General features: G+C 40.0%; 1 protein-coding gene and 1 non-coding gene across 6 annotated transcripts; one reads left to right on the top strand and one right to left on the bottom strand.

Annotated features, from left to right (window-relative positions):
* The first annotated feature begins 27,111 nt into the window (after positions 1 to 27,111).
* On the top strand, positions 27,112 to 98,325 carry gria1a (glutamate receptor, ionotropic, AMPA 1a). 5 transcript variants are annotated; one of them, XM_061834886.1, is made up of 17 exons: positions 27,112 to 27,200; positions 27,321 to 27,455; positions 49,129 to 49,368; positions 55,742 to 55,926; positions 60,757 to 60,810; positions 63,745 to 63,903; positions 64,703 to 64,870; positions 65,745 to 65,849; positions 66,550 to 66,660; positions 70,173 to 70,379; positions 71,876 to 72,166; positions 72,242 to 72,321; positions 84,113 to 84,311; positions 84,560 to 84,807; positions 89,567 to 89,681; positions 93,072 to 93,206; positions 95,836 to 98,325. In XM_061834886.1, exons 1-17 carry the CDS (start codon positions 27,113 to 27,115, stop codon positions 96,001 to 96,003), a joined length of 2,688 nt encoding a protein of 895 aa, XP_061690870.1. In that variant the 5' UTR covers position 27,112; the 3' UTR covers positions 96,004 to 98,325. The 5 variants fall into 5 exon arrangements, with proteins under 5 accessions (XP_061690870.1, XP_061690869.1, XP_061690873.1 ...); XM_061834885.1 differs by lacking the exon at positions 89,567 to 89,681 and adding an exon at positions 88,894 to 89,008; XM_061834889.1 differs by lacking the exons at positions 49,129 to 49,368; positions 89,567 to 89,681 and adding an exon at positions 88,894 to 89,008.
* Positions 57,549 to 57,621, bottom strand: trnat-ugu (transfer RNA threonine (anticodon UGU)). The gene has a single exon. It is a non-coding gene; the product is annotated as a tRNA-Thr (tRNA).
* Positions 98,326 to 109,168: the final 10,843 nt, after the last annotated feature.

Genomic DNA, 109,168 nt, shown 5'->3' with positions numbered 1-109,168 from the left:
CTGCAAACCAAACTAACGTGTGGAACCCATGATTGATTCATGTTTTCCATGATTAGTTCAGTGGGGAAATTATGTCTATCCACCACAATAGGGTTATCACATTCCTAAAGCAACAATCCAATCAATCGCCTTTTGCTCTGAAGATTATTGCATTTGTGTTATTACTGCCTTAATAGGCATTCTAGTTTTGCTCTTGTTAGCCTGAGTCGGCATAACCTTTGTTAGTGTGCCCTGTAGCTGTAGGCTGCTGGTGCTTGCTGTGCCATTTAAGTTGCTGTTTGTCTCTTCGGTAATCTAACTACTGCTAGAAACATTAGCATTGCAAATGACCTAATTTGTCAGTTCGCAAACCCAGCGTTGTATGAAATAATGTCAACGTTGCTTATGAGAGTCTTGTTTGTTTACAACATACAGAGACATTAGAGGTGACGAATTCAAGTCTCAATGAAGGAACTGAACAGTTTTGCATAATAGACACTTGTGGTAGGCTAATTAATTGTGTCAGTCAATGAAAGCGTTAATCGAATTAAGTCAACAGTCCTGTTTCGATGAACTTCACAAAAGTAAATAAAATTATCTGAACAACAATTCTGTCCTCTTCTTACAGCTGTTGAAGAATAAATAATATAAATGTATTGTTGTCATTGTTGGCTCTAGCTGTGTGTGTGCATGTGTGTGTGTGTGTGTACTTGTGTATGTGTGTAGGCGTCAACGAGATATACAAAGTGCTGGAGGGAGGGAGATTAGAAGAAGACATGTCCACACAGACCATCCAATTAATATCACATTGCCTTTTGTCACATAGCAGAACAACAGCATCATTTTGCTAAACCCACCTTTGTAATTTCGCTCTTTAGATAAACAATGTTTCTCAGTGGTTGCATAGTAGCGATGAGCTGGAATGAATTAAGCTGACATCTCTGGAAAGCCATTTATATAAATTACTTGCGGACCACATAATGTATATAAAAACAATCTTCAGTGAGAGCTAAAGGGCTGTCAACATAAAGTGGAAAAGGGTGCCTCGCGGGGGGTTTTGCTGCATATACTAGAGTCAATACAATTGCATTACCTCATCAAAGTTAAACTTCCGAGCTCTCGTAACATTTGGAGCCAGCAAAAATGGCTCGTTCAAAAACAAGAATGTTGAAATTTGCACAAATCAAATATAGTGTGTGGCAACATTTGTGTACTATATTATTTTATTTTAAAAATCTTATTCCAATTTAAATATAGCTAAAGCACACAAGCAAGCATTTACATTAAATCATGAAAATTAATTACTGTAGTAGTCATTATCTTTAACAACCTGAAGGATTTACCCACTGCATTAAGATGAACATCCATCCATCCATCCATCCATCCATCTATCCATCCATCGATTTTCTTTGCTGCTTATCCTCACGAGGGTCGCGGGGAGTGGTGGAGCCAATCGCAGGGCACATCGAGACAAACAGTCACACTCACAATCACACCTAGGGGCAATTTAGAGTGTCCAATTAATGTTGCATGTTTTGGGGATGTGGGAGGACGCCGGAGTGCCCAAAGAAAACCCACGCAGGCACGGGGAGAACGTGCAAACTCCACACAGGAGGGATAGGGATCGAACCCAGGTCCTCAGAACTGTGAGGCCAACGCTTTCCAGCTGATAGTGCCGCCCAAGAATAACATATCTATCTTATTTTATTTCTGTCTCTTTTGATGTATTTGTATGTCAGTGTTTGTTTACCTTATCGCTAAGCCAACATTGGCTGTATTTTTATTATTTATTTGTTTATTTATTCTGTCCTGTTCGGATGTTAGGTCAAGCAGAATGGAGAATCTGTATCCCTTTTATGCCGTAACAGTTTTATTGTGTCACAGCAGAATTTCTCAACTGCCGCTGTGGTTTCTTAGTTTTATAACTGATATTTATTGAGAATCAGAGTGAATCAGTCAAACAGAGTAAAGGTTCTAGAGTGACAAAGACAAAAAGACAAAACAGTAATTGTAAACATCCATTGATTTTCTGTATTGCTGGTCCTCACCAGGCTCGAGGATGTGCTGGAGCTTATCCCAGGATTTGGATTTTGAGAAGTTAAATAACATTACATAAATGTGTTGTGATGAAGCCATATCTACTGTATGTTGAAACAAGATGGATATTACATTATACAGGGTCAGGCAAAATGATCTGACACATTTATAGGTTAAATAAAAGGCAATGTCTCAGATCATTTTGCCTGACCCTATATATTACACACACACACACACCACACACACACACACACACACACACGTATATATAAATACACATATGTTTTTTTAATCTATTTATTTATTTATTTATCTATCCATTTATTTATTTATTTATTTATTTACTTATTTGTTTGTTTGTTTGTTTGTTTGTTTGTTTATTTATTTGACTTGCCACAGCTTTAAACCAGCTACTTGTGGAGAAGAAGCAAAGCTATAAGGGTGAAAAGTTGGGAGGTCTCCTATTATGACAGGAGTGTGGCCATTATCACGCAGCAGCAATGGCTATTAAATTGAATTATTTCTGCCACTTCCAGCTGCCAGCTGGAGATAAGAGCTGTTTGGCCGAACCTGTGAACTCTTCAGCATCTTTTGGAAGCTGTCCTCATCTTCGTGCAAAGGCACTCTGTGGTTGCGCTGTGGACTGGCAGAATTTCAACCAAATTAAAAGAGAGGACTTAGTGCCAAAGCTTGTGATGCTAGGACAGGATAAGTAATTTCCTTCCAGTTTGGCTTCGCATAAACCTTTATTTCAAATTATACATTTCTTGTCCATATATATCTAACAGGGATGAGAACTGTTGCTATCATGCCTGACGTGTAATTAATTGTGGTTTTTTTGTATTTCTTTCTCAAGCCTTTAGCCTGTCCATCACTTTCCTTAAGGTCAATCTTAATCAAGATTACGATCACCATTGTTGGTAAAATTCATTTTCTATGTGATCTTTTTCAAGATGAGTTAAAATTTAGTGTTGTGTGTGTTAGTGAGTTAGAATTTCAGCTTGTAGTTCCTAATTAAAAATTTTGAATTATGTTAACTTAAAAAAACAAGTAGTTCACAGTTCCCTTTTTTCAATATTGCACATTGCTGACCTGGCTGTTACCTGCAAAATACTGGCATTTTATTGTCTTACTGTTTCCACCCGTTCAGTGAACTACCAGCTGCAGCTTTCACCCTACAGTCTCGAGAACTTGAGAAACTTGTTTCTTGAATGGTCTTTTGTAAATGAAGAACTAAAACAATAACAGGACTTTTGTACTTATTACATACATGGTACACAAATATTTGTGTTGAATAGTGAAAAAATAGTGTTCCTTGGTGTTAAATAGATTTTTCTTTGTGTTGTCAGAAGATTGTTGTATTTGATGTTTAAGTCCAGGTTGAAGGTTAACTGAAGACAAACTTTTCCCCCAACAACTCAAAATAGGCTGCGGATTAGCTTTTGCGATTCTGCTTAGCTCCAAGGTGAACGGACTTAGCCGGATCGCTCCACGGAGCAATAGAATGAAGACCCAGAGATAACAGCCTAATGAGACCCCAGAGCCACAACACAACCCGCATTAATTTTACTCACGGCCCGTCATCAAGTACATTTCAAGCTTTATTAGGCATCTGCAGTGAATTGCGGCCCATACGCTTGTTTCCTCATCTCCTCAAGCACTTGGTTAATATGTCGATAAAATACTGAAAGTGTTGCATTGCATGCTCATAGTCTTGATAGCATCTTACTATTGTGGTGACTGGAAAGGCTTGGGGGCAATAGACACTTTGCTTAACAAATTTACCTCCACAACCCATTAGTCTCACAGACCATCCACTGTCATTAAGTGTTTTAATATGGACTCTTTCATTGAAAGTCTCATTGTTTTACAACGTGGAGCAGGAATGAGGCATTTTAAACTTAGTTTTTCATTTTTTTTCTTTTTTAACCTGAATTTGAACTGGTTCACTGAGTGAGGTAAGAAGTCAGGAATGAATCATATGTAGCATTGAACAACAAATGTTTTGTTTTTTTAGACGGGGCAAAGATAGGAAGTAGAAAAAGTGGAGGCTCTTGTAAAATAATTAATTGGAAGACTGTGCAGTATTCCATCACCAGATTGTTAATAAATCTAGTCTGATATTCCGAAACAAAACTGACTTTGAGGGCAGTGTCACTCCTGTAGAAAAAGTCACGATACTTTGCCAGTGCAGCTAAATCTTCCCTTCCAGCAAAGATTAGAGTGTACTGTCTCTTTTAGCCTTACACGACCTGTGCAAATTTAACATATTTGGTCTGCACATTGCAAAATAGTCCATCCGCATCTGCATCTGCCGTATCTGATCTCCGCAACTGGAAAGCTTCACATTAGTTCACACCATCACTTTTCCATTGGAGTGTAGCTTTTAAAGTGTCCTAATGTAAGTACCTTAATGTAAAATGTGACTTTCCTTTTGTATAATACATAATACAGTGTACTGTCATCCATGCACACTAGTCTCAGAAAGCCTTTGAAAGGCAACTGTGTCATAAGATCTTAGTGTTGTTTGTTCCCAATGAAACATTCTACATTATTGTTTGAGGCTGGGAATGCGTCCTTGTGTCATTTCACCTCGCATATTGAAAGACAAGCAATAAGCTGCCAGGTGTTGTCGCTCACCTCTGTCAACAGGATTTTAACTGTAACGTTTTTCAGCAAGGGATGCGCATCTAATACTTCAGATTTTGCTTGATGTAAAAAAAATATCTCTAAGAAATACAATAGTTCCACCAACAGCTTCTTTCTGAATGAGCGTCATATACGTCCGTCCTTTTTTATGCGGTCTGTCAAAAGATATTTTGGTCGCCATTCTATAAAATCATAGAGTGCTCACAATGAATATATGAAAGTGGCACACTTGTTTTGCATGAATCAATTATCATTGTGCACTCTGACTAGAAGCACAACATGGATCCTTCCACATGTAGATACCAAGACCATTTATCCATTCCAAATTGAAAATGATACATGATGAGAGATCATTTTTCTACAAAAAAATTTAGAGGTGACTTCAACTGTTTATAAACTGGGTCATTCATAGGAATGTAGGAAGCATATTTCTTTTCTCAGTGACTGCATAACTGGGAAATTTGATACTTGATATAATGGATTAATATCTGCAGAGGTGATCCCATATAGAAAATTGTCTGTGACATCGAAGCACTTTTTTGGGCACCATATCCACTCGTATTACTGTACAGTACAGTACAGTTGTTTTGTAGGTTTGTTTCTATAGCTTAAAATGCCAAGTATATTACAGAATTATTGTAAATAACCATATAAAAAAAACACTTGAAATATTTTAAACTTTCACATTTTAACCCAAATTTAGCACACTTGCTTGGTTATGGTGACGCTGTTAACGTATAGCACTCATCGTAGGCGAATAGCTTTAATGAGCCACAAGGAATTTGAGTGCTTTGTAGTTCCAAATCTGTTGCCAAAGGCGGACGGCTAGACAAAAACTAAACTGTTACTGCATCAAAAATAGTATGTTCCGGATGCAAAATACTAGTTTTGTACTCCTCAGTGTTAATGCTGCAGCCATGACACTCTTTCTTTGCGCTATATAAAATAGAGAATAGATACACCATTATCACATGGCCACTATGTCAATGCACCACATTCAGCATAGCAACAACATAGTAATGGGGGTATCTTGTCATATATGTAAATATATGTCTCATTCTCTGCCTGGATTGCACCACAGCGCCAATAAACAACACTTCTGGAACAAACAGCCTCTGTCAACAGCATTGTAAGTGACAAAGCAAACTATTTTTGGACAAAATGTTCAGTCCCGATGGCCCGTTTGATCTGGTATCTGTTATATCTGGGTCTGTTTTATTGAAGTTCCACTGTAAATTTATTGACGAGGTTTGACACCCATGATAATAAAATAGTAAGTGTTATGAGCCATATTCACCATATCATCCTTGATTTAATCGAAAAAATGTGGACATTATGGCAGTATGAATTTGTACGTAAAAGATATTGTAGTGTATTCATGATATGAATGTGCTGGGTAAATATCAGCCAATGTATATTTGGCTTCATTGCCACTTTGACGAGCTCATTACAACACTCAACGCGTAATATGTTTGAATGTAAGACAACAGAGTACTTAACCTACTCTCCGTGTGCCTTTATATCATCTACTGGATTTCTGCTACATGTTGCCCACACTCTGAGGTACAATAAACAAATGTGCAATTGGTGCATTTATTCTAAACTCACGTGTAGCAGTGGCACCAACCCCCATGAGAGAAAAGGTGATGAAACATCCCCCACTAAGCAGGTTAAAAAAAAACAGCGGTTTCCATAGGAACAGATCTAAAAGCAATTAGACGTGCTGCGAAAGAAGCTTGATGAGCCATCATTCAGGGATGATGCTCCAAATTCTATCTGGAATGTATTGAAGCCTTTTTGTGACTTTGGGTTTTTTTTTTCCCCGCCCCTCCGTTTGGCACGAGTTTCCTCCAAGTTGCCCACCCTCTCATCTCCGCTCCAGATGCTAGTTTGAGGCGCACTTTCTGGGGTTTGAATTTCATCCTCACATCAAGAGAGTCCTCATCATCATCTGATCGGGATGCCTGTCGAAAGCAATGATGTCTGAATGGAAAGAATTGGAATATTCTTCACTGGCCAAGTCAGTCAGATGATCACAACCCAGAAAAAAATTATTTTCATTTAGAGATATGAAACTGCAATGCCCACAAACTGTCATTATGTTAAGTAGACTCCTGGCAGCAGCTCCGTGACGGAAACTGAAGATTTTGGTGATCTCCATTGGCTCCGGTCTTTAGCCCCTTTTACACGGCGAAGCACGATTTTGCATTCATGCAGCTGATTCGGCTGCTCTTGATAATTAGATGCTAACATCCGCGAGGCATCTGGGACAGATACAGTTGCTTTCAGCACAAAAGGACCTGAACAGCAAGTCTCAGCTGTGATACTTCACACCCCGTTGCACTACTATCCCCTAAAGCAGAAGCCTGCAAATTCGCCAGTCGTCTTCAACTCCCCATTCGTTCTGGGTACTTTTACAAAGGACGGCGATCTGCAAAAAGCAGGCTTTGATGGGCAGTCTTCAAGGGGCTAGTGACGGCCTAGGAAGTATTAAAACATTTTAGTTATATCAATAACACATTCTAGCATATCAATGGTTCAAATACTTCTCAACCTGTTTTTTTTTAATAATGGATTAAAAACTAAGTAGACAAAAAAAAGGGAGGTAAAAAAAGAAGGTTGGTAGCGGTGACAATGAGGAACAGAACCAAGCAAATGTAGTGACTAGGGACCCTGCCAGAGGATGTTGTCATGGCTCTGTTTTAAGACTCATCTGCATAATGTTCCTCCTGGCCTCATTAATGATTAGCGAAAGCGGCAGAAAGATTCGACTTGGTGACAGCGTGAGTGCATTGCCCCTCCCCTCCCCTCCATTTTCCACTTGTTCAATCATCACCTTCCCTTTTTACTTTTTGACCATCGCACCATCCCTCTTTGAATGACCTCCCCTCACTTGGTGTCGAAATCACTCTTCAGAGATAAAAGGGACATCTGACCTTCCGGAACAGGCCCCTCCTCTCATCCATGATTCATGAGCACCTACAGACCCATCATTTGTTGGGGGATGTTCCAGTTCTGTTCACTTGCGACCCTCGCCCTAAGCAAAAGCGATGCTTACCCTGGGAAGAAGCAAGGCTGCCGCAAAGATCAACAGACATTACAAACCTCACTTTTGTCACATGTACGCGCACGCACACATGCACATATACACCCACACAATCAAACTACAACTAATAATACAGTTTAGAATGATCAGAAAAGCTGTACTTGATTCACCACACAATAAATACTAATGGGTAACTTCTCATGTGTTATAACAACTATTCAATATTTACTCAAAATTTAGATGGCTAAGTATAATTTTTCCTCATACAGTATTTATCCATTTGTATACATATAGGTAATGGTCTAAAGAGTAAAAGAGCAACAAACATTTCCAAAAGTTGAACAATGCAAGTGTAAGGCTTAGTATGGTCCAAAGTGATGATTAGTGAAAGCTGGTAGTTTTTATTATTATTATTATCTCTTTCTTTAGGTTTTTCTATATTCTTGATTTGCTCTGTGAGTACGAACAGTATATGGATCATCCATCAATCCATTTTGTAGCAGCTTATCCTCACAAGGGTAACGGAAGTGCTGGAGCCTATCCCAGCTCTCAATGGGCAGGAGGCGGGGTACACCCTGAACTAGTTGCGAGCCAATCGCAGGGCACATGGAGACAAACAGTCACACTCACAATCACACTTAGGGGCAATTTAGAGTGCCCAATTAATGTTGCATGTTTTTGGGATGTGGGAGAAAACCCGGAGAAAACCCATGCAGGGACAGGGAGAACATGCAAATTCCATGCATGCGGGTCCGGAATTGAACCCGGGACCTCAGAACTCTGAGGCCAAATCTTTCCAGCTGATCAACCTTTCCGCCGCACATGGATAATTTTCAATTAACTGAATTCATAACAAAATCTTGTAAAAAAAAAAAAAAAAAAAAAAACCTCTTAGAATTTTTCATTTTTATTCTATCTTTGTTTTATATCGGTAAATGTCTCCCATGTTGAAAGATGATGGTTTGATTGAAAATTTTAGGTGATAATAGTACACCTTGACAGCAGGATATTACATTTTTATCAGGGTCACTTGTAATTGTAACCAAGTACATTTCAAATGAAATATATCCCCAACACTGTATTATTGAGTAATAGGGGAACAATCCTATACCGTATCGATCAAATTTCCTCCACGTATCTTGTGTCGAGTCACCGATGATGATGGCCATTATTAACAAGGGGAGAAAGTATACAATAGATACATGATAATTAAAAAAAAAGTAATATACAACTTAGGTGATACCATAGAAAGTCCGGAGGGGCACTGACAAATGCAGGAACACAAATTCGCTTCTGTAAATGTGAATATGAAAACATGAGTGCTGACTCTTGCAAATGATTGGATCCCAGGGGGAGCATTCAAAGTCTTGTCAAATTATCATCTCCTGCCTGTATATATATATATATATATATATATATATATATATATTTTTTTTTTTTTTTTGTCTTGACTTAGAGAATATTGCGTGCTGAGGCAATCAATAGATTTTCTCACACCACCCTCATTCTCAACCTGCTTTCTCCCACACACCTCCTCGCTTGTTGAGTATCAGCCACGCTCAAGCAAGCCATTTGTTTTAACATTTCTCTCCATGTACTTGGTGCTTTTTTTTCTCTCTCTTTTTTTAACCTCTTCTGCAGTGTCTTTGCTCTTGTATCATTCCTCGCTCCTCCTCTCCCGCTTCCTCATCTGTTATGTTGTTGCTTTGCTGTGCTCGCAGCCCATGCATCTTCTGGGCATGAATTCCTATACTGTCATTAGATGCCTCTTCGCAGACCCTGCCCGGAACTCATATAAAAAAGGGGAGACATTAACGGTAACAATAGAGCAGTAATGTGCTTTAATGCTGTCAACCATCACTAGACAGTGTGGAACGTGTGGATGCTCCAGTGTTGTTATCATTTCCACAGGATGTTCCAGTAAGCACTGCATTTTTGACATCAAAGTATTCCCCCAGCTAAAATGACACGTTCTATGGGATTTAGGCTCCAACGTATGCTCCCGCTGCCTACAAATGCAAATTCCCTCAGCGTTTAAACCGTTTTATCCAACTTCCCTTGATTTTCCTGGCTTGCGTTTGACATCAGCATATTTCTCAAGTCACTGATCCAGCTTTCTATTTTATTTACACCCTGCTCTGTCCTCCAGTCTATCTCTCTTCCATCCGACTTCCCACACCCTCTGTCCTTCCTATGTTATTTGCTGGTAAGACAAGCAATAAATAGCACAGTGATTTCCTCCAGCCAAGGCATCAGATAGCTTTGTCACCTCACTTAAGTCTTCATATCAGGTATCGCACATAGGTCTACTCATAAATATTAATTGGAAATCAAACTGAAGGGCCTCCTCAGCTAGCCGTTAACTTTGCCCGAGGTATTAATGGAAAGTCATTATCCTGCTAATGAATGTCGTAGTGTAGCCGTCAATGAACTGCCATTCTGGATGCGTTTGCTCGTTTTGTTTTACAGAACATTTGAGGGACCTGAAACCTGCAAATTAGGAATGGCCTTGGGAATTTGTTGAGAATTTTATAAACTGCGTGTAATGAGTTACAATTATAAGTACCTTAATTTTGTTTTATGTGACTGGTAGTATTCATATTGTGAAATGGTTTTGTTAGACCTTTCCTGTCAATTGTATTTGTGGCATTTTTGTTTTTTCTTAAACCAATATTCCTTTGTATTTTCTGCAATGTCGAATTCACAAAGGCTACTTGTATTTCCCTGAAAACCAAACGCCCACATGCTTTATTCCTTCAGGGAGGAATGAAAATGAAACCGTTAAGATTTGTCCCTGGTTGTCATTGCTTCAAACTGCCTGGTCATTACTGCACCACAAGCTGCTTGGCTTAATGTCTTTTGACTTAACACTAATGACTAACGCTGCATCTGTCTCCGCGGGGAGAAGAGCAGACGAACACACAGCGACAAGTCACGCAGATGCTTATTTGCAACAATTAAGGCACCGATTCTCATTTCATCAGTTTTCCAAACGGATTTTCACTATGAGGGTTCAGTATCCATATGGTCCATTTCTAAAACATCATATCCCATTAGAGTACAGGAGACACCTCCCTATTCCCTTTCTCATCCTCGCATCCCCATCGCTGCCCCTCTCCCTTCTTTCTTCAGCCGTTTCCTTCTCGATGTGCGGCAACGGATAGCTCCTGCATATTTAACAGAACTGCATCTTCAAAGCTAGGAACTTATTCATTAGCATTTAGACTGCTAATGAAAGCACACAGTGTGCTAGCACCCTCGCTGTTGCGCACACCTCCTCTTGACTCGTCTCATCCAACCCCATGCTGCATGCGACCACACTTCTTCCCCCAACATGTCCAACCCCCTCCGTCTTCTCATCGGTTTTCCAGAGCACTCAGCACAATTACAGTAGATGAGTACATTTGAAACAAAGAAGAAGAATGTGTGGGAGAGCCACCTGGGTTTTCTCACTCCCGTCCTGACATCTGTTGCCACCGCTAACATCCATGGTACCTCTTGTTACCCTTATCCGTCTTTCATTATTGATGTGTTCCCTATACTCCTTCCATTGCTCCAGCCTGATGCTTGAAAGGGGTTATAAGGAGTTCCCCTGGGTCATGGAGCTATGTTATTTCTTCATTCTTCTTTATGCTATCACATCGATAGCTGAGCCTCCTGTTACACACTCAAAGAGGAGACAGGAAGTGGTCAGGTGCTTGGCAAATTGACCAGAAGGCAGTGTTTTCCCAGTGTTTTCTGGCTCAGTGTGTGAAAGAAGTGAGAAGTAGACGCCATTTCTTACAGCGAGGCGAGCCAGATGGAGTGAAGCCTGTGGACTCAACACAATGTCAGAACAAAAAGAACGGTGGGACTTTGTTTCTGGCCCTCGATCAAGTCAAAATAAAAATAACTGTTGGACTCCTTGTAACTTTTGCAGACTTTTTTGAAACACAATCCCTAAACTAATGTATTAATGGAGCATAAGCTGTTCAGGAAACCCCCGCCTATTCGCTGTTAAAATTGTGCAAACACAACTTTTTTTTATCTACCTTTACCTAACCAAAAACTACTGTGTTTGCTAACAAAAAACACTTTCTTTTTCTTCACCAAGATGGTGCCCATGCACCAAAGTTGTGATCATGTTAGCAGAGGAATAGTGAGCATTGGTCACCAGTTGATAGCCGACCAACTTGATGGCAAACAGCAGCATGATGAAACATTAGAAATCTGACACCACGTGGGGCGGACCCATAAAAGGCAGTGGTAAATGTCTCAAGATCACACAGAGAAAAACCTGGACCGACAACGATGCTGCGGTCCTGAACAACAATCAAATCTACTATTCTTAAGCAAAGTCCGAGGAAAAAAAAGTGTCCCAACCAACGTTTATAACCTTGGATTTTGTTTTGGATTTTCCATTATTCACTGAATTTGTGCTCACCTTTTTTAAATGATACTTCACAAGGTTTTATTTTCAGAAATCCTTCATTTTAGTTTAGTTTTCATTTATTTCAGTATTTTTTGTACACACACCCACATACACCTGTATTCACTTCTAGACTTGTTGTTTGACTGTACGGCAAAACATCTCTGAACATAAACCATTGTGTGTGACACAATTTCCTCTAGAAATTATCCAAAAAATATATTTTTTCATAATCTGTCACAAAAGTGTGAAAATGTGTTAATCATTGTTAACTGTAAAAGTTAAAAAAAAACATCAAATGATCATACCCCGTGAACTTGTGTAATGATAAACTGAAGAATGAAAAGAAAAGAAAGGGATTTCTGCTTCACAGTAAACACTTTCTGCCGTACATTGCATTATTATTTTATGATTGTTAACTTTTGTACTGAGAAGCCAGGACAGTGAGGCTTACAATCTAAGTGACAAGACATTCTAATGTCAAAGATACAATGACGCCCCCCCCCCCCACCACCCACCCCCCAACAGCTCACAACAGCCTCTGTCTTTGCTTTAGACACTCTGCAGCACCAACTTTCTACAAGTAGAAACTACAGCGGTAATAACGCCTCAATCACACCTAAAGATTAATTGCCTTCACGATGAAATTCAGGAGCCTACATGCAAGCGGCCTAATTGACAGGGAGCAGGAAGAGAGGGACTTGAGGGGTGCGGGTAATGATGTGAGGCAGTGGATGAATGAGCAAGCAGACAGACGCTAGAGATAGTGGGTGTTGTGTTTGACAAAAAGGGGGGGGGGGTCTTGGATGAGAAAGTTAATCTGCAGAGGAGCAGATTGGCTACCCATTCCTTCAAAGGAAAGCAAAAATTCAGCACTCCAGTACACACATGCGCATAAAAATACATACATACACAAAAATGTCATGGTGAAGTCTACACTGAGTATAAACATGTTGAATGGATCCAACTTAATTGTCTACTTCTTCATCTCACATAGATGTGTAGTCTTCTAAATGTTTTTTGCTACTTTTCCTTTTTTGTCACAAACACAATTTGGGTGACCAAATAATTGTCTTGGCCACTTGAGCGATATGGGTCAACAAAAGCACAAGGGGATGTTTTAACTTGAAAGAAAATGGATTTTGAGGCAGACTATATGTGCTATGACCTTCACGGAAACACGTAAACACATCTCTTGGGGTTTTATGGGAAACGAGAAATATTTGCTCTGCAGGGTGTTTCAAAAAAGTGCTCCTGCACACCCGTAAATAATTCGTATTCACAGGAATTCAATTGGCTTTATTCTAATGTAATGTACTATATATGTATTTAAGGAGAGTATTAAAATGCATATATTTGAGTCAACCCAAGGGTATTATTTTTTTCAGCGTTGAAAAGTGGTTAGCAGTAGGGATCAAGAGCTGGATGTGGTTTTTCATCCTTCTATTGTGTCTCACCGTGACTTTTCTAAATAAACTACAAGTATTCAATTTCAATTAGTTAGTTAATTTTTCCAATCTAATTTTAAATTAGAAGATTATGGTGCTCTTGGAATATTAAAATAAGACAATTGAGTATGGTTTCTCAAAAGATGTCACCATTTTCATTGTGCGATTTGACCCTCTGCAGAATAAGCCATGGGTAAAGCGTTTAATGCTACGTGGAATATGATGCATACTTAAAAACAAACATACCTCACACTTACAATGAAGGTGACATCTACACAGCTAATGTGCCGACACTGAGATTCACGTGCAAAACTCACATTCAACAGGTTAAATACATAATTTGATTGGCTATTATTTTGCTAATATGTATTGTAAAGCCAAGGCAGGGCAGATTTGTTTTCTGTGTATAGGGATTCACTACTCAAGGTAACACCGTGTGCTTTTTAAGGATTTAAAAACAATGTGCAGAAAATAAATGACATAGACTACAGTGCAATAAAGATACAAACAGATGAAAGTGCACTAAAATCCTCATTCTTGATGAGATGAGAAAAACAGAATAGTTTTTATCCTGGAATTAAAACATCGTGACTTCACTTCTGTTGACCACCTAGTCCGTGTGTGAGCAACATAAAGGCTTCTTCATACTGTGTGTCATCTGCACTGCTATGAGGCTCAACATTAAAGGCACAATGATCAAATGACTTGAAAATGTCCTTCGGGCAAAAGCCAGAATACACCTTGAATTTGTCGCCGGTCATTTGCAGGGCATAGAAAATACATATATGAATTATATGCAATCTGTCACACAAATGTACAACTACCGATTCAGATAAAACGACCTCACCCAAGACGGTCTTGTTTTTTGTATGGGTCATCAAATCTTCACAGCCAACAGTCATACAATTTGATGAGGAGGTGCAGCCTAGTCTTGGACAGGGGACTTTTTATTTGCTGAGATTCATTTCCTTTTACACCGGACCGTTGTGCGGTTCTGTGGAATATGTCCTCCGAAGTTATACTCCCTTTGAGCATACAGTTAAGTGGAACCTTGGTGTACCACTATTTTTCTCAGGAATATTGGTCCGGTTCTCGGTCAGGCTCTGCTGTGTCATTTCTCACGGCACGTAAACGTCACTGGCTCTGTGCGTCATACGTTGCAGGAATATTTTGTTTTGTTTCGCTGTAATTTACCCGAGTAATATTTATGAGAAAGCTGGATCATACTGTTTTACTGTGAAAAAAGAAGGATGTTTGCTTGTGGTAGTTAAAGAAGGACTTCCTGCTCTAAAGTTTCGCTGCATATCCTCTTCTAAAACATTTTCAGATGTATTTCATTATGTGTGGCTACACAACTTCATTTACGTTGACCACTAGGCCAGGACGGGTTTCCATATCCCTCATACCAATGCACACAGTTGTATGTGAAAGCCCAAAACGTCCTAATAATGTGTGTTTTCCCTCATTTCTACATTTTCACGTCTTTATTTTTAACTACACACCAATGAAAACAAGGTAACAAGGTAACTTTAGTCTGGGGATGAAACGGATTAATTGCATTTCCATGTATCTAATTTAATTCTATGACCTCAGTTTGGGGTGGCATGGTGGATCAGCTGGTAAAGTGTTGGCCTCACAGTTCTGAGGTCCTGGGTTCAATCCCGGACCCGCCTGTGTGGAGTTTTCATGTTCTCCCCATGCCTGCGTGGGTTTTCTCCGGGCACTCCGGTTTCCTCCCACATCCCAAAAACATGCAACATTAATTGGACACTCCAAATTGACCCTAGGTGTGATTGTGAGTGTGGCTGTTTGTCTCTATGTGCCCTGCAATTGGCTGCAAACCAGTTCAGGGTGTACCCAGCCTCCTGCCTGTTGACAGCTGGGATAGGGTCCAGCTCTCCCCACGACCCTTGTGAGGATAAGCGGCTAAGAAAATGGATGGATGGTCCTCGGTTTGAAAATTAAACCCCCTGACCCAAGGTTCCATTCTACCATCATATCTGTCCTGATTACATGTCGGATTATTTGTGATTGCCAAATAATCCTGCTACAACTAGACTATGAGGAAGATGAACGTGCTGGCTACCTGTCATGATGGAAAGGTGTGTAATAAAAGTGGCACAAATGTGTCACACTCGTTCTTTTTATTCCATTATATTGTACCAGAAGTATAAAATTAACCAGTCATGTAATATAAAAATGTTAAAACAAGCTATGTTTTGATAACAGGTGACAAGTATTGTATGATCCAGTGGCAGTATACCGTACACGACCACCTACCAATTAGTGTGAGCATTAGCTACAGAAACAATGAAATTATTTGAGCTTTAAGGCCTTTGATCGTGGATGTGGATCATCAAATAGCCTTGCAAAAAAAGACAAACGTTAGCAATTTTCAGACATACTAGTGCGTTTGCATACAACGTGTCCTGTGCTTTTCTATGTTGTTCTTTTAGATGTGTGTGTGACCTGGTTTGCTGACCCACAAACTGGTATCAAGTTCACCTGCATTACTCATGCTTACGCAGCAGGGCAGCTCAACAGTTCCTGTGCTGTCTCTTTTGCAAACCTCTCTCTCACTACCAGTTTTTACTGTAGGCCTATGTCCAAGATATTTTTATTACAAATGAGTCAGTTTGTGTAAGCGATGGTTCTCGCGTCCAACCATTATTTCTGTACACTGGTTAACCTGACCATGGGAGACTATCCCCGCAGCCTAAGAAAAGGTGCAACTGCAGACAGATGCCCAGTCAGTCACTCCCAGCCAGGAATAAGTTAGCCCATCCTCTTCGCTGAAATGTTGATTCACGGATCATGCTTACCCTTAGCAGTGGTGTGAACTACCCATCCGTCCTTCTGACCATTTTCTGAGTCAGTCCTCCTCACAGGGGTTCTGGGAGTGCTGGAGCCATCCCAGCTATGTTTGGGCAGAGGGCAGGGTACACCTTGAACTGGTTGCCCATCACCTCGTCACCTGTGCCCCTTTGTCCTTTTTTCATGACTTTCCATGGACCTCGTCATCTCCTTTCTGTCCTCATTTTCAATGACTCTCCCTGCGAATACGGAGTCAGTCAGGCAACGACTGAGCTTGTTAAAGTTCTCGATTAAATGTGCTCACAGTGTGTATTGCATCTGCACGGGAATGGTTTGTGGTGACATTAACATATACACTCATAACTAAATTGATCAACCTCAATGATTTCCCAGGGCAAATATTTGATGCATGGTTGCTTTCTCAGCACTGCCACCTCTAATACCAGCAGTGTACTGTATATTGTGACACATCAGGCATTATCTTTAACTCTCTGTCTATGTGTGGAGAAAAGCTCCAGAGGGGTTATTGTAACTATAAATATGCCATCATTGTGCACATCTCTTCAGTCATATGCTGTCAGGAATGTGTAAAAAAAAATAAAGCAAAAATCTGCTAACATTCACCAAGCATATGAAAGAGGATTGAAAGTAAGGTCCGGTTTACATTATCATTGATTCTCCTCTGACTGCCCTGTCAGCATTTCTGAGCTCATTTTGACTGGCCTCGTTTTCCCAACAGAACTGCTGTATTTATGTATTGATTATAACTGTGATGCCTCTTTGCGGCATCATTTTCGGACAGGTGTTGTACTAAAAAACTACATAAAGAGGCAGTAAAACACAACAATCAACTTACACAATCGAAAGGGCTTTTGAGCAGTAACAAATATAATTCTGCATTATGAAAACTGTGATGTTTTTGGCAGCTCTACATAAACATTCCTAGTCACTTAACTTGATAAAAGGTCTAAATATGTTTTGGGGGAATGGTTTAAGACAAAACACTTATTTTTATACACGGAATTAGATGGGCATTTACTTAGAGAATCAGATATGACAGCATCGCCTCTAAGCACTAACGAGGCATCCAATCACATTGATTTGATGTCATCATGTTAATCGGTCAGAGTTTAGTATCTAGAAATTAATATAATGCATTAAGCGCCATTAAGCATTCACACCGGGTTCGTAATTGTAATATGCAATAGCAGTTCTAATTTGTCATTTACTTAAAGTGGGGGTGACATCCCTATAAACATTCTAAAATAGATATTATAATGAAAAATACACATAACAGTATTCACTTCAAAATAAAAAAAGTGACCGGAGAGCGCGTCATCCAAGCACAAAGTTGCGCAATTGAGTGTCCCTCGACATCCAAGTGGTTGCCATATTAGTCGTGTCCTCCGTCTTTGACGACATCGCACTTCCACCGTTGTCTGCTTTTATGGAAGCCGAACAACAGAGATATTCGGATTTTTCCAACGCCCCTTCTAACACAGTAGCTCTTTTCAAAAAGGAATACACCACACAACCGAGTGAAGTTACCGGGGCAATATTACACTATTGTTTCGAGCCATATTCAGATGATTGGCCATCACGGCCAAACCGCATCTCGTCCGGTGCATCTCCGCGGCGGAGATGAGCCATCGCAGCCGGCCGGTGTGGCTTATGACAGAGCCGAGCGGTGATGCTTTGTGTTCACAGTCAAGCCCGCGCGCTTCATGCTCGCACTCGACTGAGTAAAGCATTCTCGGCTGGATTCTTCAGAGCCACCCCCGTCGCAAAGCCCGACGCGCAGCCTTCGCGGAAGATGTGACCGCCGAACGAGGCGCCTTAGCCGGTGTGGCTGAGTTTCGGCCAGCCCTGGTATATAAGGAGGGGGTGGGGCCGAGCTATGTTGCTTTTAGGGGTATGTTCAAAGTCGCCACTGTACGCGAAGAGCACTTTCGAGACGAGGCTGAGTGAGACATTGTTAGCTGGGCGACGCGCACATCGACACATTTCATACGCGGATCTTTTGTTACATTATAAGAGAGACTGATTACGTGGTCCGCCCCAAACTATTTTTTTTTTAGTAGCTGTATACACACCTAGCTGTTATTTGGAACCCATGAAGCTCTCGTCCTCTGCACCCGTGCAATCCATTTTTCACAACAAACAGGGTCTCTTTCAAACTTATGAGGGTAATTCCATTCTCTCGAGTGTTCAAGCAATCTCCAGCAATGCAATGAGCCCGTATTTTGGCCAACACGAAGAAACAACGAGCTACCTTCCTGGAGGTAAAACTAATGGAAAAACAAACGAATCTACTAGGGGGCGCCTCTGTCCTGTACGTCACTTCCTGCTTCTTCTCGAAAACAAATCCCTCGAGAGGATTTTCATGGCAGGAGTTACAAAAAGCTGTATACGTCAAAATCATGTTTTGTGGTAAAAAAACACAAGGGACCGTATTGGGTGTGGGTTTTTCATTAATATACCAAAAATCATCCGTTTGACGACACTTGACCTTTAAGCAAAACATCTATAAAGTCATTTACTTAAGCAAAACATCGATCATGTATAAAGTGTTGAATTTCTTGAAAATAAAACCAAATTTGTCCATGCCTTACATAAAATATTATGTCGTAAACAACTTATAACTTATATGGTTGACCACCAATGTTTACATATTTTTATTTTTAATGAATCCAAGAATCAGTTAATGATTTCATGCTAGGTTCCATTTATTTTATGTCATCTATAACAGGTGAATAGGGATCATTACTGTATTTATTTATTTATAATTGTGTTGTTGTTAACACCAACCAATTACCTGACTCTAAATTGAGGCAGTGCAGTACATACTAGAGTAATGCAGCCGACTGTAAAACAATGTCCTTGCTGGAATGACAAAAGTTCTCACACTTCGCTATTAAGTAGTCTAAATGATCGCGGTACAATTTAAAATTCACATCTCTGACACAATGCGACAAGGTACCACAAGTTCCCTCTGAGTCAGTCCCTCAGTTTGCTTATGTTGTGAAGCAATTGATGCAAAAGGCTCGGTCTGGTTGTATTGTATTGCCTGATGTTCTCTACAGGTTCATAGGTATTCAGAAAATGTCTATTTTCCCGTCGGGGATTAATCATGATGCCGGCCGTTATAATTTGTTCCCTGTAATTTGACATGTCTGTGTGAGGCGATGCTCAATGGTCTGGAACTGCACAAGTATCGACTCCATCAATCAGTATTACCACTGTAACATTGTAAGAGCTCCACTTCCCCTGCGGCTCGTGGACGGGGAAGGCAATTATGCAGGAAGCACATGAAAGAGAAGACCTGAATAGCCCTAAAAGGACAGTGAGGACAAAAACATGTTTATTCCCTCACCACTGAATGTTTCCCACTTTATGGTCCTATATACTGTACACTGTACTGTTGGCTTGATAACTGGCATCAAGCGACTGACTGTGCTCTTTGTCTCTGTGGAAATATAACACTGAAAGTCGCAAACATTGAGGATCACCATTTGTGAACGATTTGCATAAATTGCTTTACTCCATTGCATATCTTGGAAAGCCTTGAAAGTAGTTGTATGTCTGAAGTGAGCATGCTCAAACTCCCCCAAGGAATACCCAATGACTCAACCCACCTGCTGTACTTGTACAACCCTATCTCTTTCAATACACTCCAAAGGATTGCTACTAGTTTCTCTACCATATTGATTGCAGTGTTACTCTGGAGTCAGCACATAAAGACCTGATTTTTTTTTAAATTCTCTGTGACCTGGAGTCTGAATAGTCCTGTACATATAATGTGCATTGTCTTGAGTCATTTAGTCTAGCTGAACAGAAATTCAAAGGAGGACTTCTCCCTGAGACGGGGGGCCCCTCTGGAGCCAGGCCTGGAGGTGGATATGATGACGAGGGCTTGATGGTGACCTGTATCCATAGGACACAGCCGCAATGTGAGCCCCGCAGTATTCTACCACCTGTAGAAAAGCCAGAGGGGGGTTAGTGATAAGAGAGCTACGTGGGAGCCAAGGTGGTGCAATCCCCCTAGTGCAGAATCTAGATCTAGGGACATGGAATGTCACCTCTCTAACAGAGAAAGAGCCCAAGCTGGTGTGCGTGAATATGCCCATTTCTGCACTTGGCACCAGGTGTGCACTTGGCACTGGACACCCTAGGCTGCAGTTCAGTGGTCAATCTTGTGGGCATGTCATCGAACTTGCGGCCCTGTGTCATGGATGCTCAGGTAACAAAAGGGGTAGATTTGTCAACGGATCATCACCTTGTGGTATGTACCTTAAGATACCAGTCTGACCTAGCAGATTGTGAGGGTCTGCAATTTTGACCACACACAGGGAAGGCAGGGGACGTTGAATTGGGGGATATAGACCCTTTCCAAAAGGTTTTAATAGTATGGAAAAGTTTATTTATTTCCAAAATACCATTCCAAAAGTTAAACATTTATAGATTATTGATTCAGGACCCAGAATGTTGTGCCCTGTGACTGGCGACCAGTTCAGGGTGTAGTCTACCTTTCGCCCAAAGCGAGCTGGGATAGGCTCCAGCTTTCCCGGAACTCTTGTGATGATAAGCGGCTTGGATAATGACATGGCATGACATGACCCAAAATGTAAATAATTTCAAGTGTGGTTTTGTTTATTTTTACATTATTTGAGACTCCAGCTCATAAAATTCACCAAATTAGTACTTAAAAAAAATTACACTGTGGTGGTGAACTTGAATCTGAGAAAGCAGACTTTAACCACACCTACACTGGATATTGCACCCCAAATCATGACTGACTGGATATTTCACACTGGACCTCAAGCAGCTTGGGTTCTGTTCTTCATTTGTCTTCCTCCAAATTCTTGGACCTTGATTCCCGAATGAAAGGCAAACTTTACTTTCATCCAAAAAGAGGATCTTGGACCACGGGCCAAAAGTCCAGTCCTTCTTCTTGTTGACCCAGTTGAGATGCTTCCTACCTTGGTTCAGGCTCAGAAGTGGCTTGATCCGAGGTACTCGACAGTTGCAGCACATCTCCCAGATGCGTCTTAATTCTGGTGGCTTTTGACGCTGTGACTCCCGGCTCATTCCACTCCTTCTGGATCTCTGCGAGATTCTTTAATCTTCTCTTTTTGATAAGCCCATTCCAACCCTCACCCGTAGTTATGAGTTGTTGGCAAGATATCGGAAACAAGCGGGGTCGAATTTTGTTTTCTCCACAGGTGGTCTGGGGTCTCCCTAAGTGATAGGGTGAGATACTTGGTCATCTGGGAAGGGCTCAGAGTTGAGATCCCCCGCACTGAGAGGAGCAAGATGAGGTGTCATGTGAGAATGCCTCCTGGATACCTCTCCTGGTGACTTTTGCAGCACCACACAGTAAAAGATGGGCAACTTCTTACACTTATTTAAACAAGTGTGCTTTTAACTTTCTAAACACTTCAAGATATCGTCATTCTATTTCCCCAAACTACCAAAAGACAGGCACTGTCACTGAAAAGAACTTGCGAATCAATTATAGGCATGACTAATTACTGTAAGCCACATGTCAATAACTCATGCCAATTAAGGTGCTGAGCAGAAATCAGACATCCACTGACTCCAGGGCAGACTGCTTCTTATAGATTTTATGCTAATCTAGGACCTTTTTCCAAGGCTGGTTTACATACAGAATGTCTGTCAGTTCGGCAATGAGCAATTGAGTATACGGCTAAAGCTGTAATAAGCCCAAAGTGTTAAATGGTTCCATATGGAAATGCATTTCCCTCATGTGATTGCAACATTAGAATGACACAGCAAATAATTATGAATAGGTAATGGCATAGATAATTGGCCTGCTAAAGCATCATTGGTTTCAGTATCATAGAGTTGTTTGAAACATGTGACATTTCTCTTATTTTCTATACTGCTTGTCGTCATGAGAATAAAAAGTGAGCTGACTTTCAAATGGAAGGCATGAGATACTGTGGACAGTTCAGCAGCCAATCACAGGATATTGATTTTACTGTCTTAATTTTATTTTGGAAATTTTCAGCACTTGTTCCAAAGAGAATCATCACATATTGTTAATTGCAAAAATATACTTTTTAATTTTCAAATTAATTTAATTTTCAAAGTCTGGCACAAACAAAATACCAATACTAATTCTTTCAATAATATTCCGTACTATTTACTGCAATTTTTTCTACATAATCTCATTGTTCTGGTCAGTCACCAACCTACAATAATTTTCACTATAATGTTGCTTTAACACGTACTTTATGGGGTTCAAAGAAAAATCCCTACCTACATTTATTGTATTCCCTCAAGTATTTCCATTGAATACCCCTGAAAAGTACATGCAGTCCTGATCATTTGCTACTTTAAGGTCTTGTACAATATTGATCTATCAAACTTTTGATAGTCAAGTTGAAGTGGATTGTAGCAACTCCTCCATCTCTTCTTTTTCCTTCCATGTGCTTACATTTGGTCTTCACCAGATCCAATCCAGCAGGATCATCTGCTGTGATGTTTCTGACATTAGAATAATATTTGGCCTGGGTAGAGATCACCAATATGGCTTCTGGATTTGAGTTGCCTTCCCAGCTTGACCTTCCGCTGCCGGTGCTGGGCTGATGCCATAAGCCCACCTGATGGGTTTACGTGCACTGTTGTGTGCTTCTCCATAACCTTGAGCAAGGTAATGAATAGCGTCACTGGATGTTACTGCCTATGCCGACACATCCCAGTGGTCACGGTGTCTGCAACACTTAGTCATGATACCACCACAAATGCCCTTCTCCTGGAGTTTGCAGATATTAGTTTAATATGTGTGCCAGAGATCTGCTTCCCTTGCACATTGGACATGTTAAATCTCTTCCCTTCCCCAGGAGATGAGTGTGTTTAAGGTCATGAGAATCAAATCTTATCAAAGTTAAGTCTGTGCTGGGCAGCAGAGTGGGTAAGTAGTCAACACATCAACCTTAGAGTTCTGAATTTGTGGCTTAACTCTGGGCTCCGGCCTTGTGCTTTCATTGGCTGTCTCTGGGTACTTGAGCTTCACGTGAAATTCTACAAGCATGATTGGATTCATTGCAGGCTTTTTACTAGATTGGAATGTGAATGCTTATTTTGCTGTTTTGTCTATGTTGCCCTGTGGTCCAGAGTATAGCCTGCCTCTCACGTGAAGTTGATTGGAACAGTATCTATTTCACCTGAGACTCTAAGAAAAAACATCTTTATTGTCATGAACATGCATGCATGCACACGTAATATGTTCTTTGCATTTTATGCATCACAGTGAACACACACACTTGTTAGTGGAACACACCGGAGCAGGAGACAGCCGACACACCCAAGGAGCAGTTCGGGGTATCAGTGTCTCGGTCAAGGACACCACAGCTGTTAATCCCAGAGACGGTCCAGTCAGGTCTTGAACGTCATTCCTCCACTGCGGCAGGCAATGATCTTTGCCATTGAGCCACGGGCAAAGAGGGTGGTCAGTATATAAAAGGAGTTGGAGGGTCATGCTACTTGGTGTTGTACCACAACCATCCCGGCATTGGTTTCCTCCAACCTTGACTTATTGCTAGATCAGCTGCTGTCTCTCCTTTTCCTAGTCTTTGTTGTAATGCAGTCTTCAAGTCTCCCAAGTTCCACATGTCTTTGTGAGTCCACGCTCAACAGCAAACAATGCTGTGAACATGCTTCAGCTTGGTCAACAGTCTCTTCAGACCTCCAGTTTTTAATGGCCCTTACCTCAATGCCAACCGAAGAGACAATATAACTTTAGTCACACAAGCACCTAATCAAGACATGGTCAAAGATCTTGTTCCCTGACCCAGGCTTTGAATTTACCAAGACTGGAATTTACCACTCTAAGTCATGTTCTCCTAACTCTCTGCCGGTTTCTCGCCTCTTGACTTTGTTCCTTTGCGTGCAGTTGAAGACTTTCCTCCTGCTTTTTGTGATTTTGACTCCTCATGGGGAGAAACAGAACCTTTTAATCCTCCACACAAACGGAGCTCAGTACTTGGCCTTAAAGTCCACCTGTGCCTCGTTTATTAAAATACTGTACAGTGAACCCTCGCTATTGACAGAGGATATAGATTGATCCCTGCCACATGTAGTAAAAACTGTAAATAATTGACACAACCAAGACAGCCCCACAACAACTGTAGTGTCATTATTTACAACATCACCTCCACCAGTTTGTTCTCCTCTAATTTGTTTCTGTTTGGTCTCTCAATCTACATTTTTGTCCCGAATGATAAACACAATGTGACAGGAGGGCTCTTGTAGTGGCTCAAATTAAAAGGAACAAGATGTTTATGAGTTCCCCTTATCCCCACTGGAGTAGAACCCCTGGAAGGATTCTGATGGAATAGCTTCATTATTTGCTTCATACCAACGTCTTTTAAAAACCTCAGACAGACTCATCTCATGATTAATGACAAAGATATCGTTTGCTACTTTCCTTTCTGTCTATTTAAGATATTCTTAATGTGAAATAACAAGCACTTGCCAAGATTCTACCACAGAATAGTTTGCCATCATTACTACTGCTATTCTAAGAGCTATTTGCATTAATCAGGCTTTAAAAAAAAGTCGTTTCATGGTGCTTGCTACATTCAGGAAAAAAAAATGAGACCAGGATGTTTACATATGCATTATGCAAGCGTCTTGAATACAAAGAACAAAGCTAAACCCTTGTTTTTAGTACACATCCCAGCACCATTCATTTACCTATCAATTGTCCATACTGCTTATCGTCAGTAGGGCTGCTGTTGTCCTGGAGCCTGACCCAAGAGAGGCAGGGTACACCCTTAACTGCCAATTCGAGGGCGCATCTGGACAAACAACCATCCCCATGTATATTCACACCTATGAGCAATTTATATATTGTGTATATGCACTCTCTTGCTCCTGTATTAAGATGCTGGAGGCCTGTGGGTTTTTTTTCTCCTCATCTGGAAACAGTAGCCATTCACTTCAGTATATGTGATTTTAATATTTTAAGTGTTTTCACATCATCGTTATTGTGCAAGTAATAAGACAGAAAACTGATTCTGGATAAAGAAACCGTTCTACCATTGTCTGAAGAATCATGCTTGTCTCAGGTTCATGCTAGTCCAGGGCTCATTTTGTCTAAATCAGAATTGAAGACCTTATTTTCCACGTAAGGACCGCGATATCTCACTGCAGTGCAGTTTGCAATCAATCCCATGGGATGTTGGCTCATTTTTCTGTGTGTACAAAAGCACGGGGGGCATGTACCTTTTCTTTTGGAGGTAATTGGCTGTAGCTGCCTGTAAATACATGGTTTAAATCATAACCTCTCCCTTATCAGCAGCTCACCAGTCCTGCTTGCTCAAAAGGGGAGGGGAGCGTGCAGAGCAAAAGTCAGAATTTTAATATCTTCTACTGTGTTTAAAATCACTAGTTTAAACAGTGGACCCTTGCAATGTTAAATCAATTCCTCCGGTGAATGTTTTCTACCCAAAAAAAACATGGAAACCGTAATTACTTGCAATTCAAATGTTTCCAAGCACATAAAATCTGTTTTCACTTTGGAGGGTTTTGATTTATTTTGTTTAGCCTCCCGCCCAAGCCATGGCAAGAATTACTCTTTTTATTAGTGTCTAATTGCTTTCTAATCACGCAACAACTTTTACGCCCTGAACATCGAGGGATTTACTGGTTCTAACCCTTTAAGGCAATAGCAGTGATTCTTTAACTTTGTGCCCGAGCATTTATACGTCTGCTTTGAGACATCACCGGGTATGCTGTGGGAAATTATCCAATTGTCCCGAAAAGTACTCTTTTTTTTTTCTTTTTTTTTTTTTGCTCCAAATTATGTGTATTTGGGAATATATCTATGCCCGCAACCTATTGGGATTAGCAAAAGAATGAAATGTTTTCCCACTAGATTTAACTACTCTCCCACTAGAATTGAACATTGTATCATCTGTCGCCACTTAGGAATCAGAATACTATCAGCCATGGGTTCTCTCACTCAGTGCATCATATTTGTTATTATTATTTTTTTTTTTTTTTTTAGTATCAAGTTATATATATACTTGTTGGACTATTTTGTCTGGAGGTGTGCCGTGAGACTTTTCTAATGCAAAGTATGTGCCTTCAGTTGAGTCAGTAAAGGTAAGTGGGATGAGAAAATTGCCTCATAGGACACTAATTGAAATATTTGGAACGTTTCAATTGATTCCTCCTCCACACGTCCAAACCCTTTTTTAAGCTTTTAATTTGAATAGCACAATCCCCCCTTCAAAGATTGCCATTTGTTGATAGCTTTTCAATTCTGAGTCCGAGTTGGAGATATTGAATAAAAGCATTTTAAGTCCCAGCAAGGCAGTGTGAGCTCCTTCTGATCGGAATAAACATTTTTTTTCAATATCCCTGGGCGTGCACATTTTTTTTTTTATTGCAGCACGCCAAACGCTGAAGACATTCTCCATCACTACATCAGCAGCCAAGGACAAGAGAGCACCAGCAGATCGAGTGAGAGCAGGCGAGAGGAAGGTACCTCCTCTCGCCATTGCCACCACCTTCATCATCATCGTCGTCTGCGTCTCCGTCTTTGAGTCCGTGGCGCTGAAGATGATGTCGCCTTAACGAACGAGCAAGCGGGTGGAGTGCTGCTTGGTACACGGGAGGGGTTTTGAAGTTGAAAACGCGGAGGAAACCTATGCATGTTCGGATTTCGGCTCTTTCCCCTTCGCCAATGCAAAAGGAAATATGCAGCGAAGCTTCACTTTCCTCTTCACCAGTTTACTGGGGATGTGCTTGGGTTCCAGCGCAACTTTCCCAAGTAACATCAACATAGGTAAGAATGATCCTTTTGTCTCCCCTAAAACGATCGCGTTGTCGCTCTCTTGCGCGGTGACTCCAATTATTTCCGACCGCATTAGATTCCTAAGAACGATTTGTGTTTGGTGCTCAACAGGAGGATTGTTCCCTACCGAGTCCCATGAATATGAAGTGTTTCGCTTCGCCCTCTCACACCACCAGGACATCCCCAAACTGGTGCCGCAGGTCGATATGGTCAAGATGGGAAACAGTTTTTCCATGACATACGCCTGTAAGTATTAATGCATTGTTGTCTTCTTCTTCTTCTTCTGCTTCTTCTTTGCGGACTGTCGGCAAAAAAAAAAAGAAAAAAAGAATAAAACTCCTTGCGTATAGAGGCTGGATGAGAGTATGTCTCGTAACTGTTGCGTGGGGACTTTTTTTTTTTCTCTCTCAACCTTTTGCTGCGTGAACACTGTGCGCTTTTTGCGCTCCAGGGATGCCGACCTCTGCGGAGGAACAGACATGCACGCTGCACATTATGTCTCAGCGCTTTGTGAATCCTCTAACAGACTGTCCCCTGATCCATACCGGAGCAAAGTGGACCAAAGGGGAACACAATGAACCAGCCTTTTAAAATGTAACCCCGCAATATAACGTGAATGCAGAACTACACCGACTTCCATCAAAATAAACAAATAAATGCATTTAAAACAAAACACACAACAACAACAATCTGTGGGATTTAAACTGTAGGCTGAAAGGATGCAGAGAATTATTCCGGTGCCATTTTCATCAAGATAATAGCAGGCTAGTCAGAGCAGTGGGGATGCTATTCTCCTGTGGCTGATAATGTGTGTCATAATGCCAGTCAGGGAACAAGTGCACGCCTCACAGATACAAAGGAAATGTCCCACTAAATAGTTTCCTCTTTGTAACCCTCTACTTAGCCGTCCTTTGTTTTCTGACATGATTACTTTGTTTTTGAGGCATTTTGATCCAGTTTTGTCCCCCGCATTCAACAGTGTAATTGGAGTACACTATTTGAACTATTCTGCATGTTTCCATGCATCAAGTAAGTTAAACCAGAAGGTGACATGAACGTATAGGTTTTCATGCGTTGCGTTGATGAACTCAAGCTGGGCTTTGATATTAATCCTAACAATGACTACAATGAATCAAGTTACGTTGTAGCTGGGAAGCTTTATCAGCTACATAAAGTATATAAACAGTGACATCATGTCATTGTGACGCTGTCACCGTTCACAATTCAACAACAAAAATTAAATGTAGCAGTGTGAAAAAAGTGTGATATACATTGTTTGAGCTTTTTGGATTACAAGAAAGATGATGCAACAACACATTCCTTAATCAACAACTAATTAATTATCAAATTAATCAACAACCATTTTAATCATTGATTCACCTTTTCACTTGAAATTGGAATTTTAGCCTTTCAACAGTAATTTCCACAGATTTCTGTATGAAAGCTTTCTATTTAATCAAACTATGACATTTACTAATATCTGCCTTTACTACAGAAAGCGATTACCCGTTTTCCCTATTTTGATGACATGACCAGACTAGTAAGTGAATCGGAATCATTTTATGTTTGTGCATTTTTGCACTGTTAATTTGCAATGATTTCCCATTTGGGGAAATAAGAGATGAAATTAAAACGTGTTTTTATTGCTTCAATTAATGTATTTATTGAAAAATAATCAACAGATTAATCCATTATTACAGCAATCATTAGTTGGAGCCCAACAATCTTCCTACAGGGCAAGTGAGCATTTTTCGACTTAGTTGTTATCATGTTACGACAATGACAGATATGGAGCTGGTGGAACTAGCGCATGGGTGTGCAATCCCACATATGACAAACAAAACACTCCCTCATTGATGACATGTTTCTCCTCGCAGAATGGAAGGCGATTTTAATTGGAAGGTCATGAAGCGTAGGACGATCCGCAAAGACGCTCGCAGATCAAACTGAGAAATGTTTGTATGCAAGGCCCAATTCTAGTTTTGACAGGGACACATTGTTCAGTTCAGCTTGCCATGTCTTGGTTTGGAATACTAAACCCTGAGCTGCCTTGTCTTTCAACTGCAGGGTGAGTACGCGGGACATTGTAGCTGCCATGCTACTAGCCAGATTTATACTTATAACTTCCATCAGATACACTTTTTGCTTAAATGGTACTTTTTTTTAATCATATTTTGTTTACCATATCATGGTGTAGCAGTACATTTGCTTGAGTTGCGTGCAGGGTCGTCACACCCATGAGGCGAGCTAAGCAGATGCTTCATGGCCCTGTGCGCCCCCCAAAAATTGTGTGAAAATTCACCTGTGATATTATCATATTATAATCCATGATTATTACTAGTAACTCATAATTTCAAGTCTAAATGTTTGTACTATAAGGTAAGAAAGAGTAACAATATAAAGTATGGGCTGAAATATGTGCTACCAGAAACTGAATTTCAGTCGAACTCAATTAGAATTACACAATTACAATTTGTATTGCTTGGTTTCAATAATGGGTTTGAAAAAAAATATCTGAATAGTATCCTTTGAAACTTGCAATTAAAGCCAAACAACTTGAAAGTCAAAGTAAGATTGTTTGATCCGCATTGAAACTTCTTGTATATATATTTTCACATTCAGTTTAATAATTTTTAGATTCAGTTTGACAAACTCAATTTCAAATGTGCTGTGACAGACATCAGGATCCTTAAAGGATAACAATTCATGTGAGACAACCAATCAGCACTTTTGTTTCTGAGCATGTGACACAGCACCTCTGCGGAACGTCAAATCCTAACTAGTTCTTTTATCCTTCATCCCACCTTTCCTTAACCTTCGTGCAATGTGCCGGGAATCACAGACAGATGGAAATGCACTTCCTTTCAAACATAAGAAAAGAAAATATATATTCTTATAAACACTGAAGTTATTACATGCTATTTCCGTTATTAAACACACAAATGAATTAATGAAATAATGAAAATATTTGATTAGATTTTTTTAAATTGTGTGACTTCATCAATTAAATGCAATATTTACAACGACGCTATTCAACATTTTTTTGTAAGCGTATGTAAGCCCCCTACTGAGTGGGACGCCATGTAAAATTGTTAGCAGCATTTGCTACACGGGTTCAGTTCCACTCGGGTTTGTGTTTAATGAGTGAACAAGCCTGGGTGTTTTCCACTTTTCTGATGTCAGTTGAAATAGGCTCAAGCGATCTCATCCAAGCGGTAAAGAAAATGATTGGATGAATAGATTATTTTGTTTCTGTTGTTATGCAGACGTAATAATAAACAGACAGCAGTGCCTTGCTCCATCCTATCATTGTGGTCCACTTCTGTGGCTGACATTCCAGTGGATGGCTTCAGATGTGTATGGCACTGATTTGCACTATTTCCAATTTTCAATGCCCCCCAAAACTAGTACCATCCCAAACTGAACAAAAGTAGTACTGTACTGCCCTTATGAAAACTTTTGATTGACTTCCGAGATGCTATTCAGCAGATCCTATACCCCAAAGACCAAATTTTGGAGCGTTCTAAGGAAGCTGCTTATTGCATTGTTTTATCCATGTGCACGGAAGAATAAGCCATTTTCCCTGCTTCAATCCTTTGTGCACCGCCATCAAATCCAACACATTTTCTTTATTATGTCACGCTCGAGTCCGTCACTATAAGCTGGAGTGTCTCAAGTGTCTCGCGGAAAGCATAAAAAAACAACATCTCTTCCTGTCGGAAAGAGAATTTCTCTGTGAAGGCTGTAGAGACACGTTAATGTCACGAGTCAGCGGTGAAAAGCAGCCTCTTCCTGGTTTTGAAATGATTATTGTGCGTGTGTGTTTGCATCTGGGTCCCCATTCTGACATCTGTGTAAGATGACTTGAGTGAGTGACAGTTCACAGTTGGGAAAGTGCCTGGGGGCTCTCAGGGTGCATGAGCGTGAAAAGCGCTGGGTGAAAGAGCCCTTGTGCATAGGGCATGAATAGCGCTCCGGATGAGGGTGATACTCATCAGCTGGCTCTTATGACTAGCAACTTCCTCGAGAGGCGATCCCTCCCATTGCACGCACACACAGACGCACACGCGCACACACACCTCCACCCAATGGCACCTGCCCTGAAGAAACGGCATTTGAATTTATCTTTACAATACCACTACTTGGGAACCTTTTGTTTTTCTTTACTATGGTTAAAAAGTCGTCCGTTAACACGTTGTAGTCCATCAATTGGAGGATTGCCCCATCCGTGCAAAACTGCCAAGAATGAGAGGAACATAAAGCCGCATGCCACGAAAATATAATACAAATTGTTGGATGTCTCCCATTGTTGTCCTTTGTTAAGCACTTTTTTTTTTCTTGAATTAATTGCCACGTTCCACTGATGTGGCAATACTGTTAGCACTGCATACACACATGCACTGGCAGTCAGCACCACATTTGCACGTACATACACACACTAAATTAAGTGAAAACATACAGTGCCCATTCGTGGACAGCGTCCCATTTTTGGGACATCATGATTTTCACGCATTATGTCCTTCAATATATCAAAATATTTAAGTGTTTTAATCTGGAGCCGTAATTTGGTATCAAGAGAGGATAACTCATAGGTCAAAGTTAGTACGGAATTATTTCCCTTTCCTTTCTGACCCAACATGGCTGCCTCAAGTTATCATATAACTTAACCATAAACGAAAAAGAAGTCTTATTTCTTTGATTGTGGCCTGTTAGGAGTCTTTTATCTCAATAAGGCAAAAAAAATGCCACCCTACCCATGAATGGGTTAATTCTTAAGGCATCTCTCTCTCTCTCTTACGCACACACACCCTAAACATTAAGCGTTACAAAAACTTATGCTAAGAAAGGTATAACAGGTAAATTATACACATGCCTTAGCTTTGGAAGAGTGGTAAGCACTGAGTGGGAAATGCTGAGCAAGATGCGTGCATGCTTCCATTCTTGCTGTGGAACGTATTACAGTACTGTCAGGTTTTGTTGCGTGCCCCGCAGCTTTACTATGGCCGGTTTCTCGTCCCGCACCGTTAATTCCGTGGTAAATTTTTGAAGCCTTTAAAAATCTTGCCAGGCATTCAGAGCAATCACAACCTGTCACTTTTGCCCATCCTATCTACCGTTTAGTCTCACGCTGTTCCAGTTTTGCCCACTGTGGCATGAAATAGGGCTGAAACAAAGTGGGGAAAAAAAAATCCCCCAGATTTTGATTTATCCTTGCTTGACATGTTAAAAAAAAATCTGGGGCATGATGGTTGAGTGATTTGCACATGCGCCTCACAGTTCTTTGGTTGAGTGTCTGAAACCTGACTTGGTCTTCCCGTGCTTGCGTTGCTTCTCTCTTGGTACTTCCGCTTCCTCTCACATGCATGTTTCGTTCAATGAGGATCTAAATTGTCCTTAGGTGGGAATATAAAATCTGTCCTTATATTCATCTGCAAAATAAAGATGCCAACGCTGCCCGGCTGTGAGATGACGCATCGGATTGGGGCTGATTTAGATTTCACTGTCTTCTTCCATCAAGTCATGAAGTGACACCAAGTAGTTTCTCAGTTTGTATACACATTTCAGCGTACTGGAAAGGCTTATGACATAGATGCAACTTCAGTGGTTCAAAATAACTGCCAGGGTTGCTGTATGTACACGGCGAATATTAGTCACTGTTCCCCTCAGTTAGATATCACATTACCATAATCTGCTATTGACTCGGTTTATAATAAGGACGAACTGAGTCGCAAGCTTCAAATCCTCTGCAGGCTCATGCTTTCATGATTGACTTTTCACTTTGATATCAGTGTGCGTGTGCGTGCAAGTGTGTGTGAGTAAGTGGGGGTTGAGGGATTTACTCCAGTCTTTAGCTATTTTAGGTAATAAGTCCTGCTCTTAAATGACAGCGCATTGCACCAGGTGCCAAGCCATAACGGTGCTATTTAAATTGTGCATCTCGCTTCAGGGTTACTAATGTGACTTTGATTTTGTGTCCGCTTCAGTCATGGTGGAAATAAACCTTTTGTTAAGACTAATTAGTGGTCATGCTGTGATGCAGGGAAAAGAGTTTAATTGGGTCTCTGAGGTTAGCTCAAAGGGTGCTTGAAAGGGGTCTTACGAGGCAGCCATGATCAATGAGACCTGCCCAGCCAATCAATACAGAATAAGTGGGAGGGGTCGGATCTGCCCTCCTGGAAGACACCGATCGAGTATTGGGGCAAGAAAGGCTCCCTCTACACAAGATAGCAGGAAATAATACCTCTTAACACATCGCCATTAAAAATTTATGCTGTACAAGTCAAACAAGCACAAAAGAAATGGGAAATCACTAGCATTGATGGCAAAACATGTTCATAGAAGGAGAACTGCTGAGTCAGCATCTAGGACTGTTGATCAAGAGTTGCTGCCCGATGAACATTTTTGAAAACCATCTCATTCTAGCATCGTATTTATTTATTTATCTCTCTCTCTCTCTCTCTCTCTCTCTCTCTCTCTCCTCTCTCTCTCTCTCTCTCTCTATCTATCTATATATATATATATATATATATATTTTTTTTTTTTTACAACAGTTTATTTTTTGTTCCGTAGTGCCAGGTTTCCTTTAGACTAAATGGCACAGCGTGACAGGCTTTGCGGTAGTGAGAAAGCATACAGATCAATTACACCCGAGTTAAGCCATCCCACCTGACCAGGTGCGTGGAACAGAATAAAAACTTGACAATGTCAAACGGCCCTGACCGTATTTTGGGGCTCCCAAGTGTCTGACACTTGGGCTCACATTTTTATAGTTCATTTTCACTGACCACGGCAAAGTCTGAAAACCTCCAGACCTGTTCAATCTTGAAATCGATTAAACAGAATCCCCGAAACATTCAGAGTGGGCTAGCTGAAGACTGAATTGCCCATAGGTTTGAATTTGAGCACAAATGGTTGTTTGTTTAAATGTGCCCTGTGATTGGCTGGCCACCAGTTCAGGGAGTAACCCGCTTTTTGCTCGAAGATGGCTGGGATTGTCTCCAGAACACCTGCGACCCGAGTGAGGATAAGCGGTACAGAAAATGGATGGCTGGATGAATATTTAAAATGTTCTGTTAACATGCTCAATGCACGTTAAATTTGACAAGGGCTTTGGGCTTCCAAGGTGAACACATTGACAGTTAAGCAATTGCTATCATTATTTTTGTTTGGTATGACTGAACCATTGCAGCGTATCAATAAGCAATACTGTATATCAATAAAAGAGTAAATTGAATGCAATGTTGAGAAAGGGGAATTAGTACCGCTTTGCTTGTGTGCATTTTTTCAGTCTGACACTACATCAGGTTATTTTGTCGAGCACACAAACAAAAAAAGCATTTGGTTCAACATTATCATTTTTATTTGACTGATAGGAAAACATTTCTGTCTGTATTTAATTAACAGAAAATACAGGTGTTTTCCAGTACGGGTCAACAAGCAATTAACCAATTTCTTCTTTATCATGTAAATTCACACTGAGTTCTGAATTAAAATCTGTACAAGTATGTGTGTAAAGGATTCAGTCATGCACCTGTACACAAAAACAATAGCTACCAAGAGAATGGCCAGATGTGTTTCATGTATTATTCAGCTGAACACATCCAAAGTAAACACCCAATGGAATTATGACTTTAAATATTGAATGATAACCTCTGGAAAACAAGCTGTGTGAACAACGGTAATGAATAATTCTCCTGCGGGGGAAAGTGAAAAAGAAATGATCAGCTCCCTTAACCGTTTATTTACGTGTTTTTTTTTTTAATTCTCCACATGTTTTGGATGCTCTGCAAGTGTTGCGAAGAAGGTTAGGCTGCCTTTATTTTCCGGTTTGGAGGGTGCTGTGAGAGAGCTTTGGGGTAACGTACTTTAATGTGTAGGTTGTCTGTTACGTAGCAAGGTCCGACTTGGGTGACTGACATCCGCAGCCCTTTCATGATCAGAGGGATTACTTGGATGCGATATTGGAAAAGAATAGCAGGTCAGCGTTCCTACACGATAGTCATTTGTTGAGCGGGAAACAAAGAATTGAATGAGAAATAATAACATAAGAAGCTGGTGAGCATTCTCTCAGGAGGGAGATTTTGGCAGGTGCCGGTTTGATGAATGAGTAGCCAACATCGGGGACGGTGAACGGCCCATAGCAATCAATGTAGATCGGCCAAAAGCGCTCCCCGAGCAGCAGAGTGATGGAGCGCGGAGCAGGCGGAGGACGCAGATTGTTTCTGTGTGCTGTGTCCACTCGTGTTGCTCTCCGCAAGAAAGGCTGAGGAATGCGCACATGGGGCAATAGAGAGGAGGAAAGAAATTGTGAGCCTTCTGCACCTGTCATTTCGTTTCTTTTTTGAGACAAGAAAGAAAAATGGAGAATTGTGTAACCTTTGCTTCTGGCATAACAAGTGGTGGGGTTTAATAATAAAAATAATACTAATTTATTGTTTGTTTGTTTTTTGTTGGGGGCTTTAACAAACGGGGAATGTTCTGAACACCTCTGTTGTGACTACAAATGTCTGCCTCATTCTCCTTCACAATTATTAGCCAACCCATCATTTCCACACAATCATCGATCACTTAATGGTCTGTTAAAAACTCCCAAAACAAATAATACAAATGTAATGAAAAAAGTCGTCCCATCATTTTTCTACCAAACGCTACTAACTGTACAGATACTATTTTATGTTGATTGCCAAGTAACTGTGGTTGACAGTATAATGTATGAGAATAATACATGGGTTGCCATTCACGAGTACTCTATGAGTTCACCCTATATTTTTTAAAAATCTTTATCGGTATCATGATTATTTCTCTTTGATGTTAACCTCATCGCTGATACCTTCGCGGAAGCCTGTATACACACAGAAAGAGATACAAATATGGACCAGTAAGCCAGGAACTTGTCTATTATTTCCTTGGATTTCCGTGGATTTTTCTTCATCTTCTGGATTTTATATTAACGCTCATTTCAACTTTGGACATGTTCGTGTTCAGATCGTCCTTGTTCCTTTTCATGTCCCCTCTCAATGCTTATGGTGCTTCTTTGTATTCAAACATCTTTGCCAGTATTTAAAAGAAATGTGTCATCTCTGGAGGTTCTGACAGCTGGGATGTTGAGGTCTGAGCTTGTGATGTATTGGGCGGGCAATTAGAAAACAATGTGCTCGGGGATGCAGAGTGAGCGCTCCATAATGGCAGCTGTCATGTTTTTGGTGGCAAAAACAGCAGTGAAGTCGTTCCTTTGTCATTGACTGCACATCTCTGGAGCCTTTTCGCAGTCTAATAAAGATCAAATTCTACAAGTATATTAGACAGTGTGACACACTGCAGCTGCTTTCGCCGCACACTGACGTTCTGAGTCACAAGATGCCTCCTCCTGTGGCAACGGATCAGAGCCACGCCGTGTCGCCAGACCTGAAACAGTTGAGGATTGTCAGAGCAGTGGAATACACAACCCACACACAAAAATTTGCTGTTACACGCATGCAATATAATTTCGCTGAGTGAATTAGACTCCAGTGACAAGTAATCGGCCCGGCCCGTGAGCACAACCACATTGAAATTTGTGAAAAAAATGCTGAATGCCAAATACATTTGACAATATGCATATTTATTAATGGATTCAAGCTCATTTCAAGAACAACGTCGAAATTTTGATCAGAGTGGGGGTGTAGGTTTTCTCAGCGCAGGCTTATGATTGCAGAATGTCTGACTTTTACCGAATGACAATGGTACAAATTGTTGTATTTACCAGAAGATATTTAGTAGATCATTGTGATGTCATCCTCCTATTGGAATACATTTGCATGGCTTCTGAAGTTTAATATTCTGTTGTGTTGTGCTATCTACACTCGTGTTATATACTATTCATATATATATATATTTTTTTTTTTTTTGGGGGGGGGTTTGGACACAATGGACAGTACTGTAATTTCTAGCCTATAAGCCTATATATTTTCACATGCTTTCAACCCTGTGGTTTATGCGGTGATGCGGCTAATTTGTGCATTTTTTCCAACGGCCACAAGGGGTTACTCGAGCGGGAAAGGTAAGAGCGAGACCGGTGGAATATATGTGCCGAGGAAGTGACTTCTACCAGTTCAGCCCTATTAGCGCTGCGCTAGCGTGTTAATGCCGTGTCTCGGTGATTTTTACTGGTATGTTTTTTTTAACCGGTCCTGTTAGTGCGGTGCTAGCGTTAGCGTTAGCATTAGCGCAGCGGCGATAACGTTAAATCTGTGTGCCATCTTTCTTTGTAAATATCTGGTATTTCAATGTGGGTTTCAATGTGGGCACTTGCGGCTTTTACACAGCTGGGGCGTATGTTTGTACAAAATGATATTTCCTTTACAAATGTACTGGGTGAGGCTTATAACCAGGTGTGCTCTGTAGGCCAGGAATTATATATACATCCATACATTCATCCATCCCTCCTTCCATGTTTTATACCGCTTTACCTTGATTATATTTGCAGATGAGATGGAGCCTATCCGAGCTAATTTTGGTGAAAAGTGGGGGTAGACCGTGGACATGTTCCCAGCAAATCGAAGGGCACTTAAAAACAAACAGCCATTAACGGTCCCATTAAGAACCATGGTTAATTGAGTCTTTAACCTAACATGGATTTTTTTTAGGGAATGCGGGAGGAAGTCACAGTATCCATGAAAACACTTGCACGGATGGGATGAGCATGCAAATTCCACAAAAGAAGCCCTCATTGAAGATTAAGACCAAGAATACCAGAACACCGTATACCGTATATGTCCGGGAATTGGCGCATCTTAGCAGAACCTGGAAACCTTATGAGGATAAGTGCTGATGGATGGATGAAGGAAACTTCCAGAAATCTATACATCGTATTCTGCCCTGCTGTTGTTTGAAAGGGAAACTGTACAAAAGGAAAACTATTATTTGAAGTATTTTTTTCACCAATTTTGACCGTAATGGGTTCCTCATCAAGAACATTCATTTTAGGAAGAGTAGATGCCACTTGTTCTCGTGCTGCTAAATCAAGGATAGGTGCTGGTTTGCAGGTGGGAGTATGTGTGCTCCTCCCCACAGCAACAATATCTTGAGCAACCTTTTTTTGCAAGTGGTATCCTTCAGTTCTCGCTGTCCAAACAATATCGCATGGTGCCTTTTGACACGTTGTACCAAAACTTCCTACTTTAAATTTGGCTTCCTCATCTGGCAAAAAATATGTACATATTGCTCTATTTGAATCTAATTATACTTCGTACAGTAGCAAAATATTAATATGTTTTTAATCAGTTTGAGTCCATCTAATGTGTGTAAGGCATATTGATTTGTGACAAGTGAAGCTAAGTAATTTCAATCCAAAACATGCATTCAGTCATAAATATTGTGTTCTGATTAAATTACTTTTATTGGATTTATTTCATACCGAAAAGAAAACCTTTTTCTTAAAATTTCAGTGTGCTTTACATTTTTGTATAAAATTAAAAATTCACAGGTTCAAGAAGACGCCATGTTTATTGAATTTCAGACAGCACTGAATGGTAGCGAATTAAGCCTTTTTGGTATGAGTGCCTTCGTTCATAACTCATGCGTGTTAGCTGTAGCTGAAGTCTGGATGGGAGAATCTGCATAAATGGAACGAGCATATGTCCAGGAACTTAAAAAGGATTATTGTCTGAGCAAAGGAATTGTGGCTTTCATGGCTTTGTATTTTTTTTTTTTTTATTTAAAAGAATTCTGAGGAATGTTTCATCTAATAATTCCAAATGTTTGTATTGTAGTGAAACTGAGGCTGAAATGGAATATGTGATAGTGTGGTATTTGTATTATACAGTACTTAGACATATTGATGTTTGAATGGGTCATGACAAATGTTATCAGTTCTTTTTGGTTGCAATTTTGTCTTTATTTTCCGATAACTTTTTGAGTCTTAGCACATGTATAGTGCAAGGGCCGGTCGGTCACTGATCTTTTAAAAAATTGAGAAATCAAATAAACAACAAAGGGTCCAGGATTTTAGCACAAGAGTGTACGGTATATTATTATTTTTGATAAGTGATACTAACAGATGGCTAAAAATTCTTTCTTGTATCACGTTTTCCTTCTCCACATGTTCACCTCTATCACTTCTTCTGTCAGACAATTGAATCTGTATGATACATTTCCACCCTGCACTTACCGGGCAATTGCCAAAGGATTATTGTTAAAGACATAATTGGTACGTTTGGATTTTCGCCCCCTGTGATGGGAGATGGTCTCGGCTGGGGTTCTGACCCGCTGTCCAGGTAAGTATTTATTTAGCAGGTGGCCGGGTTGGGCTGCACACAACAGGGAATCAGTAAGGAGGAGAGACAACAGCCTAGCGGGGGCGGGTTAGAGAAGAACAGAGAGAAACACCCGGCGCTGAGGCGAGTGTTCTTGCACCCTAGATTACCTGTCTAATGAGGCGATGCAGCACCATTGTTTTATTACTTAGAGGAAACGGGAGAAATCGAGATTTCATCCAGCAATCCCTATTTCCCACTGCTAGGCCGACATTTGTTTTCTCTGCGCGCTGCAGTCTCCCCCATTATCTCCTCTCACAAGCAATAATACATCCCCCCCACCCTTACCCACCACTTTTGCACTACCAGTATATACTGTTGACACCTCAAGTATTAAGACATTCTTCTTATTATTAATTGCCCATTAGCCCAGTTAAAGAGATGCCCATCTTACCACAAACTACAAAAGCTTGGCCGTAATTGCTGCTTTTTCTGAGCTTTTAGACATGTTTATGTTTTCCACCTTACTGTTTATGTACCACGTCTTTTGATCTCCCTTCTTTTTTTTCGTCCATCTTGTTTTGCGACACATACATCTCGCACACACACACACACACGCGCACACAGATCAGATACTGTAGTGTCATAAACACTGCTTCATTGCTCTTGCATAAGCTGCAAATCTCCCTTGAGCCTGAGGAGCTAAAGCAGTTTATACGGGGGAATAGCAAGCACACCTCCCTGGAGCGCAAAACTCTAGGGGGCATGCAGCATCTCGAGAGATTTGCAAAGGCCTTAATCATCAAACTCTTTGAAAAAAAATGGACAACAGAAGCATGGTCTTATTTTATTGATTTATTTTTATTTTTTTGCTCTTACACGGAGGTGTTCTGAATCATTTCCATGAAAAGACACCCAAACTCACCCACCCAGTCAATGATGGAGACATTCATGCAGAACCACGCTGGTGTTGTGTCCCTGTCCCTTCGGTCCCAGTCGAGTGCGCACAGGGAGATTGATTGCATTGTGTGAGTCACGCTGTGTCGGAAGGCTCCCTCCCTCGGCCGCCTATCACCTGAGAGTTTCTACAACGGCTTCATGTGTGAGATGCTCCTTGAATAAGATATTGACTTCCTTTATTAGGCCTCTCATTAATGTAACTTCTTATCCTTCACAAGATAGATGGGAGCAGTGTGTGCGCGTCTTTGTGTGTTGTGTGTGGGTGTGGGGGGTGTTATTATGCTCTGTTTTTATTACACCCATCATCTGACAGTTATCAGCCATGGGTGGCTGAGCGGAGCGTTCGTCTTCTGGTGTCTGGTGTCAGATGTGTTTATCTCCCCTCAAAGTGCTCTGTGGTTGATTGAGTGACCTTTCACCCTTGCAGAGGTGGTATGTTTTAGCCGACTGATGTGACAGGAGATGCCCTGCCCGTGTCATTGTCTCCCCCTTAGCGCTTGAAAAAATATGAAAACAATACAGCATCACTATGACAGGATGGACAGACTGAATGGAGTTCAAAATGAACTGTTTTAAATAAACATCCATTTTAAAAATCTATAATAAATCAATGTAATGTACATTCCACAATGTAATTCAGCAAAGGAAAGATACATAATGCTTTATTCAGTAATGTAAGAGCAAGATGCATTACAGGGCTGTCAGTTTATTTTATTTTATTCTTTGCATTTTGCAACCTGTGTAAATTGAAAAAGAAATCTGGACTGCAGATTTTTCCGGCTTGAATATATAATTATCTTGGGAATGGAGCATGACTATTAATGGAGAAACTGACTCAATTGTGCACAAATGTGGAAGAATGTTGGCCATGGATTTAATATTACTGGTCCTTCTGTGGGTCTTTTTCTCTTTTGCCTCGTTTCATTTTTTCCCCATAACATAAAATCCATAAGGAGTGATGTTGCGACGCATCCTCATCAAACGGCCTATTTTGCGGGGTCACCAAGCATGTCAGTCGTCTGTCGAGAGGCCCCGTAAAATGGACCATTTTGTATGACTGAATAGGAGCTTTCCAATCAGTGTACTCTCTTTCCAGATGAACCTGACTTCTTTCCACTGTGAAATTCCCTCAGCTCTTCTGACCTTAATGATGCACAGGATAATGGCAGGCAAGCCCAAGGGTAGCCAAATAGTCGTGTCTTCCATCAGTGCGCATTCCGAGAAAGCATAGTGTGCAACATGTTGGCTGTTTTGATGACATCCTGTATAGAGTAGCCTGCATGTGACTCCAGTGAGTACGAGAGTCAACAGTGCACATGATTTGGCTGAGACCGCATTTGAGAAAAACAGAAAAACTGATGACTAACTTAAAACAAAGCTACCAGATCGTACTAGATGTTAGTAAGACCGATTCAAAGTTTCAAAGTTTGGACTGGCAACGGGCAGGTGGCGGGATACACCCTGAACTGGTTGCCAGCCAATCGCAAGGCATATTGAGACAAACAGCCACACTCACAATCACACTTAGGGGCAATTTAGAGTGTTCAATTAATGTTGCATGTTTTTGGGATGTGGATGGAAAACGGAGAACCCGGAGAAAACCCACCCAGGCACAGGGAGAACATGCAAACTCCACACAGGCGGGTCCGGGATTGAACCCAGGACCTCAGAAATGTGAGGCCAACACTTTACCATCTGCTTCACCGTGCCGCCAATTTATATTCTTTCAATTTAAGAAAAAAAAAAGAGATCTGAGGTCAAGCGGCATCCTGTGACAGATTTTGTTGAACTGTTGAGGTTCCACTTTTGTTTTCAGGGCAGGATAACATCAGCGTGTCTGCTTTGTTTGTGGAGTACGTCGACAGACATTTTTGGGGAGCTGTCATTACAGTGGTTTGTTTTGATTTTCTGTTATCATAGACAGTTCAATTCATCTTTACATTAGCTTTGATTAATTTACCACAGGACATTCTTCAGCGCTAAACCAACTATATCGCTAAAAGGTAAAATTTGTATTTTTTTCCCCACTGTTGTTATTTAAAATGACCTGGTGTTCATGGTTTGAACCTTTTAGGTTTAGGTTGGAATTTTAGGTTTATTGCTGACCTGTCTACGGTCTCTGACCTAACATCCTCCATCATGTATGAAATGGGATGCACTGGGGGGAAAAAAAAAAAAAACAAAACAAAACAAACTGTCACTAACATGCCCTCCTTGTGCAGCCAACACAGACATTTTTGTCATTTGGTATTGTGCATCCGACACAGACATTTCTGTCATTTGATATTTGACTCATGCTAAGGAGAGGGACAGCTGAAGGCTACAGGCAACAGTGAATAGGGAAGAACGTAACTGTGCGAGTTGTTTTTGACGCACCCTCCTGTTGTGTCCCTCGAGGATTTAAGATTTTCTTTCATGTGGCTTGGAACTCTTTGGCCTCAGCTGTTGCAAATCACTGCGCTGTTCCCTCATTGGAAAAGGCTGGGAGGTGCGAGAAATACAAACATTCCACCGAGCATCTATATGCATAAGGCTGATGATTTTGGGCAATGTTTTCTTTGAAGTGGAAATAAAAATGTGACGCAGAAGAATTGTGAGTCAAATCCTCCATTATTTCACATACCCTCTCTGGATTTTGTGAAGCCGAGCCAGTTTGGCAATTTCACTAATTTCCGGAGATGAATCCTAATTATGACAAAACACTCAATTTTCAGTTCAGATTTCTAAGGTTTTTAGAAGCTGTAATCCCTGACAGAGAACTCTAGTGGTGTTGCCATGACAGCTTACTCTGATAAGGAGACATGTTGCTAGGACCATTTTCTCTCAGTCTCTCAGTCGTGCTTCCACTGATTTTATACATAAGAAATATCACTACACTCCCCCTTAGCAAGTCATTTAAAAGATTGTTGCTCAAGTTGCTCTGATCAGGTAGTAGAGTGGTCGTTCCCTCAACCTGGACGTTGCAGGTTCAATTGTCACCTGTCCTTGAGGAAGTTACTGAATTTCCTGGTAATTTTGATGACACCAGTACGTGAATGAAAAAACAGTACGAAACAACTTTGAGTATGTTTTACCAAATCCAGTCATATTTACATCATTTCATTGTGAGCAGTTCCTCCATCCCCTCAAAAAAAAAATCCCATTAGGAGTGTTTTTATTTTGTATGTGAGTTTGCCTACCTCACAGAACTTTTAGTGTACATAATTCATGTTTTTTTTTCTTTTCTTTGTTTTGTTTTGCATGTTTTTCTTTTAAATTATGTTGTCATGGACCATATTTGGGAATAAGTGTTGCGAAAATATTCAATGAAAATCTCTTAGACTGATGACTTGAACATTTTCTGAATGTTAAAATCACACAAGGTGACAGTTTGCCCTCACATTTTTACGTGCGACTTTTTAGGCATCGTTTTGAGAATTGTGCGAGATTTAGTTTCTTCAAAACTGGAGGAGCGATGCTGTATATTTGTGGTCTGCTCACATCAGATTGAGACAACTTCATGCTTCTCTTACCAGACTGAAGCAGGTGGTCCATACCAAATGGCTGCAACATTTTTTTTCTCTTATCATACTAAGAATAATAATAATAATAATAAGAGACACTGGAGCAAGTAGAAATTAGTCATTTCTAAGGTAACAGGCTGTACTGTAAAGTAATATCGCAGTGTAGAAAATGCAAAACCGGCTTTCAATTCATTTCATCCAGGCACAACACTGAGGCTACCATAAAAATTGCATCTAGGTAAAAATGCAACATATAGTGGTAGAATAGCTCCGAATGTGCATTTACAAGCCAGAGCATGTGCAGGCTATGAAGAAAAGAGTCAATGTGGTGAGGTGCAAAATGTCTATTTCAGGGCTTGCTCTAAGTAGGGTGAGTCACCGGGCTTTTGAGCACTCGAGGTTATATGTGTGTGTGTGTGTGTGTGTGTGTGTGTGTGTGTGTGTGTGTGTGTGTGTGGACATGTATTTTCATGTGTAGATCCCCTCACCCCTCCCAGAACCCTCTGCCTTCGTCATAGGCATGAGCACACATTTGCCTGCCTGGAGGGTGCAGGTCTGTGACAGGTTAGGCATTTTGGATACAGTCCATCCTCACTCTCTTTGCCCCGGCTTCTGGTGGTGAGCTGGCTCCGGTGCAGGGGACGGGCAGAAATATCAATCTGTTTGGTAAATACTAAGATAAGGGCCACCGATTGCCACGGCAGAACTGGCCCCGACCGAAAACTGCATGTGTGAATCTAGTACGCCACTAACGATGAGACTGTGAACATAAACGGGCTATTTTGGGATATTAGGGTGTGAATGAATTCAGCTTGACAGACAGAAAATGAGCGAAAGAGAGGTGGAGAGAGCGAGGGATAAAAGCAAATGATAGATGGAAGCCGCCCACTGCTGCCAGTGAAATGTCAGTGGAACCCCGGGGATACATTGATTAACCTCTCTACTCCTAATCTGCCTTCAGCTCCTGCAGCTTTCTCTGACGGTAAACAGACAGGCTGGTGGAAAACAAATGGAGAGGGTACTGGTACGGTGTGCATTTCTCCGAATGGAGCACCTGGTTTGGAAGAACGCGAATACTTTTGAGTTCGAAAACAAATATCTTTTGTTGCTTTAAAACAAAAAAAAGTCCAGCCAGGTGCTGTGAATACGGTCTACCTTTTATCTTGCATGAGGAACCATCATTTTGTCTCGTACAATCACTGGAGACAACTAATGCATGAATTGTACTTCAAACACTTTCTGTTCCCAAGAGGAAATCATAGGCTTTCATACAAAATATTGCACAGCCAATGTATTGAGAAATACCTTTTTTTACCTACACAGCTTTTTAGATTTCATTTTTAAATATAATAAAAAAACTAAACGGGGAAGTCAGGTTTCTCGTACGTTAGTGTATTGCAGTGATAATGTCCGATACACGAGAACTTCTAATTTAATTTTTTTCAAAATAAAATGAATTAATTCTTATTATTATATTATATAAATGTAAAATTAATTATTTTTGGGCAGTCAGTCTTACTTCAATTATTTATTTATGGTTCATTTTGACCACAAAGAAATAACAAACATTAATCCAACTATCACCACATAAAACCTTATTATAGTGCATAAATATTTATACTTGCAAAAGATTAGCAAAAAAAATGATGGTCTTAATTTTCATACAAGTTAAAAAATAAAGCCACTGGGGGACAAAAATATATTGTGACTGCAGATGTTGACTGAGCTGCAATCATATCGCAATTTTCTTCCCCCTAAAGTTACAGCCACAGTCCCGACTTTGATAGTGCTTAACTTTTTGTCAGAGCATCGTAAAATTCTGTGTTTTATGGTATATAAACATTTTGCATTGTTGGTGGGGATGGCTTTCTGCAGTGTGTATCACTTTGACAATTCCCCTTAGAGTATTATTAATTCACAACTGCATGGAATTAATGGAACCCTCCAGTGTGATTAGACAGAACCAATAAGGAATCACAGACCAAGTCGTGGGTATTTATTCAATGAAATGTTTCCCATTCTAAAAACAACAAAAAAAAAATGTCTTTAAGCAAAGGCCCATCATTCTAACCAGTAGTTTTGAGACTGCATTTATTTATGTCTATACTCTATTGCCTGGTTGTTATATCTATGGCTGCTTGTAATCAATCCCTCAGTCAAATAAAATAAAGATACAAAACAAAAAAAATCTGAAGAGATATTAGTGCGTCAAACCTTGGAAGAATTTGTGAAATATTGGTATGATTGATGACTAAACAGGGACTGTGTCATTATTTCCTTTATTGCCATTTCTTGTTTAATGATTGCGATTTATTGTTGCGCATTAATAGTCTCATTTAAATCCCATTAAACATCAAATTAAAAGTGTTTTGCTGATCATTCATGTTTTCTTCAAAGAATGGTACACGTGTCACAAATCCTGCCAGGGCAATCAAACTGATGAGCACTACCGCATTTCAAAACGAGTGCTCGTAAATACAAACTCAAACTTATACGTGTTCAGATAAACCACAAACGTTTTGTTTTGTCTTTTCTGTCTCAATCAAATTTACTGATTTTAATTTAACAGATGTTCAAAAAGGAAGTTGAATGATGTTGATTCTTCTCTGACCAGTATTTTCTATCATCATACTTAAAATTTTGAGTGGCTATGATTGGTCAAAAATACCCAATAATGTCATATGATCTTTGTATTTTTAATAACTGTCTTCTCCCACTGGGAAGGATAGAAAAAAATTCTAATAACTGATCTGATCATTCTGTTTTAATTTTTTGGGAGTGTGCCATTTGTTTGAAATTTCCTCTCTCTTCATTAGACTTTTTTTGAAGTTTCTCCTTTTTTCTCTGTCTTTAGCTCAACTTACTTCCATGGTGCCTTCTTTTTCTCCCTCTCGCAGTCTCTGTTTGTCCTTCTCAGTCTGGTCTGCACTCCAGTCAGTGATTAGTGCCTGAAATGCAGACTCGATTAGCTGAGTAAGGTGCTGTGGGATGTTTTAACTCGCATGCATTCTGTGTGCTTTATCACCCGCCAAACCACGAATGTAAATTCTTTAATGGCGGCTTAAAAAAGAAGAAACCTTTTGGACCGTAGGTCTGGGTATATATGGGACTGTTTCTGGGTCCAGACCTGGACAGCAGTCTGCCCATTAGTGAGTGTATGGTTTAACTCAACAGAAACCAAATTAACATTTTCTCTATTTCTATGACTATTTACTGTGTACATAATTGTGTATACTGCACACACTGTGATGCAAAAAATTGTTTGCTATAATAACCGCGTCTAAATATAATTTGCCTGTACAACTCATTTAGTACAGCCAAGGCGTAAATAATCCTTCAGTTAGTGTTGGTTTTTGGTTTTGCCGCTTCCATGTAGACGTTTCTCCAGATTCTCTGGATCTTTTTGATGGTATTTTGGACAGTAAATGATGAAATCTGTGAATTCTTTGCAATTGTATATTAAGAACCGTTGTTTTTAAATTGTTGGATTAGTTGCTCATGCAGTTTTTCACAAAATGGTGACCCTCCCCTCCTCGCCTGTGCAGAACTGAATCTTTCGGGAAAGCTCCTTTTATACTCAATCATGACACTCACCTGTTTCCACTAGACCTGTTCACCTGTGAACTGTTCCAAACAAGTGTTTTTAGAGCATAACTCATCTTCTCCCATGTTTTATTGCCCCTGATCCAGGTTTTATTGTTAATGTGTCGCATGCATCACATTCAAAATGAGAAAAAAAACATTGTTCATCAGTTTGAACATTAAATATCTTGTCTTTGTATTCCACTCAACCGAATATTGTCACGAACCTCCAGTGCGGGGCTGCAGCTAAATGCAGGTCTCCAACATGACGATATGGTGTTAGGCGTAGTTTTGTTCAGGTTGAAGTGGCACAGAAACATGGTGACGAGGATATCTTAACACTGCACTATTTTCAGTGGTGGAGATTTCTACTGTCAGTGAATACAACTCACAAACTCAGGGAACAACGCACAATGAACTGGCAAATGCCAGTGACCAAAACTCCAACTTAAATACACCATCTAATTACAGTCCAAATGGGAAACAGCTGTGAGCGGTGACAGGTGTCACCGGCAAGGGCAGTGGCCACACCCCTCTTGGCCATAGTCCAGCCTGGCTCATGACAAATGTAAGTTGAAATGGTTTAGCAAGTCATTGTATTATATTTTTATGCATGTTTTACACAATAAGCCAAGATCGCTAGAATTGGGCTTTTTACAAAGAACCACGGTGACAGTAGGAAAAAAACGTGCACAAAAAACAGTTCTGTCTTAAACGCCATTATGCATGACCTACCAACCTAATAGGACATTTTTTAATAAAAGTTTGAAGAAAAAGTTTTTATCTTTTTCGTGTTATCCTTCTGTCCTATGAGTTACGGTTGTGCCTGCCGCAACACTTTCCCTGGAGGATGTAAAGCAGGCTGTGCACATCTTTGGCTCTGTACTGTATAGTAACTACTTAATTTATAGTGCATAGTTCTGAGGATTATGCATGACCAGATTCACTTCCTCAGTCAATAATAGCAATCGATATAACTTCTCAATGAGCGTTACACAGTGGAACCTCGAGAGAACCAACTGTAAGTTGCAACAGGGTCATCCACAGTGAGGCACTTTTTAAATTTTTTATATATCCGCCCGTATTCATTCATTCATCCATCCATCCATTTTATTTGCCGCTTATCCTCACGAGGGTAGCGGGGAGTGCTGAAGACTATCCCAGCTGTCAACGGGCAGGAGGCAGGGTGCACCCTGAGCTTGTTGCCAACAAATCGCAGGACACATCGAGAGAAACAGCCGCACTGACAATCACACCTAGGGGCATTTTAGAGTGTCCAATTAATGTTGCTTGTTTTTGCGACATAGGAGGAAACTGGAGTGCGCGGAGAAAACTCACGCAGGCACGGGGAGAACATGCAAATTCCACACAGGTGGGGCCGGGATCGAACAGAACTGTGAGGCCAACGCTTTACCACCTGATTCACCGTGCTACTCCCCATATTATTGTACAGTACAAAATTGTTGCTCTTTAGGTTTGTATCGGGGCCTAAAATGCTCAGTACAGCACACAGTTATTGTAAATAAACATTTTAAAAAGGTTGAAAATCTTTCAAAGTTTGTGAGGGCTTATCAGCATTTTATATACATTGCTTCAAAAAAAAAAAGATTTCTATTTGTAATCATTATTATTTTTCTGCAGTCTGCTCCCAGTTCTCCAAGGGCGTGTACGCCATCATCGGCTTGTATGACAGGAAGACGGTCAACATGCTCATGTCCTTCTGCGGCGCTCTGCACGTCTGCTTCGTTACGCCTTCCTTCCCGGTTGAGACGGCGAACCAATTTGTCATCCAGCTAAGGCCCGAGCTGCAGGACGCTCTCGTGGGTGTGATCGAGTACTATGGCTGGAAAAAGTTTGTCTACATGTACAGTTCGGACTCTGGTATGTATCTATCTATCTATCTATCTATCTATCTATCTATCTATCTATCTATCTATCTATCTATATCTATCTATCTATCTATCTATCTATCTATCTATCTATCTATCTATCTATCTATCTATCTATCTATCTATCTATCTATCTATCTATCACTCTGGACTCTTTATTAACACATGATTGGGGGGGATGAATGACAGAAAGAAATTATACAATACGGCAAGAGATCAAATTAATAGACCCAAAGCTCGAATAATGCTATGTTTTGTCAGTATTGACCACAAAATGTGTATGTTGGCAATTGGCTGGTGAACAGTCCTGGGTCCCCTTGTACAGCTAATTACTGTGGAGTCGAGTATAACTTGATTAGTATCCAACTACATTAGACAAGAACAGAGCGTCCTAATTTCACATGCATCCACGTCTAATTATGGACCTTAACAGTGTATGTTTTAATAAAGACATCTTTATGGACAGAGGCCACATCGGTCATGCAGCCTGCATGGTCTTCGCATCATCACGACAACGGTGTGTATGAATGAGGAGCTGTCAGGCCATTTTAAACTGTGTAATTGTCTTTATACTGGGCTAGAATACTTGAAAAGAAAAATAAAATCTCCAGCATTGACTGGCATATAAATCACACAATAGAACTAAAAATTCAGCTTTTCATTGTTCTCATGTCAGCAGGAATTTCTGATGCTTGAAAACACACAGATAGAATTAGAGAAGTCATCTTCATCTTTCCTGATTTTCTTCTCTGGAAAACAATCAGCTCTATCCTCCCCATGTTGCCAGACCCTGTCTCAGGTGTTTTAGTGTATGACCACAAATGGGGCCTGAATTTAATCGGTCAGTCCAACTTTATTGATACAGTGCTTTTTGTATTCATAAAATGAAACTCAAATTCCATTACATGAATTAGTACAAAGTCATAACAAAGACATGGATGGTGTCCATAAAGACACCGACACTAATACGCAGACACACACAAATATATACACTCTTAGTTTTGCCCATTTTAGGGGGTTGGACCGGTTTAATCCATGTAAGTGAATGGATACCCCGCCCTATACATTAAACTGCTGGGTCAAAAGCGAGTGATTTCATTATGCTGACAACTGAGCACAGACCTGAGTGTTTGGATGAAGAAAAATGGCTGCTATTTGTGGAGTCGCAGCCCAGACTGTGGAAGAAAAGACAAGAAAAGCATTTTCATTCGTGGAGTCACCACTTTATCGGCGAGCTGCTAAATAACTTGATGTTGACGGGAACGTTACTGTTCGCATAGTGTATGTGCATTTTCATATCTCATCAAGCACCAAAATACCACCTCTCCCACCCACGGCATATCAAGAATTTCAAGCACTCAGTTATATTCATGTTATCAGAAGGTAATGCTAATCTATGCACCTAAAAAAATAATCAATGGTGTTTTTCATATTTTTTGGCATTAGCATGATCATGTTTCAAACAGTATAATTTGGTGCCTGGACAACATCCGTCGTTTGAATGAAGTTTGGCATTTTTGACCACCCTCATTGTGTTGGCTGGACAAAGCAATCTTGTCTCATCACAAAAATTGGCAAAATTCTAAATTACTACATCTGTCCATCCATCCATCCATCCATCCAGCCATCTATTGTCCTCTGCCTATCTGGAGTCAGGTCATGGGGCAGCTGCTTTTGCAAGTAAGCCCAGACTTCCCTCTTAGCAGCCACTTCATCTAGCTCTTCTGTGGGATCCCAAGGTTTTCTCAGGGCACCTGTCAGTCTCTTCAGAGTCTCTTGAGTCATCCCTGGGGCCTGCTCCATGTGGGACCTGTCCAGAATACCTTAGTAGGTACAGTAGGTGTCGAGGAGGCATCCTGACCAGATACCTTCCCAAACCACCTCGGACTAGAATGGCTCACTCACAGACACAAAATTGGCAGACAACGAAATGTGAACTCAGATGTTTGATTTCTCACTGGTGGCCAAGCACTCCATTGAGCCAACTGTTAGAAAAAAACAAGCAATTAAAAAGTCACTTTTACAAAATGCAACACGTACCTTGTAAAAGACGGATTCCACAATCCGACTGCTAATCTTATTGATGAGCAGTGACGGTAAAGATGTTGTCCTTTTTTCCTTTTTTTCCGCTCTCATGATGCATGGTGGCCTTTGTGCTCTGCATGTCGTTAAAGATTATTTTCAATGTCTTGTGATCCCTTCATCATCCACGCACTGCGTGTTCATGATTGCACACTGCATGTATACTGGATGACTCCCATGCAATTGACCGGTTGAATTGAGTTGGTGAAATCCAGATAAGAACGCTTCTGTCTGCCAGGATACAACATTGCAGTCAGCTCTATCTCCAAGGTTATTTTAAGGCTTTGAGGTTACAACTAATTTTTTCAATTGAAGCAAGTTTCACTTGTGTGGGGTTTGTATTTCGTCACACCCAATCTGAGTATTTCCATGAAATATACGCAAAGATGTTAGTTCTGACATATATTTGTTTCATTTCACAATGCAGCAGCAACAAATACATCGTTTTTTTTTTTTTTTTTTGTTTTTTACAAAAGCTAAGATGAGGGGAAACAGATTTGATAGGCCATTAAACCATCATGAAAAAATCAAATGGTTTTCCCAAAGGGTTATTTCTCTATTCTCAATTGTCTGGTGCCCAACAGTGCTTGTGGGAGCTACAGTAGATTCCATTAAGATATTATTCTCATTTATGGTGCCTTGAAAGGATCATTTCACTTTAGCTTATCCTATGAGGCCCTTTGTCAGCCTCATTCTAAATCACTGGGGTGCATCAGGTTCTTGTCTTCATCTAAAATGGGATTTTTCTGAGAGGGGAACATGGCCAAAAAATGGAGGGGAGGAGAAAAAAATGCAAATAAAGTTAACAAAAAACATTTAGAATGTGAAATAGACAAATAAAACTTTGAAACTGATCAGCAGTGCAAAGCAAATTCATATTTAGCATTTCGTGCACAAGGTAACAATGTGATTCACTTGATTAGAAGCATTTTAGCATTAAAGAAGAACGAGGCTCTTAAAACATTTCAGAACAAAAGGAGCAAGTGCAATTAAAAACAATGTACAGTGCAGTAAATAACATTGCAAAATGGAAATGTTTTAAAAAGCATGAGAAAAAAGAAGAGTTTTAACTTGGACCTCAAGAAATTGACACTTTGGAATGACTTCAATTGTATTGGCAACGTCTTCCATTTGCCTAAATCTTTGCTGCTTCACCAAGTTTGGACTCTGTACTTGGTTATCTGTTTTGAGTCATCAGATAATAAATAGAGGCCTCCTGGGGTTGTATTGCATTAGCATGTCTGTAATGTATTCAGGACCTTAACCATTTAGTGATTTATAGACCAGTAGCTGAACTTTAAAGTCTATTCGAAAGCTGACTGGGAGCCAGTGTGGAGACTTTACAGTTGGACTAATGTGTCAGCACGGTGAAAACAGAGTTCTGTGGGCGGCACAGTGAAAGTGGTTAATACACCCGCCTCACTGCTCTGAGTACTTGGATTTAAGATCCAGCCTTGCATGTATGGTGTTTGCATGTTCCCCCTGTTCCTGTGTGGGTTTTCTCTGGGTGCTGCAGTTTCATCCCAGATCCTAAAAACATGCATCGTAGCTTAGTTGAAGATTCTAAATTGCCTGGAGGTGTGAATGAGTGTGAATTATTATTTGTCTGAACTGTATGTACCCTGGGATTGGCTGGCAACCAGTTCAGGGTGTACCTTACCTCTCGCTCACAGTTATCTAGGATAGGCTCCAGTATACCCATAACCCTCTTAAGGATCATCAGTATTGAAGATGGATGGATAGATGGTTGTTCTGATCTCTTCCTTCGAAGATGCAACATTCTGAATGAGGTTCAGCTGTTTAATGCTCTTTACAGGAGTCCAATTAGAAAACCATTACAATAGTCAAGTCTACTTAAAACAACAACATCGATGAGCCCAATTGAACTGTAGTCCTGTGGAGACACTGCTTGATATAACGTATCAATATTTAGGTTTTGAATAATTTGTCACAATGGTCAAACTTACAATGATTGCAAAATAACCTCTCCCCTTCAGGTAGGAGCAGAACCATTAAAGCGCTGTTCAATTTAGTCCCACCTACATTTTTAACATGATCACCAGTATGTTATGATCTACTGTATCAAAAGTTGCTCTGAGATCCAACAAGACCAAGAACAAGATGATTGGCTGATGACTAGTTCAGGGTCTAATCCGCCTCTCACCCGAAGATCTCTGAGATAGGCTCCAGCATGCCCGTGACACTTGTCAGGATAAGGCGGTACAGAAAATAGATGGATGGATGAATATTGTCAACATGAATGTTAAAGTCTCCCGTTTGACAGAATAGTTACAGACTATACAAATCACAGACAGCAGCCCTCAAAATTCCTCCATAAATTCTCCATTATACCTTGGAGGGGTATAAAGTATTGAAGCAATAACCTTTAGATCACCTTTAACTAAAAAATAGGGATATTAAAAAGAGCTAAAAATCACCCAGTATCTTTTCTTTACACGAAAATCATGTTTTACAAGTTAGAAATTCATATTATAAAAACATTGACTTTTTCCATTTACATGAGTAATGTCAAACTTGGAACAAATTAAAACCTGTAACAACATCAACCAAAATATAATAGAAAAAAGGAATGTCGAATGATCATTTATTAATGATCTCTTAATTTTGATTGTAAATACATTATGCTGCAACAAAAAACAGTTATACATATATTAACTTGTAATCATATGAGCAAAAATGAAACCTTACGTCAAGAAAGATTCCATGTTTTCTTGAGTAATCATTAAATATTTGTTTTCAGATCTGAAATGGGGTCCTATGCTCAATAAAGGCTGAGAATCACTAAAAAACTAGTGTGCCAGTCACATCAAAGTCTGACTGTGGCCAAAGGCCAGGAAATTCCATATAGTATGACTTATTGCATGTTACTTTTACAGTGTTAATACAGTAGTAGGCTCAAATGTATATTGCATGGCTCCCGTCCTTGGCACTTGACGGTGACTTTGGAGGCCAATGATTTTCTTCGGGAGCCTTGATTGACAGCATCCTATGCCACCATTGCACACATCAGCTCCAGTGTTGAATCCGTTAACTTAGTAAAAAAGCTCGATTGGATTTCACTTTGCTTCGGTTTGCAAGGTCTCTCCGGCGAAGTGCATCACTTCTCATCCATGCCTTCCGCTTTCCTGGCTGTCTTATTTATTTACTCATATTGTGGTTATTTATGGCGATCGAACGTCATCCATCCTTTTGTTGCTTAATGACTTGGCGTCAAATAGGCAGCATAAATTGCCTGGAGAGCAGCTGGTGTGCATTGAAATACGGCCAAGGCATCATTTTCCAGAGGCAGTGACTGCATTTCTCATTTTTCTTTGACCGAGTGTTTTTGTTGTTGTGCATAAGCCATTTTTACATTTGCTAAAAGTGTATCAAATGACTGAAAGGACACGGCCAACTGAGCGTGGGGGTATGCAGAGCCACTGTCTGTAGGCCTCGCAAAAAAAGAGCTAAATATTGGATCACATTTCTAAATTTTAGATGTATTCTCATTATTTGGGTAACAGCTGCCAGTCGATTGCCAAAGTGAAATAATTACATTTTCTCACCGGAATGTTTGTGGCTCCCAGCTTCAGTGGCTGACTTCCGAGAGAAGCGGAGCAAAAAGCAATGACTTAAAGCTTCATGTGTTTTCCTATCACATTTTATTTCCTGTTTTACTAAGAGTTCTTCTCTCAGTGGTTGTTCTTGCTCTCCAGCCATGGCGCTCCTGTGTCCAGGCAACAGTGTACTGAGGCAGTGTCACTTGTAATTGGTGCTTGGAGGATGTAAACCAGGGTGTGATGCTGTCTTTGTGCTGTGATGCATGGGCTGACTGTTTGTTGGTGTAGAACTGGTCATTATTTAGGCCGGCACACTTGGAAGTGTCAGTGTATTGAATGGGCTCAACCACTCATTACACTTTATCACTGAAGCTACAGGGGAGTAGTGGTGGATGGACTTGATTTCTTTACTTAAACTTCTCTACTCAGGTAAGGGAAAAGCAGAGGAACTTGTAATATTTTCCCAATGATATCTATCTATCTATCTATCTATCTATCTATCTATCTATCTATCTATCTATCTATCTATCTATCTATCTATCTATCTATCTATCTATCTATCTATCTATATCTATCTATCTATCTATCTATCTATCTATCTATCTATCTATCTATCTATCTATCTATCTATCTATCTATCTATCTATCTATCTATCTATCTATCTATCTGTCTCCTCTTCCAAATTCATCACCTTTTACATTCGTTTCTCCACCTCTTCCCAGGGCTGTCCGTACTCCAGAAAGTTCTGGACACAGCAGCAGAAAGGAACTGGCTGGTGACCTCGGTCAATGTGGAGACCATGACGGAAGCGTCTTTCCTGAAAGTATTCCAGGACTTGGACAAGAGGAAGGAAGGGCAGATTATCATTGATTGTGAGACAGAGAGGCTCACGGGCATCCTTAAAAAGGTAAAGAGCTTTTCACTCCAATACAATTCCGATCCATTGTGTGCCTTAATGATCTTAAAACCTCAAAGAAAAATCAAGTCCATCTGCTTGGTTGTTTTCCCCTTGGGCAGATGAGTTTTATTTTGAGCAATTAGCTTCCTCGAAGGAGTTAGGAAGAAGTGATTCTGTATACTCGGGCTTCGCGTGATTTAACAAGATGAAGAGGAGCAGCGATGCAGAACAGGATGTGCAGGTAGTGACAGCATTTGTTGGTCTCCTGTTATGTGCAGTCTCCAAGCATCAAAGACAAATATGATAAACAACACAGGTTATGCATTTAGATCCTGCAATCCTCCTGTGACAGAATGAGCTCTTACAGCAGCGTTGCTCCAACAAAAATGATCCTGGAATCTTAATTGACAGTTCAAAAGATATACTTGCACGGCTCACACTTCCCTTTAAAATCAGAACTTTGTTTTGTCGTCACCAAACAACACTGGCCGGCTTATCTTCCATTGTATCTCGTTGCTTGTGTCATCTTAATATTTCATTAAAAAAAAAAAATCAATGTTTAAAAATGATAACACACTTTTGGATTTAAGAGTACATCCAATTTCTTTCTTGCAATACATGAAATGTACATCAGCAGAGACGGATTGCAATACATGTTGTGTCTAATTATACATATTAAATGCACTGTATGTTGGTCTCCAGTAATAAAATGAAAGCTGTGCAATGATCCTATCGAGATTTTTAATATCCCTTCTACAAAATACATATTTCCTTCATTCACACAGCAGAGAAGGAATGATGAATAGTTTATCCTCGGCATGAAATGTGTCTACAATATGGAACACAAAAAACTACTTTGTACTGGAATTATCAGATTGTTTTAGTTTTTTTTTTTCATGTAACTGGCAATTTGTTTGATTGAAAGCTACCTTTTATATCAGTAGGGTTGGGAATGAAGAATCGGGAGCCGATTGAAAACGGGACGAGCCTTCCACTTCTCTGAGAGTCGTTCAAATTTTAATATTTCAATTCACTGTTTCGATGCCTATTTCACCCACCCCAAAGAAGAGAAGAGTGAAAACAAACAAAGAAGAACACACATGAAGCTGTCCTTTTGCCCAACAGCAGCGCCGGCGGCGAACAAAAGTGTTTCTTAACTTTGTTAAAATTAATGATGAGTCGCCTCAGTGCAACACAAGGAATAAGATTAGATTGTGCAAAGGAGGTTTTCACAATGTGTACAATCTGATGCACTCCTTCCTGAGTCCAACTCCAAGCATCAGTCCATACTGCACTGAGCTTCATTGAAATCAAATTTCTGTCATTCGGGTGAGTGAAACAGCAAAATATGTCTCTGTCAACATTGAAGCAGCTAGTACCGTAATTTCTCGAGTATAATGCTTCCTCAAGTATAATGCGCACCCCAAAAGTTGACCTCCCAGCACCAATTTGCTGCTATCCATATGATCAAAATATTGGGAATTATCTGTATATGTTTCTTTCGGCTTGTCCCTTTCGGGGTCGCCACAGGGTGTCATCTCAGATGAATGCACATATATGTTTGGCACAATTTTTAACGCCAGAGGCCCTTCCTGACACAGCACTTCTCAGGGAGTGGAGGCCCCAGCAGGAGGCCCCAGTGGGATATGAACCCACAACCCCTGGCTTACAAAATCAGTGCTCTAACCACTGAGCTATGGGGCCTCCTTATTGTATTTCAAAAAACTTCAAAACTTCAAAAAACAATCATTAATAATAATCATTGTGCATGTGCTGATGTAGCTGTAATATAATCTCGGGACAGGCCCAGGACACACCTGTCCTGTTCCCTGTAATTGTGTGCGCTCTCCTGTTTTTTGGGTTTTTTTTATAATGTGCCCATGACGCTCATATTACGGTGTTTGAGCTCACGTTGTTTTGATATCCACCTGAAGCCATTGAGGCGAGCAATCGTTGTTTCGGACTGCAGCGCTACTTCTAGGTTGGTGGCGTCACCAGCACGAGTCATGACACATTTCTATTAAAAGCAGCTTCACAACTAGCCGATGTAGTCTACATTTTTTGACTCGGTTTAAGTTAAAACAAACTTACAGGCAGTCGTTTCTGATCTTTAGTGCAGTAGCAACAAACATGCTACCCTAACGATCGTAAAATGCAAACTCCCCGAGGAGGTCATGGAGTTCAATTTGGGGCCACACATTACCCAAATAAATATAAATGTGTAACATAAGACATCGAATATCATATCGAAAGGTATATGTACACCTTGTTTTAACCCACTCTATGTACCTCTATGTAACTATACAATACGATTGTATTTTTATATTTTTCATCCATACCTAAATATAATGCACTTTATAAACTTTTTGAAAATATTTTTGGAAAAATGTGCACATTATTTTTGAGAAATTACAGTCAAGTAAATGGAATCAAAATAAGGAACCAGAAAAGGGATTGTAATCGTTTAGATTCAAATGATCCCCAGCCCGAGATGTCGGACAAGGTTTGTATAGTGTTTCATGTGATGCAGGAACACAGTTGTACTGTTTGGACAATGTGGACAGTAAACACGTTTGTAATGTTCATTTTTGTAGTTACAACTCATGAATCATACGCTCACATCCACACCCACGCTCATACACACACACAGAGTGGAGATTATTTTCGCTTTGACATGAATGTTATTGATGGCCTGGTCAACAGTTAAGGTTATTGCATCAGTTCTCACAGCGGAGCCCGTATGGAGAAGTTTTCCATACAGACAGCCACCATCAATCTCTCATATCTGCTCCCCGCATCCACGCCGACCCACTCATGCACCCACACAGTACATGACACTTGTATGCAGCTGCGTGCGCACATCCACACGAGTACACGCAGGTTTGCCTTTCGCCCTTTAAACTCCCGTGTTCGTCTCACTCATCTCTTACAGTACACAGATTCGCTTACGATAATGTCACTGTCAGTATCCTACGGCTAACTTCTCAAAGAAGCTAAATGTTAACGTAGTCTCCTTGGAGAACATCCGTGGTGACAGAGGTGTTACAAGTACGGAGCTGGTTTTCATGCAGAGACGTGAGAAATGGCCCTTCCTCCTAGGGGCTAAAGTCTGAATGGCACAAATTTGCATGTGTAATTAATGGGCACTCATATCCAAAACATTTGCATTTGGTGGCCTACTGAGGTAGCGGTGCAATGGTGGAAGTGTGCATTTGTGTGTGTGTGCGTGTATGAGACTGTACGAGTGTCTTCCTCTTGCTTTTCCTTGCCAGAGGCTTGACTGCAGGGCCTGTCTTGTGCTAGGGTCACCATTAATAACAAATGCCACCTTCTGCTATGACCTGCAGTATTATTACGCATACACAACACACACACACAAGACATAAAGCAAATGTTCACCCCTTCGGGGGAAAATGCTGAGAGGATGAGGGGGGCAACAATGTGTGATGTCCTGTACACTGTCTGAGCATGGACAGATGAATGAGCTGCCTATCCACTGTAAAGCATATTAAGTGGGTGGTGCATGACTTTCGACCGGTTCTGCCCGCTCGGGCTTAATTTATGTGACTTCCCCGAGTGCTTTGTTGACACAGTTGACACTCAGTTGGTGTACAGTAAAAAAGATCTCTTTTTTTAGGCATGAGAGTTGCCTTGAGCTCTTCAATGAGGAGTGTGGGGAGAGGGCAGCCAATTTAAATGCCAGTCAAAGTGGGGCCAAAATAATTTTTTTATCTAGGAATAAATTGATGCTGGCAGTTTACCCAACACCTCTCGACTTGTTACTCGCCTGACCCTTGGGGGTGGGCTGACCGGTCATCACTAAAGACAAGATTGTCATTACACTCTGTGTTGCTATGGGGATGGGCAACGAATGCTGTGCTTTCTTATTTTGTGTGCTTTTTTTTTTTTAGTTCATGGTGACGTTTCGCTGGTTTTGATCTGATTCATATACACATAAGAGATGAAATGAGAGCTCTCTGTGAAACAGGACTAAAAGAAATGGGAGGAGGGCTGTTGTTGTTGTTATAATACTTCACAAAATAATTCTACATATTTCAGTCTTTCACGATTGAGTAAAAATAATTGTTTCCTCCATTTTCTGCATGAAGCAACTTGATTTGGGGGGGTGCCATCACTGTTATGTAACAGTGGGATGACAATTCAAAATTCCTCGCTCACTAATATGTTTTCAGAAAGAGTGTTGGCAGGTAACAAATGATTTGTTGTTCTTTTATTCCACAACGGATGGAACCAAACTAATTGTATAAAAGCAATTTAAAGTCATTTCAACATATTCAAAAGATGTTGCCTTTGGCAAAAACAAATTACTGTATTCTTTGTTTTGGACATTTGAGGATGTTGTTGCATTATTTACTGGAAGTATTCTTATGTGGCAATGCGCATTTTTTAAATTGCGTTTTAAGTGTTTTCTTACAGTGTCTGCTATTCAAATATAATTTGTCACATCAATGTAACATTAGCTATGTAAGAGAACAGTGTCAAAGTCAAATTACTAGTTAGAGCAGAGAGATTGTGTTAATAGCTCAGGTCCTAATCATATCAAGGTTGTTTTGGTGAATTAAACAAAAATTATAAAAAAATAAAATAAAAAGTTGCCCTCACTTTTCATTTAGCACCGTTGCGCTAATTTGTGTGGACCTACTTTCTTGTGCTGCCAACAATGTTTTTTCTAGGTATAGTTTACTGCTTTGACAGTGTCGCACACTCTTACTTTTACTCTGTCTCAACCTTTCTCTCACACACACACGCACAAATGCATGCAGCGCATTGTTGTGTCAAGGTCAGTTTTTGCTTTATTATTCCTTTTCTATCCTCCAGATCGTTGAGCAAGGGAAGAATGCAAAGAGTTACCACTACATCTTGGCTAACCTGGTAAGTATTTATTTTCTCCTACTCTCCAAAACGAATATTCTAGGTCAGGTCAGCAGTATGGAATGTTATTAATATTGACTGCGTATATGCTGGCCCAAAAATTAATGCAATACAGATCATTCTGAAACCCTTCACAAAACACTGGAGACAAAACAAAAACTGAACAACTTATGAAAGGAAACGGAGCTCGGCCTGGAAATATGTTTCAGAATATCGCTCGTCTGAGTGAAATAAACATTCCTTAACAATTTAGCTTCATCAACTGACATAGTGTGATGCTCCGAGCAGATCTGCAGGGCCAAAGGTCAGATGGCCAATGTGCTGTAAGATACGATCCTTTAGCTCAATTTGACTAGTGCCATTTTCTACATCAAATTTATCTGCAGCACAGGCTACAGTATTCTTCACATTCACTCAATGACGCAGAAGAAGAGGACTTTGACATTGTGGTAATAACAGCATTAATATGCTGCAACTTGAACATTTTTTCTCACCGTTATGGTTATTAGAGTGACTCAATCTCGCTCGTCTACTCTGAATAAATGAGTTGTAAATGATAACGCTGGGAGATTTTTTTTTTTTTTCAATAGGCACACAAGGGGATTTAAGTCATTTTTCAAATGTAAGCCATTAAAAAGTTACTTCTGTATTCCATATGGTGCACTGACAAGAGTTACATTGTCCAGTCTCTTGGCTACTGATGTTAGTGAACCACCATTCGTGCGAGGTGTTTAATGCCTATTAGAAAATGGTCATAAACTGTGTCAGAGACGTTTGTTGGGTAGAATTGATGGCAATTTTATGTGCTTTGGGCCTTTCACTCCAACAATGGCTTGATTCCTTTGGCGATGCAGCTAAATCACTAGACTAATAATCGACTAGCTTTCACTGTCCACCACAATAAGAATCACACTAGCATACAGCCATGCAATTATGACACCTTCAAATCACAGCTCACTGTTCTACATTAAATCCATAGATAGCATCAAAATCACACTGTTCACTGGCACCCATTTCATATTTCCAACCCTTTTTTTAAGATCACCAATCTGTTTTAAATAGAAAAGAATGACTTGCCGCTGGTTCTTCAGCTGATTGTGTTCTTTTCAAAGTAGCACCATGTTTGCACCATAGTTTTGGTAGCAGGTGGTGACATTTGCTTCTATTGAAGCATGAACTGGCTTTCATGTTGCAGTTGTTGCCATGCCAACATTCACTCGACCCAGACATTTGTGGGAAATAAGAAAAAAAGCTAATCAGTCAGCCACGTCTACTGGCTTAGTTTACTGGCTTAATCATCAATCGTTTATTTACCGTCTGGACTGGGAGGTTGTTCGGATCGGCCATGTGACAGGAAGAGCTAAAGAAAGCTTTACATGATATTTGAAATGAATAAATAAATAAATCGAAGACGAGAGTGTAGATGGAAAATGGAAATATTTTCTGTCAGACAATGCAGAGAAGAGCCTTCTCCTCTCATCAGTCAAAATTCTTCTCTCTTGCTGTCTGGACTTCCCACTCAATCACAACTGTCTGCCTCTTCCTGACAGGCATACTTCCTTGCCTTTGTCCCTTTTGCTAAAATAGCCTCTTCACATAAAAGGGAGGAAGTACGACTAGGGCGTATTACGTTCTGACTGAAGGTATGGATATTTTTTTTAAAAAGTTGCAAACTATCAGGTCCTCTTGAGGACTGATTTCTTTTTTTCTTTATAATTTTCTCACAAGTTTTGTCCATAAAGAGAGTCAGTGAGCCTCTTACATGAGCTTACATTTTAAGGTGTGTCATCTTCACAGTGCTATTAATGATAGCTGTGATGGAATGAGGTATTGAAATATTCATCCCCATCTTCTATGTTATGGTTTTAGTTTTACTAGACAAACAAGCGACTTACACTGCATTTGCACTTTTTCAACTTTTAAAAAACGATTTAAATGTATTTTGCCTTTTATATACAGTTCACATACAGGTTTAACAAGCTTAGTGTACTTTGTGTGTAAAACTTGCAATTTGTAGCAGGATGATGGTTTAGCAATTAAAGATGATTAATTTGATATTATATATATACAGAGAGAGAAAGAGAGTGAGAGAGACAGAGAGAGAGACAGAGAGAGAGAAAGAGAAAGAGAGAGAGATTTTTTATTGTGGCTTTGGTGTGATATGTATAAATGTCCTGCATACTAAAACAGCCATGCTTCAAGTGCTTCTCTCAAAAGGTTGTTGGTGAGTTAAAATATTAGACTAGAATTGTAAAGACAATCAAGAGGTCAATGTGCTAATTTCACTACACTCCAATTTTGGTGGTTGAGTGTGTTTATATGGAGCATTTTTTTCATTAGGTACGGGCTTAATCGGAATACAAGGCTCCATGTAAACCAGGCTACTGATGCCTGTGTTACGTGAACAGCTTGTTTGTGGTCTAAGGAAGTCCAACATGAAGTACTGTTCAGTATACTGGAATTTGCACTACATCCACTAAGACTTCAACTGTAGTACAACTCCTTTGAGTAGCATTATTTTGCTCAATAAACCAATGGTATCAAAGTAGGAATCCACCACATTCAGTTAGATATATTAAAATAAATTAACTGATTTAATAATGGCTAATGCCTGACCTAGTGATTCAAGGGATTCTAGTCCAATGTTCATGATGTATACATTAATTTGACTAAATGGCCTAAGTGCCCATCCGCACTATGGATATAAACTACCCCAAAAGAATCACTAAAAATACACATAATGTAGCTTTGCTGTACATATAGTACATAATTAATTACTTACCATGAAAAGAGGTGAATTATTACTTTTGAGGTGGCAGAGCTGTTAGTACAGGATTACTGGATTGTGCAGGTGTATATGATATCGCGGCCAGTGAGCGTACAGTCTCTTGCCCGTGGCTTTCACTTTCCCTGCTTGTCCACATCCTCTCACAGGGTTTCCTGGACATCGACCTGACAGACCTGCGGAAGGGTGGAGCGAATATTACCGGCTTCCAGCTCGTCAACAACTCAGAGCCCAGCGTTAGCAGAGTCGTCCAGCAATGGATGGAATTTGACAACAAAGATTCCAAAATGCCCAAGAGTGGACTCAAAGTAATTACATTTCTTGCTATGTTTACCTTTGTTCGCCCTCTGCCATTGGAACGCTGATGTGTTGTAATCCACTGATGTCCTTAGCATTGTATAGCATTATGTAAGAGATTTGTTAGCTTTCCTGCTTTTTGTCGCTGTCAAGAACTCATGAAACAGTCAAACTGGTGACAGGATACATTTGTATGATCCTATCACAGTTTGATAATGAAAATGTTGCTGTTTTACAATACAGTTACCTGTTAATGGATCTATCCATCAAAAGTAATAGATAAATCTGAAGCAATTAAATCAGGATGCAAATGGAAGAACAGACATGACAGTGATCATCGAGTTACTTTAGGTGCATAATTGAACAAATATATTTTATATTTGGTGGTACGCTGGTGCTACCGGCGAGAGCATTGGCCCCACAGTTCTGAGGACCAGGGTTCAAATCCCAGACCCCACCTGTGTGGAGTTCACATGTTCTCCCCGTGCCTGCATTGGTTTTCTCCGGGCACTCTGGTTTCTTCCCACCTCCCCAAAATATGCATTAATTGGACTCTCTAAATTGCCCCAAGGAGTGATTGTGAGTGTGAATTGTTGTTTGTCTCTATCTGCCCTGCAATTGGATGGTATCTGGTTCAGGGTCTACCCCACCTCCTGCCCAAAGATAGCTGGCATAGGCTCCAGCACTCCCACAACCCTTTTGAGGATAATCACCTCACAAAATGGTTGGATGGATATTTTATATTCAGAACACTCTTCACTCTTGTGTCCTGGTCAAAAATATTAACTGACTTTATTTCCCTGTTTCCAGTACACTGGAGCTTTGACATACGACGGTGTAAAAGTCATGTCAACAGCGTTCCAGAATTTGAGGAGACAAAGGATAGACATCTCGCGGAGGGGCAACGCGGGGGAATGTCTTGCCAACCCACCAACTCCATGGGGTCAGGGCATAGACATCCAAAGAGCCTTGCAGCAGGTCCGTGCACACACACAGAAGCCTTGCGTTCAAGCACACGAACGCTCAGTGTCGTCCAGCCACGCCTGAGTGGCGCATGGGCTAACAGCTCCTGAGTTGGGGCTGGCTGAGCAAATTAGGTCTCGTTCTGTCATCTGAAGTCCACATGAAGTCGTAGGAAAGTCCCCAGTATCAAAAGTGACACACAGACTGGTAAACAATATCTGCTGGCGATAATACTAAGCTGTGATCATCATGGGAAATGACATCAGCAATTGACTTTAGAAATCTAATATTTGCCAATAGGAAGCAGTGTACTGTACATTCTATGAGACTTCTTGAGCCATACTGAAACAGACACACACACATAGTCACTAGCATACTTTCTTATCAAAAAGAAGAGACAATTCCCCAATAAAACAACAGCTGATTAAAAAAAAATCCTTTGAAATCAATTGCTTGATTTTCTCCTATATGTATAATGTCGAACATAATAATGCAATAGCATGGATGTGCGCAGGCACCCCGAGGCTCTGTCTGCAGGATGGCTGTGCAGAGGCCCACTCAGTGTCAATCTAGCCATCTGCTTTTAGATAGAATGGAATGAAGCTGTGTTCGCTCAATTAACTCCATCTTGCTGCCAAGACAAACACTGCATTGTATACGGACACACGCCCCGTCTGTTACCTCCGTAGGGATGTCGACATCGCGGTATCGAACGTATGCTACACAAACACAAAGACCTATGCCACACACTGTATTTCAAGTACAGGTGCCATGAACAAATAATTATTTAGTATTGTTCGTGGTGAAAATCTCATATACATTTTGTGTTTCTACCTACATATCTAACAATTTCTTTATACCAATTAATAACTCAATATATCCAACTCAGGTACGTATAGATGGACTGACTGGTCACATTCAATTCAATGAGAAAGGCCGCAGAACCAACTACACAGTTAGTGTCATGGAACTTGCTCCATCAGGACCTAAAAAGGTGAGCACAATGTCTTCAGCTTTTGTTTTCTTGTTTATTTTTGCTCCAGAAACAAGGATCCAGAACTATTCTGCGAGTTTAAAACTGTAAGGGTTAATATAGGCTGGGGTGCACATAACAGTTTTGGTCTGGTTCTCAAAGGAGCACCAGAGGTTGCTGGTTTAGTCTTCTTTTTAGTCTCACTGGATGGATGGGTTCCTATCCATTTATAGACATACATCCTATTTGTTACTTACTTATTTTTTTAATAAATAAGGCAATAAATCATTTTGTTTAAAGGCCTTGTGTGATTTTTTTTTTCTTTATTTGTACTTGTTATTGCTTGTGCTTTGTGCTTTTTTAGTCTTAGTCTGTGCTACCTCACATCTGGTACACAGGCTGTACACAAATACCTGTTGCAACATGTTCATGTAATTAATTTCTAATTAATGGCAAAAAAGGGGGGGGGGGATGACCACGGTTGTGGTAGCCCACAATGCCGTTAGCAACGATGAAGAAGAAGACGGGTCTCACACAGGGCACCGTTCAAGCTAGCACCACCACTGCTTACATCATGTGCACTGACACAATCGCATCTGGTGTTCTTTTAATATGTTCAGTGCGCATGTGCAACTGTGCACCACATATGTTCACCTGTGGCTGTAAGACACCGTTTTCTATACTTTTAAGAATGTACAGTAATTAACCATCCTTTTAATAGGTTGGCTACTGGAATGAAGATGAGAAGTATGTGACCACTGCAAGCTTCATGAGAGGCAGCAATGACACCTATGGCCTTCAGAACCGAACTTACATTGTCACTACTATCTTGGTGAGTCTGTGTAAAATGTAACTTGCATTTTTACCTTCGAGAACCTGGGCTGACAGGCATGTTGATGCCCAGCAGATATGCACTATGGTGATTATTGCAGCAACATCCTGAAAGGATCAACTGTTGTATCAGTGAACACTTGCACTGGGAAAATTGGTGATTATGCAGAAGAGGTATGATCTAACTCCTACCCTGCCAGTAGCCAAGAGGGGTATTTCCCTCCGTGATGTACTGAGACAGCCCTGTTGCAACATTGTAACTCTATCTATCATGTCAACTTGGAGCAAAATCTCTGAGGGAAGCTTCCAGCAATGTGTTGAATCCCTATCACAAAGATTTAAGATAGTTGTGAAGCAAAGGATGTGTCCAACAATACCTAGTAAACATGTCAGCTCGTATAGAAGCTGTCTAGAAATATGTTCTTGACATCAATTCTGTAATATTTGATTGCTATCTTCTCGTTCATTGCAACTTGGTAGTTTTCATTGTCCTTGTCCATATGACATTAAGCTGCAGCTGGTGTCTTGCTAGTACTGTAGTTTGTTTTTTGTGAATAAAGCAGCCAATTCATCTGGCAGCAAGGTTATCACAAACATTCCCTTGAAATTTAAAACCATTGATGAGCACACATAGTTTGTATACAGAACAGCGATGACGATATAATTCTATCTTTGCAAGGCACAGGATGTTCTCCGGTTCTGCCTTGTGCGGAGAATTTGATATCGGAGAATAAATTCAGTGTTGAAAGATTTCTGCAGCTTAGTTCATGTACTATTTTTTTTAATCTCTGGGGAACGGCACATGCATTAACACTGGACCAAGATGGTTGTAACCTTCCTACCTTGCAGCTTATCTCTGCTGTGAATGTTGATGGGTTGAAGGATTTTGAGTTTACCTTAAGAGAAATTTAACAGAATGAAATCATGATGTACAATTTTAGAGCGAAATGTCTTACCCAATGTAAGAAAACTTGGTTTGAGTCAAAGATCCTGGGTCTCCCAATAAGACAAAGACACAAAGCAGACAGGAATGGTGAAAAAGAATAAAAAAAGGGGCTTTTAAAATGGCCAGTAATGACTCCTGATCTCAATCCAATTAATAATCTTGGGAGGGATCTGAAATTTGCCAATGGTGAAAGAAATCCTGCAAATGTTCAAGAGCTCTAACAAATTTCAAATTAAGAGTCGAAGGAAATATTGTAAAACTTGAAAAGTGGGAAAAGCTGATAGATGGGTACAAAAAAACCTTTATAGGCTAGTAAGTAATGCAAAAAAATGAAAAGGTGCCAATAATGGTGAGCACGGCTGTAGGTGAAGGGTGCTACGAGGCAATATGAATTAACTAGAAAAACAGAAGTACATTTCAAAAGTGCTCCCTTGTTTTCAGGCAGTAGATGAACACATTTATTATGATACATGGATTACATATCTATTGTCTTACAGTTGGGGAGACAGATTTGTGGCAAAAATGCAACAAAGTTTTTTTAGCTTAATCACAGGGGGACTCATTGACATTGGAAAACCTTCTTTTAGCACAAAGGTCGGAGTCACTCAAGAGTGCAGACCCAAAATAAGACTCTTTGATATAATGTCCTACCAGTGTTACATTTTCTGGGAAGATAAATTGGGTCTCTGCCTTGAAACCAAAGGGAGGATATTAAGTGTTAACATTTATTAGGCTGAGGGGTGTTGCAACGCAGAGCTTTTACACCTTTTAACTTTTTTTGCCGGCTGAGCTGTTGCTTGAGGCAGGTACAACTTTGTGCTTGACTACAATGTGGCAGGCTGCAGCAGGAGTAAAACAGGCTGTGTGAGCAGGAGATCCGGACGGAGGCCAGCTGATTGACTTTAATGTGACGCCAGTTCTCATCCTCTTGAAGAGTTTGGTCCCACTCAATTTTTTTTTTTTTGTGTGTGGTTCTGGCACACATAGATTTGATGGAAGGTTGGGGACAAATTTTGCTAAATGTGTCACTTTTTCTTCTCTTTTCCTTTCGGCTTGTCCCATTATGGGTCACCGCAGCGTGTCATCTCTAAGCCTATCTTGTGCATCTTGCTCTCTGATACCAACTGCCCTCTTGTCTTCCCACACAACATCCATCAACCTTTTTTTTGGTCTTCCTCTCACTCTTTTGCCTTGCAGCTCCTCAGTACCCTTCTACCAACATACTTACTCTCTCACCTCTGGGCATGTCCAAACCATTGAAGTCTGGTCTCTCGAACCTCGTCTCCAAAACATCCAACTTTGGCTGTCCCACTAATGAGTTCATTTTTAATCCTATCCAACCTGCTCACACCAAGCGAGAACCTAAACATCTTCATTTCTGCTACCTCCAGTTCTGGTTCCTGTTGTCTCTTCAGTGCCACCGTCTCTAATCTGTACATCGTGGTTGGCCTCACCACTGTTTTATAGACTTTACCCTTCATCCTAGCAGAGACTCTTCTGTCACATAACACAGCAGAGACCTTCCACCGCGAGATGCTTTAAAAATATGTATAAATAAAAAAATTCACTCAAGCATTTAGAAAAGTTGCAAAATATAATCACTTAAGTGACTGTAGTGTATGTGTTTGTACAGATGTATTCTCGAGAATGTTATGTCTGTCATTCCAAGTGCACTTGACCATGCCTTGCTTTATTTTCATTCCTCAAGTGCTGATATATTACCAGGAGGCTAACAATGATCACCTCCGCCATAAAGAACAGGAGAACCCAGCCAACATACAAAGGAATAGCGCCTTCCTTTTTTATATGAAATATGACAGCATCATTTTTTCACCTCAGCACAATAACCTGTGGGAATTGTGGTCGCCGCGCTCCTAAGTGACAAGACCCCTCGTACCTGGAAATCTATGTGAAATATATTTTTTGGGGGGAAAGGCGAAGCGGGGCCCCAGGTGTAAAGGCAGCAATGGTATCCCATGTCACCCAATCAGTGTGAAGTGTACAAATGTGGTTATGATATAGTTACTAGTCCAGACAGGAACAGGGGTCAGCCAGGCTGCACACACACACAAATACATGCAGACGCACACGTACCTACTCACACTGCAATCTTTTGTTCAAAGTCCTGTGCTAATCATCTTTATCGTCTTCCTCCGCTTCCTAACTGTTCTGTGTCATTGTTGTCATACTAATCGTTTGGATCAGAATTACACACCTTACCATCAAAGGATACAGCCCAATTAACATTATGTAATCTCATCTACGTTCCTTTCAAATTCTTGCAGTGCAACAAATGCATTTTCATCTCAGTAATATGCTTTTCCAAACAACGAGATTTCAGATGGATGATTATGCTGTGTAAACTGCAGCCAGCTTTAATATGAACCGTAATGCTGTCACTGCTTTAATTAACTTGACAAACTGTCCCGCTGTACAGAGCTACAGTGTGCTCACAGTAGCTTCTAACATCTAGCAACATTTTGGTATCGATGGGTTTGTATTTGTGTTTTGTTTTTCATACACATTTCAGTCATATTTCTTTATTTTTTTATTCTCTGCATTTTTAGGAATCACCATATGTGATGCTTAAGAAGAATCATGAGCAGCTTGTTGGGAACGATAAGTACGAAGGCTACATCGTCGAGCTGGCTGCAGAGATAGCCAAACATGTCGGCTACCAGTACAAACTGAAAATTGTTTCAGATGGCAAATACGGAGCCAGAGACCCTGATACCAAAATGTGGAATGGCATGGTTGGAGAACTTGTGTATGGGGTGAGTGTACTGCTTTGTACTGCTTTTTTTCCTATTATTTTAGTACTGTGACTGAATACACAGCAGGTATCATCATTGACAAATATTTTTTTAAATAACATAAATTGCAAGATGCAAGTCAATAATAATGTCTAGAACAAGCACCTAAGCAAATGTTTATGCCTTACTATCAAAGACATAAAAACCCACAATGGTCATTGATAGCTGACAAAATTATAACAATAGAAGATGGAAAAAAAATACTAAAAATGAGTTCATGAAAATCAGGCAGTGATTTTTAATGGTGTGCCAACAAATTTAATAAAATAAAAACTAAAACCACAACAAAAATGCCGCCAGCCTTAACATATAGAACTTTTCTACTGCTGGCACTTACTTCATAGTAGAAATCCAAAATAGATTTAACGATTAATTTTAGGCTAATTTTCTTGTGAAATACAGTGCTCGATTTTGAGCCATATTTTGGCCCCTGCATATTTAGAGCAAAATCCTGCGAGGGAATCTAGTGAGGTTAGATGCATTTGGATACGTTTGTTTTGTTGAAATCGATTGCTGTTATCCTTTGTTGCAGAAGGAAAGCAGCCACATGGGCTGAGTCCATACACAGTCATTTCCATGGAATACGTAGCTTTTGTCAGCTCAGTGTTTTATTGATTTCATCCCTCATGGCTCTAGACCTTTGAAAGTGAGTTTGCGTGGATAATGCAATACAAGCCTTTGCTTTGAAAGGCTTTTTGTAAGATAGCGGCCCCCATTTGTGACACAGACGGACTTGATGGCCGCAACTGGCTGGCGCCATGTTTGTACAAATTTTAATCAATGACGCTGAAATAAATTTGAATTTTTTAAAGTGTATTACATTTGTGATTTAACGTAATTTTGGGGTGCAATTGTGTTCATGTGAGGGTGCAACAGTATATGCCAGCAATATTAGGAATAACACCAACTTGAAACTCATGCAAGAACTTGTGGGGTGTGTTTGTTTTTTTTAATTTCTAAAAATTTTCATTTAGCGTTCAGTGATTACATCAAACAGCAACAATACATCAATCCATCCATTTTCCTTGCTGCTTTATCTTGACTAGGGTCAGGGGCAGGCTGGAATCTGTCTCAGCCAACTCTGGGCGACAGGCAGTGCACACCCTGAACTGGTCGCCAGCCAATTGCAGGGCACGTGTAAACGCACGACCATTCACATTCACACCTGCTGGCAATTTAGAGTCTTCAATTAACTGATCTGAGATGATACGCTGTGGCGACCCCGAAAGGGACAAGCCGAAAGAAATGACGAATTAACATAACATGTTCTGGGGATTTGGTAGGAAACTGGAGTACCAGGAGAAAAGCCACACAGTCATGCAAACTCCAAACAAGCGAGGCCAGATTTGATGTTCTACATGTGACAAATAGTTATTAAATGTAAAAGTATTGTAATGTTGCCCATGTTATAATTCATGGAATTAAACAAGTATGCAATTTGTATTTGTTCTCCTTAGAAAGCAGACGTGGCTGTGGCTCCTCTGACCATCACCCTCGTCCGCGAGGAGGTTATCGACTTCTCAAAGCCCTTCATGTCACTGGGTATTTCCATCATGATCAAGAAACCTACCAAATCCAAACCCGGAGTGTTCTCCTTCCTGGACCCCCTTGCTTACGAGATCTGGATGTGCATTGTGTTTGCGTACATCGGCGTCAGCGTCGTACTGTTCCTCGTCAGCCGCTTCAGCCCATACGAGTGGCATGCAGACGACTACGAGGAAGGAGGCGAGCCACAGAGCCCCACTCAGGCGTCGGCCTCCAATGGATTGCAGCAGGGCCAGACAACCAACCAGCAGAACATAAACCAGCAAAGTCTGGAGCAGACCAATGAGTTTGGCATCTTCAACTCGCTGTGGTTCTCACTGGGGGCCTTCATGCAGCAGGGATGTGATATCTCACCACGGTAAGACTGCTCATTTACATCAGTGCACGTGTCAGCTGGATCCATTTCTGTTTTTCACTTAAACAAATCGACGGCTCAGTTGAGCTTTTTTCTTTTCTGTAAATCTTTGAAAGGTGATCATGAAAGATCCCTACGGGAGTATTGAATGTTCTGTCCGCTCCCGTTAGTGCTCTCATACGCAGTGACAAGAAACCATTCTCAAAAGGTCACCAATTAAAAATCTCATTAAGTGTCTGAAATTAGAGACACTGAGGTCGACTTTCTGTGCGTTCCAGAGATACCCAAAGGAGAAAATGAAAGTCTTGTGCGTATATTATCAGTTTTTATGACTGACCTAGAAGACACCGGATAGGTGATGGCCTTCGTGTCTCTTTAAACATTAACACATGTGCATTATAAATGAAAAACTGTATATATATATATATATATATATATATATATATATACACATATACATATGTATATTCTATCTATAATGCAGGCCTGTTCTGAGCAAAAGGGTCACACTTTTGCTTTGAGTGTTTCTAAGCTTTGAATGAAACACTGATCTTCTAAAAATTCTTCAATGTGCAGCTTAGCAATGTGGGGAAAATATTAATTAAAGGTAGTTTTAAAATATTCCATGGTCTCAATTAACATGTACGATGTTTGTTCGACACTTATGAATTCAACTTGTCAAACTACCCATATATTTGACTGTGAGCTTAAGCACATAACAAAGACAACAACAAAGTAAAACAAATCTAGTCTGCACACATTAGACGACATCTCATTAAATTTCACAGCATGCTTCGTCTCAGCTGTAAGTAGTGACAATAGAAGGCAGCGGCGTTCATCTCAAACCGTCAAGCTATATATAGAAGAATTTTGTGCAACATTTTCTGACTTTAATCTTGTGCTTGACTTAGCATCCACTCTACACAAATAGTTTTGGGAGGGTGAGGCAGGGGATCTGTGTACCTGTGCAAATTGTCTGGAGACTCCTGTTCTTCATGCTCGATGGAGTTTATTGTCGGAGTGTTGACAAGTGAATGCGTCAGATTTCCCTGCCACGTGTTTTGGGAGCACAGTTTCACCATCCTCTTTCAGTTCCTTTCATTTCTGGTTAGGTGCACACAAACACAGGTCTGTTTGTTCCTGGCTAGACCCTCTTCTGCAAAGTGTGAGCGTGTCTTTGATTTAACAACAAGTATAGCATCCACGAAACACACCGGGATCGAGCAGGTGCAAAACAGTCGCATCCAATGTAAGAGGGTGCCCACTGCTACGTGTGCTCGAATATCAGCACAGTGAATTTTTCACCCCGTTCCGAATCGCCCTGAGGGAATCGCCCTCCCCTTAAACATTTGGGTGACCCAGTTACTGTAGTTAGCTCAGCTCTTATTCACACAGAGGTGAGTGTAGATGGAGCCCCTCCAGTGTTATAAGCTCTCCTACATGAGTGAAAGTGTTTTTTGTTTAGTTTTCGTCTGTAGGTATACAAACTCGCATATTCATTTCTCAAAGCTTTTCCTCAACGAGCCCACGAGTGTGTGAGCTGATGGGGAAGTGCTATTGTTTATTTTCAAAGCAATATTCTTAGTAAGCTCTTGCAAGGAGCTGCAATATAAATGTACTTTTTTTATTTGATGACTACTTATCGGAAGGTTGAGAAAGTCATGATGGCTGTGGAAGTTTGCAAATGTCAAAAGCAGCACGTGGCCCTCTTGGTGCTAATTATTGTTTACAGTAAGCTTTTTTAATTGATAATATACACACCTTTATTTTTAGTCATGTTATGTTTAGCACTTTCTATCAGAAGCCTGACTTCTATTTTGAAATGTTCATTAGTCGTTCCACCCCAGTTTCAGTATATTTGGTACAAAGCAGTAAGGTTTGTTTGTTGTTATTGTTGTTTGCTCCAAACGGAACTTTTGAATTATGGCAAAGCTCAACCTTGGTTTCATCCCACCAAAGCACGTTTTCCCACATTTATTTGGAAGATTTTGTTAGTTGAAAAAGTTTGGACAGGATTTATCTCATTTCTTTTTTTTATCATCAAAATCTGACATTTGAACACGGTTGTCTATTTTTAAAGCCTATTAGTGACAGTCATATTTCCCTCAGAAATATACAAAATGACAGCAAGGGAATACCTCAAAATTTTACATAATCACAATGCTTGTGTAAGTTCTTTCAACACTAATTATGTCTATGTGATGTTACCGTACATCTTGCAGAGCATAAAAAATTAACACTGTTAATGTCAGAGGCAGTGTACGTGTAGGTGCATGCAAACCACTCTTCTTTTGGCTCTAATAAGCAAGGACAGAATGTTCTGGAGGTGCACGAAGCTCAGAATAAGTCTCTCACTGTTGCATCTAATCAGAGACAAAAGGACAATAAACAGTATCGGGCATCTTCTCTGTTTTAGATTACTCAGAGAGTACTGTGTTGAATTCCCTTGACCAGTCATGTGTGGGTGCGCGTGGGTGCATGTGTGCATGTATGTGTGTGTTTACGTGCATGCATACTTGTGTGTTCACATACTGTATGATGAGTGTGTTTACATGTGCTTGGAGCAGCGTTACATAGTCATACACTAAAGTGATAGAGGAATGTGTACAGTGTGTGTGTATGGGTGTTTATTGTACACGGTTGCTATTGCTACTTATTCTCAGTCAACTGTGCTCTTTGTAAATGTCAGCACTGTCAGTCAGGCCTCCCATAGGCCGCCGTCCACGCTGGTGGGTCCTCCTTCTGTTTATCTCTGCAGATGGCTGAATTCTCTCCACAAACACACACCACCATCCATCCATCCATCAATCTGTCTTTCAAAATCACTCTGTACATCCCTTTTTCGGTCAGTCTATCCAACCGTCAATTTCTGTGACTCACACCAGTTGTGATTGGTTTTTAATTGTTTAAGTAGGCTTTCCATCTGTCCCCCACGGCCGACTCACTTTCTTGTTGAACTCGTCCACCTCTGCGTGCGTATTATTTTCATGCGGGGTTATGCATTTTGCATGATTTGTCAACAAAGTGAGGCTCACCTGAGTCAAAAAAAAAAAAACTCCACACAGACGATTACCCAATGTGCCCCTTTTGACCTTTGGGTTTTGAGGAACATGGGCATGTTAAAGACCTTCACACAAAGATGTTGTAATATACATGACATGTTGCTTGTCATACCTTCATGACAACTGTTCTGGCTTTCTTCTACCATATTCTCCCAGGAGGCACTGAGGTCCTATTATGCTTTCCCCTCTCACATTGCCTGTATCGCTCCACTTTTATGACTCGAGACTGAAAGTAATGAGCCCTGTCACTCACAGTCTAGCCCGGTGGTAAAGAATTTATCACATGTAATATGGTAACCTGGGAAGATGACGTGTGTAATCTGTGAGTTATTGTGAGGTTTTCTCTTTGAACAGACCTGCTACAAGAAGTTAAAAGGGGGGGGGGGGTGTCAAACTTCACCATATCTACATTTTTTAATCAAGAGCAGCACCTTTGCCTTCTGAGCTGAGATCAGCTCATCTGAATTAATTTGAGTAGGTGGCCCCACCCATAATCAAGTCCAAATGTTTTAATAATAAAGTTCAACTACATACGTGCACTAACTACAACAGTATGTGCACTTGCATTATGCAATTTGGATTCAGATTTGGATTCTTTTTAATCAAATTCAGTTTTTGTTTTGGTTCTCTTTTGTTCCAAACACCTTGCAATATGTTGCAGTGTAATAACACATCACTGCGAACACTAACCATGACAATGAAACTATTGTTCTATCAACTCAAATATGACACGTCAGCATTATTTTATTTCCGTATTAATTTTTTTAACCCAGCATTAACATTGTTGTAAAAGATCTGTTCAGTGACTGCGTGCAAATTACAGTATTTGTCCTTCACGTATTGCTGATACATTCCAATAATAAACAAAAACATTTGTTTGATTGATTAGTTCTCTATTTTAACTATATATATATATATATATATATATATATATATATATATATATATATATATATATATATATATATATGTGTGTGTGTGTATATTTATATATATTTATTTATTTTTAAATAAACTTTGTAAAATTTCCCAAATCTTAACAAGTTAAGCCGAACATATTATTCTGATGTTGCTGTCGTCTCGTTTATTATTCTTTGGTGAACTCCTTAACTGATATCGTATCAGTAACGAGATAGAAACAATACATAATGACAACTGTCATTTACCATATTCCTCAAACAAACGATTAGCAGTCTCAGTAGGAAGCTATTTGGTAGAACCATACAGAGCTGAAAAAGCCAGGCACCCCTGCCTCATACTGGTCACTAGCCTTATAACACTCAGTCAGGAATTGTTGTAAAGCCTGGTTTACACTTAATGATTTTTTTTTTTAAACAGATCTTTTGAAGGTGAAAGATGCTGCACATTACAAAGAAAAATCAACACGTGCACTTAGTATTATTATAGTGTGTAGCACATGAAAAAAAAAGCATCCGCCAACAGTTGTGATCACCAAGACTGATCTCCAAGAGGCACCAAGGTGCCAAGGAGCAACCATTTAAAATAAATGTATTCTCATTGTCCAAGCAAAAACAGCAGTAATAGAAGAAGATGCTAGGTTAACTGTGATCCTACCTAGTACCTAAGGTACATTACAGTTGCTCTTCTTTTGCTCATTTTTTTTTTATATTGGTGAATTACTGTATGTGCTAGACCAGATATATCAAAACTTAACACAAACATTTGCTTATCGATGTGTGTCCAGCTACAGCCCAAGCTTCAGGCCACTCCCTAAGTCTATGTTAATTACATGTATCTATTTTTTTCATGTTGTTGTCAACAGTGGCACAAACAAGATGCTTTAGAAGTACTGAATATAATATATAATCCTTGAAATTGCTACAAATGCATGTGGACAATCAAGAATTTAATGATGGTTGTTGTTCAGTCATAGGTTGTATTTAAAAAACACTTCATGAACTCTGCCAGGGTATGTAAACTTGTGAGCACATCTGTATATATATGCACTCAAACTGAGCCCTGTCATATTTGAATAAAAGTGTAGGCTATACCTTTTTCATAACCTCTAGGTGGCAGTGGCACATTGGAATATAAATTTACAGCTTTTTCATAAACTCTGGATGGTGGCATGCATTTATACAAACAGATTTTTGAACATTTTTGGGGGGGGGGTTACATGAGAAATTACAATATGAATACAAATAACTGACCGATGTATTGTGTAGATAATGCCTTATTGTGTTTCTGACATAGGATCATTGATCAAGATGATTATTTAGAGACATCCAATTATCGGGCCTTTGACTGACTTCATTCAAAAAAGAGCTCATGGGTCTCAAGATTGTCCAGATTATAGGCATGTATGTAATGGGCTTTACAAGGCCAACACTTGACAATTGATAATGGTTGCCCGAGCACAATCAGCACACCCAAGCTGATCCCAGAAGTGTGCAGTTGGCTTGAGGTAAAAGCAGTCTTTGATGATCGCTACTCTGTGGGGGCAAGGGGCAAGCGTCGTCATCTTGAAGGGTTGAGTCCAGAGAAATGGGATTCCACTCGTTGCAGCATTTCTTTTTGAGATCACCCTGCATTGAAATTGTCTTTAACGATGAGTTTGGTTTTCCTAGTGATGGAGACGCTGCCCCTCACTATCATACTTCAGTCAGGGAATCCAATTGTCAACAGCTAGAGGTATGGCAGGCATAAAATAAGATTCAGTAATAACAGTACAATAATTAATAACATTAGAATAAATCTGGATTTTTTTTTCCCACATAAAACATTATTATAATGAAGAATTTCCAAACAATTTCTTTAAATTAATGTGGCATTAATCATTTTATTCAGGTAAACCACTATAGTTCATTATTATTTTTTACCAGACTCCTCGATTATTAGGTTTGCTAATTAATGCATTATTCATTAAAAGTTTAAAACGCCATTGGGATGTGTTTAATTTACTAAGTGTTTAAAAACACTTTAATGTTTGCCTCCACTTCAATACAATATAGTGAACAAAATGAGAACTCCACTTTTGCTTGATTAAACTGCAAGCACAGATGCATATTCTGACGTTTTGGTCACTAACAATCTCTTTTCATCATGGCCATCACTTTTGATTCCCTTTAAATATGAGAAACAATCACAATGATGGAAAATGACATTGAACACACCACTTTTAATGCTGAGAGTCTTTCATCTTGATCTTATTGGGTACCAGATTGATATGGTAACCTATTTGAAATAATGTTTATGCATATTTCATCTGTTAATGATTTATTTCAATGTTTTGACCTTGGAAAACTTTGGTCATGTGAGAAAACAGTATCAGTTGTACTTGCTCAAAAACATAAATGGTTACTGCCTGTCAGTAAGTTGAGAGCAGCAAATTCTATTTTCAATCAAGAGAATTGTTCAGTATGCACAAATGTTTTTCAGAGTATCATTGGAATTAAAAACAATATGTTACGCCGTGCTAGATTTCACTGAGTTGCATAATTGTGGCATGTGCGAGCTGCTGTCACAGCGATTGGGGGAGGAATGATTTATTCATACAGAGAGTTCATTTTGGTCCTCAGTATCACTTGTGTTTTATTTATCTGAAAAAAAAAAACTCACGCAGGCAACTTTTGATCATACATGCACGCACGCTCACAACCAGAAACCATTGCGGCACACAAACCAAATGCACAAACCTCAATGGGATCTCAGTAGGGTTTTCACACTTTGTACGTAGACAAGGATGGCGTCCCGGATTTATAGCACTCTATGTGAAATTTGCATTTAAAACACAACTATGCTCTTGTTGAAGGCAGCAGAGGGGGTTGCTGCAATCAACTTTGAGGGCATGTTAATGACAAGTCAGTCAATCCTGCACCTGTTAGCCATTGATTTAAGAACAGGCCTAAAGAGGGTTTTCCCAGTCTAATAGCAATTCCGTCGCACATGGGGAATGGTTGCTCTCGCGGAGAGCGAGGCAGAAAAATTGGATCACTGTAGACTTTCTCAGCTCAGATGTACTGTTTGGAGTGGAGATTGTGCTACCATAGCAACGGGAAAATGATGTTCTTCGCAGAGCAGTGCATGCTTTTCTCCAAATCTATGAAATTACAATGCTCAATCAATTTGTGTGATTTATTTGGTGTAATTGAGTGAACTACTTAATGGTATTGGTCTTTTTTTGGCGGGGAGGGGGTCTGTAATGTTTTGCATGTAAATGCTGGAACCCCAGCTGTAGAGCTTCCATGATCGGAAAAGTTGAACATCTATAGTCTATCTTTGTTATTATTCTAAAATTAGAATTGAAAAAAAAAACAAATGCAGTTACCATCTTTGGGTGCAGCTGCAGCATACTGGCAGCAACATTTTCATATTCTGTTTTCAAGTAGTATGCTAATATTGACCTTTACATGGCAAGATGAGGGGATGAAATCATTTCTCTTATCGGCTCAAATTTGCAGATTAGTGCGGTCTTAAAGGTAAAAGCTCTGCTGTAGTTGAGATACCATAGCAATCCCAAAGACGCGAGTAGCCAAGATAAATAATCTCGTATAAATATCATTATGTAATTTTTATCCTTGTGTGTCTCCAATAATTTGCATGGTTTGCCTCTACTAGATTCCTCAGAGGGAGAAAAAGAAGGAAAAATAAATCACAAAGCATTGTGTTGCACAAACTAATAACCTGTGCCACTTCAATTTGATGATTTTTTTTCACCACAGTAGAGAACAAAATAGCTTTTCCTTAAAGTCACACAATGATTAAATATCATTCTATCCTGTTTCATTCTCTTTTAAAACTGCAATTCCTAATCTGTTTGTTATTCCAAAAGAATACCCGGTAGGTTGTTGGTCACGTGCAATTCAAAATAATTACTTGCATAATTATATGGAAGTGATGACTTTTATATTGTTTTTTTACCACTTTTCTGCTCAAAGGAAAAAAAAAATCAAGCAGCTTATACTATATTAAAGTGATAATGCAATCGGTTATCCCTTGTGTTATAGCTGCAGATCCTTTATAGTGACTCAACAGTGCCCCTTTGAGAGTGACAGTGTTATTACCAAACAAGGCTTACTGGCAATTGGAGCCCAGAAAGCTCCCATCATAAATTGCTTGCACAAAGAAGCACTTTTTTTTATTACCCTCTTAACATTCCCAATTTACTCCCCTTGAATATATGGAATGCCTTCCACATGATTTGGCAAATAATCATGCAATCCTTTATCATCCACAAACGTGTTCATCTAAACAGTACACAGGCTGTTCTTATTGCCATTTCTTATCGCCATTCATTGATATAGCAATGGAGGCAGGCGGAATGAATAATTGATTAATCATAGCCTTTACAAGCCTTAGAAATTACAGTCTACTTGGAGGTGTTCCCTAACAGTAATGAGACAGCTTAGTTTTAGCAGGTCTCTTAGGTGGACCGCTGCTGCACGAATGTTTGATGAGAGCAAAAGAGGCTCCACGGAATGGGCTTGGGGAAGAAAACAAAAAAGGAACAAACGGGTCTGGGTCTGCCAGGTGCAGAACTGCTGTCAAACACATACACATACACACACACATACACAAATTACATGCACATGACGGAAGGAAGCGGTGACCTGGTTGTTCCCTCGCAGTGACAAAATTTAGTTGCGAGCACACTCCAACTGGGAGAGAGCGTCCGCACACTTGAATGCCTCAGTGTCTGCACCAAGGTGTGGACCACAACAAAGCCCTGTCAGCCCCGACCCCCTGACCCCCACTCAGCACATGAGCAGACAGGGAGGGGCGGGCACGGTGGAAATTGTGGGTGGATGGAGGGAAGAGCATAAGAAAGAAGATAGAAAGAGTGCAATTGAAGGAGAAGGATTAGACAGCTCTTTACTGGCTTCTCTGAAGCCCACCAGCAGCAGTTTACTTTTAATCTCTGTCGTTTCTCCCTCAGTGTGGCTGTCTCATAAGCAAGCCCCCCACCACCACTCATTGGGGCTTTCTTCTCCAACTTATTTTGTCACACTCTTCTTCTGTTCACTTCCCTCAAACGTGTTAATCACGTTCTGTGCCTTAATCAAAAAAAAAAAAAAAAAATTGCAGTTCTTCAGACTCCCCCAACCCATGAGATCTACTCCCTGTTTTTAATCAGGTAAGGGTGGGTTTCTGGGGAGATTTTCACTTCGTTTAACATTTATTCACTAGCCACACCATTGCACAATCTAATCAGATCATAGTCCTTCAATCATATAATTGTGCATATCTTCAAAAAGTAGAATATTGCCGAGTTTTTCCATTTTTGGTGTAGGTTTTTTTTAAGCAATATTTATTTTAATTGCATTACAGTTCTGCTATTATGCCTATCTTAGGATTTTTGAAGCAAGACAAAAATTCGAAAAAACTAAATGCTCTAAACTAAACATTTCCCAAGAATATTCCATTTTGATTGAAACTGCCAGAGAAGTATTCATTCATTGATGTGTTCATTATTGTAGTTGTAATAGATGTATGTGTTATGCATATCATATAGGTAATAATTAATGTAGTACCGTCAAAGGTGTGTCTGTTCATTTGCACCCTTATGTATAAAGTCACAAAATGATTGATTTGAAACATCATTCAGTTTTCTGATTTGTTAGTATTTCCCAACCTTTATTGAGCTAAGGCACCTAATTTAAAATTTCGAGGTACCTAAACCAAGCAAAAAAATGTTACAAAATGTAGATTTTCAGAAATGATAAGTACTTTTACTTACAGACTGTAAGTATAGGCCTGTTTAATTAAACAAAAAGCTAATATACTTACTTATAATTATATCCTAAGAAAAGCAGAAAACTTGGACAATTCTGTAATTTAGTAAAATGGATTAATTCCTTGTGGACACCTGATGACTGATTTTTTTTTTCATTTTTGCATCTTAATTTTCAGTTTACTTTTTTCAAACTAGGTTTTCTTTTTAAAAATGCATGCGAATGAAAGTCATTGATGGTGTAGCGTTACACTCGCCTGACTTTGCTGTGGGCAGCGTGGGATCAATTCCCATTCAGAGATGATGTCAATATGTACTTTGTGACTGAGTGGCAACCAGTTAAGGCTGTACTGTAGTCTGCCTTTCCCCCCCAAAGTTACCTGGGATAGGCTCCGGCACTCCTGTGACCGTTTTAAGGATAAGCGGCTTGGAAAATGGATGGATGGATGGATGACATAGAAATGAGAAGCAAAAAGGTGGAGAGGGTTTCAGATAATGTTAGTTAAATAGTCATAAATGTTGGTTGGGTTTTTGTTGTTGTTGTTGTTGTTGTTGTTGTTGCTTTGCTTGTATATTTCATTACTGAAGTTTCAAAAGCTAAGCGGGACATTCCCCCCATACAGTCAAACGTAATGCAGACAGCTTTATATTCTTCACAATGCAATTTTCAGTCCTGGCAATGGCATAAACTTGCTGTATGTCTCTGCTTGCTGCTCTTTCATCATCTGGCCATCATCATCTGGCCATCATATAAACGGCCTCTAAAATGATTACATTTTAGCCTTTCACTGTTTTCTTTGCTTAATCTCTCCCTCATGTTCACACTTAATTTAGCATGGTACAAAGGTGCCTTTTTATTTCAGATTCATGTCATTGCACCAGTTCTGCCGCTCTGTGCTGTGGTGCTTAAGAGAGAACAAAGTGGAATCTCCCACAATTTTAAGTGTTGCTGTTCAAGATGGCGTCTAATGGAGTCATGCATTGCAATGCAGGGATTTCACACCGGCGGCTTTATTCAAATTGTCCAATCTCAGTTTTATATTTGAAAACGACATTTCTAAAAGTTAAAGGTGTAACCAACATGAAGTGCAGTATTTATTCTCTGAATAAAAAAAGAGGAAATGTAAGGCTGAGAGCGTATAGAAAATCGAGAACATGGTTTCAAGAGGAGATTACCTTGCCTACCCCCACCTCCACCCACCTGCAAGTAGATCCAAAGTAGTCGTTACCAAGGGCAATAGGAAAGCTTGTCTGAAATTTGCAGCGAAAGTGAAGCAATTCAAGGCAAAACCTAGTGAAGGTGATGTCCTCGCTTGGGCTTGAATGAATGAATGAATCTTCACTGGTGAGCAAAATGATGACAGCGGCAAAATGAAACTGATGTGTCTACAGAAACATGTCTGACAATTTGAAGAAAAATACTTGTACCACCAAACCAATTGTGACATTCTTCATCATACATTAAGATAATAATCCAAAACGTACTTCCAAAAAAACAAAGTACATGAGTGGGAAGAAATGGTAGCTCAAGTCAATCTCCAGACTTAAACCATATAGTGCATGTATTTTTCAATGTTTGTATTTTATCTGTATCATGACAAAAGGCAGATGTTTTATAATGTGAATGCGATGCAGTCATCCCAAATAACCCCTTATCTGCAAAGAAATGTGTTATAATCACGCTAATCTATTTTAAATGCATGCGTTCCAATACTTTTTTGTCACCTAAAATATTACTCTTTCAATTTTTGCTGCTGATACAGATTCCAGGCAAACACCTGAAATGAAAAGATGAACTATTGCTCTCATGTTGTCCCATATCCATTTATTGATGTCAAATCAATATGTCGACAATCAACAGGGGGTGGGTTGTTTTTTTTCAAATGATGATGTACGACAGGAATATGATGCAATATTCTGTAGGGCATCACGATGCCATCAACTATTTCCTATCTCTTCATGATGAAAATGCAAATGCTGGATAGTGAAAGCTTCTATGAAGACTTTTGACCACACGTTGATGTCGTCCCTCTCATTTTAGCTCTTTGTCTGGCCGCATTGTCGGTGGCGTCTGGTGGTTCTTCACCCTCATCATTATCTCATCCTATACTGCCAACTTGGCAGCGTTCCTGACAGTGGAGAGGATGGTGTCTCCAATAGAAAGTGCCGAAGATTTGGCCAAGCAGACAGAGATTGCCTATGGAACACTCGATGCTGGCTCAACAAAAGAGTTTTTTCGGGTGAGAACTTTCAAAAAGAATAATTCTACAGGGTACTGTTTTAAGTGATTTTTATTTTTATGTTGGAGTGTTATTTATTGACAATAACTTTATTTTTTTCCTTCAACTATTTTTTTTCACACAAGCCAGTTGACCCTAATTTGCATTGTTAATGCTATAAAAGACCCATTGATGAATGCCGTATGTCAAGTCGGGAATGTTTTCTCCGAATTTGTATCCTTCCCCTAATTAATGCTCGTTGTCACCAGAGATCTAAAATCGCTGTGTTTGAGAAGATGTGGTCCTACATGAAGGCAGCCGACCCGTCCGTGTTCGTCAAGACCACTGACGAGGGAGTCATAAGAGTTCGTAAATCCAAGGGAAAGTACGCTTACCTGCTGGAATCCACAATGAATGAGTACATAGAGCAGAGGAAACCCTGTGACACGATGAAAGTAGGAGGGAATCTGGACTCTAAAGGGTATGGCATTGCCACTCCCAAGGGATCCCCACTCAGGTAAAACCCAGACATTTCAAAGCCGGATAAAAACTTGCTTTTTTTTTCACGCAATGTGCATGAGCGAAATCATGTCTTTTTGATTTTCCCATCATTCTTTTTCCTTTGTTTAATATTTGAAATTTGCATTACTATTGCATCTTTATGCACATTTTTAAGTCCAACAGGTCACTTGAAACATAACTTTAATTATATTTAGGTCTGTCACAGTTTGTTGTGTCTTTATGAAATAATACACTCAAACTTGTGAGCACCTGCTTAAGTGTAGTTAAGCAATCCTACTATTCATTGCATGATGTAACTTTTCTTAAATGAGCACCTACAGGGGCTGGTGGCTTTGGGACTGCATCAGCCTCTTAATGCAACCACTTTCACATACATGACATGTCAAATCATGCAACCACACTCAATGCGCAGGGAAACACACGCGCAAACGATAACGAAATGTGTCCATCACAATCGAATGGGCCCTCGAAGGAGGAGACCAGCGTAGACGTGCACATCCCACACGGCCGCCTGCCCACTTAAATCAGGGCTCACAATTATGAGTGTTTTGAGTCAACCAAATGAAATATGTGCCCTATTAAGTGTGATAATTGATGGAACTAATGATAATGTATACTGAACGCTCTTCTGCCACCGACGTCCAAGTGCAGCAGCTGCCATTTTGAATTATGTCAACAACCATTCATGCTTCCGCTGCCACAGAGAGGGAGAGCTGAAGACGGTGGTATCTGATGCCTTTAATCCATAACTAATAAGGCTCATTCGTTTTAATGAAAGGAGCCATATGGTGAGATTTCTTTCAAAATTGCAGAGGATTCATTTGGGCTTCCACCTTGATTTACAGCCAAAGGTCAGATAACACTGACTCGAAACGGTTCCAGTGGTTCAATCACGGCGTCTTTAAATTAGACTAAAATGAGATTCAATAGTGCAGTCAAGTGTTGGAATCTTCTTCAAAGTCATAAAGTTATTCAGATCTAAAAGTGCATTGAAGAAAAAAAATGCTGACGACCTCGAGAAGCTCTCTTTCTATGTGGTATTTAATCTTTTTTGCTTTCAAGGTGCCACTAACAGATTTTTGATACCATATTTTGACAACATATAATCAATATAAACTATTTGAATTTGTGTTATTTTAGTTGCTATTTTGTGGATGACAGACGACAAATGTGCTTTGGAACGTTTTGTGGTGCACACTTAGTTGAAACATTACTGTGATTTGCATGTATTATTTATCAGAAAAATAACACATAACTGTTTCCCAGCTCAAATTCAAGCATTTACATCCATGCTTTTCTTTGCAATGTGTTTATGGGCATAACCAAATTAAGTAATTTTGATAGTTGTTAAGTGTTAGAACTCTCCCATTTTGCTCCATGCAGCAGAAACGCTGATAATTTATTCCCGACTAGTAACCTATAGAAAGTTAACCTCCATCTAAGCGGACTTTTGCTGTGCTAACTCTTTGCGCCAGCATTGTTCCGTTTATTACATTAAATACAAAAACAAGTTCCAAAAATTCACCAGGCCAATCTCCATCTCATCAAAATAATAAAATCAAAATGTACTATTGATTGATTGCATTAAAATACAAATGCCCATCTCTGTTAGAAAGCTACAGTATGTAAAATGCGCATATCAATGCCCAGATGACATGTCTTGTTTTTACAGAAGGCGCTGACTGCTTTTCTTCAAAAGATGCAATATATGTTGTATTTGTCTTTTGACATTTTCGGCATGTACTGTACATTCCTGTGCCAGCACCATGCCATCCCACCTCCCTGTATCGACATCAGCTGGTCTTGAACCAAGTGACCAAAACTAACTTCCTGACCATCCATGTGCATGTACTTCGACTTCTTTCTTTCTGTCGAGCGCGAGGCTGAGAAAGAATTCCAAGGTTTTACCAGCTCAGAGGACGCTATAGTAGTGTTCCCTACAGCTGGTAAAAAAGACTTTCCTCCATTCGGATAGAGGAAACATTCTGTTGGGAAAAAGAAAAAAATCTCACTGGGAAAAAGAAAAAAATCTCACTGCTTCTCAGAGCTGAGTCGGTAGTAGAGATCGATCGATATTGGTTTTTCAGGACCGATATGGACACCTTTTTTAGTAGTTAAGAAAGCCAATAAGTGACATATTTGGAGCCAATATTCATTTCCGGTAAGAGTGTAAAAATTGGCATAAAAAGTTGAACGTTAACTGCGTTTTTAAATGCCTCAAGCATATTTACTTAACCAAACAAAATGTAAATACTGTGCTTTTGTTGGTTCCCTGCTGACTTCATCAGATTATGTTTTGCATAGCACCTTCCCCGATGTTGTTGGCTGATTGAAATATTGATGGACTGCGCTTTTAGACTTTAGGTCCATTCCAAAAAAAAAAAAAAAAGAAAGTGTTGAAGGTGGGCCACATTCCGACATACTCAACTTGACAGCATTAGAGTAAGTTTAAATTTATTTTGTTATTTTTTTTCTTCCCGTACAATAGCAGGAACCCTGTCATTTAAAACTTTGATGCTATATTATTAAGGATTGATATGACAAAAGCTCAATAAAAACAACATAATTATTATGACTGTAATATAACTCGCGGGAGAATTCAAACAGCCTTTAGGGCTTCAATGAGGTCACACGGTATTTAATATATTCCACCATTTTGTACAGATAAATCGTTAAATTGCTGAATTTTACTCCCTCACAGATATGCTTCATGCGATTGTCACGGCAGTATTTCAATATCAATACGATCAGCAGCCTTGCTGCGAGAGGTTAAACCAACTGTTAAATGCTAAATAGCCCGTAGAATCTCGTCTTCATTTTAGTTTTCAGATCATAGGATCAGAAAGCTCAAAGGATTAAGAGTTGAGTTGTAGAGTTCCTAACGTATACCATGCTCGGCATAACATGTCCTCAAATTCAGCCTGCTCAGCATTGAGAGCGGGACCAGAGCTAAAAACTAGTCAGCGTACTTCCCTGCAACAAAACAAGACTGGATTGAATTTCATACTCTCTCACAATCACACACGTGTGTACAACCACTGACTGTTTTCACATCGATGTCGTCCACAGCAATATTTCAGGTGATTCACAGACATATCGGAGGTACTCCGAGCTAGCAGAGGTGCCGCTTGTGTTTATGCCGCTCCTACGTTACTTTGCTGCTAACTGTAACTGGGACAATATTGGGTACAGAAATGACAGGAAAGAGCGAGGTGCGGCTGCATCAGAGCTGAAATAACCCACTTCTAATTTCATTTCTTGATAGGCGCACATCAGATTACAAAATGCCAATACCAATATTTATAAAAATTCCAAATACTGGTGCGAATAATCGGGCTGGCCGATAATCGGTCGATCTCTAGTCGGTCATAATTTTATGGAAAATCTGGCGAATATTTATGGCACCTTCAAATTCTGTTTGCAGCTTCCTTTGTGCTTTGATTTGTGAATGGGGAGCGTCTTCTTACACAGCCATCAGCTTAAGGAAATGCACACTCACTCACCAAAGCAAGGGTGTAGCCACGTAGGAGATGATTTGGATGGGGATGACGGTCGATGTTCAGAACATCACCTATATATAGGTGGTTACATAATTTTCTTTCAACACTGATAGAAGTAAAAAAAAAGTCAGTACTCACACTACATTTATTTTTTATGACAAATCAACCATTGTGAGCTTCATTCAGTTCACCAAGCGGCTGTTTTGGGTCTTATATTGATATGTCAGTCTCCAGAGCGAGTCGTCGCTGAAAGGAAATTGCCATCCGTAGACAGACTTCCGCATCCAAGGCATCTCCGTTGATAGTGTCTGCTGTGTCTCCCTCTGAGGCCGCTGCTTGGTAAAACCTGACTCGATTGTTTTATGGGCATCCAGCATTTCAGCCCATTGCAGATGTACAACTAACATATGTCAAACATGTGCATCTTAAAGCCAGGGCTCCTGCTTCATATCAGTAGCTAAATGCAGGAGTTGCAATTAGTAAGTCAGTGTTTTCATAATCACCACCACCATGATATTAACCTCGTTATATCTGTCGCATAGAGTGTCTCCTAATGGCTATCGTTTTATATTATTTTCAAGAAACCCTGTAAACCTGGCAGTGTTAAAACTGAACGAGCAGGGCCTCTTGGACAAATTGAAAAACAAGTGGTGGTACGACAAGGGAGAGTGCGGCAGCGGGGGCGGGGACTCCAAGGTCAGAGCCAGTTTGATAAACCCTGGGGGTAACCCACCACCGCCACCACCACTGGGTGTGTGGTGGGTGCACGGGGAGGGGGGTAACCGGCAGGCCCACACTGTGACCCCAGTCCAAAACAAGCAAAATGACAATGTGCTCTACATTCGAGTTTAGTTCAACTTTTGTGTGTTGTTCTTCTTTGTTGAAAATCAATCTGATTGAAGCGCAACCTCAAACGACACTGATGCACATGGGAGGGTCTGCAGTGTGCCGGTTACCCAAAGTGATATAGTAATACACATCTACTGCCTTAGGGAGCAAGCACAACAAGCTAGATGGAGTATTAATGCATATCACTTTTATTCTAAAGTTCCTAATGATGTTTATGCCATCTGTATTTATGTATGGTGTGCGTGTGTTAGTGTGCATGTGTGTGATGTGATACTTTCTCCTTTCTTTAACCATAGCCCAGCTCAAGTATTAATGTATGAATGTAATTTTGCTATGTTTCTGAATCAATAACATAAAATAACATGGTATAATATGTTATTTATGTTATTTCTTTGTGGTTGGAAGAAACCCAGTAAACCTAGCGGTGTTGAAACTCAATGAGCAAGCCGTCTTAGACAAACTGAAAAACAAATGGTGGTACGATAAAGGGGAATGTGGCAACAAGGACTCCGGAAGAAAGGTTAGTCTCCATCCTGATTTTGTCTCCTAACAGCACCTACAACCCTGAAATGATCCTAGACCAGCCCTAAACACCAGACCTAGAGGCCTCTCATACTGTAAATTAAGCAGTAGGGCAATCTGACTTCTCTAGCAATAGCTTCTACTGCATATTGGCCTGAATGTAAGACAAAAGTCATATACAAAAGATACAGCAAACTATAGTAAATATTAAAAGTTCATTATTTGTTTGTTATTAGTTTATCCTAATGTAACAAAACCTCCAGATATTTGAAAAGAAATGTATAAATAAATAAATAAACAAACTTATAAATTAATGGATAAATGGGGGTGTAAAATATCCAAAATATCCATCTGTCCATGTTCCATAACGCTTATCCCGTTCCCGAATGGAGCTTCACAGCATCACAGGTACGAAACCACACATTTGGCTCCAAATGTATTTGTAAATGTAAAAACATTTGGAAATGTTTTTTTTAATTTTACCCTAAATACCTTTGGAGCCAAATGTGTGGTTTCGTACCTGTGATGCTGTGAAGCTCCATTCGGGAGTGAAATTCATCCATTTATTTGTTTTGTTTATGCAGGACCAAGAAGATCCCCAAGTTCATTTCAATCATGCAAAATCATATGGCAATTTGTGATACCTGCAAAATACAAGGGAAAATTGTTCACTTTATTACTTTAATTCATTTGGATTATTTTCAAACATTTATTTAGGTTTGTTTCAAGATGACTCTCTCCCAATTCTATAGAAACAAATAGATGAGCTTGAGTTTGAAGAATAGCTCAAAGGCCAGAAGTACAGACCATTAACCTTTTGGACCATCGAACAAAATTGCGCATAATTTTAGTGTTAACCACATTTTCAATTTGCTCTGTCTTAGCAATAGGTCTGTTCTCAGAAAAATTTGGTAGTATGCCTCAGAAACGATTTGTTTATTAGCTTGGATTTCATTAAAGTGCTTTTCTAAAAGCACTTTGTCTTGTTGTTGCGAAACAACCTGGCAACCAACATAATGTTGAAAAATAAACATCATTCTTGAAACTAAGTCAGACAGAACATTTATTTTAAAATATTTCTGAGGATTTGGCCTCAGGGACAAACCATTAGAGGGTTTTAAATGCCCATGGTGATGGTTTGATGAGTGTAAATTTAGCCTGACAGGAGGAATTAGTCTTTGAAAGCATCACATTGCTACAGTGCAGACTGACAACCTGCAGCCTGTCATGCCTTCAGAACACATTATTTGACTCCCACAATGAGATACGAATCTTAGCTACATTACATACTGCCTCCATACACATTTGAATACATCAAAACCATCACTAGAAGTACTGACTGTCAATATACATAATACCAAACCTTTGTTTTGTGGCTCTGTGTCCTCTATGGATCTTGGGGGATTCACTGTAAATGTGTCATTTCTCTTAGTATATGAGATTCCTTTAATGTCAATCTAAATTCTTATCCAATTCAGATTTATTATAAAATACTATTTTACAAAATACAAGATCCATGCATCATTTAAATATGTGTGGCATGTGTCATGAAACCAATTCAACATAATTACTGAATCGGCTTTGGTAACTCTGGATAACTAACCTCACAAACCATGTGGATCTGATATGTTTATGAAGTCCAAATATGCGGACTACATCTTCGCTTTGGATGTTAACACTTTACTATAAATACAAGTAGCGGTATTACATGCATCTTGTACAGATGGCCACTGTGATTCTAATGTTATTTGTTTTTTTTGGGGGGGAGGTCTGTACTTTTCATGCTCAAAACAATAAAACTGACGCTATCTTATCTTTGTGAGAGAAATTGTTGAAGTTATCCGGGTAATATGTGTGACTGTGCTTCATGACACAGGCCTTGAACATGTTCTGATTGTAATATTTGTTTGTCTGTGTGTGTGTGTGTGTTTTAATTCCATTTACATCTCGATTTGTTAAGCTTGTCTACATTATTTGTGTATAGGTTGTCTGTATGAATGAATAAATATACATAATCACTGGTCAAAACATTAGGTGGACATGGCCAATAAATGAAAGCCCTGTAAGATAGAGGTACAGTAACATTTAAAAGGTAGTCAATAATTACTCATTGTGTTTTAAGATGAATCTTGAATTGATGAACTGGCTTTGTAAGGGCAGAATATTTATAGGCCTACAGCTTTGCAGTGGATTTATATTGGGTCCCAAATGTTGTGGCCACTGAGTACACAGTATGTGAATGGAGTTGTGTGTAAGTCTGTGTTAATCTTTGCTTTTACACTTTACTGTATATGGATATGCACTATATTTCCAAAAGTATTTACTCACCTGCCTCAACTCACGTGATTTTAAGTGATATTCCATGCTAAATCCAATATGGATTAACTCATTCACTCCCAAGCCCTCCCAATTAACATGGATATTTGACTTCTAAATCCATCAATGGCAGTGAATTAATATGATGCTGGTCTACCATTTGCACCTGTAACAGCTTAAATTCTTGTGGGAAGGCTTTCAACAAGGTTTAGGAGTGCGTTTATGAGAATTTTAGACCATTCTTCCAAGAGCATATTTGTGAAGTCACAAACTGATGTTGAACGAGCTCTGGCTCACTGTCTACCTGCGTTCTATCAGCGTGTTTTATCAAGTTCAGTCAGGATTCTGTGCCAGTCAATCAGGTTCATCCATAACAAATGCTCTGATTCATGTCTTTATGGAGCTTTCTTTGTGCACTAGTGCACAAACATGTTGGAACAGGAAGGGGTAATCCCCAAAGGTTATGACTCGCCAAAATCTTTCAGAATGTTAAATCATTCAGCATTCGTTTCACAGTTGCTCGGGACTAAAATTTAGGACATTTCCTACTTTTTGGAACAGTTTGAAGATGCCCCTTTCCTGTTACTATTGTGCCTCAGTGCAAAACTCAAGGTCCACAAAGAAATGATGATGAGATAATTTGATGTGGATGAACTTGACTGACCTGCACAATCTTGACCTCAAACCTAAAGAACACCTTTGGATGAATTAGAGTGAAGCCAGAGCCAGGCCTTGTCATCCAACATCAGTGTGGAAACTCACAAATATGCTTCTGGAAAAAAAAAACATAAATGTCCATAAAAACACTCATCAACCTTGTTGGGACATTCCATTAGAATTTAGAATGTTGTAATTACAGCACGTGGACCGGTGTCATATGACTACGGATTGAGAATGGAAGCTCACTTAAATTTATATCAGTCAAGGCAAGTATGCGAATACATTTTTCAATATAGTGTGCGTGTGAATGGGAAAAGTCCTCAGTCAGTCATGAGCGTGTTAATGTTGTCTGTGGCTACGCTCCAAAATCTCTGCTCACCGATTGGCTCCCCACTCTTGTCACTCCCTCTAGGACAAGACAAGTGCTCTGAGCCTGAGCAACGTGGCCGGAGTCTTCTACATCCTGATCGGTGGCCTGGGCCTGGCCATGCTTGTGGCGCTGGTGGAGTTCTGCTACAAATCCAGGACAGAGTCACGCCGAATGAAGGTGTCAACTGCACGAGCTGCTGCTGCCTCAGCTGCTCAGGCCTTTCACTGCTCAGCCTTAGAAAGTGGTGCTAGTGCCCCCTACACAGAGCTGCAGAGCTACGGCCTGTACGCCAACAACACTGTTAAGATATAAGAGCACAGCCACGGGGTAGGAAACGCTGTAAACAAGTCATGATGATGATGATGATGATGATGATGATGATCCATCCGCCTCCTCATCCCTCGCCCATCTAACCGTGGCCACAGAAGGGCCTTTCACGGCTTCCACCACAGTGCAAATGCTTTCCTCTACCTCTCTCTCCTACTGTCACTCCCTCGCTAAGTTTTCATGTTAATGATGGCCTGCAGATGTTCTCAATCACTTGATTCAAAATTGCCTGTTTCATACCTGTTTAGTTTTCAGCACCAAACAATACACATCCAAATACAAGATGATGTATCCTAACTGATGTTACATTTTTTTTCATCAACTTGGCCAATTCCAAACCTGAACTGGTCTCATTTAAAGGTCGTGACAAAGGCATTCATTACCTAATCAATTCATATTGTCAGAATCCAAAAGCCCCGTAGGAAAGTCTGAAATTTGATCCCTTGAGTCCAATCCCATCACCCATTGGGATAAACTCATAGAAAGTACCGTACACTACTTTAACCTGCACAATGAAATCCACTTCATGAGCTGCATCCAATATTGTTATCTTTGAGATAAACTCCACCAAGGCAGAACAATACAAATTTTGATTAACATCAGAATGAAAATCAGATGCACTCAGTCTTTGTATATGAACACAGTTTGATTTTATGATATATAGTATGCCTGTTTAAATGAAATTTTGGGAGATGTGTACTCAGAAAGGAACACGTCTAGCAATATTACCTTGACAACACTCCACTCACGCAATGATCACTACGATTACACATCGTACACTTCTGTACAGAGACAACAATTCCGCGACTCATTGCGCCACATTTAAAGGGTCTGAGAGGAGCTGTTTGAATTGGTGGCAAATTAAGTTGGCTGTAAACACTCCCACAGTAGTGCAGCACTCCCCGTCTCGGCTTCACAAGCTTGCACTGCTCTACGAAATCACAAACAGAGGTCTAACAAGCCCGTGGCAGACAGTTGCGCCGCCCGTCGCGCCTGTCCAAAAACAGGCCCCAAAGAAAGAAGCTCATATTGGAGGACAGGTATAAAGGCAATTTGAATTACAGTGATGCATCTAGCTACCTCTGTCACTCTGAATAAATCTGTCGTCGCCTGCTCCTTCTGCTCTTTTGCTGACTGTCTTGCAAAGCAGGGCCCATTGTGGTGAACATCTTTTATATGTATACCATAAGGCAGGCTGTGTTCCATCATTGCTCTTACATAGAACTTTCTAATTCCAATTCTTGCATATCAGAAGCCTCAAAGTATGGATTTCTTTAAAAAAAAAATCCTTTGTGTAGTTTAAAATATTAGTCACTTAATTCAGGACTCAATCAACAACCTGATTCGTCTTTCGACATCAATCACTTCCCTGGGCTCACTGATCCTTTTCCTCTTTTAAACGAGAATGCACAACAGAGCCAACATGAGGAGGGATCTTATTCATGGGTGTCTTTTCTATTTTATCTATTTTTAATCAGCGTACTAACACAATCAGTATGCTGATGAAACTGGCGAGGAGTTCCAGTGCCTTTATGCTGTTTGACTTGAAAGACAACAATGCTGTTCCAATTATCTTGATTCTCAAATTGCAGTGCAGCACGCAGAGGTTGCTGCAGATCACGTGTGCTTTGTCTAAAATTAATCAGCTTTTGAATTGTCAGCAGCAGACACAGAACCCATTCTGTTTTACCGTCTTCTTCTACCTCATAGAGGAATTACACAAATGAATGGCGCCTTAGCTTATTTTATCCTTACCACACTTGGATTCCCAGCCAGTGCCAATGGTTTGATTCCCCAATTCCCAACAAACAAATTGACATCAAGCAACATTTTGAAAAGAAGACATACTACACACGGACAAGCGTTGTGACACTTGAAATTGAGCTTGGGTACTTCTTGAAAGATATAATACCTGGATTCTAATTAGTTTATGTCTATGAAACTAGCCATTTGTCATTACCTGCCCTATATATAGTACTACCTTACAGATGTTCTTCTGGACCATCCGATTGTTGGTCATATCTCACCAAGGTCTGAAATCTTTGACATTGAAGAATTACAGATAAGTCACTGATGGTGTAGAGGTACACTCGCCTGATTTTGGTCCTGGCAGGCTGGGTCTAGTTGCCACTCGGAGACAGTGTCTCCATGTGTCCTGTGAATGACTGGTGAGAAGTTAAGCCTTTCGCACGAAGTTGGCTCCAGCGCTCCTGCAACTGTTGTGAGGATATGCAGCTCAGATAATGGATGGGTGGAATTTTAGAGACCACCATGCTAATTTAAATATAAAAATACAGTATGTATAATACACTGTATATTAAATAATTGCTTTGCCATGTGCCAGCACCACATTCAGAGAGGCGAAAACCCAGAATTTATCCTGGTTACATTAACTATTGTGTATATTTTATTTTCTAATTGTCCAAAGGTGCAATAATTTTAATTTGCAGTCTGATTTGAATGTGTTATTGTCCAACAGCAATCCATTAACGACGCCATGCGCTGCTCCACCCTGACCAGGATGAGCGGTAACGGGAGCGGAGGAGAGAATGGACGCCTCCTCACCCATGACTTCCCCAAGACCATTCAAACACTGCCATGCATGAGCCACACTGCCAGCATGGGACTGGGTGCCTCAGGAATGTGATCATATGACTTTGGGAGAGGAAGTGGTGGCAGAAACAAGGCAGGGTGGAACAGGAGGAGCACGAGACTCTGATGACCTCCCCAAAAATACTCTGGCTCTGTGGTTTGACCCATCGATTCTTCTGGCTGTGCCCGACTGCAACAAGACTTAACTTACTGCCAAAATGCACTCTTCAAATGCTTCTTACAAGCTACAGAGACTCGTGACATTTTTAATACAGTATGTGGATATTTGAAAAAAAATAAAAACAAAAAAAGAACACAGGATGTGTGCTGCAATAAAGTATTCGGATTTGTTTTTGCAATTTTTTTTACCGTGTTCTTTTCTGTTGGGCAAAAAATAAAAAATAAAAACTTTATTCTTAAGCGTGCCATCTGCGCTGTGCCATTGCAACGAAGTTGTTGACGTTAGTCTGCGTGTGCAATATTTTCATCTCAACTGCTGACCCTGTACTTCCTAGATGCTTTGTGGTTGCTGGGGGTGTCTTTGCACTGATGTGGCGATGAAGTTAAACTCTTGTGACTAATACAAATATTTTCTTTTGTGTTTCGGGGACATGCCTGCACGCTTTCACACTTCTGTTTATATGTTGAGAGGACCAAGTGTTCTGTGTAGCATAGGCAGTTTTAAGTTTTTGGTTTGCACTGATGTAATGTAAAGAGTTTGGCTGAGTTGTTTCACTCAAGATTAAAGGCCGATGCTGTTTGACAGTGCTTTTCAAGGCTACAAAAAAAAAAAAACATGCATTGCTGCTACACCTCATAAAACACATCATGCCTTGTTTTTGTGCCACAGCACCATGATTTGTACGCACAAAAATGTTCTGCGTTATTCGGAAACAGACCTTGTTGAGATCGAAAAGGCACACCAACGCAGTATAGTGACTATAGTGACCTTCCATTCTGCTGCTGTGAGAGTTTCAGTGTACAGCACTGCTATATTCTGTTATGTATTTCAAGTACATGCAGAAATCTACTGACAAACGAGTTCCTGAAATGAGAGGTGGAGCACTTGCTCGTCTTCGTTTCAACAACTCATGTGAATTAATTTTCAATATGTTCAATTTTAATGAATTGGGTCAGTGATGCTATTCACAAACAAGAGTGACTCACCAACAAATAGCACACTTTTAAACACTTTAATGAGCCGTACAGCAACGGTGAAGTACTTCCATTATCTTTTTTTTTTGTGTGTGTGAATATTCCAATCCTATAAAGGTTTATTGTTTTAGTACAGTTTGAAAGCAAATTAACAGACAAAATATTATACTTGAGTATGGTTCAAGCTAATTAACTGAAAATAAAATTTTCTTCCCTTTTGCAGTGCTTTTCAGGCTCATCCACTGTGATTAGCAATTATCATATCAAAAGATCCCATCCCAGTTTCAACACCGCTCATCCTGGTTAGGGCCCATCTGACTTCAGGCGAGCATATCAAAAGATTTTTTTACAAAATAATGACTTCAACAGCCTTAAAATATTTGTTGTTTGTAAAATTAACTAGCCCAATTGACATACAGACTGAATGATGGCGATGGGTTAAATAGTGACAAATTAACAGTAAACTGATGACTATAAATTGTCCGTATGAATGCGAATGGCAGTTTATATGTGCCATGCGATTGGCTGGCAACCAGTTCAGGGTGTGTAACCCGCCTCTCAGCAGGGCTTGGGGCCAGGACACCCATGACCTTAGGGGGGAGAAGTACATTAGAGAATGGATGGCTGCATGTCCATAAATGAGATCATTTTGGCTCATGTGAAGTAGAAATTACCAAGGCAGGTGACACATTCTATATGCAGTGTATTACAGTCACAAATGGTATTTTTTAATTTTTTTATTTTTAGCTGGCAGAATTAATATTTAACTATTGTCCACTCCCCTTATTGCATGTCCTCTCTCCACTTGAACAGTTACTGCAGTAGAATGTCAGACAATGAAAGCAAAGGCGTGTACATAAAAACATGTAGTGACATTTACATTTTTCACAATCACTGGAACGCAGTGCAGCTTGCAAATTGTTCATACCTAAAGATGTGATTTTACCTGAAGGTGACTAGAGGGTTGTGGCTACATGTGTTATCAGATGTCTGCTACCCCATATTTACAGTACCGCTGACTTATACCATCGTATTTTCCAAGAAGATCTCTCTTGTTTTACGTTTCCTTTCTGCTTGAAAAACTGTGGTACCAAATTGAATACTTAACATCTTAAATTGCTTCCTCTTCACGATAGTAGGCGGTTTACCAAAATCATACATATCAGCACCTATTTTGTATATAAAAGCGATTTCCTCTCTCAAACGTTGGTTTTTACAGTCGCGCCTGTGTGTACCTGAACTGCGTGTATACTTTACATCCATTGTACTGTGCTGTGTTATTAATTAGGATACAGCACAGCACTCCTCAAATTAAAGGGTTTTATATGCCATTACAGATTTCTAAAATATATATATATATATATATATATATATATATATATATATATATATATATATATATTTAAAAATACACAAAATGTTTGTATTATAGAGGAGCATTGGGTTGCCAGTGTTTTACACTTTGAATGATGTAAAATAAAATAACATGCAGATGTGGAAAATATGTTGAAATTAATGTTTAAATCCATCTTGGATTTATTTTTCATTTTATTGTTGAAGTTTAAAAATTATTTCCTGTCTGTATTTTTAAGTGCAAGTAATTTAACATTGAATATCTCCATGCTGTTTTCCTTTTCACAGTATTTTACTATTATAATCTAAGTACAGTTCAATCACAAGAAAGTCTTGTTTTGTTTTGTTTTAACAATGGAAGAGGTGTCTAAAAATCTAAAAATTAAAATTTGGTTGCAATGTTTAAAGGACCCGGGAGGTCACTGGAAACATATTTTTTTTCTTGCCCAAGTGTTCTACAAGGAAGACATTGTGTGTGTGTGTTTTTTTAACTGAATAAAAGGATAAACTGCATATTCTTGTTCATGGACATTTGTTGTTATTTCGGTGATTCCCACACACTCGCTGCTTTGAGCAAATGGAATGTTAGCTATTAATCCGTCTGGCTGGGAAAAGATGCAGCGATCCAAAAAAAAAAAAATCTGTGACATTCTGTCTGATATAAAAGTAAGAAAATATATCTGGACTGTCAAGGCAGCCCTGGAAAAAAAAATGGATTAATTTAATGGTCCCCATCACTGTGATAAAGATGAATGAGTACAACCCACATTTAATTTCACTGCACCTTTATATAAATCTACTACTGTATAATTTAAATATATTATGATGAGTGGTAGTGATATTTATCTCAATCAATGTTTTTATATATTTCCTCTACAATCTTGTTATCCTCTTGCTGAGACGTGTACTGAAACTACAATACCTAATGTTATGTACTTCGTTTAATAATACCAAATCCATGGAATTTGATAAATACATATACAGTTTGATGCTTGTCTTCTCCCATCTGGTGGATACCTATTTTGTTACAACAATTAAAACAATAAATGGGACTATCCAGGATTGCCTGCTTCAAATAGTCCCCAATTTGTGGGATTACGGTGAAGAAAATTGAAAAACTAAAGAGGCTCATATTTTTATTGCATCACCAGAACTGCATATTAGGATCATTTACGATACAAATGATATCAATGATTTTTCCCTTTAAAAAAAAAAAGCATCCACTTGTGAGCATGAAATATATAGGTAAGAGGAAGATGTACCCCTCCTTGAGACGCGATCTTATTAGGGTGGAGTGGTCCCACTGATCCTAGGAGTTAAGTTGTCTGGGACTTCACCCCCCTCGATAGGATCACCCACAGAGAGAAGGTCTTTGGTGAGGGACCACAAAACCGTATGACGAATACAAAAACTGGATCAAGGTTTCCCTTACCTGGAGGCGGGCCACCAAGTGTCCGAGTGGACCATGTTCTGTGCCTCCATTGCTGAGGCGACAGAGCAGAGTTGTGGTCATTAGATGGTCGGTGGCTGTCGTGGTGACATTGCCCGAACCCGTTTATGGACACCAACAGTAAGGGATGCCATCAAGTTAAAGAAGGAATCCTGTGGGGCATTTTTACAGGCTGGTCAAGCAGAATGCAGCTTTGGTGGTCACACCGGAGGAGTTCGGTAAGGCCATCGAGAAAGACTTTCAGACAGCTTCAAGGAAATTCTGGTCCACTATCCGGCATCTCAGGAGAGGGAAACGGTGCATTGTCAACACTAGGTATAGTGAGGATGGGGTGCTGCTGACTTTGACTCATGACATTGTGAGTTGGTGGGGAAAACACTTCGAAGACCTCCTCGATTCCAGTGGCGTGACTTCCCATAAGGAAGCAGAGTCTGGGTTCTTCTGAGGCAGGCTCTCGTATCTCTGGGGTTGCAGTCACAGAGGTGGTAAAAAAAAAAGGTCCTCGGTGGTAAGGAGTCACTGAGATTTGCCCAGGGTTCCAAAAGGCTGTGGATGTTGTGGGCTGTTCTCCTGGTTGAGCTTCTCTCAGCTGCCCTGGGAACGCCTTGGTGTCCCGACGGAAGAGCTGGATGAAGTGGCTGGGGAAAGGGAAGTCTGGGTGTCTCTGTTAAAGCTACAGCCACAATGACCCAACCTCGGATAAGTGAAAGATGAATGAATGAAAGTGTGCTGCTACTGTACGATGTGTGGAATACAAATTTTACTGTATTACTGTAAAATCTGATTTTGCCCAATTGTGTGACGAAAGGTTTGCTCAATTCTATATTAATGTATTCTTTGCATGACCGCTTGTTGCTAGGCAATTTGTGAGATATTATGATGCTACAAATCTTTCAACCATAAACAAATACTGGAGAAGAAGAGGCGCCAGAAAGACTTTGACAAAGCTAGATAGATATATATATGATTTTTTTATGTGCATGCAATGCACATGATAAGTCTTTCTGTACTTTAAATAAAATACTCTTTAAAATTAACATTAGCCTTCATCTTTCGGCCATTGAGTTGCAGTGAGCAAGGCATTGTTTAAAGGTGCTCAACAGATAAGTTAAATTAAAAAATAAATTACTGGTTGTGCTTTGCTGTGATCAAATGTGTATTTGTATCATTTATGACGTTACAAGCATGAGTCGCCTGAATACACCAAAACAAGTTTGAATGCTGTTGCTAGACAGCAACAATGATCTAAATTGACTCAAGGTAGCCAGCTGGGCTTTTGCTTTGCAGATTATCATGGGCCATTTGAGAAACATTTTGTGGATGCAATAATTTTATCAATCCAGCTCTTTTTTTTAGGCAGCACGGTGGTTGACTGGTTTGAGCTTCTGCCTCACAGTTTTGAGGACTGGGGTTTCCCCCCACATCCCAAATATTATGCATGGAAGGTGAACTGAATACAATAAATTGTCAGAACGTGTGAATGTGAGTATGTATGGGTATTCGTTTTGATAGAATTGGGTGGCAACCAGTTCAGGGTATACCCTGTCCCATATCCCAGGATAGCTGGGATAGGCTCCATCACTCCTGTGACCCTTGTGAGATTAAGCGGCTCAAAAATCAATGGATGGATTTCTAAATGTTAATTGTTCCTCTGTTTAGACACTGGTGAATGAAGGCTCCCGTACCTTCTTATGTTTGATGAACTACGACCTCTAACAATTGTGCCCTCAATACACATACTGTATCTGTATCGGCAACTGTGCTGTATATGTATGAGCACACACTAACACCTACACACACAGAGACATATACCTACACTCACACACACATTCGTACACACGAGCCAAAGATTCTGCAAGTGTGGCACCTCATTCATTGGCATCTTACATCTCATGTCTCTCAGCATCTACCCCTAAGGCTGTTTCCCTAAGGGGCCTGTGGGAAAGGCAGAGGCCAGATGAGTGGATGACAACATTCACATTTCACTGAGATGATAATTTTTCTGGGTGAAATCTCCACAGCTACCATACCATGTGGAAAAACCTTTGGTCTTTAATTTTTAAAACATCGGTCCTTTTTACAAACGGTAAATTATAAAAAACTATATATGTAATTTAAATCAGATTAAATGGTTTATTTGATAATTAATATGACAAACCCAATTCCAATGAGGTTGGGACATTGTGGTTAACATAAATAAAAGCTGAATACAATGATTTGCAAATCATGCTCAATCTATATTGAACTGAGTACACTACAAAGACAGGACATTTTTCGTTCAAACAGATGAACTTTATTGTTTTTAACAAATAATCATTAACTTGGAATTTTGTTGTAGCAACACCTTCTAAAATATCTGGATCAGGGTCATATTTACCACTGTATTACATTAGCTTTCCTTTTAGCAACATTCAATAAATGTTTGGAAGCTGAGAACACTAATTGTAGACGCTTTGTAGGTGAAATGTGTTCTCATTCTTGCTTGATGTATAGTTTCAGCTGTTCAACAGTCCAGGGTCTCCATTGGCGTATTTTCCACTTCATAATGTGAAACACATTTTCAATGGGACCTAGATCTGGACCGAAGGCAGGCAGGTCTAGTACGTGCAGTCTTACTATGATGCCACACTGTCATAACGTGTGCAGACTGTGGTTTGTCATTGTCTTGTTGAAATAAGCAGTGGCATCCATGAGTTGAAGCTGCTTGGATGGCATCATATGTTTCTCTAATACCTGTATGTACCTTTCAGCATTAATGGTGCCTTCACAGATGTGTACGTGACCTATGCAATTGGCGCTTACACAGCCCCATACCATCAGAGATGCTAACTTTTTAACTTAGTATCCATAACAGTGCGGATGATTTTTATCCTCTGTGGCCCGAAAGACACGGCGTCCACAATTTCCCAAAACAATGTGAAATGTGAACTCGTCTGACCACAGAACACGTTTCCACTTTCCATCAGTCTATCTTAGATAGCTCATGCCCAGAGAAGCAAGCAGCATTTCTGGGTGTTGTTGACAAATGGCTTTTGCTTTGCATAGTAGAGTTTGTAGTTGCACTTACAGCTGTAGATGTAGCATGTAGTGATATCAGTGTACACTCTTTTTAACACAACGTCCCAAATTCTTTGCAATTGGGTTTATAAATGTTTTAAAATTAATAATAATTATTATATTTTTGGAGGCATGGTGGATCAGCTGGAAAGTTCTGAGATAATGGGTCCAATCCTAGACCCGCCTGTGTGGAGTTTGCATGTTCTCCCCGTGTCTGGGTGGGTTTTTTTTCGGGCACTCCAGTTTCCTCCCACATACCAGAAACGTGTAACATTAATTGGATACTCTAATTTGCACCTGGGTGTGATTGTGAGTGTGGCTGTTAGTTTCTATATGACCTCCTGCCCGTTGTCAGCAGTGATAGGCTTCAGCACTCCAACGACCCTCATGAGGATAAGCGGCTAAGAAAATGGATGGATAGAAATTATTTCGATTTTTATTGAGTTGCTTTACATCATCTGGAATTTGACTCCAGGTTCCCACATGACTTCAAAGCATAAATCTCAAATTAATGGAAGGAGAGAGGGTTGAAATATTCAAGATGGACAAAAAGAAAATGTGTTCTTCAGTGTAGCATTGTCACTTCACATTATCTTGCATAATTCTGTTTGCTATTCAGTATGATTATTTCCGAAGGGCTTCCTGCATTTGGTACATTTGTCTATATCGACCTAAAAACACATATATATGGAATGTCCTTGAGCAAGACACTAGTCAGATACCAAATGACATTGTTGCCAGAGCCAGGGGTGGTGGCAGTTTCTTAAGTACTGGTTCAGCACCGCAATGGTTCAATGCACAAATTGAAGCCTACAGTTCCAGACTTCACTTCTTCTATTAACTGCTGGTATATAACAAGTATTCGACTTATATTCCTCTGTAAATGAAAATGTATTAGGCTATAATGAATAATTGTCCAAATGGAACTTTATGGGCCACTTCATATTTTTGAGGATGGCCCTTTTTAAAGATAGGTTGTCCCCAAATAATTTTTGGTCCTTGCTTTTTGTTCCGAATGAGAAAAGTTGTTTTTATGCGTCTCTTCCTCTGTTTTCCATCTGTCCATCTTGGTGGTTGGTGGCTATGAATACCATGTGAGGAAGATGAATGGAGGTAGTAAACCCAGGCTGGAGACAGAAAGAAGGAGAGCGAGTGGAGGAGAGATGTATGGCAGTCCACATCACCTCAGACAGAATGATAGATGAGGGGATTATAAAGCAGGGCCACTTTCAACAGTGATCAAAGTTAGAGCGCTTCCCTGCATATAGCGGGCAGACTGCTGGACGGGCCACAAAATGTGAAGTGGTGTGTACCCTCTACTTTGGGAAATTCCATTTTTACTGTGAGTAATACATGTACAGAACTGTACATCACTCTGTTGGTTGGAATTGCGGATTGTGGGTGGGCGAGACTCTGTTTCTTTGTTTGCTCCAGTCACCATCGGTCACTTAAAATATAATTAGAGTACATCACAACCGAAACATTTAAACGCTATTGCTTACCCTAGTGCTGGAAGCTCAATATGCATATTCAGTAGGCACACAAAAATATTTTCACTGGAGCAATGACACATTTCTCCAACGCATTTTTATAGGCATGTCTTCAGCATGACACTGAATTCATGCATACCTGAGCCCATTCAAGGTGTACGCATTAGTGCGTAAAGGATTGAGTGCATGCAAGTAAAAGCTGAATAATGAATTCCGCCATCGTAAGAGTAAACAGTGAACCCTGAGCTCAGCCTGTTGAAGTTTAATAACATTCTGAATGTCAGAACACATGACAGCACAGAAACATAATCCCCTCTCCCTGAACAGAGAGGCCACAAGCTCACCCCCCCCCTCTCTCTCTCTCTCTCTCTGTCTCAATCCATTCTTTTAGTCCTCTCTCCCTCTGTTAAATCAACACAACACCCACACACATGACAACATCAACAGAGGCTTTCAGATTGCCCGTACTGATATGAACTGCATTTAAAGAGCTGTAAATGAGGGAGTGTCAATGTGCCTTGCGGGGTTTTGTCTCTTTATCACAACCAGTTTTTTTTGTGTTAAGGACTGTATCTTGTGGTTTGCTCCGTGTAATTGTGCCTGTTTGTGTGACTGGTTTGTCACCATTGTCAATATTAATCGCTTCATTTCGCTTGCCCAAACTCAGCACCTTGAAATATATCACTAGTATCTATTTGGCCCTCCGTTGCATACACTGGGCTAACTAGGGAAACATTAAAAAAAAAAAAAAAGAAAGAAAGGAAAAACCAGACCACAATTCAACCTTTGCGTGCACAGAAAGATTAAATGTAGAATATGAGTTTTAAGGACACAATGCAAGGTTGCAAGGTAAGAGATTAGAATGCCTCTCCCTCACTTTATGAGGGCTCTTTTTTTCCATGTTACAGTTGACCTGTATTTCTTACGTCTGCCTAAATAAGAGTATGCTAAAGATATAGTCCTGCAATAAAAGATGTGTGTAATTGCATTCCATTCAGGTATAGACCATGAGCTCATGCATAGTATGATTTATCATTATTACACAATTCAAAAGATCATGAGAATACACATGTTTCAAACGTGAGCAAAACCTTTACATGGATGTGCTATTTTTATGTTTCTGTTGATGTTTTCATATTTCCCAACATCCTCCTCCATCCATCCTTTTCAACACTGCTTATACTGTTCAGGGTCTGAGGCACAGGAGCTTATTCCAGCTGACTTCAGGCAAAAAGCAGACTACACCCTGAACTGGTCATCATTCGGTCACAGGCCACATATAGACACCGTCACAAAGTGGGAACTGAACCCACACTGCCTGAGGCAAAGTCAGGTGAGTTTACCAGGACACCACCATCTGTTGTAAATATTTGCTCTTTGAAGAGCTCTCGCCATAGCAAAAATAATGTCATAAATATGAAATCAAGAGAAATATCCCTTTTATATTTATCCGTGTATGTACAATTTGTATCCCAGAGTGAACTGTAATGTTTGAAATTGGCTCATTACATGAACCGTTGGAATCTAAATTCTATTTAAGGTTTTGCTCGACACAAACAAAATTATGCATTAAAATAAATAAATGATGGACAAATTAGTAAATATATAAATCAACACACAAACATAAAGCATGTCATTGCATCAAAAATCACTTTTCGATTCCTGTTTTCATGTTTGTCAAAAGAAAGAAAAAAAAAGAAAAATATACAACTTGCATATTCAACCAGTTTTTCACCAAACAGGAAGCAGAGAGAATTTGAATCTGTCAATAGCAACCTGCAAATATTGAGCTGCCAGCCTTGAGTACACCAAATGTAGACTTATCATTATGGGATCATTGTGAGGTTTTCATTGTGTATATTTTATTATGTCCATGTTAACCAACATTGCTGAATTGTGCACAGTATTTGGTTTCGTGTTGCATACGGAAAACAATATGAGCATTCGCAGAGTGTCAATGTTACATTAACATTGTGATAAAGACTGAACTTAACTTGTTGATTTCCAAATGCAACTAATTTGTCACATTATCAGTCAATGAAGTTGGAGGAATGGCTGTTATGTCGATGCCTTATTATCATGACTTTGCCTTAATATAGTTATTGGACGCCTCATTTATTTCTGTCTACTGTGAACTTACACTGTCACATCTTTTGTCACTTCGGTCCCACACTCCCCCCATCTTGACGTTTTCTCACTGTCCCTCTCTAATCTGAAAAACTGGCACATTCAGCTCGCTACAAAGTGATGGGAGGAAATGTCGTATTTCTCTGCAAGCAACGGACCATCAAAATGGAATGTCAATTAACTCGCTCTTGTCGCTGCGGATGGAGGGATGACAAGCTTTCGGAAAGAAGGATCACAGGAGCACCCGTGGCCCATTGTGTGTGTTTTTATAAGGCATGGCATTTTTCTGATGATTACTCTAATCCCACCAAGGACTTCTCAGGCCAAAGTGGCTGTCTTATCTTTGCACCACAGTCATTCTCTCATTAAAACACAATCACAGGCCACCAACTCCAATAAACCTTTAACTTGCTCTTTGAAAAGGAACAGCAGGCTTGGGGGGGGGGGGGGTGGACATGCAGATTACAGCAGGTTTGGCCGTCCATGATGGTAAGTAGGAATGCTTTCACTAGTCATTTATTTAAAAAAAAGAACTGCATTTGATTAAAAAAATAATTTATGTTAGTACAAGTATTACTTTTAAATAAAATGTGGAAAATAAAGAAGACCTTGTGGCAGCACCGTTTGTCAAATGCTTAGGGCGTTGGCCTCACAGTTCTGTGGACTGGAGTTCAAATCCCAGATCCGCCTGATTGGAGTTTGCATGTTCTCTCTGTGCCTGCATGGGTTTTCTCCGGGCATGGTTTCCTCCCACATCCCAAAAACATGCAACATTAATTGTACACTGTAAATTGCCCCTAGCTATGATTGTGAGTGTGACCTTTGTCAGTCTCCAATTGCTCTGTGATTGTCTGGCAACCAGTTCAGGTACTCAAACTGGGATTGGTTCCAGCACTCCCGTGACCCTTGTGAGGATAAGGAACTCAGAAAATGGATGGATGGATGGATGGATGGATGGATGGATGGATGGATGGATGGATGGATGGATGGATGGATGGATGAATGGATGGATGGATGTGCTTTTAATATTGGAACCTATTACAACATTTTGGGAGGTGTGAGGTCCGATGTCACAGATGTTGGACCAGAGAGAGACCCTGGTTGAGAATCTGTTTTGGTGCATTGCGAAGTTTTTTTTGCTGATGTTTAGTCATCAATGATTATGATTAATTGGCATTTATTCATGGGGCAAAGTGAATGATCTGCCACAACCTGTAATATTGTACATTGCAATATTAAATTGATTGGAAGTTGTGGCTGGACTTTTGCCCATAAAGTGTAAGTGCATATTATGAGGCTTGATAATGTCAGCATTCAACAGCAAGCAAAAGGTCAAGTTTGCAAACAATTCAATAAACTCTTTGTGTATAAAATGTCAACCATTTTATTGGGTGTTTGGATTGATATTTTTTGGGAGAAACCTTAATACTAAATTTTTTATTAGAAACATGGCAATGTTACTGGTCATATGATGGTGTTAGTCAAATATAATAAATGACTGAGTAAAAAGACATGTATAATGATTGTTTTGATTTTTAAAAAAACAAATTGAGCTTCCCAGACAGTTCACTATTCATAATTTGTTTCCTTTTTTTTTTTTTTGGGGGGGGGGGGGGTCACTAGTGATACTTACCATCATTCATTAACTCTGGATAACTGCATTAGCTACCGAGTTTCCTCCTACATAGGGACCCCTCGATTGTGCTACCTATGCTTCTTTTCCCTTCAGATACATTATTTGGCAATACACAGACCATTTGATACTGAAGGTACAAGTGAATTTCTTCGTGAAAGAAGCTCAACAGCCAGGTTTTCTCACTGCAGGCGGTACCGCTATGAACCAGTGAGCCAGTTGCATGACATCATGTCTCCAGCGGAACCCCACTGCTTCCTGTTTCACCTTCAAACCGTCTCTGAGCAGGAGGTCTTGATCTGCCACGTTTTTTTTAAACCGGGATAAATCCGAAGTTGTTTTTTTTTTTAATCCCTTGCGCTCACATACCCTGAGTCAATGTTGCTCCAGGAGTTTATTTTGTAAATCAAAGAGACAAATAGTTTCCCTCACTGCAAAATAAAACATGTTTAGCCGTCACAACACGCTGTTAATCAAATGGTAATCAATTATTGCATCTCAACAAATTGTGTTTCTGTCCTTGAAGGGCAAATGAACAGATTTCAGAAGAATAAAGGATAGTCTCATGATAGAATTATTATTTATATCAGGGTGTGCAATTTGAAACTCCGCAACAAATGTCTTCTTGTGTGATGTCATAAGATCAAAGTTTGTGAGACTGCGGCGATTCCCGCTCAGTGATGGTTTTGTTTTCTGCCCTGCGACTGACTGGCAACCAGTTCGGGGTGTAGTCCGCCCTTTGCCCAAAGCTAGCTGGGATAACCTCCATCTTTCCCGTGACCCTTGTGAGGATGAGCGGCTTGGGTAATGAATGAATGAATTAATGATAATTCCATATTCCTTTACTTTACAAACCACCAGTTAAACGATCTCTTGCCATTCTCATTCTGACATTTACCAAACATCACCACCTCCAAATTCCATCCCAATCCAAAATATCCCCTCTAGGAAGGAT

Source organism: Syngnathoides biaculeatus, chromosome 11 (genome assembly GCF_019802595.1).
Source record: "Syngnathoides biaculeatus isolate LvHL_M chromosome 11, ASM1980259v1, whole genome shotgun sequence".
NCBI lineage: Eukaryota > Metazoa > Chordata > Actinopteri > Syngnathiformes > Syngnathidae > Syngnathoides > Syngnathoides biaculeatus.
This window is presented reverse-complemented; position numbering and strand designations above follow the sequence as displayed.

Bases quoted from the DNA above. Each gene is read 5' to 3' on its own strand.
- gria1a (XM_061834884.1), top strand. From the start codon at position 27,113: ATGCAGCGAAGCTTCACTTTCCTCTTCACCAGTTTACTGGGGATGTGC. The intron at 70,380-71,875 runs GTGAGTGTACTG...TGTTCTCCTTAG, and splicing joins TTGGAGAACTTGTGTATGGG to AAAGCAGACGTGGCTGTGGC. The intron at 84,312-84,559 runs GTGAGAACTTTC...CGTTGTCACCAG, and splicing joins CAACAAAAGAGTTTTTTCGG to AGATCTAAAATCGCTGTGTT.